This window comes from Notamacropus eugenii, chromosome 1 (genome assembly GCF_028372415.1).
Source record: "Notamacropus eugenii isolate mMacEug1 chromosome 1, mMacEug1.pri_v2, whole genome shotgun sequence".
Taxonomy (NCBI): domain Eukaryota; kingdom Metazoa; phylum Chordata; class Mammalia; order Diprotodontia; family Macropodidae; genus Notamacropus; species Notamacropus eugenii.
Window position 1 is genome coordinate 366,758,154 of NC_092872.1, and position 136,809 is coordinate 366,894,962.

Genomic DNA, 136,809 nt, shown 5'->3' on the forward strand with positions numbered 1-136,809 from the left:
TGAGAGCCTTGGGGAACCAAGGTTCTGCTCTGGCTATAGTGCTGCTAAAAATTGTCTTCACCCTTTACCAGAAAATTCAACCTGTGCTTGGAGAACCTATCTCAATATTAACTGCAGCACTGATAACTCATGAAACAGATAATGAAAGACTGATGTCACTGTTATTGTCTCTCTGGGGTTTTTTCTCACTTAACTTCTCTTAGCTTCGGTGTCCTCATCTATAAAATGGGGATAAGCCACCTTAAAGGACTGTGGTAAGTATCAAATGAGAATTGTACGTAAAGTGCTTTGTAAATCTCCGAGTTCTATCCAAATTATTATTATTATAAGCTTCAAAGATCTCTTATTTCATCAATTTGGGTACTTCCCTAACCTCTATAGATCAAAACCTCTTAGTAGATGAATGTCAGAGTAGCTTTGGCTGAAAGACCAATGGCCCTGTGATCAGCCTGGCTGCCACCCTTGCTGAATTTCGCTGGGGGAGTGAGGCAATTGTCATCTAAATGATGATCAAATGAAACAATACTTGTAAAGTACTTGGCACATAGTAAGTACTTTCAGCCTCCTTTTGCATGTTATTGTCCCCTATTAGATTGTGAGTTCCTTGAGGATAAGGACTGTCTTTTTTCCATATTTTTATCCCCAGCACTTAACATAGTGCTTGGCACCTGATGTTTAAAAAATGCTTATTTATTACTAAACCATTTATTCTGTGAAGTTTGGATTCAGTCAAAGAGCCACACTTGAGGGTCTAGAGGGCCACATGTGGCCTCTATATCAAAGGTTCCCCACCCCTGCTTTGGTGCCATCCTAAACCAGCTTGGATTGGCCAAGTGTGGAAAACACCCTGAGTTAAGCTTAGTCTTTTTCGCTGCCCCTTCAGAACTTCTGCAGTCTGCGCACAACACCTCTAACCCTGGGGACCCTGTAATAATTCATATGAGCTCCCTATCAGTACGCCAGTCCCCTGAGTGTTTTCACCTTACCCTGCTGAAATCCAGGGCTCTGGACTTGTGGGCTTTGGGAGGAGCCACCTATGAGAGTAAGAAAAGAATGATAAACTGGTACAACCTGCGGTGTCAGTTGGATCCTGCCACAGGGAACTTAACCCATTTGGCTTCCTAAGCACCCCGAATAGTAGGTAAAAAAAAAAGTAGACAAAACCCCTCGTATAGAGTTGGAAGATGTGAATTTGAATCCTGACTGAAAAACTAATTCATTATGGAATCATAGTTAACTCATTCACCCTTTCTCTGGGCCTCAACGTCCCTATATGTAGTATGGAGATAATCACCCTTGCTCAGCCCCACAGAAAAGTGACACAAGGATCAGTGACATGTCTAGAAAGAAATGGGTCTAAGGTGCTTGGCACCTTCTTAGTCCAGTCACTTAAGAGCCTATTGTTTCCCAGTTGGGAGAAACAGCCTACATGGTCAATAGAAACCAGCTTGGCATAAGTGCTTCTATTTTGAAAACTGTTCTTGAAACCAGGGAATACATACTCCCTCTTCTCTCCTGTGGCTTTCTAACTGTAGCTTTGGTTTACTTTCCATTAGTAACTACAAGACATTTCACTTTTTTTGCACTCAGGAAAGTGTTACTCAGCTGTAGGAGCTAATTTAATCTAAGTGACCCTTAGGTGACTCTTAAGTGTCCGACCACAAGACATCCCACTTTTGATGCTAAGGAAGGTCTGGACTCCAACAAATATCCTGATCTCTCACTCCCTTTCTCTCTTTTCCTCCCTCCCTCTCCCAATGTGGCATCCCTACTCCACTCCATTCCTCCCATGGATTATAAGTTCCCATTTTGACTTATGTATAAAAATATATACAGAACACAGAAGTATTGGGACAATTTTGCAAGCCATCTTTCAATTGGTTAGTTGAAATACTTTGAGCAATCTGACCTACCAAATTATTATCAAACATTACGAAATGAGATAATATTTGTAAAGCACTTAGTACAGTGGCTGGCATATAACAGATAATTAAGAATTGTTTATTTCCTCCCTCCCTAACCAGACAGTGATCTTTACTCCTCAACTGGAAGGACTCTCTCTTTTTCTACAGGGAAGAGAATCACCAGGATGGGGAAAGAATGTGGAAATGACTGATGCCAGCTCAACCTGGAGAGGGTGCTGATCACCCAGATCCCTTGAGAAACAGAATTTCTTGAATATATCTCTGTGTGTGTGTGCACATGTGTGTGTATATGTGTACACAGGCAGACATACAGGGTTGTGTTTGCCTTTACACAAAGAGAACGTTTCCTCATTTCATACAATGAAATCATCCTCGAAACATGAGAATGAGCTGAAAGGAAAACAACCTGGGGAAGTGGAACCACCCAGCTGGGGTTCCCTTCCTATAGCCCACACTGGGGCTAATGTCTGCTTTCTGGCCTAAGACTCCTATTCCTTGGGCTTCTCAGAGTTAAAGGAACTTCCTGAGGGGCCCACATTTGGGGAGCAGCTGCCCAGCCCTGAGTGGGTGAGATCAGGGAGCAGGATCTGGGACTGAGTGCCAGCATGCAGCCTGCCGGGTGCGTTTATTTTCTTTAAACTGCTGCCATCTGCCACTGGGCTTCCACTGGGCTTGCTCCATTGTTCCCAGCCTAGACTCATCCGAACAATGAAGCTGGGTTTCCTAGGTCACCATCCTTCTTTGCCATAACTGTAGCCCCTTCTCTGGAAGGGAGCTGTTCAAAGACAAGAGAGGGGCCTTCCTCTCAGGACACAGAGGCATAAATGAGATAACCTTAGAAGGACCCTGACAGCGTAAGGAGTTTCTTGATTCTAAGATTCCATAATCGATCACTCAAACATAAATCAAACACATAATTGCTGAGAGCCATACCACATATAAAGCACATGCTGTCTCCCACCTACTTTTCCAATCCTGTTGCTACTTTCACAAACTCTACAATTAAACTGAAATATCTATCATTTCCCTGTCTTATCTTGTTCTATTCCTTTATTCATGCTATCTTCTATGTCTGGAACTGACTTCCCCCATCACCTTCTCTACCTATTGAAATCCCTTCTTTCCTCCAAAGCCCAGCTCAGGTATCACCTCCTCTATGGTCTTCCCTGATGCCTTCAGCAGAAAGTAAGCTTACCCATCCAATTTCTCACAGCACTTTTTCTGAATCTCTCCTTTGTACTTAACAAATTTGGCCTTACAGTTATTTGTGCACATATCTTATCATTCTCTTTACTGAACTATAAACTCCTTGAGGTCAGGTTATACTTGCATTGCTGTATTCCCAGTAACTACAATATGTATCTTTTAAAGTAGGGTTTCTTAAATGGGGGTTTCTGGATAAGTTTTAATGGATTTCTGAACTGGAAGGGGAAAAATATATTTTTATGTTCACTAACAAATTTGTCATTTCTTTACATTATGAATTTTAAAAAATTATTCTAAGAAGGCGTCAATATGTACTGCACGAAGTCCATGACATAAAAAAGTGAAGATCCTTTGCTTTCAAAAATCACAATAAATTCAAAGCTGGAGAAGACTTTAGAATTCATCTAATCCATATTCCCCTTTTACTGACTGATCATTTAACAAGCATTGATTAAGTTCCTACCATGTACCAGGACCTACAGATAAAAATACAGAGTAAAACAATCTCTACTCTCAAAGACCCTACATTCTAACATGGGAGATAAGATATACCTATGTAAGCTAATACACCCTAAGCAAAGAGAATCAATACAAACACAAGGTAGTTAAATATGAGATAATTAGGGAAGGAAGGTACCAGCAGTAGAGGGTGTAAAACTTCATGTAGAAGATGATGTCTGACTGGGTCTTGAAGAAAAGAAGGATTTTATGAGACTGGTGAGGAAGAAGGGCATTCTAGGAATGGAGGACAGTCAGTGAATGGCCATTGGAAGTGGGGAATAGAAGCCAGATCACAGAGGGCAAGAGGGGAATGGTTTTCAATGAAGCTGGAAAGATAAATGGAGACCAAGTTGTGAAGGGGTTCTTAATAGAAATTTTTTTTTTTCTAGAGGTAAGAGGGAGCCACTGGAGTTCATTAAATAGGAAGGTGACATAATCAGATCCACCTTAAGGAAGATGTGTGCATAGATTGGAGTGGAAGACATTTGAGGAAGAGAAACCAATGAAGAGACTGCTGCAATAATCTAGGCAAGCAGTGATGTGATGTGCACATGGGGAGAGGGGTCAAATGTGACTTACATTGCAGAAGTCGAACCAACAAGATCTGGCAACTGATTGGATCTGTGGGGCAAGGTGAGGAGTCAAGGATCATGAAATTATGAACCTGAAAGATTAGAGCAATGTTGGTGACTTGGAAAGAAACAGGGAATTCTGGGAGAGGAGTATGTTTATGGGGAAAGATAATGAATTATTTTGGATATGTTGAGTTTAGATATCTCTGGAATATTCAGTTTGAAATATCTATATGTGATTTGTGATCTGGGCCTGAAGGTCAGAGGGCAGACTGGGGCTAGATATATAAATCTGGGAGTTGTCTGCATACAGATGATAACTAAACTCATGGGAGCTGATGAGGTGACTGAGAGAGACAGTGAAGAGAGAGAAGAGAACGTCCCAGGACAGAGTTTTGGGACAGATGAAAAAACTGAGATCATTTAAGTTATCTGCCCAAGCTCATAAAGGTAGTAAATAATAGAGAGCCCAAAGACAATACTCTTTCTACTTGTACCACAATCGTCAACGTGCTGCACAGAGTTGGAGTTTAATCTGTTGAATTTTTTGAAGGCAACATGTTATTTCCTGTAAGATTAAAAGAACAAAGTATGCTTTCGCCAACATTGTTCTTAAGGGTAGTTAGCATCTTGGGAAGATCAGTTCCAGAGCCATGATGTATTTAGCCCAAGTGACCCTTCTTATCACTTCTTTCCTGTGGCTGTCAATGGGCTCTGTCTATGATGGATGTAAGAGAATGGAGGCCCACTCTGAAGATTAGGGTACCTCTGGATAAATAAACTCACTAATCACTCTGCTTTTCTCCCCTGGTAATGGTAGTGTTAGACTGGAAGATTTCTAAGATTTCTTTGAATCCCGCTTACACTCTAGCAGAAGTCTGATGGTACCCCCTTAGCATCTTAGCATGCTCACCTCTTAATATTATTGTACAGATCAATAAATATTATATACCAGTCATATATATGTCTATATGTGTATATATATACATGTGTATATATATACACACACACACATATATACATATATATACATATATATATATATGTATACCTGTTTGGATAGAGAAACAAGAGCTAACCAATGTAGCAGACTACCTACCCTCTTCTGTCATTTCCAGCTTCCTCCCTTTAGCTGCTCTCTGTACAATGAAATTAAAAGGTGAACATGCTAAGATGCTAAGGGGGCATCATCAGACTTCTGCTAGAGAGTTATTGGGATTCAAAGAAATCTTGAACTGAGCCACTAAATATAGTATTTAGTAGTGGGGAGAGCAAACAGGGTAGATTCTCCCAGAATATAGGGCCCATTGCCCTGAAGAGGGGTTCTCCAGTATGACTTCCCTTTCTTGACTGCTTCCCAAAGCTCTGGCTGCCCAGCCCCCATACCTAATGTGGGAGTGGGGTGGGGGTGGGGGGACTAAAGGGAAGTTCCTGGATTTGTGAGTCACAGTCTCCAGGACCTTTCTCGGTTCCCAGCAATGGCTCCTTAATTAGGAAACCATTAATGTGCTACCTAGCTGTTCACAAGAAGCATGGAAAACTGAATGGTTTTATTTTTGTCTCTGTGACATTGACTCTTCTTTATCATAAAACAGGGGCTCTCTAGAGGTCATCAAATTCATCCTCCTGCCTCCACAAAGATATCAGTTCTTCTGGCCCAAGATAAGAAAAATGAATTCACTTCTTGAAGAACTCCCTAACCCTGTGGCTTTGTTTTATGGTCTCCTTTAGTGACTGATTCAAAGGGCTGGTCACCTTCCCCAGAGAAAAGTTCTTCCTTCTAACCCTAGTCCACACTACTATGATTCAGGATCAATGCCTCCCTGGAAGTATGACACCAAAAATCAATATTGATTAGTTCTGAGATTTAAGAAAAACACAGTACCTTGAACTTTTGGAGGCAAAGAGGATTTGGTGACAAAGAGATTAACAATAGGTTCTTCATCTAGGACCAAGGAAGAGGTAGCCTCCCCTATGGACCAAGTATCCTAGGTCCTTTCCAGTCACGAGGTGCTGGGATGTCGAGATATTAAACACCAGGGTCCTTATTCCCCAGGACCACTATTACCAAGGTTATAAATATCACCTCAGCTTCCTATGGTCCCTTAGTAATCAATTTAGAGTAATGATTTGTGGGAGAGGGGTAGGGCAAGGAAAACATCCCTCTCCCTTCCCTCACTCTCATCCCAGGAATAGAGTTATTTGGCTTTGGAGCAAACTCTAAAAAGTGTTGTACATTGCTGACTTCATGCCGCTGGGCAGAAAAAAACAACCCTCCCCATTTGAAAATCCAAACATGGGACTTAATGACCAGGATCACTCTCTTAGGGTTCTTGGACTGTCAGTGCTGAGAGGGAAAAAAAAGCATCCCTTACCTTGAAACAGAACATAGCTTATGATCCCCAAACATAGCCGCACTCTGATTGTGCTCATATCCACTGGTCCTGCCACTGTTCAGCTCTGTCCATAATGAGGAGGAGAGAGGGAGTGCTGGGGTGGGGCTGGGATTGGGGGTAGCTGGCTCTCTGGAAGTTTCCTGTCAAAGAATAGAAGGAAACAGATTGGATCCAAGGGGGGTGGGGGTGTGGAATGGAAGGGGCTGGGTTCCATTAGGCTATGCTAGTACAGTCTGGAGCTAGAAGGATGCAAGGCATTATGGACCCAAAACTGAGCCCCAACGGATGGTGGGGGGAGGAAGAGACATTTTCATAAAGAGAGATGACCCAGTTGCCCACTTTATTCTCTCTTGTGCTCCAAATTCTCTACCATTTTGCCTTAGTCATCTAATTCAGCTGGGAAATTCTTCTTTGTACCTACCCCCAAATCCTCCCATGGCTTTTTTCAACCTAGATCTTCTTATTCTGTGGCTCTGTTCTCTCACAAATTCACCATTTCCACACCAAAGTCCCACCTTTCTGCAGGGGTAAAAGTATTCCAACCCCCTTCCCCTTCTCTTAGAAATTGTAATACAGATATGAACAATTATTGAAAAAATACCATATCAAGGTTCTGTTATCCAAGATATATAGGAAATTGAATCAAATATATAAGAATAAGAACTATTCCCCAGTAGATAAGTGATCAAAGGATATGAACAAGCAGTTGTCAAAGGATAAAGTCCAACTTATCAATAGTCATATGAAAAAATGCTTCAAATCACTAATAACAAAGAAAATGTAAGTTAAAACAGTTCTGAGATTCTGTCTCAAACCTATCAAACTGGTAAAGATGAAAAACAAACAAAAAACCCCCCAGAAAATGACAACAATTGGAGGAGATGCAGAAAAACAGATACACTAATACACTTGGTGGAGCTGTGAATTGGTCCAGCCATTCTAGAAAGCAATGTGATCATGGCTGGCATAGGGAGATATGATCTGAGACCTGGCTTACCCTGTAAAGAAGAGGAGAGCCAAGGACTATGCCCCAGCAGAGGGAGAGGGGCAGTTAGGCCCCAGAAGCAGTATTAAGGATGGGCACTCTTCCCTCCAGTCTCTGAGAGGGGTACTAGACTAGAATCATTTCCTCTAAATATCTATGATCTAGGGTTACAATTCTAGGTTCAGAAGGAAAGGTGCTTCCCTGGCCCCACTTGAGAGGGAAGATATACCTTAGTTTATACTTGAAAGCTTGGTTCCTTTCCATATTATACTAGTTACACAACAGTAAGCCTATTTATTCAAGCAAACATCAAACAGAGATAGGAGAGGAAACACAAATTAGGATGTACCAAAAAATATACAAGAGTGAATGAGTTTTCTAGCTGAGAGTGGAATAAGATTTTAACTCAAATGAGGAGAAAAAAAGAGTACTTACTTGGAAATAGTACATTCTGGCATTCTAATTCAAATAAATCTAGAGACATGATGGGACTAGCTTCCATACTTGTCACCTCTATAAAGTATCCTCAGTCTATCTATCCTGAAGAATTTTGGACATTCATTATATGTGTCTTAACACTGGTTTTCAGTGCCCTGTTGTGCTAAGCATTCTATTTGCCAGTCTAGAATCATGTCTTCTGCCTATATAGCAATTAAATGCCCCAGGTTTTTTGGAAGATAGATTCCACAAAGAATCTGAAAAGACTTATATGAACTGAAGAAATGTGAATAAGAAGAACTAGGAGAGCAGTTATATGATAACAACAACTTTGGATGACTTTGGAACACCAAGACATTCAGTGACCACCTATGACAGAGAGGTTAGGGATTCACACTACAGAATAGGACCTCATTTTTGGGTATGGCCAGTGTGTGGATTTCTTTTGCTTATGTTTGTTACAAGGCTGTTTTATTTTTTCCCTTTTCATCAAGAATGGAGGGATTTGGGGAGGGAGAGGGAGAATAGTTATAATGATATTTTAAAAAAGAGATTAAAATGGCTATTGAAGAATTTTTAAAATTCACAATAAAGGAGAGAGAATAAGCATTTATATAGCTAGGTGGTGCAGTGGATAGAGCACCAGTACAGGAGTCAGGAGGACCTAAGTTCAAATCTCACTTCAGACACTTGACACTCACTAGCTGTTTGATCTTGGTCAAGTCACTTGACCCCAATTGCCTCATTCTGGGTCATCTCCAGTCATCCTGATGAATATCTGGTCACTGGATTCAGATGGCTCTGGAGGAGAAGTGAGGCTGGTGACCTGCACAGCCCTCCCTCACTCAAAACAAAGTCAAATGCAAGTCATGTCATTATTTCTCTGATGGCATGTTCTTCTTTGGAAATGAAGGATGAACACATATGCACTATGTGCCAGACACTGTGCTAAGTGCATTCTACAAATGTTATGTCATTTGACACAACAATCCTACAAAGTAGATTCTATTATCACCCTCATTTTATAGTTGAAGAAACTGAGGTAAATGGAGGTTGTGACCCTACTTAAAGATGTATTTACTGGTTGGGAGGGCCAGAATTTCTTAATCCTTATTTTCCAAGGTCCATCTCATCTATGGAGGATTAGGAAAGGAGAGAAGAGTTATTCCTTCTTCTGTACAGCCTAGAGACCTATCTGAAACAGAATCATTGGGATATTCTCCTTCCTTGTCCTGGGGCTTCTGAAAGTAGAAGAGACCTCTTTCTGTTTGGGCTAAGGAAGATGCCATTCAACCCAGAACGAGGGGTTGTGAGATGTTCTTGCACCCAACCAGGGGAAAATAGCAGAAAGAGACAGTGGCTCGCTATGGCAAAATTTTCTTCAGACAAGAAAGATTAATCTTCAGATTTTGCTTGTTTTGCTTCTTTCTAAAATAAGAGGTGATTCCCAGTCATGAAATATATGAGAATCATCAAGAAACATAGAAACAAAAATGTGGGCACAGAGTTAGAGAAAGAGAAGTAGCATCTAGTCCCTGTTTCCTGTAAGAACTTATTTTTTCCTGAAAGAGTATATTCCTCAAGTACAAGAAGTTTTTTTTTCAAACCCTCAGTGGTTAGATTGGGATTTTATCCTTTTCTCAAGCTCTATGACCTTTAAGGTGTCTCACAATATTGATTAGTAGCCATTTGATACTGTTCTGATACAATGTAAGTTCCTTAAAGGCAGGGACTACCTAATTATTGTATTTGTGATCCCAATGCCTGGTACAGTTCCTGGAATATTTTTTTTTTCATTTGGACCAGACCTGTGATTTCACTGTAATAAGGAAAGTCAGATGGAGAAATTCCCTCTACAAATGTACCTGATCTGAAAATTAAGAGTCTTAGAGCTTCCTGGGGCAATTAGAAGTTGAATGACTTGCTTAAGGTCACAAAACTAATGTATCAAAGGCAGAATAGGTCTGACTCTTGGGCTAGCTGTCAATTAATCCTTGTTCAGCCTCTCAAACAGCAGTGCACAGCATACAGTTAATACATTTTGGAAGTTGTGGGATACTCTTGACAAATTGTGGCTAGGGAGAATCTGCCTCTTGGCTCTTTCCTAGTGGGGAGCAGTAATAGTCAGAGATCCTGGACCCTACTCAGTGGCAGGATGAAGATTTCCTATAGAATGGCTGTTAAGTGGAGATGGGAAAAGAAGCTGGGCCTGTTCCTGTTAACACTTTCTAATTGGTTCTTGGAAAAGGAGGTAGCACTGTGATTTCAGAGCTGGCTCAGCCAATCACCTCCCAGATTTCTGAGAACCTTTCAGATAGCTTAGCCTGACCCTTGTGGGTACTGTGGAACTGGCCTGTATGTCACTAGAAAGATGTCACAGAGTTTTCCAGGTGTCAGAGTGAGGGACAGTTTGGCTGGGCTCCGTTTCCTGAGAGCAAAGTTCTTTAGAGAGACAAACAGTCTTCATCTCAGAGCTGGGCTTTCCCACGGTGTTTTCCAGCTCTCCAGGCCTAGTTTTGTGATGTGAAGGTGGAAAGGGAAATGGGGGATGGGGAGAGGGGGGGTCCCTTTGGAGTCAAAGCTTTTCCTGAAAAATAACCATCCCCAGAGACAAGAGAAATTTTTATGGGCATTTTGTGACTTGAACAAATTGACATACACAGAAGTCCCTCTGTAAAGAAGCACAGACATATAAAGGCATACGTGTTCATTATTTTATTCAAAATAAAAGGAATTTTTTTTCTCCCTAGGAAAGTGAGAAGCATCAGAAATACACAAGTCTCCTTCCTTTGGTATAAAGAGTCAGTATCTGTTGGGGATGTTGACTGGAAGGGCTGCCCTGGTATCTAGGATTAGAGTACTATAGGGAGAACAGCGAGTCCTACAGAGAAAGATCAAGAGAGAAAAATAGAAATACAGAAATCAAGACAGGCAGAGAGCAAAAAGGAAGACATTTGGAATAATAATAGCTAACATTTATATAGCACTTACTATGTGCCAAGCACTTTACAAATATCTCACCTGACCCTCAAGACAACCCTAGGAAGTTATCCCCACTTTACAGATCTGAGGCAAACAGGTTAAATTACAAGTTCACATAGCTAGTAAGTGTCTGAGGCTATATTTGAATTCTGATCTTTCTGACTCCAGGCCCCAGGCTCTAACCACTGGGCCAACCTAGCTGCCACTTGGCCAGAGGGAGAGATAGAAACAAAGATGGAGACTGAAATGAGAGACAAATACAGGGACATAGAGAAACAGAGCCATAAAGGGTGAGTGACCAAGACAGGAAGAAAAAGAGAGAAAAGTGTCCTGGAAAGGATAGAGAAGGAAACAGAGAGACAAGAAGGGAGGGACAGAGAAAAAGGCATTTTTTTAGTCTTGCATATGAACTTCAGATTGAAGAGGGAGAAAGAGACCAATACAGGAAGAGTGAGAAGTAGGGGCAAACAGGCACGTCTCAGGGTGTCACAGTTCTGTGACAAAGAACCTGACGGAAGTGAAAGCGCGGGAGAATGAGGGTGTGTTTTATTGAAGAGGGTGTGTGTGTGTGCGTGTGTTTATCAGACGTGGCAGCTTTAGGGTTAGGGGAGCCAGCCTTTTGGGAGACCAATTCACTTCTAACACACGTTTGGTCTCACAAGAGCCTCCCAACCTTGAAATTTCTCATGTTCCCACTTCCAGACCAGGATAATCAGGTACCCTCCTACTCTTCCTCCTCCCCCAGTTTCTCTTTGGGGACTGTCATTTCATCATCCTGCCCCCTCTCTGGCAGAGAAAGCCTCTTCCTTTTCTCTCATTCTGAATTCTATGGCAAGAGACCAGAAGAAACTTCAGACTCTGGGGGTGGGGAGAGGGAGATCTCAGGCTGCTCCCTGGTCTTTCCACATCATCCCTGAGCACTGAGAGTCAGGGGTTCCTGGGAACTGTTCCTTTCCTTTCCTTTCCTTTCTTTTCCTTTCCAGAACAAGGATAGTTTTCTTCTGTCTCTTCCCCACCTCCCCTGTTGATAGTTAGCATAGCAGTAGTGGGAAGAAAATAGCTTGATGGACAAAAATGAGTTCCCCTTTTCCTCAGGTTTTAGGAAATAGATGCCCACTGTACAGGGTGAGGAAAAAGTTAATACTCATGGAGGATCTAGAAGTACTTATCATTTTATGACTCCCAAGTTCTTCCAAGTGAAGTGTACAGGGTTGTATAGTAAAAAGATCCTAGGACTTGGAGACAGGAAACTTGGGTTGGAATCCCAGCTCTTACACATGTGGATGTAAGGAGGACAGTGGGCAGGCAGGAAAGCAGGGAGCAGATTTTAGAGAGCTGATACTCATTTGCAAGGCTATAACAAAGTTTTTTCTCTCTGTCCCTCTCTGCCTGTCTCTGTTTTCCTCTTTGTGTGATTTTTACTCTCTCTGGTATCTTCACCTTGCTCTCTTCCTCTCTGTTCTTGCCAAGGTCTTGACTTTGATTGGAGTCTTTGCCCTTTCTTCTCCTTCTTGCATCTTCTCCTTTTTCTGCCTCTTCCTCTCCATTTTTGACTTCTCCATTCCCAGGTTGCCCTCATGCCTGCGTCTTCACCAGTGATGAACAGCTCTATTGTGCAATATCCCTCAAGTTGTTTGGGCACTCTGGGAGGACATCAGAATGGGCCAAAGGGGGATGGGCTGCCTCTGCTTGCTGTCATCGTAGCCCTTTTTGTCTTATTGGCTATCGGCATCATCATGGTTGTCCACTTTGGTCCTGAGCTACGAAAAGTCCAGGTTACTCTCCCTCAGGAGCCCCCACCCCTGAAGCAAGAAGATGGCATCCATCTCATCCATTGGCAGGCACTGGACTCCCAACTTGGAAATGAGCCCCAAGAGAGCTACAAGGAAGCCCAGCCTTGGTCTTCTGCTACCAGCTTCTGCACCCATTCCAGCATCATGGAGCTTACATATCTATGAAAAGCAAATCTGGAGATTTCCCTTTACCACCAAAGAAAGTGAGGATAGTTGGGAAAAAATTTAATAGGAAAGGGAATAGAGGGTCTGCACTTTGAGGCCAAGAGAATGGACAGGATGGATTTCTTGCCTGAACTGATGATTTTCAGGGGTCTTCTTCCTGGGACTAGAAAAATAAATGTCAAGTTGGGGCTCCCTCCTGGAAACATGGTGCAGTTTGTATACTTCTAATACTTCCATCCCTATCCCACCTCCCACTAGTCCATAGACCTAGAATCCCATTCCTCTTCCCATCCAGGGATCTCCAGGCCTCTGAACCTTCTTCCTCAGTTTATTTTTTTCTAATATCTCTTCCTCAAGTTCCCCTTCTCTTCTAGCCTCCTTTGCCCCTACATTTTGGTAGAATGAGATCTGACTAGAAAAATTACCCCCTCCAGGGCCCTTTTTCATTTTCCAGGGTCCACTTAAGTCCTACCCTTTCCAGACCCTATGGAAGGAAGTGATTCTGCTGGGATCACCAGCTAGCAAGATTGGACATGAGGTGGGGAACCCAGGAATGCTGGCTCCTCACTTCCCCTCACTCAGACTTACCCCCAACCTCTATTAGAGCTCACATTGGCAATTGGCTTTAACCTTGAACCATGAATGGAAGATGTCAACTGGATTAGAACCAGCCTATGGGTGACTAGAGCTAAACAAAGAGACCAGGCTAGAGACAGGAGAGTCAAGAGACAAACAGAAGTTTAATTAATTTCAGAGCGAAGAAAATGATGCATGCATATGGAAGACCCCCTCCTGAGAAGGAGGGCTTAACATGTTGGACTAAAGGCAGGCCTTGTTTTATATACATCCCAGGCTGGACCATGACATAATCATATTTAGGTCTTGATTTATTGTTCCAATGGTTCCTGTGGGAACAGCATTGTCCCAAGTCTTGGGGTCGTGCCCACCCTGTGGGGAACAGAACCAGAGTTCTGTGACCAGAACAGGGATTGTGAATATGTGATGGATGGCCCTGGGAAATAGGGGGAGCTAAATCCCTCAGTGAACATCTGGTGCTGATCCAAGCAATACATTTAACCTGAGGGTGGTATCATTCTGAGTGCAAAAGATTATTATGCCAATTTCAGGGCACAGTCTGCTTGTTAGGCCTTAGCTCTGGAAAAGAGAGTACCATATTTCACCACACAATCACTGCACCCTGTTTATTCAGTCCAAAAATTGATTTATAATCTTTCATCATGTAATCCTCGTGTGGTATAATTCTGTTTGTCAGGACGCTTAAAAGGTAAACAAAGCAGTAATGCATTCACCAGTGGTATATGGACATGGATTTATCTCTCACACATTGCAAGCCTAGAATTCTCAGTGCAAGTGCATTGTGAGTATATTTTCGAAAGCCAGCTTGCTGTGGTTTGTTTAGAGCACTGCAGTACTAATGGTATTGCTACTCAACCCAATGAAGAGCCGTAGGTACAAGGGGAGTGAACAGGCAGGGGAAGCTGTCATGAGTAAGTCACGTGATATGGTAATACCAGCACAATTTTTAAAAAAAGATTCACACCGTGGTTGTACCCTACTTCTTTGCAAAAAAAAAAAATTGGCATAAAATCTGCAACAATTATGCAGTGAAATACGGTATCTCCAAAATATTTTTACAAAGGAAAATATACATTCTCTGATCTTCTCCATCCTCTTAAGAGTCAAACAGATGTCCTAGATACCTCTAAACCAGGGGTGGGAAACCTGTGCCCTCAAAGCCACATGTGGCCCTCTAGGTCCTCAAGTGCAGCCCTTTGACTGAATCCAAACTTCACAGAAAAATCCCTTTAATAAAAGGATTTCTTCAGTAATACCTGGACTCAGACAAAAAGCTGTACCAAGGAACTAGAAGAGTCACATGCGGCCTTGAGGGTGAAAGTTCCCCACTCTCGCTAGTCTAAACTCTTAAAAATCCCCAGACATCAAGAGGCTCCAGAGGTTGCCAGGGTTGATCACTAGCCTTCCCTGCTCAGCAAAGGGGAGATTAGAGGAATTTGACTATTGTTTCTCTGTGTCCCACTGGGTATGGCTTAAGGGACAACTGCACACAAACACACAAGGCCTTCGCCAGGAGTCTAGCAGTGCCAGCCTTTGACCTTCTCCCTTAGAATATACAAACCCATTATATAAGAGCAGCCTCCCCAGAAAAGAAAAAGAAAAGCCCTGTTATAGGTGGGAATGGGGAGGAGTCCCCTGCTGGGAGTAGAGGAAGCTCTGAACTTAGGAGGGGACAGCAGGGATGAGCAGCAGGAAGTGAAGTGGATAAGACGCTGAGGGGGTAAAAGGAAAAGACAAAGAGACATTATTTTTGAAAGGCCTCTTCCTTTGGTGCCCTCCAAGTTCTCTCTCAAAGCCCATTCTGTGGAGCTGTCAATAAGCAGTGAGTGACTACTCTGTTCGAGGTGCTGTAGGAAATATACCCCTGCCTTCAAGACGGTCTGGAGCAGCTAGAGAAGACCCCCTGGAGGTCCTGAGGAATATGAACAAAGCACTTGCGCAGGACTGAGCCCAATGTTTAAAGGGGGAACAACGAGTAGTAGTGTTGTAGAGAGATTAGATCAGTGAGGTCATACAGCATGGATGGAGGGGGTGAGGAATGGGCCAATCCATTGCCATCCCTCACAGCTTTGTTAAACACTCTTCTCTGACCCCCATCTTCATCGCTCAACCTGAAGTCCATTCATTATTATGCAGGGAATCCACCACATACCAAAAAAGAGAGGAGAGCATAGATAGCTTCTTGCATTTGTCTACTGATAAAAACAAGTTTTCTGGGTTCTTCATGCACAGTCCCTCAAGGCAGGGCTTGAAGGGAGAAGACAAAATGAAGTAGGATGATTGGCAAATTGCTTCTAACGGCTATAGAATCAAGGAGGTGGTGGGATGCTTCGGGTGTTACTCCACTATAGACTAGTGGAGAGATCACTAGACTTGGAGGCAGCTGGCCTGGGTTTTGGGGTCAGATGCTTATTAGTTGTGTGACCTGGTTGAGTCAGTCCACTTTTGAGTGTCCAGCACAGGTTAAGGAGCTTGAGCTTGGTTTTCAAATATCAATTCAAGTAGAAAAATAAGACAGCAAGAGGACACTTATGCAGGCACAGTCCTTTGGAGGAATCTACTAGAAGACAGCAGCAGGATCCTTCTGAAAAGAAAAGACAGGACTGCTCTCTTGTTCATGGTCCATCATCCTGCATCTTATAAGTATGCTTGATCTCTGGGACACGTATTGTTGAGTACCAGTCCTCACATAAGACAGCAAGAGAAAAGAGAGGTGGATGTTTGCCTGACAGACTTTCCAGTACAGAGCTTCTTAACCTATGGATTTGATTTTTAAAATATTTTGAAAACCATATTTCAACCTATCAGGTTTCCTTTTTAATCTTACATGCTTCATTTTATGCATTCTGAGATGGGGCTCACTTCACCACATTGCCAAAGGGGTCCAGGACACAGAAAAGGTAAAGAAGCCCAGGTCTAGCAGTCCCAGATCCCAGAATCAGGGATGGGGAGGATGAATGATACTTCTGTCCCAAACTGTTCTCAGTATAGGATAAGATGCGTTGCCATGCATCCAACAGTTGAAGATGTCTGAACCAGAGTGATGGGCCGATCAGAGGACCAGGGCCTGGGTTTCTTGGGTTTGGGGACAGACTCCACCCCAAGTTATAAAACAGAGGGAGGTCGTTGCTTAAAAACCATCAGTACGGAGGGGAAGTGGTTGGTCCGTCCCGCTGATGAGGAGCTGTGGCTCTGAGAGCAAGGTGGAGGGCGTGGCCACACCCACGGCCCTTTCAGGCCCCATAACAAACTCTTCTTGGTGCTCCTGCCGAAGGTGACGAAGAATCTCTTTAGACAAAGAGAAGTTGCTTAGCGCTCTATCCTCAGGCTCTGGAGAATGAAATCAAACAACTGATCAATGAAACAACTTTGGTTAATCACCCACTATGTGCTTAGCACTGGGCTAAGTACACAGGAACATTTGTATCATACATGCAGCCACATGTGAATGTACAAGTAAATATGCACACACTATTGACTCTTGGGACACAAGGAGAGTGCCTCTTCTTATATCCTGGAGACTGGGGGCACTACCTACCCCTAAAAGCATCCAATAATTATGGAGCAGGGGTCCCCTAGAACAACAGAATAACAAAATCATTGAATGGTGGGGCTGAGAGGGACCTGAAAAATTAAGTCCAACTCTGTAATGTTCCAAGTGGGGACACTGAGCCCTGGATCAGTGACTCTCCCAAGGTCCCACAAGGATTCATGATAGAATCAAGACTAGAAGAATAAGGGCCTTTCAACATCCTGGGAACATTTCCTCCCCACTTCTCTAAGCCAGTGTTGCTCAGTTCCAGATTGAGATTCCTTAGAGGGCAATGTTCCAGGTTCTTGGGGAAGTCTGCCCCAAGGTAAGGCAGGATACATGGGGACCAGTGAAGTGGAGAGGAAAGATCCTGGACTTGGGGTGAGAAGACCCTGGATTAGAATCCCAATTCTGCTGCTTCTCAGTTCTGTGATCATGAGTGAGTCATTTAAATTCTCCCAGGCTCAGGAAAGAAGGAAACAAGCTTTTATTAAGCACCAACTATGGGCCAGGCACTGTGTGCTAAGTGCTTTACAAATATTATCTCATTTGATCCTCCCAATAACCCTGGGACATTGATGCCATTATTAGCCCCATTTTACAGTTCAGGAAACTGAAGCAGACAGGTTAAGTGGACTTGTACCCAGGGTAATACAGCTAATAATTGTCGGGGGCCAGATTTGAATGCAGGTCTTCCTAACTTCAGACTCAGTGCTCCTTCGCTACCACTATAAATTCATTTTTAGAGCACTTCAAAGAACTTTTTCCTCCAACAACTCTGTGACAGAAGTAGTATATGTCTTGTTATCCCTTTAATTATCCCTATTTTACAGACAAAAATGGAGGCTTAAAACTTGTCCATGATAACAAAGCTAATCTCACAGCCTCCTGCTTCTTAATTTAGGAGCTCAGCTAAGTTTCTTGTTTCTCCCTAAAAGTCCTCCCTGGCCTGGAGCCCACACTGACCCTGCCCTCTCACCCTCATACACGATGAGGCGACAGCAGTCACGGGCCTCAGGGGCATCCTCAAGGATGTCTTCCAGTGTCCGGCAGAAGAGTTTGGCTTGCTCGAGGCGATCCTCCCTGCTAAAGCCGGCCCGCCCATCCTGGGACATAGCAAACAGGGTCTGCAGTGGGGTAGCAAACTCCAGGACACAGACTTCTGCCTGGTAAGGTTAGAAAGGAAGGTACAGTGGTCTCCCTTTTTATATGGTGATGGCAGCTAGTGCTCTCTGACCTGGGGGCTGTGGTCTATAACCATCTCCACGGATCTCCCCACCTGGACTTCACTCCCTACCCCCACCTCAGCTGGCAAGCATAGGCTTCTAGGGGTATGACAATCTTTATCAGTTTATTTTTGCTCTGCCAGGAAGCCAGGCTGGGGTACTGACTATAACCTGTCTTTGCTCTTGACTCTTTGGTTGGCACTTGGCCTGCTACATATGTTGTTCTTACCCATTACCACCATGAGGGTTTTCCAGAGGGAACCCAAAGAGTTGAGATTCTTGGCTGAGCTGGGCAGAAGTTGTGGTTCAGCAGACCCCAGAGGTTCCTACAGGGTAGGGGCTCTGGATGAACTATTCTATATTCTGAAATCCACAGTGCTTCTGATGTTCATTCTTCAGGCTTTTGGAGCTGAGCCCTGGGAAAACCCTGATCAGGGTAGTGATTTGCTCAAGATTATATGATGGGTTGTGGACGGAGCCAGATCCAGGAACACAGAATCCATGACTGCCTCCATCCCTGTCCTCAACTCCTAGCATTTCCTTGCTCTATCCCTCTCTCTCCTCACCAGGCATTATTACTCACCTTCTGTCGGTCTTCCCAGATTTTATAGATGCTGTTGGTATAGATCCTGCCTTTAATGCCTGCCCGGTCAGCTCTGTACTGGGGGAGTTCTTGAAGGAAGTGAATGTTGGGGTCAGCCTGACTCAGGTCGTCAGGGACCCTGCAATCCAAAGGGATGAGGATGTGGAGCCGATGGCCCTCAGGATTCTTCAAGACATCCTTGTTGAACTGATTATAAAGTTGGATTCGGGCCTGGAGCCCTGGGTGGGGACCAACAGCAAAGTCATTTAAGGAAGGAGACAGCCACAGAGAAAGAAAGGGAAGAAAGGTGGAGGGATGGTCATCTCATTATTTGCCGGATGCCTATCACACCACCAGAAAGTTAGTGGGCCACTGTAGGATCAGGGATCAGTTCAGAGCTATGATGGATCTGAGAGGTCATTTGTTCAACTGCCTCATCTTAGAGATGAGGGGCCAAGAGGGATAAAGTGACCTGATCAGCCCCACAAAGGTAATAAACAGAAGAGCTAGGATTTGAAGCCAGATTCTCTGACTTCAAATCCAACAATCTTTCCTATGCCTCACTACCTTCCTATGTTCTTAGGGCTTAGGACAGAGATCCTTACCTTGTGTTTCTTTTCCTGGAGAGAGGCAAGAGATTTTTGACAACTGTGACCCCTAATCTGACCTCTTCAGTAGACCCACTCAGCTGCAGGCGTATAGATGTATGTGTATAAGGGGCAGGACATCATTCTTGCCCTATGGAGAGATACCATCCTGCCATGGTAGTAAGGCACTTGTGCCTCACATGATTTTTGTGTGGAGAGAGACATAACTTCACTCATTCACACATGAAACTAGTCCAAGTCTGAAAGTTCTTACTTGATCTAAGCTCAGTCTCTCCTGAGACCCCTTCCCACCAAAAAGCAGAAATAAAATTCACCCTCCTCCCAACCTTGAAGAAAAAAGAGGAAGTCAAGGAGAGAATATCAGGTCCAGGGATTATTCTCTCTTCCCATTCTTCCTTCAATCCCACCCAGACACCATATTTCTGCATCAGCAAATATTCCATAGGTCTGTAAGAAAGAGGCACAGCTCCTCAGAAGTGATGGCTGAGGCCCACGCTGCACCCTTATAATGAGTCAAGGCCTAGATTCAGGGCTGGTAATTTGACTCTGGACCTCACTCCCCTATGGTGATACTGATGGATAGATATTCAGCATCTGAAAGTGTAGGGAGACCCCCTCCAATCATCTCTAAGGTTAGTCTAGGAGGCAGCAGGAAACAATGGAACTTAGCCTAGGAATTTGGGAATGACCCTTCCCCCTATTTCCCCAGGGTTTGAATCTTGGTTCCATCACCAATTCACTTGGACCCTGGACAATTTAGCATTATGGGCCGGTTTCTTTATCTATAAATGGGGATAATACCTGCCCTATCTAGCTCTCAGGGGTTTTGTGAGTAGTAAATGAAATGACATTTGTAAAAGCATTTTAGAAACTATAAAACACTGTAGACAGGTAAAGAGTCCTAATTATTGTCTGGCAGGTCTTTGTGATGGATGGGGAAAGAATGAATTGGGGAGTGCAACTCACCAGGCAGGATCAGCTTCAAGTACCCGACATAATATGACCAGGCCAGTCCATGGGCCACATTGAGATGTCCCCTTTCACAGACTTCAGAGATCTCAGCTGGACTCAGGCTCTGGACAACAGGGTGAACACCCTCATGAGTGCTGGGAAGAGGAGTCCACCCCAGGAGTCACTCAGCCCTGACTAGAGCTCACTCATCTATAGGTACTCAGTCTACCACTCAAGAGGCATCCCCAGCTGCTTCATGTGGAGTAATTGAGGGCTCAACAAACAAATTCTCATTTGTGTTTTTTAAAATCACAGATCCCCAGTAGCCTCTCCTATGCTCCCCTGGGTAGGGGCAGACACACTCACATCCGCTCCCTCCCTCCTGATTTGGTACCTCCCCTGTCTCCAAATTCACCTGCCTGGTCTTTTGTACCTGGAGTCCTAGGATGAAGCTCAGTGCTTGAGAGAGGCCCAGCAAGGCAAAAGTCCAGATGAGTGGTGGGTTTGGCTTACTAGACAAGGTGACACAGAAATATCCTGAGAGCAGCAACAGAGAGCCCCGCTGGAGTGGGGAGCCTGTACAGGCTCGTATTGCCTGCCAGTAACTACCCTGGTACCTGGAGGGTCACATGAAGAGAAGAGAAAGTAAAGATGGTACATATCTACAGGCCTGACCATTGCTCATGGCCTAGACTAGGACTAACAGATTCTACTCAGGATTTTCTGACCATCCCTGACTCCATTACAAGGGTGTAACACAGGCTTCAGTCATCACCTCTGAGGAGCTGTGCCTCTTTCTTACAGCACTGTGAATGGGATATTTGCTGGTGCAGAAATATGGGGGTGGATGGGAGAAGAGTAAGAATAAGAAGAATAGTCCCTGGATCTACTACTCTCTCCTTGACTTCCCCCTTTTTTTTCAAGTTTGGGGGAGAATGAATTTTATTTTTCTGCTTTGTGGTGGGAAGGGGCCTGAGGAGAGACTAATATTAGATAAAGTAAGAACTTTCAGGCTTAGACTAGTTATATATGTGAATGGGTAAAATTACATCTCTCTCTACATAACAGTCATGTAAGGTACAAGTGCCTTGCTACCAGGGCAGGATGGTGTCTCCACATAGGGCAAATACTATGTCCTTCCTCATGTACAGAGGAGAGGTAAAGGGTCATGAAGGAAGGGGAGGACAAATGGAAGGAGAGTTGCTTAGGAGGCATCTGAAGGTGAAGGGTAGAGGTGGTGGATAAGAAGGAGGTAAGGAAGATTCTAATAATAATAATAGACAGCGTATAGCGTTTAATTTTCACAATGGCCCTGGTAGGTAGGTGCTATTATTATCCTCATTTTATAGATAAGGAAAGTGAGGTTGATAGTGGTTAAGTGACTAGTTCAGGGTCTCACAGCTAGTATCTAAGGGAGGATTTGAGCTTGGATCTTCCTAACTCCAAGTTGTTCAGTCATGTCCAACTCTTTGTGAACTCATTTGGGGTTTTCTTGGCAAAGATACTGGAGCGATATACCATTTCCTTCTCCAGCTCATTTTATAGATAAGGAAACTGAGGCAAACAGGGTTAATTGACTTGCTCAGGGTCACATAGCTAGTAAGTGCCTGAGGCTAGATTGGATCTCAGGAAGGCAAGTCTTCCTGATACAAGACCTGGTACTCTAGCCTCTGTGCCACCTAGCTTTCCTCCGATAACAGAACCAGTACTATTACTTCCTCCTACTACCTTACCTGGATTGGATATGACTGAGTTCCTCAGCCAGGCAGCAGGCCCCTTTCAGCAGCAGCCCCACCTGCACAGAAGTGAAGAAGAACAGCAGCCACTGGAGGGTATGGGCAGCTGGTTCCCCAAGGATACATACAATGACCAGAGAGAGGCTCAACAGGATACAGGCTGCCTTCTGAGCCCTATGGCCCCGGGGCTGGGGGATGGAGGGGTGGAGATAGGGCCTCGGCATCTGTGGGCACAAAGACACTGATACAGCTAGCTACTCCCAACTTTCTTCCCCTCTTTGAAAAATGCCCCACCTTGGGGAAAAGGAGCATACAGAAATGAGATTTCATCTCTGCTCACAACTGCCTCATCCCTTCAGAGGACTGTCCCCTGGAGGTTCCCTTCTCCATAGATTAAGGAAGAGGGAAATGCTCTTTTGGGCCTTCTCTTAAGCATGAACCCCAGCATAAGGAGAGGTGTTCTTTGGTGCCTAGTACAAAGATGGAAGTTGAGAAAAAAGGACTGAGAAAAGCCATACACACAAAACACACACACACACATATATGTACATATATGTACATATATACCTGAAGATTCATAGTAAGATATACACACTTGTGCTACTGACATTCTCCTCTCCAACCCCTTAGTAGTCAGGTAAATACCCTTCCACTAACTTTCCTGCCAAGCCTCACCCACATTCCTTCTCCTTCCAGGAAGCAGAGCCTTGAAAACTGCGTATATTGTGCTTTAGCAGAGGAATGAGTTTAGTTTCACAGAGAGCTACAGGCTGAGGATCAGGGTCTAGGGGGCACAGGATTGTGGGGAAGGGTCCATGTCCACTCACCTTCCTGTCTTGGTGGTCCTAAGGCTTGTGGAATTCCCAGACTGCGTCCTCTACCCCACAGCCTGCTCAGAAATCCAGCAAAGAAGTCTCAGAAAGTTACTCACATGGTAAGAATTCAGTCATAATTATGAATAGTCTTCCTGGAAAAAAACTGAAAATAAACTTGTTGGGACTTTCAGTGTCACGATAGCAGAGTGAGGAAGGAACCCTCTGAAGCCCTCCCAAATTCCTCTCCAAAAAATTAGAAAAACCACCTCAGAACTGCACACGAGGAAAGGTTTGTCATAGCAGCGAGCCTGCAACAAGGCTCCTGGCCTGGGGCAATCCACCAGTGAGCCCCACCCTCCTGCAAATGCAGCTCCATAGGCAAATGAGCTATCAGTGCAGTGCAACAAGACCCCATCCCAGAAGAAGCCACCAACTGAGGCCGTGACCCTATTGCTGACCAGTCATGAAGCCCCGCCCTGGGGCTGACCAGCAGGGAGACACCGCCCCCCCCACCCCCCACCCCCCCGCCCCAGCCCTGGAGTATATCAGCAGATAGGCCTTGTTTCCACAGCAACCCAGCAGCAGAGCCCCACTCCTGGGGCAGACCAGCAATAAGAGCCCTCCTACAGAGCCAACCACCAGAAAGACTCTGGTACCATAACAACTAAGCAACAAGGCCCCACCCCTGGAACAGGCCAGCAGCTAAAACCCACACCCGGGGAGACCAATGGGGAGGCCCTACTCCCCAGTACAAGCCAAAAGGCAAGCCTACCCTCCAGAGAAAGCAAGTAATTAAGTCCTGAAACCCAGTGAAAGCCAGTAGTAAGACCCAGGACCCCAGCACAAAAAGCTTGGGACAGTGCAGGACCAGAATCCAACTCTCACATAAATATGCCAAGCCACCAAAAAAGGCAGAAAAAAAAGAGCAAAAAACAAAAAAAAAAGAGCTTATCTATAGGAAATTACTATGGTGATAGGGAGGATCAAGGCATAAACTTAGAACAGGACAATGGTGTCAAAGTGGCTACATCTGAAGCCTCAAAGAAAAATGTAACTTGGTCTCAGATCCAGAAAGAGCTCCTTAAAGAGCTTTAAAATGATTTTAAAAAGCAAATTAGAGAAATAGAAGAAAAATTGGGAAAAGAAATGAAAGTGGTACAAGAGAATCATGAAAAAAGAGTCAATAGCATGGGAAAAGATATACAAAAGTTTACCAAGGAAAATAACTCCCTAAAAAATGTAACTGACCAAAAAGAAAAGGAAGTACAAAAATTCACTGAAGAAAATAATTCCTTAAAATTTAGAATTGATCAAGGGGAAACTAATGACTCTATGACACATCAAAATACAATAAAACAAAATCAAAAAAGTAAAAAAATATAAGAAAATGTGGAATTTCTCATTGGAAAAACAACTGACCTAGAAACTATAGATCCAGGAGAGAAAATATAAGAATTATTAGACTATATGAAAACCACAACTTAAAAAACCCCCAAACCTGGACAACTTCTTTCATGAAAATATCAAAATTATCATGTTATATTAGAATCAGAGAACAAAAAAGAAATTGAAAGAATCAACTGATCACTGCCTGAAAGGGATCCCAAAAGAAAACTCCCAGGAACATGATAGCTAAAATCCAGCAGACAAAAAGAAACAATTCAAATATCATGGAGCTACAGTGAGGATTATACAGGACTTGGCAGCTTCCACATTAAAGAACTGGAGGGCTCAGAATACTATATTACTGGAAGGCAAAGGAGTTAGGATTACAACCAAGAATCACCTACCCAGAAAAATTGAATACAATCTTTCAGGGAAAACAACAGACATTTAACAAAATAAAGGACTTTCAAGCATTTCTAATTAAAAGACCAGAGTTGAATAAAAAATTTGACCTCCAAATGAAAGACTTAAGGGAAACATAAAAAGATAACAAAGAAACAAGAAAGACAAAACATAAATTCAATGAGATTAAATTGTTTATATTTCTATATGGCAAGAAAATGATTGTAACTCTTTTTTCTCTTTAAAAATTTATTTATTTTAGTTAACATTCATTTACACAGGATTTTGAGTTCCAAATTTGCTCACCATCTCTCCCCTCCCCCCCATCCCAAGATAGCTTGCATTCTGATTACCCTTTCCCCCAATCCGCCTTCCCCTCTATCTCCTCCCCCTTCCTATATCTCTCCTCCCCTTCACTTTCTTGTAGAGCAAGATAGATTTTCATACCCCATTGCCTGTACATCTTATTTCCCAGTTGCATGTAAAAATAATTTTTAACATTTGTTTTTAAAACTTTGGGTTTCAAATTCTCTTCCTTCTTCCCTCCCTACCCTCCCTCATTGAGAAAGCAAGCAATTCAATATAGGTTATACATGTGTAGTTGTGAAAAACACCTCCATAATAATCATATTACGAAAGATTAATTATATTTTCCTCCATCCTGTCCCACCCTCCCATTTATTCTATTCTCTCCTTTGACCCTGTTCCTTTTCAAAAGTATTTGCTTCTGACTACCCCCTCCTCCAATCTGTCCTCCCTTCTATCATCCCCTTTCTCTTATCCCCTTCCTCTTACTTTCCTGTAGGGTAAGATACCCAACTGAGTGTCTATATTATTCCCTCCTTAAGCCATATCCAATGAGAGTGAGATTCACTCATTCCTTCTTACCTCCCCCCTCCTTCTCTCCATTGTAAAAGCTTCTTCTTGCCTCTTTTATGTGAGATAATTTACCCCATTCTATCTTTCCCTTTTTCCTCCCAATATTTTCCTCTCTCATCCCTTAATTTTATTTAGATATCATTCCTTCATATTCAACTCATCCTATATGTTCTCTCTCTCTCTCTCTCTCTCTCTATATATATATATATATATAATACATATACATATTCATATTCCCTCCTACTACCCTAATACTGAGAAAGGTCTCATGAGTTACAAATGTCATCTTTTCATATAGGAATGTAAACAGTTCAACTTTAAAAAGTCCCTCATGATTTCTCTTTCCTGTTTACCTTTTTATGCTTCTCTCAATTCTTGTATTTGAAAGTCAAATTTTCTATTCAGCTCTGGGCTTTTCATCAAGAATACATGAAAGTCCTCTATTTCACTCAAAATCCATTTTTCCCCTGAAGGATTATACTCAGTTTTGCTGGGTAGGTGATTCTTGGTTGTAATCCTAGAATATCTAGAGTATCATATTTCAAGTCCTCCAACACCTTAATATAGAAGCTGCTAGATCTTGTGTTATCCTGATGCTGTTTCCATAATACTCAAATTGCTTCTTTCTGGTTGTTTGCAATATTTTCTCCTTGACCTGGGAACTCTGGAATTTGGCTACAATATTCCTAAGAGTTTTCCTTTTGGCATCTCTTTCAAGAGGCAATTGGTGGATTCTTTCAATATCTATTTTACCCTCTGGTTCTAGAATATCAGGGCAGATTTCTTTGATAATTTCTTGAAAATGATGTCTAGGCTCTTTTTTGTGGCTTTCAGGTAGTCCAATAAGTTTTAAATGATCTCTCCTGGATCTATTTTCTAGGTGTTTCCAATGACATATTTCATATTGTCTTCTATTTTTTCATTCTTTTGGTTCTGTTTTATAATTTCTTGACTTCTCATAGCCATTAGCTTCCATTTGCTCCATTCTGATTTTGAAGGAATTATTTTCTTCAGTGAGCTTTTGGACCTCCTTTTCCATTTTTCCAGTTCTGCTTTTTAAGTCATTCTTCTCCTCACTGGCTTTCTGGGCTTCTTTTGCCACTTGGGTTAGTCTATTTTTAAAGTGTTATTTTCTTCAGTATTTTTGGGGTCTCTTTTAGCAAGTTGTTAACTCACTTTTCATGATTTTCTTGCATCACTTTCATTTTTCTTTCCATTTTTTCCTTTACTTCTCTTACTTGATTTCCCAAATCCTTTTTGAGTTCTTCCACGGCCTGCAACCAATTCAGATTTTTCTTGGATGTTTTAGATGTAGGGGCTTTGACTTTGTTGTCTTCTGTTTGTATGCTTTGATCTTCTTTGTCACCAAAGTAAGATTCTATAGTCTGAGTTTTTTACACTGTCTGCTCATTGTCCCAACCAAATACTTGACATTCTAACTTTTTGTCAAGGTGGGACTCTGCTTCTAGTGGGAGTTGAAGAGGGATGGTGTACTGTCCCAAACTTCAGGGGGTTTGTGCAGCTGTTTTCAGAGATACTTCTAAAGGCCTGTAAATTTTTAGTTCTTCCAAGGTGGTATGATCAAAGGAGAGGTGTAACTCCTTTCCTGGACTGTGCTCTTATCTGTGAGTGACCACAAGCACTCTTTTTTGCCTTAGAACGATGAGGAGGATTCCCTCTCCACTGCATCACAAGCTCCACCACACAGCACTCCTCCTTGCCCTAGGACTGTGTCCCAGATCCAAGCAGGACAAAGCTAGAGAATCCTGACTCAATGCCAGCAAAGAGATCCCTGCAATCGCCCTTTAATCAGCCACTCCATACTCCCAGGATTTGGGCTAGACCACAACCCTCTCCCACTCAGGTCTGACTTTTCCCACTGACCTTCTATGCTGTTTTTGGCGTTTCGGGGTCAAAAAGTCTGGAGACCACCACAGCTGCCAGTGATTCAGTCCCTTAGGGCCTACTCTGACCCCATTTACACAAGTATGGCCCAGGCTGAACTGTGCTCTACTCTCAGCCTGGTGTAATAAACAGACCCTTCCTGTCAACCTTCTAGGCTTTCTTGGGCTGGATATTTGTTTCTCTCTGTCATTTTGTAGGTTCTGCAACTCTAGAATTTGTTTAGAGTCATTTTTTACAGGTATTTTGTTTGGAGGAAGAGTTCAAGTAAGACCCTGCTTTTTACTCTGCCATCTTGGCTCTGCCAATAATTGTAACTCTTAACAACTTTATTACTATTAGAACAATTGGAAGGAGTACGTATGTACATATGTAGATATATGTAGACAGAATGTGTAGATATAAGGTGACTTTGATGGGATGATACCCCCAAAACAAAATAAAAGGGCAAGAAAGAAAACTGCACTGGAAGGAGGGGGGAGACTGACTGGGGTAAATTATCCCACGTAAAAGAGACATGAAAGAGCTATTATAATAGAGGGAGAAATGGAGAGGGAGCAGCAGACAAAGCTTAAACCCCACTCTCATCAAAACTGGTTCAAAGAAGGATATAAACTCAGTTGGATATAGAAATCTATCTTATTCCACAAGGAGTAAAAAAGGATGGGATAATATAAAGGGGAGAAGGGACTGATAAAAAGGAGGGTATACTGGTGAGGGCAATCATCAGAAACGAAACACTTGTGAGGAGGGAAAGGGTGGGGAATGAGAGAGAGGAGTGAACGAAAAATAGCATGGAGGGAAATATGCAGTTGGTTATCATAACTATAAATGTGAATGGGATAAAATCGCCCATAAAATACAAGCAGATAGCAAACTGGATTTAAAAAGAGAATCCTACACTATATTCTTTATAAGGAATACATCTGAAGCAGAGACATATGTGCAGGGTAAAGTAAGGGGCTGGAGCAGAGCCTATTATGCTTCAGCTGAAGCAAAGAAAGCAGAGGTAGCAATCATGATCTCAGACAAAGCAAAAGCAAAATAGATCTGATTAGAAAAGAAAAAGAAGGGAACTATATCTTGCTGAAAGGTACCATAGACAATGAAATCATATCAATACTAAACATATATGCACCAAATGGTACAGCATTTAAACTTTTGAAGGAGGAGTTGCATGAGTTATAAGAAGAAACAGAAAATAAAGCCATACTAGTGGGGAATCTCAACTTTCTCCCCTTAGAAACTAAATAAATCTAACCAAAAAATAAACAAGAAAGAAGTTAAGAAGGTGAATAAAATTCTAGAAAAGTTATGATAGATCTCTGGAGAAAACTGAATGGGAATAGAAAGGAATATGCCTTTTTTCTCAGCTGTACATGGCACCTACACAAAAATTGACCCTGTATTAAGAGATAAAAACCTCACAATCAAATGCAGAAAAGCAGGAAATAGTAAATGCATCCTTTTAAGATCATAATGCAATAAAATTACAATCAATAATGGAAAATGGAAAGAGATTAAAAATTAACTAGAAATTAAATAATCTAATCCTAAAAACCAAGTGGGTCAAAGAACAAATCATATAAACAACTGATAATTTTATTAAAGAAAATGACAACAATGAGACAACATATCAAAATTTATGGGATGCTGCCAAAGTGATACTTAGGGGGAAATTTATATCTCAATTGCTTACATTAGTAAAATGGAGTAAAAGCCAATCAATGAACTAGGCATGCAATTCAAAAAACTAGAAAAAAACCCCACCAAATTAGAAATCCTGAAAATCAAAAGTGAGATTAGTAAAACTGAAATTATGAAAACTACTGAACTAATAAAAAAAACTAGAAGCTGGTTTTATGTAAAAAACCCAATAAAATAGATAAACCACTGATTAATTTGATTAAAAAAGGAAAGAAGAAAAACAAATTACTAGTATCAAAAAGGAAAAGGGTGAATTCACACCAATGAAGAAGAAATTAAGACAATTTTTAGGAGTTATTTTGCCCAATTATATGCCAATAAATTTGACAGTCTAAATGAAAGAGATGAATATCTACAAAAATATAAATTATCCACATTAATAGAAGAAAAAAATGTTTAACCCAATATTAGAAAAACAAATTTAACAAGCCATTGATGAACTTCCTAATAAAAAATCCCCAGAATTGGATGGATTCACAAGGGAATTCTACCAAACATTTAAAGAACAAATAGGAACAATACTATTACACTATTTAGAAAAATAGACGAAGATGGAGTCCTATCAAATTTCTTTCATGACACAAATGTGGTGCTGATATCCAAACCAGGAAGAGCCAAAACAGAGAAAGAAAAATTATAGACCAACTTCCCTAATGAATATTGAATGATGCAAAATTTTTAAATAAAATACTAGCAGTAAGATCACAGCAACAAATATATCATAAGAATCATACTCTATGATCAGGTGGGATTTATACCAGGAATTCAGGGCTGGTTCAATATCAAAAAAACTATCATCAGAATTTATCATATCAATAACATAATCAACAGAAATAATATGATTATCTCAATATGTGCAGAAAAAGCCTTTGAAAAAATACAGTACCCATTCCTATTAAAAACGCTGGAGAACACAGGAATAAATGGAGTTTACCTTAAAATGATGAGTAATATTTATCTGAAACTATCAGCAAGAATTATCCATAAGGGGGATAAGCTAGATGTCTTTCCAATACAATCAGAGATGAAGTAAGGATGCTCATTATTTCTTCTATTATTTAATATCATACTAGAATGTTAGCTATAGCAATAAGAAAAAGAAATTAAAGGAATTAGAATAGGCAATGAGGAAATAAAACTATCATTCTTTGCAGATAATATGATGTTACACTTAGAAAATCCTAGAGAATCAACTGAAAAACTATTTGAAATCATTAACAACCTTAGCAAAGTTGCAGAATACAAAATAAACCCACATAAATCATCAGCATTTTTATATATTAACAATAAAATCTAGCCACAAGAAAAAGAGAATTTACATTTAAAATAATTGTAGACACTATAAAATACTTGGGAGTCTACCTGCCAAGACAAACCTAGGAACTATATGAACAAAACTATAAAACAAATCACACAAATAAAATCAGATCTAAACAACAGGAAAAATAGTACTTGTTCATGGGTAGGCCGGGCTAACATAATAAAAATGACAATTTTACCTAAATTAATCTGTTTATTCAGTGCCATACCAATCAAACTATCGGAAATTATTTTGTATAACTAGAAAAATAATAAAATACACCTGGAAGAACAAGAGCTCAAGGAAATCAAGGGAATCTATGAAAAAAAAATGTGAAAGAAGGTGGTCTAGCCATACCAGATCTTAAACTCTAAAGTGGTAATTATCAAAGCAATCGGTACTGGCTAAGAAATAGAGTGGTCGATCACTGGAATAGATTAGTACAAATTACATTATAATAAGTGACCACAGTAATCTAGTATATGATAAACCCAAAGATCTAAGCTTTTGGAACAAAAACTCATTACTTGACAAAAACTTCTAGGAAAACCATAAAACAAGTTATAAACCAACTAGGTATAGACCAACATCTCATACCAAATACCAAGATAATATCAAAATGGGTACATGATTTACACATAAAGGGTGATAACAAAATAAGCAAATTAAGAAAGCATGGAATAGCTTATCTGTCAGATTTATGGATAAGGGAAGAATTTAGGACCAAAGAAGACATAGAGAGCATTACAAAATGTAAAGGAGATAATTTTGATTATATAAAATTAAAAAGTTTTTGCACAAACAAAACCAATGCAACCAAAATTATAAGGAAAGCAAAAAAACTGGGAAAAAAATTTGCAACAACTATCTGATGGATATCTCATTTCTTAAATATATAGAGAACTGAGTTAACTTTATAAAAATACAGTCATTGTCCAACTGATAAATGGTCAAAGGATATGAACAGGTAGTTTTCAAAGAAATCAAAGCTATCTACAGTCATATGAAAAAATGCTCTAAATCACTATTGATCAGAGAAATGCAGATTACAATAATTCTGAGGTATCCTCTTACACCTATTGGATTGGCTAATATGACAAAAAAAAAGAAAATTATAAATGCTGGAGAGGATTTGGGAAACTTGGGCACTTAAGTGCTGTTGGTGGAGTTATAAACTGATCCAGCTACTCTGGAGAGCAATTTGGAACTATGCCCTAAGGGCTATAAAACTGTGGATACCTATGATCCAGCAATACCACTGCTAGGTCTGCATACCTAAGAGATTTTAAAAAATGGAAGGGAAGACTTATTTGTACAAAAATATTCATAACAGCTCTTTTGGTGATGACTAAGAATTGGAAATCAAAGCGATGCCATCAATTGTGGAATGGCTAAACAAATTGTGTTATATGACCATAATGGAATATTATTGTGCTATAATAAATGATAAGCAGGATGATTTTGGAAAGACTTACATGAGCTGATGCACAGTAAAGTGAAAACACCAGGAGAATGTTGTACAGTCACAGCAATATTATTTGATGAAGAGTTGCAAATAACTTAGCTGTTTTCAGTAATACAATGATCTAAGACAATCCCAAAAGACAAATGATGAAGGATACTGATTCCAGAGAAAGAACTCACATTTGAATGCAGACTGAGGTATGTTATTTTTCTCTTTTTTTTTTCATTTTTTCTTTAATATGGAAATGTTTTACATAATTGCACATGTATAACTTATATCTTATTGTTTACTGTCTCAGGGAGGAGGTAGGGGAAGGAAGGCCAGAATTTGCAACTCAAATCTTTAAATAAAAATGTTGAAAAAACATTTTAAATCCTAAGGAGAGGGAGAATAAGAAAATAAACTTGTTAACTGCCCCCTTCCCCATCCCACCCCAGACTGGTATAGCTAGCATTTCAAGTACTTTTTTCTAGATTTGGGGTCACTGGTATGGAGACCCAAGGCTTCTGTCTCATTTAAGAAGGAGGGAACCTTAGCAGGATTTTACCAACATTAGTCTTGATTCTCCTCCATCCCCGTCTTTGATTTTTCCTACAGATATGAGATCATCCCAGGCTAAATCTGTTGGCCTTTGCTCAGTTTTGATTCTTCTCAATTTCTTTGCAGCTCCTGATACTGCTGAGCATCCTATCCTACATACTCTTACCTCCCTTGGGAGGAAACAAACATTTATTATGTACCAAGTATTATGCCAAACACTCTACAAATATTATCTCATTTGACATTCGCAACAACATTGGGAGGTAGGGGCTATTATTAGCCCCATTTTACAGTTGAGGAAACTGAGAAAGTCTGAGGTTAAGTGACTTACCAAGGATCACTCAGCTAGAAGTGTCAGGTTAGATTTGAATTTGAATTCAGGTCTTCCTGACTTTGGGACCAATACACTATCCACTGTACCACCTAGCAGCTTCTTGGCTTCCTCACTACATTTCTTGCTTTATCTTCCTACCTTGCCCCTAAATCTGAGTTTGTCCTCCAAGGCTCTGCTGGGAACTCCCCCTTTGTTTCTCTACGTACTTTCTTGAACTTGGTGATCTCACTGGTTCCTTTGTGTTCAGTTATTACCCTGATGCAGATGACCCCCAAATCCAGATTTTCAGCTTTAATCTCTCTCCTGAATTCCCACACTTTCAACTACCTACTCCTGGTCATGTTGTGGATGTCCCATCCATAGCTTTTAGAAGGCAACATTTCCAGAATAGAACCTCTTATTCCTTCTAAATCTGCCATTTGTCTAGACTTTTGGATTTCTATGGAGAGCACCCTTATGCTTTCAGTCACCAAGTTTGTACCCTCAGGGTCATCCTTGACTCATTTCTCCTTCAATCTCCATATTGAATCAATTTCCAAGTCATACTAATTCTACTTCCATAATAATAATAATTGTTGTAACAATTGACATTTAACTATCACTTTATAGCTGACAAAAGACTTTACATATATTTTCTTATTTGATCCACAATCTCTAAGATGTCTGTTCCCTCACTCCATTCACACAACTGTCACCCTGGTTCAGGACTTCATCACCTCTAGCCCAGACTATTGAGATAGCTTCCTCATTAGTTGTTCCCCTTCCAGTCTCTCTAAGCAATTAATTCATCCTCCACACAGCAACCAAACTAACCTTCCGAAAACACAAATCTGACCATGTCATTCCCCTGCTCAAAATTCTTCAGTGACTCTGAGGATAAATATAAAATATTCGGTATAGCATCAAGGCCCTCCATAGTCTTTCTCCAACGTACCTTATCAGCATTACTCCATGTTGTTCCCCTTCACACACTACACAAACTGTCTTAAATAAGAGGCAAAAAAGGAACTGAAAATGGAAGTATTAATCCTCCACCAATGGATGGGTTAGCCTACAGCTCTAGCACAGCTCAACAGGAATCTAGCTCTAAGGTCATTAGTACTGAGATAGACAGATTTCCAAGTCAATTTACCAGAATCATTAGGCTCATCAGGGACCTTAGAGGTCATTTAGTTCAAATCATTTATATTCTATCTAAGAGAGGGTAGTCAACAGTGTCAAATGTTGCAAAGAGATCAAGAAGAATGAGGACTAAGAAAAGTCCATCAAAATGGGCAATTCAGAGATCACTGGTGCCTTAGAACAAGGAGTTTCATTTGAGTGATGAGGACAAAGATCACACTGCAAAGGGCTGAGAGTAAAGGAAGTGGAAGTACCAAGGGCAAACAGCTAGAAATTGCTCTGAATTCAGCTGAAGGAGGAAGGAGAAATACAGGATGATAGCATGAGGGAATGGTAAGATCTAGTAAAGATTTTTTTTGAGGATGGGAAATACTGAGACTTAGATTCAGGTGAGGAAATTGAGGCCTGTAAACATTAAATAATTTGCCCAAAGTCACACAGAAAAAACCCATCACTTTTTAACTATTCCCTAAACTCAATATCCTGTCTCTAGCCTCCATGCATTCCCACAATCTGCCCCCAGTATCTGGAATGCATTCTCATTAATTAATCTCATAATCTCATTAATCATTAATTAATTTCTAATTATTCTCATTAGTCAAAAATTTTATCTTTATACTTAGCTCAGCTGCCACAACTTTTGGAAAACCTTTCATATTCCTTCCAAACGTTAGTGTTGCCTCCCCCCTCAAATTATCTCAGGTTTACTTATCTGTGTCCGGGAAATATTCCCCTCCCTAATATATAAGCTCCTTGATAACAGGGACTATTGAGCAGAGCTGGAGGAAGAAAGATGGTGACCACCCATGACAAATATGTCACCATATCTCAGCTGGGCCCTCACTGCAACAAGACAAGCCCTTTGCTTCTCGATAATTGATTCTCTATCCCATCCTCACAGCTGCTATTTTAAGCCTCTTCTCTCCTCCAGCCTCTCACATCTTCCCAGGCCACATCTCCAGCCTCTCCCTCTTCCCAGGCCAAAGAATTTTATCTCATACTTTACTACAGTCTACTGAACTCTTTTCACCATCTCTGCATCACCACCCATGGACACCATCCCTCATTCCCTTTACTCCAGTCTTAGATGAAGAAGTAGCCCTTCTTTTCCATGAAGGCCAATCCCTTCTACATGTATCCTGGCCCCATTCCCTCAGTTATCTTCTAGCTCACTGCCCTTACAATCATCTCTTATCACTAATCATCAATCTCTACACGTGCTCCCGGAATCATATGAGTTCAGGGGTGACCCTGAGATCACATGTGGCCCTCTAGGTCCCCAAGTGTGGCCCTCTGACTGAATCCAAACTTCATAGAATGAATTCCTTTAAATAAAAGGATTTATTCTGTAAAACTTGGACTAGGTCAAAAGGCTGCACCCAAGGACCTAGAAGGTCCCATGTGGCCTCAAGGCCACAGGTTTTCCATTCCTGGACTAGGCTTTCCCAGGGTTGAGTTTAAGGACAACCTGCAACCAAACTTTGCCCAACTCCCAGGGTTTTCTTCTATATTAATTTTTAAACCTCCACTGATCTCTCTTATCCCTAGCTATAAGTGCCAAACCCCTCAAGGTCCCTCTGCTCCTTGAGCTCACTCGGGTCACTGAGTTCTGAGATTTGCCACACTCAAATTCAGTCCATTTAGGAGCAAGATCCAGTGCCATGGATGCTCATAAATGTTCTTATCTTACCTTCATCATCTCCACTCCACCCACTTTGAGCCAAAAAGTGAAAAATCTATGCCTCCCACTTCCCCTAGCCCATTAAAAAAACAAACAAAATTCTCTGATAGCAAATATGCAGAGTTAAGCAAAATAAAATTCCCATATCAGGCCTAAAACTTATAAAGGCAATCTGCAATCTTTTAAAAAAGGATAAAAATGTCAGTAATTATTACTATTACTCATAGGTAAAATGGTGTGCATTTGTTTGTGTGTTTCAGAGTGTTTTTGTATGCGTACCTAAGGGTGAGGGTGTTTATGAGATTCTCTCAGATCCTGTTCATAAGAGAGGCTTAATATCCAGGTTACAGTCCCATTGTTTTCTGCCCAGTTCTAAACACATTGGAGTATTGTGTTCAAGTTAGAATATAGGACATTCAGAGCAAGAGAGAAGATAGGGGAGGTTGACCAGGGTGGTCAAAGGTCTTACTTGAGGTTCAAATTAAGGAACTAGGGATGATTAGCTTGGAGAAGACGAGATAATTGTTTTCCAATATCTTAAGGGACAATCTGTGATGAGGAAATAGAATTGTTCTGCTTGGCTCCAGGAGATCAATAGGTAGTATACAGTATCAGCAATAATTTAGGACAAAATTTTTGACAATTGATGTCCTCCCAAATTGGAATCAGCTGCCTTGGGGACTGTGAGTTCTTTCTAATTGGAGGTATTCAAGTAAAAGCTAGATAACCCACTTGTCAGGTATGCTGGAGAGGAAATAGTTATTTGGTAAGTATGGATTGGACCGGATGGTTCCTGAGGTTCCCTCCAGCTCTAAGATTCTGTAATTCCTTTGGACAGGCTTCCTTAGGGAAGTTTTAAAGTAGTAGTTCCCAAAATGTGCTCTGTAGATTCCTGAAGATCCCTGAGACCCTTTCAAGGGTCCCTTGAGGTAAAAACTATTTTCACAATAATTCTAAGATATTATTTGTCTATAAAAATATTCCTTCCTTTATAAAAATATTCATTCCTTTTCTAACTACATACCTGTGTGAGGCCAGATTTTTTTTTCATGTATTCCAACAAAAACAACATAGTGCAAAAGACTAAATGAAGATATTAGAATCCAGAAATTAAAGAGATTTGCAAAAATATGTAAAATAATGTCACTCCTTTCACCAAATTTTTAATTTTGGAAAACATTGGTACGTTTTCATATGAAATGTTATTTATATAAACATCTAATGAAGCGGTTATTTTTAAAAGAAATGTTTTAAATGTTTAGAAGAAATGTATTAAATGTTTTAAAATTTAATCCATTTTCATTTCTAATACAGTAAACCTTGATAGCCATAACTCTCATAAACAATAAGTCTTTGGGGTCCTCAGTAATTTTTAAGAGTACAAAAGTGTCCTAAGACCAAATTTCGAGAACTGCTATTTAAAAGTCTAATTTGTACTGTATGGGCTTGGCAACATACTCTGTGCAAAACCAGGAAGTTAGAATGAGATTTGCATTTGGCGACATCTCGTGGCCATTGGGCTAGCTGAAGGTGGTATTCAATTTAATAACTAAGTGCTCTGCTGTGTACCAGGCCTAAAAGATACAAAATGAACAATTTCAAGAGGCTTACAATCTAATAGGGTCCTAAGACATATACATGTAAGTATAATGCAAGGTAGAATGTGATAATAGCAAATAAAGGGTCTTTGCAAAATCCAGTAAGAAATATGAAGGAATCACTTTCAACTGGGGACATCAGGGAAAGTTTGATAGAAAAGATAAAACTTGAATTTTGAGTAGAAGGAAGAGAAGAATTTCAACTAGGGGTGGTAATGCATTCAAAGCCTGAAGGTACACCAACTGAGACTGGGAAACAGCTGTTTTCAGAGTCATCATCCCCTTGTCTCTGCTCCCTGCCCCTAACACATACACACACACACACACACACACACACACATATACACATACACACATACACACATACACATATACACACACAACACCCACACCCACACCAGTATTTCTTCCAGAATGGTTAGCCTTTACAATTTTTCTTTTCCTTGGACAGCTGTGGGAACCTAGCCCAGGAAGCACTTTCCTCCCTATAATAATCCTACTCTCAAATCTCTTCCATCTATCGTGGATACTAAAGCCTGTCCCCATGGCAACAAGCATAGTTCTCTCCCAGCCCTCCCAGGGGGCCAGGCTTAAAGCAGAATGGTAAAATAACACCCCATCTTCCCTTTTGCTTTCCTCTACACAGAAAGTAGGGCAATGCAACCATGTTTATTAATAAGTGACCTATACAAAAGAACTAGTCCAGTTCCATCATTAACCAACAGTGTGACCTTGGGCAACTCATCACATTTCTGGGCCTTAGTTTCCTCATCTGTGAAATGAAGGGAGTAAAACCAGGTGATCTCTAAAGTCCTTTTTTAGATTTGAAGCTCAAGATTTATAAAATTATGCAGGATGTGGACAAGGGCAAAAACTAAGCCTTCAATTTGACAAACATTTATTTATGGGTAAGGTGAAAGATGAACTTGAAACGTGGTCCCACCCACGGTCCTAAAATTCAAAAACCTCAAACTTGAGGAGAGACAGGCTTGCACACAAACAGCTATAATATAAAGCAAAGTGAGAAAACGCTTAATGTGGCAGAAGACTGCGAAAAATCAAATTGTTTGCCTGTACCGCTGAACTTTACCCTTTACAAAGCATATTTACATATATTACCTCATTTGATGTGTAAAACAGCCTGTAAATTATGCAGGGCTAGGATTTCCCCCTTCATGATGCAGAAAATTGAAACCCAGAGAAGTGAAGGGTCTTCCCCAGGGTATCAAGGTCATGACCCCTGAAATCAGAGTGTCCTAGGATCTCTGATGCAAGCACACCTGAGAGAAAGAATAGGCAATGACTGAGAAGGAGAAATCTCAGGACCTTGGAGACATCTGAGGCTGGAAGTGGGCTTAGAGGCCTTGGGGCTCAAACTCTCTCAGCTTATGCATAATAAGCAAAGTGAGGGCCAGAAATTACTTGCCCAAGACCGTACTGATAAGTAGCAGAGCTGGAAGTGGAACCCAGGTCCTTTGATTCCAAATCCAGTACATTCCCATAAGGAATTTGCTCACTTCTATTCCATTGCACTGGTATTGTGGTGTGGTACAAAGAGAACTGTACTTCTAGTAAGGAAAGCTGGGTTTGAATCCAGGCTCTGACACTTGATATATAACTGGGTAAGTCTTTGAACCTCAGTTTCTCATCAATAAAATGGGGATAATATTTCTCTCACAGGGCTTTTGTGAAGAAAGCAAATAAAGCAGAATAAAGTAGATAAGCTCTCCCCGCAGAAGGTAAGCTCCACAAGGAAGGGGCCATTACGTTATTTCTCTTGCAGAGGGAAGGTGTTTAACAAATGCTAACTTGGAATGAAGTATTGTAAAAAATGTGAGCTATTATTATTATTAAGGATATAGTTGTTACTGATCTTATAAGGCATTTTCTCCCAGTCCTCTGGTGTATTCTGTGCCCAAGAGCTCAGATTTACAGCCCCAACCCAGCACATAAAACTTTCCCAGAGACAGAGAAATCATCCAAGACAAGCCATCCAATTAACCACATTCCCTAGACTTGTGCTACTATGCCACAAAGAAGTTACATGCATCATTCTTGTTCTCCCTCCTCTTGACCCAATCAACCCTCCAGCTACGGTATGCAGGACAGTTTAAGAATATCAATCCAGAGGCCTTGGCTTTTTCCTTTTATGTGCTCTCTGGGGGTTGGGAATAGAAACTGATGCCCTTGCAGGGGTTGTTGGTGGCATTTTCAGTTTTCCTATTACCACATCCTGTCTCCCAAACTGGTAACACAAACTAATAACACAAGTGTCAGACTCAGGAACCAAATCTAGATCTGTCTTAAAGTCAGGCCCTGTTTGCACTCCCACCTTGAACAAAGAAACTACTTGACAAATATTGATTGAATGATAGGTGATTTTAGGGGGTCATCTGCTAAACTCCTCAAAAAAGAAACTTGGCCCAGAAACTTTCCGGGAGGGGCAGGGTATTGGGCTGCCTCTGACATCTGGGATAAACGTCAAGCCTTCTGTTCCTTTTGGAAGATTTCGGTCCTGGAGTCTGGAATGAGTCATTTGTCTGGATCTAGATTTCTCTATGGTGCCCAAAAAACTTGGGATGCTCCTTCTGTGCCCTTCTCAGGGCAGTTGAAACACAATGCCTAAGGCTGTGGCAGGAGTGCCACATCACTATGCCCCATCAGCACAAGAAAACAAAGTAGGGACCATGGGACCCCTGTGCTGAATGGGAGAAGTTATGGCATAGAGACTGCCTGGGGTACTTTCTGGGAATTCATTCTGATATTTAAATAAAATGACACGCCTAGATGGAAATCCTCCCAGTCCAAGCAGCACTAAGGCTGCACCTCGGTTTCTGCTGCTGTTGTAGTGGGTGGGGAACCGGGTCAAGGAAGGAAAGGGAGAATTTTCCTACCTTCTAATATGGTCATTCTCTTCCCCTCCCCCTAGGGAAAGGTGCAAGTTTTTAAAGCCTATAAGGGATATCTGAGGGGGAAAGCCCACCTTGCTTCCAAGCCTTTTGGCCCATGCCTTGTGGCAACTGGACTCAGACATAACCAGCCAGCCTGGCTTCTAAGCTCCCTCCTCTACCGCTCCACCATCCCTAACCCTCCCTGTGACCATTCCCAGCATACTCTTTGCCAGTGACCTCATCCCAGCTCAGCATGCCTACTGCAGGTACCTGCACTAGATGGAGCCACACAAAGCTCTGCCGCTCTGAAAACCTGAGCCCAGGCAGAGTGCGCAGGCGCAGGGGCAGGTTGGGGAATGAACATCCTTTGGGTAGCTGGGTCTGCCTGACTGGTCCATCCCCCCATTTCCTTCAATGGGCCAGTTCTGCACGAGACTGCACAATAAGTTCATTTCTTATCCTGGGGCTAGCTGTGCCAAGGACATCTCTTTAGCCTTAAACATAATGCTGACAGTTGTATCAGGCATTTGTATCTGTTTGACTTTTTTCCCCTAAGTACTAGGTGGCACAGGGGATAGAGTGAGAGGCCTGGAGTCAGGAACATTATCTTCCTGAGTTCAAATCTGGCCTCAGACACTTACTAGCCGTGTGATCCTGGGCAAGTCACTTAACCCTGTTTGCCTCAGTTTCCTCATCAGTAAAATGAGCTGTAGAAGGAAATGGCAAAGCACCTCAGTATCTTTGCCAAGAAAACCCCAGATGGGGTCACAGAGAGTGGGATACAACTGAAAACGACTGAACAACAACAACCTTTCAGAATCCATTCCTTCTTTTTACTCACACGCCAGCTCTGAGAAGAGGAAGGGCTACTTTTCCCAAATGATGAGGGAGGAAATTGAAGCTCAAGAGGGGAAGCCTTTTGAGGTCATCTCCAACTTCATAATGGCTAGTTGGTCCAGTTAAGAATGTCAGGAAGGTGACTAAAGTCCTGACTTCAGAGTTGTTGAGTATAGGATAACCCAAGTTATTGAACCAGTATGGAAAAACAAAGGATAGCATTTACCCAGTCATGATAAACATGCAAAAGTTACAGATCTCCGAGTGCTGAATTTTTAAATGTCAAAAGGAAAGGAATATACTTCTTCCTATCCGGAGACTTCCAAGATAGTGCCAATTAAAAAATGAATACTATGTTATTATGATGGTCAAATTTATCCTTAAGAGGAGATCCTTAGAAAACGCACACCCCCTCTCATCTTTGCAGAGTTGGGGAACTCTGGACATAAACTATTGCATTTGCTGTCAAGCCTGGTTATATGTTGATTTTGCTGAGTTGTTTTTTCTTCTCTTTTTAATCTTTGTTACAAGAAATTGGGTGGAGGGGAGGGATATATTTGGAAACAAAGGTGATATAAAAAATAAGACAAAGGAAAGAAGAGAAAAAAAATGAGAAGATGACAGGGAAAATAAAAAACAGATGAGATGTGAATGAGTGAGGAGATAATTAGTAGAGTTCCCCTAGGTATCATCACATGGACTCATGCTGTTAGGCAGCAACCCTGTTGAGTTATTCCTCTATGAAGAAGTCACTGCTGACCCATCACCTAGAGGGAATTCCTGATGAGGTGACTTTCTAGGAGTACAGAGGAGTTGCACTGAGTTTTCTGGTTTCCCAGTAACCAGTGGCAGACTTAGGAGACACTGGGTGAGGCTAAAGATGCTGGTCTCTAGCTATTATGTATTTTGTGAGAAGCTCAGTGACTTGTACAAGAATTTAACCATGATTTTCCTTGTGTCATGCTCTAAACATTTAGGCTAACTAGCTCAGACCTAGAAAGAATTCTTTGCATCCTATTATAGAGAGCAGAATGTCTGTTTATGCCTAAACTCTCATACTATGAGGTGTTTCCCAGGTTAATACTCGAGAGACTAAAAGCCCAAACTTGCTAGGAAGGCAGAAGTAAACAGCTCCTATCCTCAAATATCTTAATCAGCCAACAAACGCTATAAGGTACAAGACCCCTTCAGCCAGTGGAGAGTGGTGGGCAGCCATGGTTGGGGTGAGGTGGAAAATGTTTCTTGGCATTTACCCCCATTCAATTCCACAAACATTTGTTTATGGAGCACTTACTATGCGCAAGGTCCTGTACTAGGTGCTGTGGGGGACACAAAGAAGTACATACTATCCAACACATGGTCCCTGCCTTTGACAATGTCACAGTCTAGAAAGAAAGATAGCTATGTAACCAAAGAACTGTAATAAAAAGTGTGAAAATGCCTTTAAAGTTCAGAGCACTGCGAAAAGTCCTGGAAGGAAAGGTATAAATCCCTTACTTGTGTTGTTCCTTATCACTTGCAAAGCATATTAGCTCATGTGATCCTCACAACACATGATTTCTGCATTGTGGGAATACAAAGATGAACAAGGTCCCTGGAGAGTGATGGGACATAGACATATACTATCTAAAGACAACAAGAGAAATTCCAACTTTGCCTTTCTGAGGAACACATTAACTTTTGATAGTGCTATTTTATGACAGTAACAGCAGTGATAATAATGTGCTAGTACATATGCCAGATTGTTTAGGTGGTTCAGTGGCTGGGTTGAAACTAGCTACCTTTTCTTATCTTTCTGACCCAAGTGATGTTTAGTCCATCCCTCTTCTCCTTAGCCTATGTCTTAGTCAGCCCTCTGGGAACCTACAAATAGATTAACTGGACATAAAATTCCCTTATAAGTCTCTAACCATCCTGCACAACCACTTATAAGAGGTAGGTGCTCTTGGGGATGGGATGGGCAAACCACCAGCAAAAGATAGACTCTCAGGCACTTGGGCACTGGAACTTAAAGAAACCACAAAAAGAACCATTCCCTAGTGGACAAAATGATCAAAGCACATGAATACAAGATTTTCCAAAGAAGAAATGCAAATTATTATATGAAGGAATTCTCCAACTCATAAAATAAATAAAAATTAAAGGAATGTTGAAGTTTTGCTCATACCCACTAGACTGGCAAAGATAACAAAAAATGGTAAATGCTGAGAGGATGACGAAGGCAGAAACAGTGATGTAGTGTGTTGGCGAAGATGTCAGTTAGTCCAACTGTTCTGGAAAACAATTTGGAATTATATTAGAAAAGTCACTTAAATATACATACCCTCTGATCCAGGGATACAACTATTAAGACATATATTCTAAGGAGGTCAAAGACATACAAATATTTGCAGTAGTACTTTTTGCAAAGAACTGGAAGGAAACCAGTACTCATCAACTGGGTAATGGCTGAGCAAAATGTGGTAAATGATGTAATAAAATATTATTGTGCCATAAGAAATGGTGAAGAATTCAGAGAAACTTGGAAAGATTAGTATGAGCAAAGTAAGTAGAGCGAAGAGAACATTTTAGATGATGAACACAATAATATAAAAGAAACGGTGAAAGATTTCAGAACAATGTAGGTGGTTTCAGAAGACGGATACTGAAATAAACCTCCCACCTGAAACCAGAGAAGTAGTAAACTAACTAAAAGTGAAGAATGATATATTCATTTTCAGACACAACCAATGTACTGGTTGTTTGGTCACTCCTGTCATGTCCTAGTCTTCATGACCCCATTTGGGGTTTTCTTAGAAAAGATACCAAAGTGGTTTGTCATTTCCATCTCCAGTTCATTTTACAGATGAGGAAATTGAGGCAAACAGGGTTAAGTGACTTTCCCAGGGTCACATGGCTAGTTAAGTGTCTGAGATCAGATTTGAACTCAGGCGGATGAGTTTTCTTGACTCCAAGTCCAGCACTCCATTAGCTATGCCACTTAACTGCCCCTACTTTCTTTAATTTTACCTCTTTGTTATTACCAAGATGGATATAAAAGAGGAATTATTGGAAAGTGCCAGAAATGTAAGATATAAATAAGTGAAAGAATTTTGGAAATGTAGATTTAAAAAAAAGAATTAAACAACCTCTTGCTGAGGATGGATGGAAGATGAGAGAAGAAAACCAGGGCTGGCTTCTTGGGCTAGTGTTTCATCTCTTCGTCCTAGCTACTATAGGTGAAATAACAAAAGTACTTAGAAAATCACAGAATTATAAATAGCCTGTTGGTAACTAAAATGAATGTGAATATGAAATGGTCACCAGATTTGAGTTTGGAGAGAAGAGAGAGACAGTTTTCAACCCTGCTACTTCAGGGTAGGGTGGAATTGTGTGTAAACATTAGGGTTCAAAGCTGTTCATAGTAGAACCACTATACTGTGAAAAACAGGAGTTGGTAAGGAGATACAGGCAACCCAATCTTTGTGCATCATGGGGAAACCATAAGCTAAAATAGGCTACAAGGTAAGTGGCCAAAAGAGATGATTAAAGATTTTTCCAAAGAAGAAATACAAATTATCAGCAACCATTTAAAAATGTTCAAAATCACTAAGCATAACACCTGTTGTTATTGTTCAGCTGTTTCTGTCTTGTCTGATTCTTTGTGACCCCATTTAGGATTTTCTTGGCAAAAATACTAAAGTGGTTTTCATTTCCATCTCTAGCTTATTTTACAGATGAGGAGACTGAGGCAAACAGGTTAAGTGACTTGCCCAGGGTCACAAAGCTAATTAGTGTTAGAAGTTAGATTTGAACTCAGAAAGATGAATGTTCCTGACTCCAGGTTTGGCATTCTATCCACTGTGCAATACAGCTGACTAGCATAAAATTGATTAGACATCAAATTGAGAAAGATGGAAAAAAGTCAAATTTGGAAGGGCTGTGGGCAGAAAGTTATACTAATTCACTATCATCTGGAAAACATTTTGAAATTCCTTGAGAAAAGTTACCAAGCTACTCATTGCCAATCAATCCAGTGATTTTATTCCTGGATTTATATATCCCAAGGAGGTCAATGGCAGAAAGAAAACCTCAAAAAATACCAACATATTCATAACAACACAATTTTGTAATATGGAAAGCTGCAAACAAATTAGGCTCCTAAGTCTGGGAGATAGCTAAAAAAAATCGTGGTACTAGACTATAATGGAAAATTATTGTTCCATGAAGAATGAAGGTGAATAAAAAAATGGGAACATTTGTATAAAGTGATGCAAACTGAAGAAAGCAGAATCAAAAAAGCAATATAAAAAATTATTAAAACAATATGAATGAAGGAAACAGGAAAAGGCAACAAAACTTCAGTCAAATACAATGGACAATGATGGTTCCAAATAAGATAAAACACATTTTTTCTGTTAACAAACAGTAAAACTATCTAAAGGGTGGGGGAGTTGAGAAGGAAAGTTGCACATAATATCATCGACACTTAATATGTCAGGTACTTTTGCTTAACTTTTTTCTGGAAACATACTATTGGAGGTGTGTGTGTGTGTGTGTGTGTGTGTGTGTGTGTGTGTGTGTGTGTGTGTGTGTGTGTGTGTGTTTGTGACTGTTTATTGGTAAATGATTAATAAACAAGAAAACTATTAAAAATGGTCAATAAAGAACTAATTGAGTTTAGGCCCTAATATCTCACATTTACGTAATACTTTAAGGTTTGTGAATCAATTTACATCCATTATTTTACATAATGATCACAACACTGAAGTAGGCATTATTATCTTCCCCATTATACAGATGAGGAAACTGATTTTCAGAGAAACTGACTTTCCAGGATCACAGTAAGTATCTGAGGCAGGAGCTTCCTCGATTCAAGTTCAATGCCCTATCTATCTACTATGTCACACTGGAATAGAAAGAAATATCTTTCTGCTTTTTGCTAAATGACAAACAAGGAAAGGAAAATATTTATTAAGTATCTACGGTGTCAAGCATTTTGCTAAGCACAGTATATAAACTAAGCACTTTATAACCATTACCTCATTTAATCCTTAAACAATCCTGTGAGGCAGGTGCTATTATTATCTCCTTAACAGATGAGGAAACTGAGGCCAAAAAATGTTAAAAACCTTCAATGCAACCAAGATTAAAAGGGAAGCAGAAAACTGGGGAACAATTTTATAGCCAGTGTCTCTGATAAAAGTCTCATTTCTAAAATACATAGAAAACGGAGTCAAATTTATAATACTTTTTTTATGACTATAGACAGATTTAATTTCTTGAGATGACTAACTTTGATAGACTTATCTCTTCTTAGCAATGCAAGAATCTAAGACAACTCCAAAAGACTCCTGATGGAAAGTGCTATCCACACCCATTGAAAGAACTATGGAATCTGAATGCAGATTGAAACATATTATTTGCTCTTTTTTTGTTTGTTTCTTCTTTCTTGTGGTTTCTCCCATTGGTTCTAATTCTTTTTTACAATATGACTAATGTGAAGACAGATTTAATATGAATGTAGAGCCTATATCAAATTACAGGCTATTTTGGGGTGGGGGGAGAAGAAAGATGGGGAGAAAATTGTAAGATCACCAGTTAAAAAGTGTTTTCTCCCTGCAGACCCACCATAATCATTCTCCTAGAGTCATTAGGTTATATATCGTAAACAACACATTGGGTTGTAACAGTAGCCCAATTTGTATAGCACTTGAAAGTTTACAGAGTGCTTTACCTATACTTGGGCCTCACAACACTGTAAGGCAGATGCTGTTATTATGTGTGTTTGTCCTTTGCCAAAGAAGACCATGCCATCAGAGAAATGATATGACTTGCTTTTGACCTTGTTTTGAGTGAGGGAGGGCTGTACAGGTCACCAGCCTCACTTCTCCTCCAGAGTCAGTTGAATCCAGGGACCAGATATTCATTAGGATAACTGGAGATGACCCAGGGTGAGGCAACTGGAGTTAAGTGACTTGCCCAACGTCACACAGCTAGTGAGTGTCAAGTGTCTGAGGTGAGATTTGAACTCAGGTCCTCCTGACTCCTGTACTGGTGCTCTATCCACTGCACCACCTAGCTGCCCCAGATGTTATTATTATAATCCCTAATTCATAGATGACAAACCTGAGACTCAGGGAGGTCAGGAGACTTGCCCAAGGCCACACAGATACTAAGTCATGTGAGGGAGGATTTCAGTTTAGGTCTTCCTGACCTCAGAGTAGGCCCTCTCTGCCTCTGCGAAATGTTCAGAGAAGAAATGAAAAACCTAAGGGTCTGTCGCTTGAGTTAAAGGAATCTTTAGGGCCAATCCTTGCACATTCTCCTACCTTCTCACCTTCTGACTGAGTTCAGGCACCTTGAGGTGACTTATAGAGTGGTTTCATCCATATTAAATTATCTGGCAGCCATCCTCATGATCCTTCACCCCTGGAGAGAAGAATTCAACTGTGGAGGTTATGTAAAAATCTGAAGGTCTATTTCACTTATTAGGCCAGATTCCCAAACTTTACTTGGTCAACTCAATTTTCCTGAGAAGTCTGGAAGAGGGCACTGATAGCTGAGTCATGAAAGGGAGGGAAAAGGAGGTCTAGGGCCTCTGAGGGCAGAAGGAACAGAAAAAGAAACCTGGAACTCCCTTTAGATTACTTTCCTCAGGATTTATCTCATAAACTGAAGCTTCCAAGGAATTGGTGATGGTTTTGACTTTGGTCCTCTCTCTGGTGGAGAACAGTCTTTCCTGGGACTGTGACTTTTGCTATTTAAATAGTGTTCCTAGCTGTGGCATACAAAGGGATAACTGGCATCTGATTAGGAGAGGGAGTGGTGGTGCTATTGACAGTGTTCCCATGTCATGGAAGGTGGGAATAGTAGGGATTCCACCAAATGAGAAAGAGGGAAGGAGGTAAATGGCAGGGAGGGGAGGGGAGAGGAGGGCTGTGAGACCAGAGGGGAAGTAAAAAGGGGGAAGGAAAGCAAGAAGAGATTGGAGTGACTTTGGACAGGATGACTAGGGTTATGAGGAAAGGATGTGGTCACAAGGACGAGGTCAATGGAGAAGTAGCATATAGGGCAGGACAGACAGAATGTTAGCTGTCCTAGCCCAGGGAGGTCAGCCTGGTTCTGAAAGGAATCCTAAAGGGATTAATACCTGATGATCTCCCCCTTCCCTGCCTCTCCAAGCTCCAAACCAAACACACAAATCTTATTCCCTAGGTAGTTTGGAATATAATAAAAATCTGTGATAGCTGCAGCTAGGAGTTACAGTAGATAGAGCTCTGGGCATGGAGTCAGGAAGATCTCAGTTCAAATATAACTTCAGACACTTACTTGGCTGTGTGATCCTGGAGCAAGTCACTTAACCTCTGTTTGCCTCAGTTTTCTCAACTGTAAAATTGGAATAATGACATCTACCTTAGAGGACTGTTGTGAGGATCAAATGAAATATTTGTAAAGTGTTCAGCACAGTGCCTGACACACAGTAGGTACTACATAAAGGTTTATTTCTTTCTCCCTTCCTTTTCTTCCGTTAGATTTGTTCTAGAAGGAGAGGAAGTAGAGGACCTTTTGTGCAATATCTGCCAAGAACAGGATTATTTAATGCTTTTAATAGTATTTTAAGTTACTACGACTTAAGGCAAGTTCAGTTAACCTCTTTGGCCCTACTTTTCTCATTCTGCTTCAAAAAACATTTTAACTTGCTGTGTGATCCTGGCAAGTCATTTAACTAATGTTTCTTCATCTGTTCTGTAAAATGGGTATAACAGTACTTACCTCACAGGGTTGTTGTGAAGATAAAATTACTTCACCCATGTAAAGTGCTTTGCAAACCGTAAAGTGATATATAAACGCTAGATATTTTTATTATTATTTGTAAAATGAGGAGTTTGATCTCTAAGGTATCTTCTACCTTTAAAATTCAAAGATGATTAAGACTACAAAATCATCAAAGATGATGATAAATAATCCTTTGCTACATTTAAACCTATTAAATTAACTTAAAGATTAGGGAGAAGAGAAGCTCTAAGGATTAAATGAGGCAATGAATGTGAAAGCAAAGTATATTTTAAACTCTACCCATAATCAGGGAATCATTACTAAGTAAAAAAGGAAGAACTATGCAGCTTTTAGGAGCCAGGAGTCTCTAGTTTTGAGGCAGAACAGGTGAGTGACTGTCCCTTGGCTAAATTGTTTCTTTTCTGTGCCTCTCAGGAAGCCTCTCCACCAGCTATAGATGAGAGAACAAAGTTTGGAAATGGATGAAGATGAGATAAAACCCACTTAGTCATTTCTCTGGAGAACAGATACCACTCTAGTTCTGGAACAGAGGGAAGGGACAGGGAAAGAGCACACAGGTCAAGGAGACTACAACAGTAGTCAGACCAACTAGTGTGAGTACCCTTCCCCAACCCCATCCCAATTTTTCAGTTCTTTCCCTTTTCTGCCCTGCCCCATTAGATGGCAAGTCATGTGTTGAACATCGCATGAAGATCTAAAGGAGAAAACTCAAGGTGAACCTTCCATTTTCACTGAAGACAGAAGAAATAGCAATAGGAGGGATTGAGATTTGACTAAGCTCTGCATTGACTATCAGCCTTGTTAAATGGCCTATGGAAACCAATTATGAAACCCTTCCTGGGGAAGGGGGATATCAGCTAGCTTTTCTTCCTGGGGAGACTGGGTGAAGGCTGATTTGCAGGCACCAGGAATGAATTAGAGGACTTCTGGAAGTCCCTTGTTGGCTTTTATTTCTTTCCATTTTATGTGTCTTTCTGTCTCCATGAGGCTATTATCATAATAACAACACATTTATATGTCATTTTAAGGTTTATAAAGGGCTTTTAATGAACTCCTTGAGGTAGGTAGGTCTAGAGGTCTCCTTATTTTACAGAAAAGACAACTAAGGCACAGAGAGGCTTGGTCTATTGTAAATGGCTCCCAGCTAAGATCTGAATGATGGTTCTTGACTCTAAGTCTTCCCACAAGACTATATTGTCTCTAAAATAATAAAAACCTCACATTTTATGTTAACTGTGGTACTTACAGATCACACTTATTCTGAGTCAGTCTAGTGTAACTTGATCCTTAATCCATTTAATTAAGGTTTGCCATTCCCCTTAAATAAAATTGATTCCAACCCAAAATACCATTTTCTTAATGGAAATTAGAGGCAAATCACAATTAGAATGATCTGAAGGTTATTTGTTCGAAATCTATGACTGGCTTTAAGTTTATCTTCTTTCTCCAACAATAGTGAAAGGAACAGAGGTATTCTTTATGGTATATTAATGAATCTCAAGATTATTGTGGGAACCCAAGTTCTCTGTTCCAAACCTCCCCCCCAGAAAAAAAAAGATATCTCCCTAAAAGTGTAGTCATTGAAGGTTAAAGCCACATCACTCACTGGTGATGGTGGTGATGGGAACAGCTGAAACTATAGGTCAATCAGTTTACTGGTTATTTGCAGGGTACCACTGCCCTTCCATGGCTGAGGATTGGATCTGCCTGTATACTCTATCACAACCTCTCAGAGATCTCCAATTAAATCCAACAAGTATTATGAATATAATACCAGCTGTGTTCTAAACACTGTGCTAGACATTGAGAATACCAAAAAACAACTAACCCCTGCCCTCAATAAACATATGTTCTATTGGGGAAAACATACGAATAAATACAAAATATATGCAAAGTAAATATAAAATAGTATAGGCGGTAGAGCAGAAACAAGTGTGGCGATCAGTAAAGGCCTTACAAAAGTGGTGTATGTTAACATTGAAGGGAGATAGAAATTCTAAGAGGCAGAGGGAAAAAAAAAAGCAGAGTCTTCCAGGCATGGGGGAGGACAGTTTGAGAATAGTATGGAGATAGGAGATGGAATGTCCTGCACAGGGAGTACCAAGTAAACTGGTTTGGCTGGAACCTGGTGAGGCAGGGGGAAAGATATGCATCAAGCCTGGAAAGGTAAACTGGCACCAGATTGTAAAGGTCCTTAAATGAACAACTGTTCCCTAGCTTTTTTACAGTCACCTATAGGCTCCCAGTTTCCTTAACAGTGGTAGAATCTTGTCTCCTTTAAGAATCCTTTCCAATCTTATAAGTGGCTTAAAATTCTTAAATAACATGCTGACCAGACTTGAGGGACTGGGTTCATCAAAGCGAGGAATATCAGATTCACTAGTGAAGATCCATTCAAGAAATTATAAAATTATATAACTATAAATTATAATTATCAGTAGCTTCCATAATAGAAACCTTTAAAGTCATCTAAATTATAATGATCAAAACCCAGGGATTTGGTGGGCAACTTTTTACATGCAACTTTTTTCTTTGAGATATTTCTTAAGCAAGTACTTCCTCCTAGGGTTAGGTCCCACATGGGAGCTTTGTACCACTGTTGAAATTGGTTTTCCAAATCTGAAACTCTAATTGTTGTCATATTTTTCACATGGAGCCTGAGAGTATCATTGTTATAAATCTATCCCAAAGTTGTAGAGATTTACCATGCTGTCATATCATATTTTGGAGACAGCTAGGTTAGAGCACCAGGCCTGGAGACAGGAACACTCCCTCATCTTCCTGAGTTCAAATCTGGCCTCAGATACTTACTAGCTGTGTGACCATGGGTAAGTCAATTAATCCTGTTTGCCTCAGTTTCCTTGTGTCAGATGAACTGGACAAGGAAATGGTAAACCATTCTAGTATCTTTGCTAAGAAAACCCCAAATGGACTCATGAAGAGTTGGACACAACTGAAAAATGACTCAACAACTACAGCATGTTTCCCATAAAATCTTACTGCAGCAGCACTGTATTAAAAAAAAAAATTATATTTATTATTTAACTTTTCCCCAGTGACATGTAAACAACTTTTAACATTTATTTTTAAAACTCTGAGTTCCAAATTTTTTCCCTTTATTCCTGCCCCCCGCCATTGAGAAGTTATATACGTGTAGTCCTGCAAAACATATCCATAAACAGTCATGTTGTAAAAGAAAACATAGATTAAAAAAAAACCTCAAGAAAAATAAAGTGAAAAAGACCAAACAAACAAAAGTTGCTTCAATCTGTATTCAGACACCATCAGTTCTTTCTCTGGAGATAGATAGCATTTTTTATCCTAAGTCCTTCAGAGTTGTCATGTATTGCTGAGAATAGCTAAGCCATTCACAGCTGATCATCCTACAATAATTGCTGTGACTTTGTACCCAGTACATTTCACTTTGCATCAGCCCATGTAAGTCTTCCCAGGTTTTTCTGAGAGCATTCTGTTCGTAATTTCTTATGGCACAATAGTATTCTATCAAAATTACATACTACAACTTATTCAACCATCCCCCAATTGACGTGCATCCCCTCAATTTCTAATTCTTTGCCCCTAGAAAAGAGGTGCTACAAATATTTTTGTACAAACAGGTCCTTTTCCTTTTCGTTAATTATCTCTTTTGGGATACAAACCTAGTAGTGGTATTAGCAGCAATGCATTTTAAAGAAAAGAGGGGTAGATTATTTAGGAATATTGCAACAGGATGCCAAGCCTGACTAACAATGACTAAAACTTGTTGCCACCTTTAATGAGAAACAGGTGGTTTAGACTAGTATAGTTCCTAATGCCAAATCCTCTGAATCAGTATTAACAAGCATTCTTGAGGTGTGGATACAAAAGAAAAATCCTCAAATTCAATATAAATAGCAAAGAACTGTGTCCTCCTTTTTGGAGAGAAGTACTCAAAGCCTAGTAATGATGGCAACTTAGCTCTTGAACTGAGGGAACCTTTTCTGGGCATGAGTAAGGACTTACAGTCTTGTGCAGATTACTTGGGACAAGCAAGAATTTTGATATGGTTTCATTTTGTGGCAGCAATGGTCATGCTCTCATGCATTTGAACTAAGCTGATTCAGAATGCCTGACCTTAGACCAGATGAGTTGGTTTCCCCACCTTCGGTTAGTTTTCTGTTTGTTGAATGCTGGATTTTGTGCCATACATATGTTTCATCACTCTGATTTGTTGTGTTTTTAATTCTGTGGTTTCTAAGAAGGGATGTTACTCAAAGGTCACTTACAGAACTTACAGTTCTTAAAGAGCACATTGCAATACAGGGGCTCATGGATGAATGTCAAGGATTGCACGGATTATTCCTGCTCACAAATGAAATAGAATCAAGTTGAACTCAAGAAAAAAAGGAACGTGTTTAAAAACAAAAAGGAATGCCTAAGACTGACAAAATTTTGCTGCAAAATAGCTTTAACTGATCCTTGGAGAATAAGCAAAGATTTTCACAGGCACCTGGTAGGTGGAGGGGTTGTTACTGATTCCTGGACAGTGCAGCACAGGTTTCTTTAAAAGTTGTTAGAGAAAAGAGAAGACTAATAAGAAACAGCAGTTAACACTTGTGCAGTGAAGAAGGAATGCTTGCCATGGGCAAGACAATACAAAGAGTGAGTAATGAAGATTAGGAAAAGGTAATTCTTACAAATGAAATTCACTTTTTCATTAAAGGTTATATCAAAATTGTTGTCTGAAGAAGTCTAGGTGAACCTATAAGCATCTTCACCAGAATCTAAAATATTCACCTCTAAAAATGTTTTTCTTAAACTTGCAGTGGGCCCAGAAGTTCTGTCCTCCCCTGAGAAAATGATAAACTCTGATAAATTGATATACTGAGAGGTGAAATTCTTCTGAAATTACAGAAATTCCAAAACAGAGATGCAATACAGCAATATGTCACGAAAGACTAAGAAATGTATCCAAAAGATGGAAATAACATGTGTCAGTGACCTAAGAATTTACCTAATTGAAACCCCTTGAAAACCTATGGGTTATAATGATGTCTAGGTTTAGAAAAAAATCAACTGTCAAGAGTATGCATATTTTCTAATGTGATTTCATAATGAATGAATGTGTCTAAATCTTATGAGCTCAATGTGTAATCATGTAAAACAAGTAACTGCTATAAATGCATGACACTGAATATTAAAAAAGTTTTTTTAAACAATGCAAAAAGTTGTAAGGTTTATTGTATACATCAAAAAATTTAATTATTTTAATTTGTGCCAGTTACTTTGTACACCAGTGTATCCAAAGCTGAGCTCCAAGTCATTTATACTGAGCCATAATTCTCTCCACAAAGGAATTTTTGAACTGAAAGTTGTTTCATAAGGTGGCTACTTGAAATACTATTTGATTCAAGTCAGTTCAATTCAACTAGCATTTATTAAGGATATTCTATGTGTATAAGATACTGGGAATACAAATGGAACAGTCCCTGACCTCAACCAACTTATGTTCTAGGGAGGCAGAATATATACATAGACAAATAACATATGTACACATATTGTATGAGTGTGTTCGTCCTTCTTTGCCAAAGAAGACCATGCCATCAGAGAAATAATGACATGACTTGCACTTGACTTTGTTTTGAGTGAGGGAGGGCTGTGCAGGTCACCAGCCTCACTTCTCCTCCAGAGCCATCTGAATCCAGTGACCAGATATTCATCAGGATGACTGGAGATGACCCAGGATGAGGCAACTGAGGTTAAGTGACTTGCCCAAGGTCACACAGCTAGTGAGTCAAGTGTCTGAGGTGAGATTTGAACTCAGGTTCTCCTGACTCCTGCCCTGGTGCTCTATCCACTGCACCACCTAGCTGTCCTATGTACACATATATGTACAATGTGTATATATAATGTATATAGGTATGTGTATATATAAATGTAGACATATATACACACATAAACACACACAAAGTAATTTCTGAGGCATGGGGAAATCACTAACTAGGAATAATCAGAAAAAGATAGGAGTGAGAATCTAAGTTGAGCCTCAAAATGAATTTTTAATTATGAATCACGTAGATTCACAGTAAGAGAGTAGTACATAGTAGAATAACCATAGGCCTAGATTCGAGTCTCAGTTTCACCATTTACTAGTTATATGACCTCAACTCATTTAACTTCTAAGCCTTCAGTTTATTTAACTGGGGGATGATTTACCTTAAAGAGTGAATGATATTGTCAGCCTTACCTTCAGGGGTGTTATAAAAGTCAAAAAGAGCTGTGAAAATACTTCTGAAACTGTAAAGCACTATTAAATGTTATAGATTAATAATTTTTCAAAAAAGAGTTTGTTAAAGAATAATGCCTTTTTTCAACCATTCTTGAAGCTCCCAGGCTTCTAAGAATTTTCAAAGGAATTATCAACTATTGGGGTTTAAAATTTTCCCCCTATGAAATGTTGCTGTTCAGTCACGTCTGACTCTTCATGACCTCATTTTGGTGGGGTTTTTTTGGCAAAGATATTGGAGTAGTTTGCTGGCAAACAGGGTTAAGTGAGTTGCTCAGTCACACTGCTAGTTAAATGCCTAAGGTCTGATTTGAACTCATGAAAATGAGTCTTCCTGACTCTAAGCCCAGCTCTCTATCCACTGCACCACCTAGCTGCTCTCCTACAAAATGTAGTGATGATAAATGTTGGACATTCATTTCCGTTATTCAGAGCAAGCTCCAAATCTGACTGTTAAAAATAGACAGGAAGTATTAGAAAAAACTTAAAAACTACGGAGATTCCTTTGTTTTAGTGGAGTTTTTAAGCTGACAAAGTTCAACATTATTTATTTTGCAATTAGTTCATTTGTTTTAAGTTTTTAACATTCACTTCCATAAGATTTTGAGTTTTAAATTTTCTTCCCCTCCTTCTGTTCCCTCCTTCTCAAGATGTTGTGCAGTCTGATATAGGCTCTACTTATACATTCCTATTAAACATATTTTTACGTTAGTCATGACGTAAAGAAGAATCAGAACTAATGGGAGGAATCACAAAAAAGAAGAAACAAAACAACCAAAGAAAAAGAGGGCAAATAGTATGCATTCATTTTGCATTCAGATTCAAGTTCTTTCTCTGTACATGGATACCATTTTCCATTCAGAGTCTTTGGGGGTTGTCTTAGATCCTTGCACTGCCGAGAAGGATGTAGGGAGATTTCTTTGTTAAACCATCATTTTCATCATTTTCTATGGGAAAAGTTGTTGCCAGAATTTGAGCTTCTGTAAGCTAAGTAAATATGTAAACAAAAGACTGACAGTGGCATTGACACAAGTACGGCTGAAAAGTGTTTATCATTCTTATGTTCTGAGACTATAAAAAAAAAAATAGTAGTGAAGATTGTGTCTCCAACTCGGTTTATGAGCTTGGGCAAATCGCTTCTCCTTGCTAGAACTGTTTTTTCATCTGTAAAATGAGTGAGCTAAAGTAAATGACCTTTAAGGTCCTTTCTAGTTTTATAATTTTGTTATGAATGATAATAGTTTGAAAACTAACTCCAATCCACTTTATTTTTATAGTTATCAGTACTATATTATGACAGGGCCTGGATGTTAAGTTACTATATATTATTGTTTGCCTGATCCCCTCTTTCTGTACCTTTTGTGATTTGTACTTTTCACAACAGGAATTATCCATGTACTTACAAAGATTTCCCTAGTCTCGGGTTGGTTTTCAGTTGCCAGTGATGGTGAAAGTATCTTTGTCAAGGGAATGTCTTTTCTGAAGACAAAAGCATGGGTGTTCACCCAGCTGGGCTCTAGAAGGACCTTAAACTATAAATGTCCAATATAATTATAGGGGAAGTCATAACATAATAGATAGTCCTGTAAAATTTTTTAAGCCAGGCAGACACTGGAACAATCTGATTCATTGGAACTCAGAAATGATTGAGATTCACATATAATCATTACGAGAAAAAAATTTTCAGCAGTAATAACAGCTCACATTTATATGCTCAAAGATTTGCAAAGTGCTTTATAAATCTTTTTTCATTTTATCCCATCAAAACTGCGATGTGGGTGATATTTTCATTTTACAGATGAGGAAATAGGTTCAGAGAAATAAGACCTTTCCACATTAAGTATCCAGAGACTACCAACCTCACAGGATTGTTTTGAGGAAAATTCTTTGCCTTATCCTTAGAATGGAAACCTCTGTTCCCTAAACACTCACATAAAGAGTCCCCTGAACAAGTGTTTTCTTCTGTCAGGCTAAAATCAATCTATACACTCCAATCTAGATGATTTCCTCAGTAACCCCCCACAGATCCTGTACCTTTGGCTTTTTGTCACGCTCTTTTCCCAATACTCCCCACCTGAACAATTCCTACTCAAACTTTTTCAAAGTGCAGTTTAAGTCCCTTTGCCTCCATGAAGCCCTATTCCAAAACACCAACCTCTAACGAATTCATTCCAATTCCTCTCATACTTATATTCTGTGCCAAACCACTCATACACTGTCATTTATTGTCCTTTAATTGTATCCCCAATGAACTGTAAATTTATATTGGCAGAAGGTGGGTGCCAGCTCCAACCGGCTGGGTTAGGAATTTGGGGGAGAGGGGAGGGAGGAATGACCAATTGTTAAAGTTTCAGTATGAACAAATACTACAAAACAAGACTTGACTTACTGCTTTGTTGACTGCCCAGACTTAAGAAAGTGATGGAGAAAATGTTACTAATGAAGACTAAACTTAGAAGTAGTCTGGGGTACCTTCAGCACCTTCTCCCCCACCAGGCTGGTTCTTAAACATTTACTACTGCCTCCAAGTCTTATACTTTGGTTCTTTCCATCATCTGCCAGTGCAGGGAACCCGTAGGTGCTACACACTGTTTCTTGATGACTGACTTAACTATTATTAAAGATTTAGCATCATTACCTTTTCTCAAAATACACACATCCACCTAATTTTTCTGGCCTTATCTCTAAAGGGAAAGAGATGATGGGAACGTGAGCCCCGAAGTTGGCCCATTATTGGAGACAACGTGGTGCACCTTTGTGCTAAGATACCCAGGGATCTCGGTAAGGAGGGTTTGCTTCTATTGGGCATGCCATAAAACAAGCCTTGGCAGCCAGTCTCCCCCTAACAATTTACTGGTGGCTGCCGGCCTTCACGGTGCCCACAGGAGAAGGGCAAAGACAAGCCGACACCTCTCCGGGCTCCTCTGCAGGTTCCGAAAGCCCAGCCTGGGGGTCTTCCAGGGTGTGTCCTAACAGTTCCAGGGTTTTCCGGCGGGTCAGCACCAGCCTCTGGAGAGCCGGGAAACAAGGCCTAGTTGTCAAATAAAACTTCCACGTGGCATATTATACCTGCGCACCCCCAGTCCGGTTCCTCCAAGGGAGCAGGGTCCCCAGGGCTCTTCCCAGGGCGATTAACCTCTTGTCGGAGAGGACGGGAAGACCAGAGCCCTAGGCCCGGCTTTGCTCCGGGGAGAGGCCCGCAGCATTCCGCTGTTCTGGGGGTCAACTCCGCATCGGTAAAGCCGGCATGACGACAGCCCAGAGCCGACCCCGGAGGCTCGCCAGAGTCCAAGTCAAGTGTATCTGAAAGTTATCTGAAAAGTAGGGGGAGAAAGTCAAAGTCAAGGAAGAAGTCATTACAGCTCCCGGCGCCTGCCCGGCCAGGACGAAGAGTGCGCGGCGAAACCCCCACATGGCCTCCGCGCAGACAGCGGCGACCCCAGGTTCCCGAGGCCGACCCCTTCCAACTCTCGCAGCTCTCCCCCAGGCATCGCGAGATTCCACTCCTAGGCCCCCCCCCCCCCACCAGCGTCATCTTCTCCGGCGGCCGCGGTGGCGGCGTCGGCGGCAGCATCAGCGGCATCACACCCTCCGACGGTATCCATCCGCCACCCCTTCCAACTCCACTTCCTCCTCAGCCTTCTCTCCGTCCGTTTCCTCTGGTGCAGCACCGTTGGTACCATTCCGTCGGCTCTGACGGGCTTCCTGTCGAGGAAAGGACCCCACCGCTGAGAAGGGCCCCAGGCCCGGAGGGAGCGGCGCGGACTACTCTCTTCCTCCTTGGCGGAGGGATCTGCGGAGGCGGCGTCGGCGCAGCAGCGGCGGCGGAGGCGGCGGTGGTGGCGGCGGCGGCGGCGGTGGCGGCGCCGGTGGTGGAGGAGGAGGTAGCAGCAGCGCATAAAGGGGCCGCCGCCGGGTGATGCGGTCCTTGCTGCGGTAGCGCCCAAGAGCCGAGTCCGGGGATCCACCGGAGGGGTCTACCCCGCCCCCTCCCCTCCCCCTACCCCTCGTTCCTCCCCCTCCCTGCCGCTGCGGCCTCCCAGCCCGGGCACCGCACTTCCCTCCATCCCTCCATCCCTCCTCCTCCCCAATCCCCTTCCCTGGTCCCCCCGCCCCGTCGCCGCTGCCTGCTGCCGCCGGCCCCTCTCCTCCAGGCCGGTGCCGCTCCCCGCCTTCCCTAACACCCCCAATCCCTTCCTTCCTCTCCCCCCCACGGCAAGAAATCGCCGCGGCCTAGCTCCCTCCACCTTCCCCTCTTCCCCTCCCCGTCCCTCTCCCCCATCCCCGTCCTCGCCCCGGGGTCCGCCGCCACCCGTCTCACACAATGGCTCTGAAGAGAATCCACAAGGTAAGGGCCGGGCCCCGAGTCAGGAGGGGCCTAGTCGGGCCCAGCAGGCCTGGGCCCGCGGGTGCTGCTGCTCCCCTTGGCTTCCTCACTGTGATCCCCCGCCGCCCACCCACCCTGGACCACACACCCCGACCTCTTCCCGGGCTTGTCTGGTTGGCAGGGCGGGGGCTGGGGGGAGGAGGAGGAGGAGGAGGGCCCTGCCAAAGGTTTCTTTTTTCCTCCCCCACTCCCAGTGATGGCGCCCGGAGAGGCCCGGGGTTCCTTGCCTGCTGCTAGGCCTGAGTTTGGCTCCTCTCAGCAAGCATTTCGGGGAAGCCCACCTTCCCGTCGCCACTTCCCGGCTCTGTCTCTGAATCTCCAGGGTCTCACTCTCTTGGGTCATCCGACCCCACCCCACCCCCACCCCCACAACTCCCACAGCTGCGCCTCGGGGCTATTGTCCCGTAGGAGGTGGAGAGGAAGTGTGGGGTCGGAAAGTGGCCTCTTCATTTCCCCTCTCCCGCCTCCTCTAGCCCCCTCTTAGGTGGGCCAGACTTTCCCGTCTGGAGCCAGATCTAGACCTCGTAGTGAGTGAGAAACGAAAGAAAAGGCTTCCCCACCCAGAGGGGAGAACTAAAAACCGGGTGGAAGGTCGGGACACATCCGCATACTCAGATTGTCGAGAAACTGTTATTGCAGGAAGTTAAGGAGGAAATAATATGCTTAATCCGAGAGAGGGGGAGTAGAGGGAGCGCTGTTTTATTCCCTTTAGGTCGCCATGTGTACAGTCAGCAGCTACCATTTCACTTTGAAGTAGAACTCCTGCACGTACAAGATCTTTAATTTTGAAAAAGAGGATGAAACCTTCCAACATCCAAAGTCAGTAAAGGAATTTTGCAAAATAACTTCAAAAGTGATTATACATTCCATGGAACGTGGGCATTTTTGTTCAGTTTCTGTCATTGCTTTTCCACTTTCCTTTTTATGGTTGGGTTGAGTTTTGATGGGTCAGCTTTCCATTAGGTACTTCATGATAAATTCTGTAGTTTAGAAGATGAACTTTGACAGTTTGAAGGTAAGAAGTTTTTCCCGCTGACTTTGTGAAACATCAATCTGTACTGTTTGTTGCCGCTACTTTATTATGACTTCTGTACCATTTGGCATGGATTATTTTCTTGGAAATAAGGCATCTATAGTAGCTTTGATTTTGTGCATCAGTTAAATACTTAGTATTTTGGCAGTACAAGGTCTGGTGAAATGTACATGGTGTTTAAGATGTAAACTACTTTGAGGTGTGTATGTTTAAACCCAACTTCATACAGCAGCGGGCACCAACCTGATTCTTGATAAAAGAACTTGAGTAATTTGAGATTGCATCTAGTTTTTCTTAAGTAGATTGTCTTCTGGTCTTCCTGGTTCCTAACGTGCTAAAATCAATCTCTGGCCAAAAGAAGAAACAAACTAATTTTGGATAAGTAAAGATCCCTTAAGTAACTTCAGCTCCAACTTCATTCTTTTTTATTTCTGCTGCAGTATGGTTTTTAACTCTTAAAAAAATAAAGACTTCATAGAATCTGAATTGAAGGAAATTTTGCTTACCTAACCCAGAACAGGAATCCTTTCATTAACAGTAGCCAGCCAGTAGCATTCTTGGATTTAAAGTTTTTTAAACAGTTTTCGAACTGGAAAGAACCTCAGATCATCTGGTCAACTCTTTAATTTTCCGCATAAAGAAACTGAGACCATAGAGGTTAAGCAGTTTGCCTAAAGTCACATGAGCAAATAAATGGCTTGAACCCAGGTCCTTTACCTTCATACTTGGTATATTAAACTTTTATGTGGCTTTTTTAGTCCTCCCCCCAATAATTAGTCTTGAGTTTCTTCAGCTTTAATATACCTGAAAGCTGACATTATGTAGGCATCTGATTATACCTGAGAGCATGACATAGACATTCTAATATGCAGTGCCTCAGCATTCATTAATAAAATTGTGTGTTCCTTGGTTCAGTAATGTTATCAGTTATCTGACACTGTCAAAGGAACTTTTTTCATGAAATATACACATGAATGGCAACATTTCATTTGAATCATTTTGATGAAATTCATCTAAAAACACCCTTCTTTGTCATAACAGCAGTCTTGATGATTCAGGGGCATTGTTATTGCACCATGTTTTATGTATATATTATGGTGCCCTTAGGAGTTATTGAGAAACCCTTTAAAAAGTTCCAGATTATTATATTTGTAGTGTTTTTAAGTCTCTTTAGTTTATATGCTTGGTGCCTACTATGTGCAAGGTACTCTTACCCTTTTTAATCCTTCTGTCACTTCCTGTTGCTTGCTGTCATTGTTCCTTCCTCTAGCATTACCACTTTTGGCTTTCTCATTTGATGTTTCAAAGCTTCAGAGCCCTGAGAAACCAGATCACACTTCTTAGAATTGTATCAGTGAATAGGCTCAGAGTGAAGCGCATGAACCTTGTTGGTACCTGAACTTTATGAATTCTTTCTTGGCTGCCTATAGACCATTTGAAGGTATGCTGAATAATTGGAAGTCAGATAATCAACAGACATGTATTAAGCACCTACAGTGGGCCAGATACTGTGTACAGGATAGCAATACAAAGAATGAAACAATTTCCTACTCTCAAAGTGTGGTGAGTGAACTCTTATTAAAAATATAGTTGTTAAAAGTTACCTTTTTGAAAATTCAGTGGTATTAACTGTATTTTTTACCTTGTCTTGTGAAGAGTAGAAAATTGACCCCACCAAACTGGGAAGGACTGCTTTACTGAGGTCCAAGAAAACCTAAAGTAAATCACCAAACTAGATTTTAAAAATATATTTGTACCTACTGCAGTTACAGCTATACTAATTAGTATAGAGTATAATGCTTTTTAAAAAAATTAGTTTAATAAACTAAGGTGATTACTGAGAACCATTTCTACTTCTATAACAAATACTTTTTCTTAATTAGAAACTAAGTAGTACGATGAAAAAAACACTGACTTTAGACACAGAAAGTTTGGAATCAAATCCTACTACTTTCACTATCTATACCTTCAGTGAGTGAGTCTCTGAGCTTCCATTTCTCCATCTGTAAAATGGGAGGAGGGGGGAACAAGGAGAATGGAGTTGAACCAGACAAGTTTATAAGGCTCCTTTCAGCCCTTAAGCCATCTGTGAATGGCATTATACTGTTAAAACAGTAGGTGATTTTTAAGAGATAGTGCCTCGGAAAACACAGTATAGTAACAAGAATAGATATAGGATTTGAGCTTCAGATTTAGTGGCATTTTATGGATAATCTGTTCTTTTTTGAATTGGGGATGAAAATATGACCAGTGGGTTCGGGATGTCTTAAACATTTGAACCATAATATTTAACCTTTTAAAACCTGATGTGAGAATGGTTTGGCCATTAGGCAAGATTAAAATTGTTTAATTGGCATAGGCTATAGCTTTAATGCCCTTGTTATGGTTTGTTAAAGTTGAGCTAGAAACACTAATCTGATATAATGTAAAAGTTTACTTGTCGTTCTTGCCATTATCTCCTTTTCACATTATAAGTGTATATTATAACAGAAAGATTCACAAAGTTTTTATGAGTTGGAGCCTACAATGACTTGATCTGGTTCTTGCAAAGGATGTGGAAAAGTTGTGACTTAGATACATCAATGGACTCATATCTTTATCACTTTGGGTAATCTGAATCTTTGCCTATATGCTTTATAGTCCATACACTGAAGTCTTCTGTGACTGTTAATATTTTGTAGATAAAATTGCATTGCTTGGAGCAAACCATTTGCCCTTGGCCTTCGTAGATCTGTACATACTTGATATATACAAGTCATTGTTGGTAATATACTTTAGTCTCCTTAGGCAACTAAGTGGCAAAGTGTATAGAAATGGGCTTGGAGTCAGGAAGACGTGAGTTCAAATTTAGCCTCAAACACTAACTAGCTGTGTGACATTGAGCAAGGGGATAATAATAGGGTTGTCGTGAGGGTCAAATGAGATAATGTTTGTAAAAAAAAGTGCTTAGCTCAGTGCCTGGCACATAGTAGGCACTTCAAAGATGCTTATTCCCTTTCACCTGCTGTCTTGTCCTGCAGTTTTTGATTCTTGGGAGATCCTGGTGCTCCAGGTGTGTTTTGTAGTTGTAACATCACCAAGAGAATATTGGTGTTAAAGATTACTTTTTTTAAAGATATGTGTAAGAAATATAATGTATAAAAATTAGCTAATGGTGCTATGCAGAGCTGTTAGTGATTAATAAATAAATGCTCGGTGGAAGAATATTGTTCTCTCCTGAAAGTCCTGTCATAATTTTTCACATTACAAAAGAACAGATAGACTCTTTATATAATGCTTCAGTGAATAACTTTTTTTAAATAGCAGTTTCCTAATACATTTCCTCCCCATCCCCCCAAATCTGCTATTATTTAAATCCACATCCACCTGATATTTTATTTGGAGTGCCTCATTCTCTGTAAGTGCTGTTGACTGGAAGTGAGGGGTGGGAATTATTTGAAAACTAAAAGCAAATCAGCTTATATTGGTAATGGACAGTTCCAAAGAAGAAATGCTTCCAATATTTTTGATCAGGTGTTCCATTTATATTTTCAATGTAGTGTTTGGCAAGTTTCCAAGATAGTGTGCCCCAATGAACTCAGTTGTTGTCAAGGAGCCACTGTCTCTGCATTAGGGCAGTAGGAAGGAATCTTCTGACTTTGTAGTAGGAGAGATGTGGTCCTAGTTAAACAAGTTGAGTTTAGGACAGATTTTTCTTTATAAAAAATAGGTCATTAGGTTCCCAGACCAACTTATAAGGGTCCATTTAACAAATAATATATCTTAATAATACTTTTTGTACATCAGCCTTTTAGTTTGTGACTGGCCCAGAAAAGTCAGTTCTTATAGTTTTTTAATAGATATGGTGATTGTAGAAAAAATGGCAGTCAGTTTGTTCCTACATAACTGGTTATCACTGACAACAACTTTAGTTGATCCATGAAGTTGGGAGAATCTTAAAAATTTGAGATCTCATCATTCGTGTACTTTTCCCCAGAGCTACTGAATTGAAATAAGTATTGAACTCTAATTGGATTAAAAAAAAAAAAATTAATGCAGAAGGGAACTGTGTCCCTTTTTACTGTAAATGTAAAGACCCTACTTTACAAATACTCTCTCTCTCTTCTTAACATGTTTCTAATACTTAGTTACAGTGATAGTATATTGTTTCTTGGGGTGGAAATATATTCTCCTAGTGACAAGTAACAGTATATATGTAGCAAAAAGTTTATCCTGTGAACACAACTCCTCCCTCCTTTTCCCCCAATATGTGGAACACTGTTAAGAAGCATGAGCTTCTCTTTAACCTTCGTGAGCCTTTTCAGGGCTACAGGTTCCATATAGGTTATGGTGTGATTGAATGTTACATTTAACTGTAATGGAAAGTGCAAGTTAGAGCTACAGAAGATTTCAGTGATATTTTTAGGTTATGAATAGCCTCCTAAAAAGACTGCTTGATAGATGTGGGACAGGAAGATGTTCTGTTGAGGATGATTACCCTCCCAAGACTCCATCTTCAAGGTTGTTAAGTTAGAGTCATCATAGCATCTTAGAACCAGGAATAACTTGAGACATTATATAATTCATTCCTTTATTATACAGGTGAAGTGATTTGATTCACATTAGATTAGCTGTTATTTAGTGGCAGAAGAAGGATTAGAATAACCCAGGACTCTTGACTCTTGGTTCTTTGTCTTCCTTCCACATTGGCCTATTACTGTTCAGAGCTGTGACTTCTGTCAGAAAATTGATTTATATTCTTTGTACCTTAATTGTTTTCATCTTGAGCAAAATTTCTTCTATCTTGACATAAGATTCAGCTAAGCTTTATTATGCTATTGCTGACATAGTAGAGTAGGCCTCTTCATGAAATGGATATATTTTTAAGCATACTTGTTTCATTTTCTGTGTTAAGTAGAAAGTATGTTAAATTCCAACGGAAAGAATTTTCTGTTTCAAGGCAGTACTCACGAACAATCTTTAAAATTTTGGATTAGTAGGATGGACATAGCCTAACAATTTCCCATTCAGCAAGAATTTTATTAATAAGGTGCCTATTTATATGCACAGTATGAAGATATTAGCAATACAAAGTCCCTGTTGAAGAAGGTACACGACTTATGAACAAATAAATATATACAGGATAACACAACATACAAAATAAAGTAATGGGGATCAGGAAAAGCCTTTTTTAGGAGGTGGCAAGTGACCTATGTCTTGAAAAATGAAAGAAATGAAAGCACTGAATAGGTTGAAAAAATAATGCAACAGTAGAGTTCTTTGGGGTACACTATCTTGGAAACTAGCCAAACACTACACTGAAAGTATAAATGAAACACCTGATCAAAAAATAGTACAGTGAAGGACTGAATTATATAATGTCTCAAGTTATTCCTGATTCTAAGATGCTATGATGACTCTAACCTTGAAGATGGAGTCTTGGGAAGGTAATCGTCCTCAACAGAACATCTTTCTGTCCCATATCTATTATAAGTAAGTAGTAACTATTCAGAAGGGAAAGATTTCTTTAAACTCTTAATGTTTTTGTCATTACAAGATGATAACTTGCTTTAAGTGAAATTCGCTTAAAAATTTCACAGCAGAAATCTTTGGAAAGGTTTGTGTAATCACTTTAGATTCTCCTGTAATGCCTGTTTAGTCCTTTCTTTAGAAACAATAAAAAGTAAGAGGTTCCATTTTATTTAGCATTAGTAATTAACTTCAGTGTAGGATCAAAAAGCTAAGTAACAACAGCTTGTTAGTAACAGCAGCATAGGTTATGATGCAGAAATAAACACTGGTAAGCCATGATGGATATGTAACTTGAATGTTTAAAAAAAAAAATACAGGCAAAATAGACTTGTTTGAGGGCACTATTGTAAGTTTGCTGCAAACTGTCTTTAAGGAGCCACCGAATCCCAAATAAGTTTCTTGCTAGTTTTAGTACTTATTTGGAAAGAAGACTTCTCTTAAGGCAAATTGTCTTTAATTCCTAAGGAATCTATACATGTGAAAAGACTCACTTCAGGGAACAGTATCCTCCTTCAAGCATTTGGGTCCACTTCTGGTTGCTGGCATGACTAGAATTTGCCCTTAGGAATAAAAGGGGAGAACTGTAGTTTTAATTTTCACATTCTAGGATAGAAAGAAGGCCAGGTTTAGGTTAATCTAGAGATTGAAGACTCTTCCTCTGGATCATTGTAGACTAATAAACCTGTGGATGCACAGGTGCTAAATTTTATTAACGCTCACTTGAGACTAATTGGGGATGGAGTGAGAGAGGAGTAGACCTCAGATATCACCATATTATAAAGAATGTTTTTGCCCTGTCATCCTAGCATGAATTTAATTGGTACCTTGGTATTGGATTAGTTTCTTGATTTTTAAAAACAGAACTTGCTGCCTTTCCTCACATCTTCCTTGTGGTCAGAAAAGGCTTAGTTTTCAAGGTTTTAAAGAGAACATGATATTTAAGTTAAGTGTTGCTGTTAGAAGTTGTATAATTTTCTGCCAAAGATCGAATATTTAATGGGCTATAAGTTAAATCTGCAAGGTGATAGATTTGTCTTGGGACATAGAAATTTTTTTGTCCCTTGTCAATAAGAGAGTGTTGGTTGCTAGGATCTATCTAGTTGATATCAAAGGCATTTATATATTCACTTTCTTTAGTGTTCCACAGTAATAATACCAGAAGCAGATAAGATTTCATGTTCAAGTAAACTACCTTGTACCATTTAAGTGCCTAATATATATGCCCAGGCGGTGTGCTTAGGGCTGAGAATACAAATATGAAAAAGATTGTTCCTGCCCTCACAGAGTTTACAATCCTAGAGGAGGAAGATAGTATACAAAGGGAAGTTGAAACATACAGGGGGAGGTACCAGATGTGGGGGCATGACAGAGAAGTCTAAAGAGTATCATCTAGTTTTTAGGCTTTTTGTGATAAAGTTTAGAAAAATCAATCACTATTCATAATACAGCACATCATTGTGAACTAATGTTTTTTATTTGTGAATTTGGGGTTTTTGTGTGTGATTCCATTTTCTTTTTTTTAATGATCTCAGATTTCCTTAGTTAAAAGTGTTTCCAGAGAAACCATTTTAGTTGGATCAGATAGACTAAATAAAGAGTTTATATAGACCCAGAACATAAACATTTGATATTTTCCCTAAAATATAACTTAGGATGTTTCCTTTTGGTATTTTGTTTTTTCGTCCTTGTGATGTCCACTTTGGTTCTCAATCTAGGGATGAAAAGAAGCAGTATTAAGATATTGAAGTATAAGTATATTAAGATGTTAAAGTCTTTTTAAAGTTTTGTCAGAATACACTTCTTTTGTTATAAAATTAGAATGTTAGATTTGGATTTCCCTACCTAGAAAACCTTTAAAGCTGTAATAGTTGTATCAAAATGAGGTGGAAGCCTACCAGCTGTCTTCCGTGGTAAAGGTCTGATATTCTTAGTCAACCCAGTGCCCAGCAACTTGAAGGAGGAGAGAAAAGGTATTAATCTTATCCTGACCTCTAATACTGATCATAATTCTGCATAACCTCAACAGTAAACCTGTGTAAGAAACTCTCCTGAAACAAAGTGCTACTTTTTATAGTAGCAAAGAAATGGAAGCCACGTAAAGTGCCTATTGATTTGGGGCAGGATGGAATAACCAGATAAATTATGCTACTTGAATATGATAGAATATTACTGCAGCACAGTCCAAGAAAGGATGAATATGAGTAATTCAGAGAATCTTAAGAAGACTTACATGAACTGTTGAAGGATGATGTAAGCAAGAAACAACATAGACAATATACAGTAATGGAAATGAAAAAATGGGAGGGCGGGAGATTGAACTCTCTAATTATAATCTTCAAACTTAGTTCCATAGAAGAGGTAAAAAATATACCTTCCTTCCTTCATTACAGAGTTGGGAAATGTGGAAAGTTTGCATATATTGTAGTGAGTGTGCTGGGTTTATTGAACTACTTTTTCCCTCCTCCTTCTAAACTTTTGTTAAAAAGGGAGGCTGGGGGAACAGTTTTATAAAAGGTATCAATAAAAAGTACTTATATTTCTTAAAAGGAAGTACTAGCTGGACTGTAATATACTTGCATAATTAATTCACAGTATCTTTATTCCCTATGTAACAGATTTGAGAATTTACTGGCATACTAGCTCCACTGTGCAAATCTCAGAAGTGCTTTCTGGAAATATTCCAGTGGTTACTCCCACTTTGGTGGTTAGTAGGATTATATATGATATCTGTTAGCTGATGAAGAAAATACTTCAACTTTGAAAGTGAATGGCCACTGTAGAAGAGATAAGAAAATGTATTTCTCTTCTTTCCTTGGATAGGGTGTGGTAGACTTTGGGTGGAGAACATTGCATCTGTAGTAGTTATGTCTTGGTTTTAACTGGTTGGTTTTTTTTTTTTTGTTACAAAGGAAGACTCACTAGGTTGGGACAGAGGGAGTGATATCCAGAAATGATTGATCTGAAGAAAAACAGGATCATAGATTTTGAGCTGGAAGGGACCTCATAGGTCATCTAGTCAGCTCCCTTCTCCCCTTCCTCTTTCTTTCCCATCTTTTCCTGCTGTTTTGCAGATGAGGAAATATAGAGTATAAACGAGGGGGAGGGGCTGGAGGGGGTAGATGTTGGAAAATGATGGAGAAAATATACTTATTAAATTTATACATTTTGTTCTATAATACTCATTACTTAAACGTTTAAGCAGTTGCTAAAGCATGCCAACACACGTGCAAGAATGCCCAAGCTTAATTGCATATTGGGTCTTCTTATATGGTACTTTATCTCACAATCCATATATTACTTGGTACAGGTGAAATAGAAATCCGTGACAGAGAGAAGTTTTTGTTCATGATTTAAATTCTTCGTTTCCCCTGTTGTCATTGTACTGTAATGTATCTTTCACAAGACTGTACTAAATTTAGTGGTTCAAACTATGGAAGTGTTTCCCAAGAAGAAGATGAAGAGGAAAGAGACGAGGGCCAAATAGAGAGTTTTGAGGGAGAGCTTTCTGCTTGGGTGGATATGAAGGAGATGAAGAACTGATAAAAGGGACAATAAAGGAGAGGCATGAGGAGAAAATTAGAGTTTCTTTGAGACTAAGAAAGGGAAAAACCTTCAGCATTAGAAGATTCAGCAGTATAATAATGCTATAGAGATATTAAGAATGATGAGGACTAAGGGGAAAAGCCATTGGTAATTGAGCCTCTTTAAATAGTTTTTCCCAAAGCATCTATTCATTCATCTCTGTTAACATAAGCCTAATGCTCTATGATGGTTTTTGTTTGTTTTTTAAAAATGGACTAGTCTGTAACTGGGAGACTTTAATAAATCACATGCTGGGGTTGCATTATTTGGGGGGGATCAGAAGTGTTCTAATTGTTAATTATATTTTAAAATAATTTACATGATATAATTTGAATCTTAGTTGCAGATTCTTCTTTCCTTCCTCTAAACTATTTGTAAGTAAGTACACAGTTTCCTAGCCCACCAAAATTATAATGGCATGATTTTCAGCCAGTTGGTAGTCTATTCTATATGAAGAAAATAATTAGTACAAAAGTTGACTCAAACAGTGATCATATTGATTGGAGTGTATTTTTTCTTTAACCCCAGCAAAATGTCTGCATTCTTTTGACACTGCAAGGGAAATACAAAGTTCTAAAATTTGCAGACATTGATATATATTTAGAGATAAAATCAATCAAAAATAGTGCATTAGGTTTCGAAGATTTCATCTCTAGGTTAACAAATTCAAGTGCTTAGCCTCTAATTGAAAATAACTCAGAAAGCAATGCTTGACTGTTGATTTGGTGGGATGTGTTAGAGAGGAACAAATAATGGGATGTTCCCACATTTTCCTCTTGATGGCCTATGCCCAGCACTTTTTAGCATCCTCAAAGCATCCTAGGATGGAACTTTTACTCTTTGCTCTCTTTTCCCTCTTTTCTCCAGGTTGGGGCCATGGTGGTGATCAATGTTGGTGGTATGTGTTGGAGGCATTTCTTGCCAAAATAACCAAAGTTCCTTTTTGGTGTCTATGGATCACAGATGTACCTCCTAACAGCATCTTTCCCAGACTCTTGCAGACATCTTGAGGAATGACATACTTACTAAACAGATGTTATCAACACCAGGGGTCAGCTGGAGACCCTGGCCACCCAAGTGCCAGAGAGCAGCCTCTGGTATTATGATGTTTTTCTTCACTGCTAATTTCCAGGGTCCTCCCAGAATAGTGGCATCAGCTGGCCTAACTTAACTGTCCACCTTCTGGAAACCTTGCTATATCTCCTTCCCCATGTCAAATCTTGAAATGAGCATTAGAGATATCTAAAGGCTTGTGCTTTTGTGGCTGAGAACTCTAAGTTGAGTATACTGAAGTAGAGGAATACCCATATTATATTTCTCTGGTAACCTGTTCTATCTCTCCTGTGCCATACATAAATGGGACAGGGCTGTTAATTTACTTTGGAGTAAAAATTGAGCAAAACAACACTAATAAAAAGGAGACTATTCAAATTTGAGAGTTTTTGTTAAATACTGTAGATATTTGGAATTAAATTTATTCAAGTTAGGCAAACAAAAGACTTTTTTCCTTTTAACTTTAAAAAAACTTTTAAGAGAGATTGAATTAATGGGTGTTTTCCAAGGTACTTGAAAGTCAGTATGATATAACTGATAGAGAGCTGACCTTAAAAATTAAAAGTGCTAACTCTGCTACATTGACTTTGTGACCTTGAGCAAGTCACTTAATCTCTCAGTGCTCTGAGGAAGTAACTGACCTGTATTAGTATAGAGAGTTTTCCTCACCTTGGAGTTCCCTATAACAATAAAATCAGAAGTCCAGTCTCCATTTCTTTTCTAAGGTGCTTAAATTCAAGTATTTTTGATAGCTTTTATTTTGTGATTCACTTGACAGTTAACACAGCATTAACGAAGAGTCTCTCATGTTTAGAGGCTCTGTTTTGTTAAATTCCTAATAATTCCTTCCTGTTTACTATCTTAGAGTGAACGTTGTTAATATCAATTCACGTTTCATAGAAGGTGAGGAAGAATGCAATGAAATAGATATTTCTGAAAGGTTTTTTGCTCTGTGTCATGAACTTGTTCATGTAAATTTGTGTGGGGGGGGTAATGTTCAACTCTAGGCTAGATGCAGTGGTGTGTATGGAATAAAATCAAGTATCACTATACTCCCTCCTTTGGGTGGAAAGGAGATTCTAACACAAAACATTGAAAAATGAAAGAACATAATTAAATGGTATTATGTATAGTGTGCACTCTAGGTGCAAAAGGAAAACAAGAGAATGAGGGAAGGCAATCATAACTGATGAAAATTTATTCAAAATATATGAAGAACTTGATACACAAGGTCTATACTCCTAGATAAGTGGTCCTGGGAGTTAAATGCACTTTATATGTGAGGAAATGGACCTTAAATTTCATGGGGGGGAAATGCAAATTGGAAAGAGCTTTTAAGGTATTGTTAAATAACATACTTATTAAAATCAACTAGAAAGCCCTCCATTGGGGATGTAAGAACTAGATAGTCAACAAGTATTAGGTGTTTACTCTGTCTTAGATACTGTGCAAAGTCCTGGGGATACAAAGAAAGGGAAGAACAGTCATCACCTCCTCCCCTAGAAGCTCACATTCTAGTGGTGTGATAAATAAGAATAAATCTCTAAGTGAAGAGCACTGAAGAAAGTGGAGGAAGACAAGTGGGGAAAGGCCTCTTGCAAAAGGGAAAGCCAGGGGTTAATGTTGAAGAAAAATATTCCAGACTTAGGGGAAAGCCAGTGAAGTAGCACAAAATTAGGAGATGGAATGTCATGTGAGGAATAGCAAGTAGGCTAGTTTACCTGGTTTGTAGAGGTTTTGGAAGAGACTAAAGTATAAAATAACTGGAAAAGACCAGATTGAGAAGGGATTTAAAAACCAAATAAAAAGCAAATAATTTTATTTTATTCCAGAGTGCTCAAATAGGGAACCCCTGGAATTTGAATGGAGGTAGAGTGGGTAACTGAGTCAGACATGAGCCTTATTTTAGCGACTTACTGGAGGCTAGACTGAAGTAGGGAAAGACTTGAGACAGACCAGTCAAGACACAATTGAAATGGTCCAGGTGTGAGGTAATGAAAACCTGCTGTCTGTTTGAGTGGAGGGGAAAAAAAAGGATATATGGAAGAAATGTGAAAATTAGAGTTTTCAAAACTTGCCAACAGGTGAGAAATAAAACAAACTTGAGTCAAGAATCAGGGATAACTTAACTAAGGTTGAGAACCCTGGGCATTACTAGAATAATGGTGCCTTTACAGTAATAGGGAAGTTCAGGAGAGATGGGGGTTGGGGGGAAAGATAATGAGTTTTGTTTTGATTGTTTTGAGTTCAGGATATCTACAGGACATCTAATTTGAGATATCTAAGAGGCAATCAGTGATTTTTAAACTGGATGATGATCAGGAGACTGATCAGGGATGGATAAATAGTTGTAAGAATCCTCTGCATAGAGATAATTGAACCCAGGAGAGCAGAGGATAAGTGAGAGTGTATAGAGGGAGAAGATGGTTCAGGAAAATATCTTGACAGATACCCACATTTAGTGAGCCTAAACTGGAGGAAGATCTAGCAAAGGAGACTTCAGAAGGATCAGAAAGGTAGGAGAAAAACTGGAGCAGTGTCACAGAAACCCAGACAGGTGAAAGTATCCAAGGTAAAAAGTGAATGTTGTTAGGGGCTGCAGAGAAATCAGGAAGGATAAGGATTAAGAAAAGGTCATTAGGTTTGATAATTGAAGGTTCTTTATAATAGTTGAATAAGGTTGAAAGCCAGACTACAGAGGTTTTAGAATCCAATGAGAGGAGTAGAGACATACTTTTGGCTAAGTGACTTCCCCTGGTTCACACATGTAGTAAGTTTTTGAGGCTACATTTGAACTCAGGTCCTCCTGACTCCAGAGCCAGTACTCTCTTCACTGACCCACCTAGCTGCCCTGAGGCACTTCTTAAAATACTTTGCTAGTGACTCCATAAATTGGTCCAATCTTCCTAGAGAAGAATGAAACGTGATTAGCTTCAAAATGGTTTCTCCTTGGTAATTCATCTTTTGGAAGTAAAAACCCTAAGAAAATGCTCCAAAAGAGCCTAACTTGTTCAAGTAGGTTAAAATTACTCTTTGTAATATCAAAATATTAGAAACAACCTACATGCCTCCTAATAGCTAAGAGAACTGTGGTATATTAATACTGGAGCACCTGCATCTAAAAGAAATAACCATTATCTAGATTATCAATAAAGACAAGTTGCATATGAAAAAGTGGAAGAAACGCAATAACTAATATGTATATAGTGTTTTTAAGTTTGCAAAGTGCTATACGTATATTAACTCGTTTGATCCTCAGATGAACTTTGTGGTGTAGGTTCTGTTAGCCCCATTTTACACATGAAGAAACTGAGACCGAGAGAGAGAAAGTGACTTGCCCAGGGTCACAGCTAAATAAGTATGAGGCCATATTTGAACTGGGGTCTTACTGATGCCAGATCCAGAATTCTATCTATCACTGCTACGTGGATACAGAATTAAAAACAAAACAAAACAAAAAAACAACCTGGTAAAATCACATTGGCTACAACTATGTCAGTATTTGAGAAAATATATCACAAATCCTCTTTTTGCTCTTTATAATGGTTTCAGAAGAGAGCCACATACTCTAATTGCAAGGTCAGAACTTTAAACGCTAACCCTCCAAAAATGACAGAAATATCCTGTGGAGATAAAGTGAGGGCTGAAATAGTAATGGAAGGATCTTTTTTTTCCTCATCCTAAAGTAGGGAGATTCCATTTTGAAAGTTAATTGAGTTCTGGTTAGAGCAAGGCTTTTTACTGTATTTGTACCATCTTTGAAGAAAGTTTTATCAAACAAAGGTCCTAACAGCTTTATTTTATATTACTCTTCTTTACATATTCTACATTCCAGTGAAATTCCCTAAACATTCTGTCTCCATCCTTTATTGGTTTATGCAGTTTTCTGTGTCTGGAATAATTTCCTTTCTCATCTCTGCCTTTTGAAATCCTTTTCTTTTGACACTCAGCCTAGGTGAACTTCCTCCATGAAGTCTTCTGTGAAGTATTCCCTCTATTATTTACTTTTATTTTACTTTTCTGTGTACCGGTCTTATCTTACCCTTCCCAGGTAGAATGTAAGCCCTTTAAAGGCAGAGACTTTTTGTGTGTGTGTCCCTGGTGCCTTGTGTTTATCTAGGTGCTCAGTAAGCATGAGTTTTTTTTATAGTGATGGAACATTAATAATATAAGTTTGTTGACTTATATTCTGTTCACTAATATTTCTAAAAGGCTTTTCTCAGATTTTTTTTCTCCCCTGCCTTACAAAAGAGACCTCACTATTTTGAGACTTCTTGACTTAAAGCTTTTTTGGTTTAGGTTTTCAAGACTTTGTGTGTGTGATTTATTATAAAATAAAGAGAAATCTCAGTTTCTATAGTGTATCTTGTATTTGTGGCTATTTTGAAACTAAGAATGATCAAGATAGGCTTGCCTAGTTTATTGTAAGTATATACCTATTTTTAGAATTTAGAAGTGTTAGTTGAATTCCTGAAACTATTATGGGGCACCGTAAGTGTTAAAAGCATTCCCCCAGGATATTTGTAGTACAAAACACTTTGATTAGTGGGATTTAATATACTGGTTTGTAATGACTTGCTATTGTTTTTGAACAAGATTTCTTAACCTGGGGCCAATTTTATGTATTTAAAAACATTTTGGAAAGGGTGCAGAGTGCACATGGGCTTCCATACTCCCAAAGAAGTATGGACTTCTCCATAGAGAGAAAAGATTCATGACACAAAAAGTTAAGAATCCCTTCTCTAAAGAGTGTTTGGTTCTTGTCAGTCTCTTCAAATAGTATTATAGTATATAGAAAAAACATTTCTCAATTGCTTAGAAAACCATTTAACTTTTTTTCCTTTTAAAGCTGGATGTAACAATCATGTCTTAAAACAGTAGTCTTTTACCATGCTATTGAATAAACAGTACCAATATTCTTTCCTCTAACTTAAAAGCAAGAATTTTTTTCATTTTATCATTTATCCAGAGTTCCATTTGTCTAATAGCATATAATACATACTGTTAAAAAGTTTCTGAAACTTTTCTGAACCAGTTCTGAACATCTGACAGCTATTTCAGTATGAGCACAGTCTTAGTTAGGATGTATCAGATAATTTATTGAGCCTAATGTGTGTCAGGCCTTGAGGATACGAATACAAAAATGAGAACAGTATCTGCCCTCAAGGAGCTTACATTCTACTTAGGTAGGTGGGTGAGAATACATGTTTTAGGTAGGTGGGTGAGAATACATGTTCATGGGTAAATATACAGGATACATATGAAGTATGGACTAAGAATCAAGAAAGGTCTTTTGAAGGAAGTGCCATCTGTAGCTGAGCTTTAAAGGGAGCTGGAATTCAAAGAGCAGGGGCTGAGGACATGGAAACATAGAGGACTGCCTATACAGAGAGGGCAGGGATGAAACCTAGGGATAGAATATCCTTTACAAAGAATAGCAAGGAGGCCAGTTGGAATACCAGCTATGGTTTCTTCTCATTCAGACTAATAATACAAACTTTTTATCCATTCATTAAGTTTTATGATTTGCCTACTTTGCTGGAACAAAGAATAACAGGTACTAGAGTTAATGCCCTGATTTCTTTACTCTTTCCTCCCCTTCCCCTAAAGCTGTTTTTCTCTTCAGATTACCTGGATTTATATTTGTCTGAGGTCATACATACATTTTGATAGACTATAAGGTACTTGAAGGCATGAATTGGTTCTCATTTGTCTTAGTATTTAATATTGCAGGCCTTAATACAGTGTTTTCTTTGCACATGGTGAAAACTGAGACTACTGTAATATGGTAATACTAAATCCAGTTTGGTATAAAGCATCTATTCAACACAGCTGTCAACCTTCCCTTCCCATCTCCCACCCTATCACCAGTACTACAGCCCCCTTCAGGGGCTTTTGCCATTAGAAATTGAAAGTAAAATTTGAAACTGAGATGTGACTGCATGGTATGTGGATTTAGAGCTGGCAGTGGAGAGGTATCTCAAAGGATATCTAGTCCTAATTTTACAATAAGCAAATTAGGGCCCTGAAAAGTGTGAAGTATTTGCTGAGGATCATAATGGAGTAGATAGAAGATTGAGAATTATTAACTCAGATCCTCCAACTTTTGCTGTACCATCATGCTACTGACATTATGGCCTAAAATTTTCTGACTGCTTCCTGTAACAAATTCAAACCAAAAATTGGTAGAATCTGTTAGTATTAAAATGAGGACTTTACCATTTCTGGGTGAAATAGGGATGGATAAGCAGTTTGAAAAACAGAATGAGATTAATCTCAAAAGATCCAAGATAATAAGGTCATAGGTATTTAGAGTTGGAGAGGGACCTTAGAAATTATTTAGGCCAACATGTTTTTATGTTTTACAGATATGGAAAGCATAGAAGATAAATGACCTGCCCAAAGTAGCACAGGTAGAAAGTTGCAAAGTTGGAGATTCTAACATAAGGTTCATTCCACCATACAATCTCACTTCAGAGTAAAAAAGCAATGAGATTAATATAAGTATGATCCTGTCTCCACTTGCATATGGCTAAACATAGTGTAAGGAAAAACTGGCTCCGGGAGACTACGCCTAGGTCTCATGACTGGTGTATGAAAGGAAGCAATGATTCCAAAAGAACCTGAGGACGTAGAAGTACCACATAATGCCCTTAAGAAAAGTAAAGGAAATTGTTAGAATCTATTGTAGGAGATATTTTTCCCCTTAAATCTTATTCACACAGCCCTGGAATTAAGAATGATAGATATTGGCCTGAGGTTTGGTGTGGGTGGACCTTTCAGAGCAGGAAGCCATGTTTGCAGCCTCTTGTCTTCCCTCCTTCCTCTCTTGCTTGCCTTCGAAAAGTAGGATGCTGCTTGGTGGTGTTTTGTTTTTTTTTTAAATACATCTATTGTCTTAGTTTCCTTTACTTTTTTGTGTGTGTTCAAAGGTGATTGTCCAAGATTTGGCTGGACCCTGAGAGACAATCCTGGTTTCGTTTTCAGTTTGTTTGAATTTTATTCATTCTAGGGAAGGAAGCCAAAAGTAATTTTTAGATAGTGTAGTCTATGTTACCAGGCATAATGCTGGACTAAAACCAGTGACATTTTTGGTGGAGAAAGCTGGATAGTAACTTAGTGCACTTGAAGAAATTAGTTTTTTCTAGAGAAATTTATTTTTATAAGGACCTCTTAACTTTAAAGTAAAATGTATTCTGAATTGTGGATTTTTTTTTAGTATGTGCATGTGCAGATACTCAGGAGGAGTTCTTTTTTTCTTGTTGTAAATTTCCCTAACATTTATTACTCTGGTAATTCAGTGTTCTGTATTTGTTATATGTTGCATTCTGCTCACAACTCTTCAAAGACTAATGTTCTAATATCAAAAGAGCCATAGAACATCATTTGGTAAAACGTTGGCATTTAAAAGATAGTCTTTCATTTACAGGTGGTTTTGGGTTAATTAAAATAATCTTGCAGTTTCCTGAAGGTGGGAGACAGCAGTGAACAGCTTGTGTGTGCCATTAGTATCCTTGAGTTGTCAGAGAAGTAAGTGGAATGTATATAAACTTATTGGAGGACAGGAACAAGATTCTCACAGGATGAATACTTAGGGTTTTGATCTGCAACATTAGAAGAAACGTTAATAGCAGTGATGTCAAAGATCCATATTGAGTATGCAGGTACTGAAATATTAACTCACTATCCCTGTTACTATGCTTAGGAGTCTGATGAGTGTGCTAGGGTTATGCTGACCTTTCATATCCTTTAACCTGTTTGTTGGAAGTTCTTATTTCAATGTTTTTTAGGCCAAATCATTAACATCTGCCTTATTTTTCCGCAGTCTTGATGTTGACTTTAGTGTTGCCTCAGATATTGAGGTTAATATTTGCCTTAGGAGTGGTAATGTATTTCCCTTCTACAGAAAGGATTAAGTGGAGGCTGAAAGACCACTTATTGCGGATGTTGGAGACAATATTTTGCTTTTATTACAGATTAAATTTAGTGACCCGTTGTCTCTTCAAATTCTACCTATATTTTTGTGTTACTAACCTGTTTCTTAATGTTATAGAAGTATAACTTCTAACATCTTCATATCCTTTTCTTCTGTCGTATTCAGGTTAACAAAGTATTGTATTTCCAACAGTACAGTGTAGTGGAGAAAGCATTGGATTTAGAGGGAAGCTTCTGGGTTCAAGTGCTGATTTACCTAGTGATAATTTGAATTCCTTGACAATTCATTTTCCTTCTCTGGGTCTGTTTAGAATGGTTTGCCTGTCTCACAGGGTTGCTATGAAGATCAAAATGAATCATGTTTATAAACTACTTTATAAATGACTTGTTGTTCAGCATCTCTAAGGTTTTTATCTCTGTAGTACAGCTTTTAAAAATATATAAAAAGAGGTGAGAAGGACAAGGATGCTACATGTCCCTAAATTTTTTCTGAAATTTATACCAAAAGTTTCAGTGGTTTTAGTAAGGCCATTTTAAGGAGTCAAATGAGAGCCTATTATCCTTAAGTTGCTAGACAAAGGGTTCTTAATCGGGTGTCTGTAAACTTTTTTAGCATTTTGATAGCTACAGTTCACTATGATTTGTTTCCTTTGTTGAGCCTATGTATTTTATTTTATGCAGCTAAAGATACCATTCTGAAAAGGGATCCATAGGTTTCACTGGACTGACAAAAGGGACCATGACACACAAAAAAAGGTTTAAAAACTCTTGCCTGAGACCAAAAGCAGTGTCTCTCAAGTGAACGTATGTATTACTTTCATAAAGATCAGTGTGGAAATTTTTTTTCATATGTAAAAGGGAAACTACATTGTTGTCAGTTTAGGTACCAATAAACTATGTAGAAGTAAGTATATGAAAGTTAGAAATTATGATGAGTGTTTATAGCCCTTAAAATCCAAAGAAGTTATATCTTTGCTACTCTGCTTTATCTTCTGGAAGTATGCCATACCTCCAAATAGAAATATCTTATAGAGAAAGCTGGATAGTAACTTAGTGCACATGAAGAGGTTGCAGTTTTTTCCAGAGGAATTTATCTTTAGGACCTCTTAGCTTTAAAATAAAATGTACTGTGGATATGAATTTTCTTTTTTTAGAATTTTGTGGATTTTCAATCATACTAAACGACTTTTTCTTTTAACCTATTTTAAATAGTAACTTTCTTAATTTAGCAATGGAAAGACAAAATTAAATGTATCCTTAGACACAGCCATTGTGTTGAGTTGTTCTTCTTGACTGCATGTCTTTTATGAGGAAAGGCAGCTATTGGGATGCAATGGGGGAGAATGGAATAGTAGATAACGATGGGCATTTAAAAAGCATCAATGAAGGGGCAGCTAGGTGGCACAATGAATAGAGTATGCGCCCTGGTGTCAGGAGAACTTGAGTTCACATCTGGCCTCAGACTCTTGACACTAACTACGTGTGGGCAAGTCACTTAATCCCGTTTGCCTCGCCTTCATCCTTCCAAAAAAAATCATCAATAAAACATTTTTTGACTTTTTAAAATTTGCTAATTTGGGTATTGTTCATTTTACTAGATATTTATGTTTTTCAGTGGGAAACAATTGTTTATGGGAAGGAACAAATTAGTACCTCAATTTTGGATATGGCCTTACCCATATCTATAATACAAATTTTAACTGGAGTAGAAAAGAAGAAATTACTTTGTGAATGTGAATTTACTTAAAACCACAAACTTTTAAAAGAATGTAATATACATCTGTTTTAGTGTTCTGTTTAGGTCATTACTGTGGTATTAGGTTTTATTAGCTTTAAGAATAATTTTATTCTGATTATTTTTTCTCCCTTTTCCTATTACTATATTGGCCTCAGTTTTTGGGTTTGTTTTTATTTTTTAACTCCCAAGACCTCTCTTTTGCAAAATTTGAATCAGTGTATAATTGCACTCTTGGTAAAAGAACAAATGTAAATGACAAATTGAAGAAAGCAGTGATCATAAAAATGTCTAAGACTTCTTTATTAAGCACATCTGCTGTAAAATTTTTATACAGTGATCTTTTGCATAATTTTTGTGTACCTGTTTATCTTTTCCCCCTCCCTCATCTCATTTTAGTGCTGTAATCTATATTAAACCAAGACTACTTTTTCATCTGGATATAGCTGACATTTTTTTAGAATGTATAAAAGTTAGCTTACCTGCTAGGCTTTACTATCTACTGCAGTTATCATAGAGGATAATTTTTGGCCCTTTGAATCTCTCTCCAAACAGAAAATTCTTCTACTCTCACTCTTTCAACTACCACTACAAAGTGAATAACCCCTAAATTCTCTTGAGTCCTAACTCAAGGATTAAGTCCATAATCCTTAGCCCAGTATTCCTATTGCAAATTACCTTTCCAACTGTGGTACTACTCTTTACCTTTAGAAATTTTCTTCTATGAACATCTTGCTTCCTCTTGGGTTTACAGTACATTCTCTCCTATGGCTTTATTCTCTGCATTTCTGCTTACCTAATGAACCTCAGAGAACTTCAGAAAACCTTTTCATTTTGCTGATAAGAAAATTGGGGTCCAGGGATGTTAAGTGACTTGCCCCAATGTCACTCCAGAGAAAGCATCAAAGGAAAGGTTTGAAGCCTCATCTTCTGATTGCAGAGGAAGTGTTTTTTCTGCTGTACCATGAAAATTTCCTAACTATTCCTAACCCACAGTGATCAGACCCTTACCTCTAGAAACATTTTGTGTTTGTACCTGGACATGGCTCTTGTAATTCCTCGTGGCGATATATATTTTGTCTTATCTTTTACTGCTATATAACTTGGATTTTTTTAACTTTGTGTACATACATTCAACATATATACACACACACACACACACACATATATTTAGACTCTACTGTGTTAAGCTCTGGGGGAGGTACAGTGTTCAGATGAGACTAGTTACAATTTTAATGTATCTTATAGTCCAGTAGTGTGCATATTCCCCTCCTGGATCACTGCCTTGTCGTGGCGGAGGGGCTTGTGTAGCTCAATGAAACTATGAGCTATGCCGTGCAGGGTTACCTGAGACAGACAGGTCATAGTGGAGAGTTCTGACAAAAGGTGATCCACTGGAGAAGGAAATGGCAAACCACTCCAGTATCTTTGCTAAGAAAACTCCAAGGACAGTATTAAAATTTCCCTGGTGTGCTATGGTCCATGGGAGAGTTAGACACGACTGAACAACGAAGTGTGCATATTGTCTCATCTAAATGATTGATCTCCTTGAGAGTAAGAATAGCCTTCCATCTTTAAAAAAATAATATTAGTCTATGATACTCAGCACAGTGCTGAATATACATATATATATATATATATATCAGGTCTTGAATACATGTTTGTTAAATTGAGGCTTCTGTATTAGATTGTTGTAAGTATTCTCAACTTTTTTAGTATACTTAGCTTTTCTGTGCCCTGTTACTTCTTTTCTTCCATGCCTTCTCCCCACCCCCCACCTTTTTCTCTTTTCTATCATTAGGTCTGAGATCTAAGAGAAGCAGTATTGAAGGAAAGACAGAAATTGGTAACAAATATATTAGTACTGCTTGTAGGAGGATTTATCTGTAGCTGTCCTTTACCATCCTAATCTCTGCCCAAACTTCAGTTATTTGTAATCCTGTAAGGAGACTGCTGTTTCACAGCCACTGTTGATAAGGCACAAATAACTGGGGAGCTGTGCAGACAAGCTGGATGGGGATGGATATTTAAAGATTCTTTACTTATTGCATATGTATTCTTAGCGACTTCTTGAGATTGTTGATTTAAGCTAGTCAGTGGCTGGCTGTAAGAGGGGGTTGTATCCTAAAACCTTCTTGGGAAAATGGAAGACTGTACAGGAGTAAGCACAAATAAGAGACCTTTGTGCCTTTGCCAGGAAAGTTCTCCTTTTCTTCCACATTGAAGAAGCTGTTCATCTTCCCAAGCTCAGTTTAAATAAGTCTCTCTCCAGCTCCTCCTTTGGATCTTTCTAGCACTTTGTAAAATGCCTCTTGTAGAAGTTACCATGTTATGCTTTATAATATATTGGTTGCTTATATGCTTGCCTTTTCTCCCTTCTGAATTGTAAGCTGAGGGGTGGGACTTTGTTTTCTGTTGTATTCAATACACATTTTTTGAAGGGTCATAGATTTAAAGCCCTAAGATAGATGTGTCAAACATATGGCATGGTCACTACTCTCCCAGGTGCAACCTGAACCAGATTAAAATATAATTGGGAAATATTTAATAAAATAAATATAATAAACATGTAATTTTTACATTTTAAAACTTGTCAGTATTTGGCTTAAAGGGATCCTTAATGTATGGGTTAGTGGCCCCCATTTTTATTTAACTTTTGACACCATTGCTCTGAGGGACCTTACCACCCCTCACATTTTACATTTGAAGTTCTTTGACTTATCCAGGGTTTTGCAGTTAACCTGGCCCAAACGTAAACACAGATCTTTTGACTCCCCAGAACTAGCATTCTTTCCTTTGTACCTTACTGCCTTTGGTTATTGTGAATAACGTTCATTTTCAATCATTTGGGCACTCAGTTTGTATTAATGGAGCATACATCTGGCATAGCATTTTTTTCCTTTAAAGCAGACCCATTTTATAGTTGACTTTTATTAAATGGACACATCTGTCTTACAAATAAAAATAATGATGCTTCTAGATTTTATTCCTTGATGTCACTTTAATGTAAAAATGATTTGAATAGAATAAAAGTTAAAAGAATTGCAGCATGAATCCATATACTTGATAGGTTTGCAAAAAAAAAAGCTTGCTAAATGTCTATTATAGCTCATTTTACTTGCTATTTTAGTTAAGAATTTTAAAAATAAAGGATTTCTAAAAATGCTATATTTAGTTATAAACATTGCTATAATATATAAAGGAAATGCATACTTCAGCTCAAATAAAGCAGTGCTTTGGTAATAGTGTAAAGTTAAGGAGTTAATAAAACTTCCTTCTTCCACACCCCTCTGTTCTTCCCATTTGATTCCTTGGAGTGGAAAGACGAACACTTAAAACTAGAGGTGTCTGAGGGTTGAGGCATAATACATGCTACTACACCTGGATTTATAAATACCTTACATTTTAGAACTACTTGAGACCCAAGTTCCTGGGCTAACCTATTCTCCTTATTATACATTCTTCTTTCACACTGATGACACCAACATAGATAGAAAACATAAATAACTAAGCAAAACGCTTATGTTTTAGTTACTAGAAGCAAAACATTTCAGACCTTAAAAAGAAACAGAAGTTCTGATTACAATTTGGAAACTGTTTGCCTTTGCTGTATAATAAAAGAACATTATTACTGGGGAGCTCTAAACAACAGTTTCACTGTTGACCAGAAAAGTAGTTGAAGGGGGGAAAGGGGAGAGTAGGGGAGATATTTGTAGCTCCTGGACAAGAATACCAACTTTAGTATGGTGTAATTCTGAATTCTCATCTGAAATTAATATTACATTATCATCAGGATTTTTAGATTGGTCTGGGAAGAGGGAGACCAGTGGAGAAATAGGTCAAAGATACTGTGTAAACCTGTAAAAGTGTAACTCTTAAAATTGTAAGATTTCAGTATTCTCTCATCGTTTAAACCTCTCTTCCCTCTTTTAAGGAGTTGAATGACCTGGCACGTGACCCCCCAGCTCAGTGTTCAGCAGGTCCTGTTGGAGATGACAGTAAGTACTTAATGTGAAATCATTCAGAATTTGTGTAGTTCAAAGTGCAATATAGAATCCAGGTTAGGAGTCTTCTTTATGCGAGCCTAGGCTGTTAGGTAATAGGGCAGATAATATGCACTTTTCTTGAGTTCGCTTTCTTTTTTTTAAGTAGTTGCATTGTGTATAACTAACTTAGCTTAAGAAGCTTACTTTTACTAGCAAGTACAGTCAGAAGCTGGCTGAAACTCTAATATGTTTATCCATAACTACTATGAACTCCTTCCATTAGTCATTTGTCCACTTAGTATAAATAGCCTGTTTTCTACCCTATTTTTTTTTTTTTTTGGCAAGATCTTGACTTCAGCTCTAAACAGCAAATTTGTCTTCCTTAAAAAACACAAGAATGGACTTGAAAGTGTTTTGTGTGTTTTTATATTGAGATGTGCTTAAGAATATTTAGTATTTAGTCAGTGTCATTAATTTTGAGAGTTCAAGATGCTCTTAAGTTACTACCACCTAAAAGAGCTCTTTGCATGGACTGTTGGTAGCTAACTACAAATTGTATTGTCTCTATTTTGGTATATTTTGCCATCCAGTTGCCTAGTCAGCTTTTCCAGAAGAATGTTTCAGATAGTACTTTTCAATCCAGAATCCTTGAGAATATGTTCATGCTTGAGCTTTTAAAGTAGAATTAACTCTTTAAAGTATTTATACAAGATAACCTTTTTCCATCTGGATTATGATGATATTAAGTGTGGGATTGGAGTATCTTACTAAGATTTTGTTATTTTTATTTTTTTTTTCTAAGGCTGGGTATATGTGTGAACTCAAGTTTTCATAGTATAACCAAGGGTTAAACATTAAGAACCAAAGGGAAAGTCTTTAAAAGGATTCCTTTATGGTTGAAGGGAGTAAAAGTGGGTCTATTAATTGTGTGCATATGATAAATGATAACTTAAAACTAAACGATAAAAAAGTGTTTTTCCCCCATTTTTGACCTATTCCATTAAGTATTTAGGATTTTTTTAAAAGATAGTGATATGCTTCTTAGAGACAAATTACCTCCTTCAGATTGTCCGTGTAAATGTAATTTTTCCTTTCAGAGGGATTTTCAGCCTAAATTCTCAAAACTGAGAAAGTGATTGAAAACTTCCACCATAGCAAAGTCTTTGGGGGCCACAGACTTTGCTCTTTTGAGTTATCAAACAAGTGTTCTTCCATATCTGAAGAAATTTGCCTTCGCTTTTGCAGTTATTGGCACAATCACATTCCTGTACCTAAGTAGGAAAAAAACCATTATTGCCTAGAAAACTAAGTTAAATAAAATACCTTCTGCTTTATCATATTTGACAGCATAGGTGCTACACAAATATAAAGTATTTAGATTCCCAAAGAGAAGAATGAAGTCTCATTACTTAGGATATCCTAAGTTCATTTGTTCAACTAGATGTCTTGTAAGCTTTATTAGTTTTAGGATTTTTACTTTGAAGAAGGTCCATTGTGAAGAACAGAGAGAGAACTAGAGAGTTATATCAAAAGGTTTCTATCAGGCCCTGAGATTCTAGAAAAGAACCAGAGTGAGGAAAAAAGTGTGTTATGATTAGGTAGAAGGGTCTAAAATGACTAAAAACTCAGATTTATTGTTCTTAATTTAGTTAGAACCGGAGGAAATCTGTTAGCACTAAAATGACCCTATTAAGAATTGTCTTAGCTCTAATGCACATGCTACACAGAGTAGAGCCCTAGGAGATGGAGTGTAAGTATTAGTTAACCCATTTTACAGAGGAAGAAATGGAGGCTCAGAGTGATTTGTCCAAGTGACTTATGTAAGCTCACCCAACTAAGTGGCAAAATCTGGACTTAAATTCAGCACTTCTGACTCTAAATCCTACGTTCTCATCCACTGAACTAAACTGCTTCCCTTAGCCCCTGTATCTCACGAGTAGAAGATGTTAGCTCTGTGTTTGTGACTCCATATTGATTTTTAAAAATTGTTGTAGATAATGCATCTTTATTTATTTATTTATTTATTTACTATTCTGTGAAGAGAAGCAGGCGGAAACTTACTTTTTGGAAGAAAAAAAGCTGAAGACTTATTGATCACTTTTAACTACTTGATTTTCTTTTTCTTTTTTTCACTCTTGTTTGAGTTAAAAGTCTCTAGAGATGTCTGCATTCAAATGAACATCTCCTAAGATTGACTCTCAGACATTAACAAATATAGTTCTTAAGTTCAGAACCTCATCCATATTAATCATCAAACTTACTTTCTTAGTTGACTTTTAATTTATGAACCAAACTACTTTGATCAGTTTTGGGTATGTGATTAGATTTGAGGATAAGTAAAAGTGGTAGTTTTTTCTTAGCACGTTAGCCACCTGACATACATTCTTTTTTTTTTTTTTTTTAACACTGTCTTAGACTAGATTTTAGTGAAGTTGGAATTTTTATCAACTAATAACACTGGCCTGCGCTTTATAGCTACCAGCTTTGATGGTAGATATTTTAATAGAACTTTCTGAGCTGCTTATAGATCTGTATGATGTGAGAGGAGGCTTCTTAGTTTGAGGTGCAGCTCATTCCTTACCATTGATAAGCTGTCAGTAGTCAAAGAAATTGCTTCAAGAAACTTAAGGACATTGACTCAAATGTGTCTTGTTTCTTTAAGTTCTGGTGTTGTACTAACATGACAAAATATCACTATAGAAGATTGAATGACTATTGACAACTGAAAAAAACTGTATTTTTAGCACCTGACTCTCAACCACGTTATTTTTGTTTTTGTTTTGCTTTTTTTGTTTTTTAAAATTAAATTGATGTTTTGGTTAAACCAGGGAACCAATACTATCTTTGGAGGAGTATCTTTCTGGTATAAGAAAAAGGTTTTTTAACTTCATTGTGCAGAATATTCTGACTTTTAAATTATTTAATCCTTTTTCTTTTTTACGTTTGATGAGGTGGTTTTTGTTTTTGATGCTTAAATAATCATGTAGGGTTCTAGAATTTTTAATCACTTAACTTAAAGTGATCTCTCTTTCTCCTGACCACCAGTAATATTTGGTATTTGGTTCTATTCATGGTACTTAACCACCTTGTGACTTAAGGTTGTAATTAGATGAATGTTGGGCTAAGGCAGGAGGGCTGTGCTGCTTACTGTTAAGTTGTTATCTTGGATGAATCATTTACTCTGTGTAGAGTCCTCTGCCCTTCCTAGCTGTATCAGCTAAAATGTTGGCTATGAAGGCACTTAGAAAAATAAAACGTTGTATAGATATTAAGATCATTAGAAGCAAGAAGTTGGGGTTTTTTCCCTCACTTTTGCTTTTAGGTGCTACTAGTTCTGAATTATCTATGCATCCTTGCTAGATAACCAACAGTAGCTTTAAATTGTTCCATATCCATTTCCTTGCACCGAGTTCTAGATTGGTATTAATCTTTCATTTAGTTCTTAGGCATTTGCCATTATCCTTTGAGCAAGTTATGTTATTTTAAGTGCAATATTTGGTCCATTATGAACTCAGCACATATTTTTTTTTTAAAGCTTGCTGTGTGCAAAGCAAAAATTTAAAAAAGAAATCCGTCAGGAGTTGGTGGTTTGATATAGTTAATTGACTCTTAATGAATTTATTTGAAACATTTTAAAATACCTACCCTGTATGCAAAGGATCATGTTAGATACTCATTGAAGATATGTGACAAATTAGCACTTGGCTTTTATCTTTAAGAAACTTAGAGTTCTCTAGTTAATCTCTAAATAAGCAAAAAGTAATTTATTATGCACCTTACAGCTGTTGTTAATAATATAAACTAATGGGAGATGTCAGTCCCATTATAGTTTAATTGTTTACATTGTAAAAAAAAAATACATCTCCTAATTCCTAGTCCTACTCTTTTGTCTAATGAGCCTTATTATTAAGACATTTGATTCATATTATTAACAGTTTTGTGACAAAAAGCAAAACAAAGTAGAAACAAATTCTGATTTCTGCAGGCCAAAAGATTTCTGGTGGAGTTTAGAAAAAGATGACGTAATCTATTCACCAAAAATGTTTGAAATTACTCATTCTGAATTATCCTGTGACTTGTGATTCCATAGGAGTGTTAACCCCATTCTTGTGGACTGCTGAGGAAAATATCAACAATTCCTACCCACTATCTTTGTAGGTTCATTCTCCATTGAGATAGTTAAAATTTGTTAGGGAGATAAGTCAGACTTCTTTTGATTTCTTGGGCTGATGTTCATCATTCATGTCTGTCTTATTACAGAAGACAGTGTGTTCGGATTGTTATTTTTGCATAGTCTGCAGACTGTAGGCTGAATTTGAAATGGCTTGTAGGTAGAGCTTTGTAATTTATATTTCAATACTGTTTACTTGCTAACACTGATACACACACTCTCTCTCTGTCTCTTTCTCTGTCTCTTTCTCTCTTTCTCTTTCTTTCCCTGTCTCTCCCTCTTGGTCACTTCCCTGCCATTATGAAGCATCAGAATGGGACCTTGTCAAGGACTGTATTGTTTTTGGAAAATATTTTGTCTTACATTTACTTTGGGGGGAAAATATTTGTAATTTAAAAATACCTTCTAATCTCTGTGGCCCATCAAAACTTAATTTTCAGCAGAGCTTTACAGTTCATCTTTTTTGAAGTGCAGATAACTCTTAAGATCAAGGGTTCTTTACCTATTTCATCTCATGGACTTCTTTGATAGTTTTGAAACCTATGGGCCATAAACTAACATACATGGGATTACAAAAGAAATCAGTTATAATGAAATAATTCTATAAAAATATTGAGTACAATTGTTCACAGATACTAGGGTTAAGAAACCTTGCTTTAGACACTAAGACTAAGGTTCTTGTGAATCTTCTTGTTCAGTCATGTGTTATACTTTGTGATCTTGTGGGCCTTATTGTGCATGGGCTTTTCTGAGCAAAGACACTGGAGTGGTTTTTCATTTCTCTAGTGTATTTAAGGCAAAGAGAGGTGAAGTAACTTGCCCAGCGTCACACAGCTAGTAAGTGAATGAAGTTGGATTTGAACTCAGGTTTTCCTTATTCCAGGCCCAATACTCTAGCCACCGATCTACCCTACCAGCCTCTTACCTCATTATAATTGCTGTATTGAAATTTTCACTTATCCGTATTGGCCAACAGGCCTATTCTTATCATGAGGTTTCACTGTATTACTAAGACCCCTATTTTAGGATAATGGCATTATTTTAGGGTTTTATTATAACTATGTAATTTTACTTTTGTCACCTTTCAAAGTATTTCAATCCTAATTATTTTTAATTAGTAGTCTTAATGACAACATTTTAGAATGACAGACTAGGTTTCTTTCTAGGCTGTCACTTGATTCATGCTTCCAATTCCTGTTCATAAAGTAAATTCACTTTGTCCTGGTTTCAATATCAGATACTTATAATGTACATTGAGGTTCTAGGTGATGAGTAATAACTAAACATGAACTAAGTTTAGAGAAGAAGTTACAGTAGTTGGTATTTGGGGTAATAACTAATGATTTCTTGTTCTTTTTTAGTGTTCCATTGGCAAGCTACAATAATGGGGCCAGTAAGTATTCAGATTAATTTCAATATAGAATAGCCTCTGTAAGTCACTCATCATAACCACTTTTTTCTCTTTGTCAACAGAATGATAGTCCCTATCAGGGTGGAGTATTTTTCTTGACAATTCATTTCCCAACAGATTATCCCTTCAAACCACCTAAGGTAGGTATGAATTACTTTTGTATAAATATGCATTCTTTAAAAATTTTTATTTAGCATTTTATTTTTCCTCAGTTACATATATATGCATTTTTTAAAAAATAACTTCAGTAAACCAAGTTATGTGAAACTTTTTTTTAGGTTGCATTTACAACAAGAATTTACCATCCAAATATTAACAGTAATGGCAGCATTTGTCTTGATATTCTACGGTCACAGTGGTCACCAGCACTAACTATTTCAAAAGGTAATTATATGGATATTACAAATGAATTTGTTAGTTAACAGCGAAATGTGTCTCTAGAAAATTGGTGATTTTTCTGTTCATATACTATATTGGAAAGTAAGTAGTGGTCACACCTGAGATACCAATTATCCCTCTAAAGAAGCAGTTCTTAACTTTTTTGTGTGTTATATAGACTCCTTTGGCAACTGGTGAAGCAAAATACATATGATTACAAAGGAAGCAAATTACATTTGAGATACCATCTGCAGAAAAGAAGATTTAATTGTGTGTGTTCTAGCATCATATCCTAGAACTATAGTAATTTTGAAGTGTAGTGATTTTTACAAATTGTTTTAAGATCCACAACAGTTGTAATATAATATGAAAATATAATACTGCTGTGGTTTATAGAAGGAAATGCTAAATTTCAGTTAGAGGCTAGTGAAAATATTTAATTTTTTTTCCCCATCCAAGTTCATAAACCCCAGGTTAAAAGCCTCTGCTTTTAAAGTATTCATTATTATAAAGACCAAAGAACATCTGATAGGCAGGGATAGTTGAAGATATTTTTTGACTTGAGCACATAACTCTTTTTTTTGTTTTGTTTTGTTTTGTTTTCAGCATTCACTTCCATAAGATTTTGAGTTCTAAATCTTCTCCCCAAGACAATATGCAATCTGATATAGGCTATACATATACATTTATATTAAATACACGTTAGTCATATTAAATTATTAAATTCACATTAGTCATATTGTAAGGAACAATTGGAACCAAAGGGGAAAAGTGCAAGAAAGAAAAGGGAAGAGAGAGCAGATAGTTTGCTTCAATCTGCATTCAGACTCCATAGTTCTGTTTCTGGATGTGAATAGCATTTTCCATCTTGAGTCTTTTAGAGTTGTCTTAGATCTTTCTTGCATTGCTGAGAAGAGCTAAGTCTATCAAAGTTAGTCTTCATACAATGTTGCTGTTACTGTGTACAAGAGCATATAACTCTTGGTGTCTAAGTTTAGTAATAGGAGATATCATTCAAGAATGGAGGGATAGCTGGATATGATGGTATTCAGGTATAATTCCTACTACTGAGGCTGGTAGTCCGCTCGATCTTGAGGGTTATGAGCCAGAGTAGAGTTAAAGTCAGTTGGGTGTCTGTACTAAGTAATTTACCAGTGGGGTGATGAGGGGGGCCACCAGACCACACTGAAGAACAGATGATTAACCTAGGTCAGAAAATGAAAGGGGCAGAACTTGCATGCTGATCAGTAAGATTGGACTGTGAATGGCCATTGCAGTTCTAGCCTCCTCCCTTTCCTCCCAAAAAGGATAAATCCATTGTAAAGTATATGCAACTGCTCATTTAGATAAGTCCTCATAGAAGAATGTAATAAACATTAATACAGTAAGTTCTTAAATGGTAAACATACGTACTCTGAAGGACTACCAACGATTACATTGTTTGAGTTTTTGTTAAGTGTTAATTTTACCAGAAATTTTCTGCAAGCACATTAACAAAACTGAGCTTTCCACTTGTGACATAGACTTGAATTTTTAGAAATGTGTTTGAGAAATGTAAAAAGGTATTAGAAAAATAAAAGCAGTTGAGAATAAAAGGGTCCTCTTTGAGGGTCATCTCTTTTCTATTGTATTTAATGATGAAACTAGGGGAGGAAAGGAAAAAGATGAATTATGGCATTCCTTGCCACATGTGATATTGTTATACACACTGTGCCTATATTGGGAGGATAGGGGTGCAACTAGGTGGTACAGTGAATAGAGTGCCAGGCCTGGCCTCATGTACTTGTCAGCTGTGTGACCCTGGACACTTAAGCCTGTTTGCTTCTGCTTCCTCATCTGTAAAATGAACTGGAGAAAGAAATGGCACTACAGTATTTTTTTTGTCAAGAAAACCCCAAATTAGGTCATGAAGAATCGGAATCAAGTGAATAACAACATATACCAGGGGGTTGGCAAACTATAGCCTGTGGGCCAATTCCAGCCCACTTGTTTTTGTATGATCCACAAGCTTCTTAGCTTAGATTAAAACCATTTGTCCTACAGGCCATAGTTGGCTAGCTCATGCTGTATGCCATTATAATACAGTCTAATGAAAACAGGTTTTAAATCTTTAGGCCTGTCTAATCAATATTGTAAATTAGGCTTGTACAAGTCTATCATTAGCAATTACCTCTCCTCCCTCCCGCCCAAAAAAGACAACTTAAAAAGTCTTTTGTTCTTTAATAATTACAAATTGAACTTATATCTTCAAAAAAGGACTCTCTGCTTTATGGGCCTTCTTATGATGCAATCATTCTTTGGATAGTATTTATGACTGTGCTTTTGAATGTACTTTGACTAAGGTTAGAACTCTGACTACCCTGATCTGGTTGGGTACAAAGAGAGGAGGTATTTTTATAAACCCATAAATTATTCATAACTTGATTTTTACCTTTTCTCTTACATCTAAGTGTTAGCTTGTGTTCTGGTTTCTATCTTTCTCTAGTAATCTGTTTTTCAAAGTAGCTAGAATGTGAAAAGATATTAAACTATTTTGAATCAGTGGTATGTGTAACTTCATTTGGAATATTGTATCAGTTTTCTTGAAATTTCATTTTCTTAGCATGCCTTACTTGGCTAAATAGAATGTACAAACACCTTTGTAAAGTCATTCTTTACTTAGTAAACTGGTACAGTTTTCAAGACATGTATATTGAAAAATACTTTGAAAAGCCATTTGTTAGAATTGAGAAAAGCTACGTTTCTAGATGCTAATAATGAAAAGGATGAGTATTTCTTCCTGATGAAGTATGTAGCCTGGTGAATAACCAAGTACTTAAATGAGGAGTTGAAGAAATAGTAATTACTTTGATGGAGAGTGGGGAGTGGAGTGTAGAGAAGACAGGTAAAAAAGATCAGTACTGAAAATCAAGAAGGAAAGCAACAAAAATGAAAAAAAAATTTTCCAAGTGGTTGAAAAACAATTGGAAACTTTAATAGATACTGAGTTTTTAATGATAGATTTATAAAAAGAAAAATGAGTTACCATCATGATAGTTCATAGCAGGTATCTGAAATTAATTCACATAGTATACATCGAGCTTATGAGAATGACTGGCTGTATCTTAGCTAACATTTTACATAGATTATATAGTTCATTGTTGCTTTCTAGTGTACTTTTTCTCACTCTTTGAATTAACTATTTGAAAACCAGAAATTTTGTTTTTGTAGTTACTAAAATGTATTAGACACTAATGTGTCATAATGACTCATGGAATATGAATACCATTTAGAGGGAGTCAGATGTTGGACCTGGAACCAGAAAGATCTGAGTTCACATCTGTTCTCAGACACTTATTAGCTGTGTAAGCCTAGGCAGGTTACCTCTACCTGCCCCAGTCTCCTCTTCTATAAAATTGAAGTAATGATACCACTTACGTCTCAAGGTTGCTGTGAGGATCAAAAGAGGTATTTTGTAAAGCACTTTGCAAAAAGTGCTATATAAATGCTGGCTATTATTATTATAACAGGATTACTGTTAGAGTACACTAGAGATATAAAGGCTAAAGGAGTTTGAAGAAAAAAATGAACAGATTAAGAACATTTTCCTCTATAGTTTTCTGTTTTTCTGAGTCTCTTATTTTTATGAACTGACAGTTTAACTTTAGATATGTAAAAGATGCTAAAGTTGTATGGACTTCCAATAATTCCAGTCCCCCTACCCAAAAAACCCATTTTCTACACCCAGTGGATGATGTTCCATGACTTCCAAATTTCTAGAAATGTACCCATCTTAACAGATGGAAAGTTTAAAAAATAATCCTAAAAGCAGTAATTTGAGTTTGTGGAAAGTAAATTGTACACTCAGATTGGAGTACATTGAAAGTGTTTAAATTGAGGTGACTAGGGATAATATCTCTATAGGGATAATTATATAATATCTATATAGGGATAATATCTAATAATATCCTAATAATTATCTTTAAATCCCAGGCTGAGCAAGGGTTTATTGTCATTGCTCAGTACACAGAAGCAATGGAGAAAAATCAGACAAGTATGCTAACATCAAAAATTTGATTTTGATTTTGATTAATCATTTGAACAGAAAAAATTACAGCTGAAGGTTGCTTTCTAGTAAATATGGTTTTCTCTCCATTTGTGTCATAGGAAAATTCTCACTGAAAATATCATCACTAAAGTTGTTCATATCTTTCGTAAAGAAATGTTTTAAGTGCACTTTAGTTAATGGAAAATTCTGTACTTTTCATATATTTGACATATTAGCTTGTTTAAAATTATTCATCAAATTTCTGAGCATAGTCTCCTTAAGCTGGTGAGCAATCATTATTTTACCACTGACTGCCATATGACTAAAAGCATTTTAGAACAAAGTTTTAAAGGCAACATCTTAGCCGTACATGTTAATGTCTAACATATTATGGCGTCTTAAAACATCTCTGTATTCCCTACCAGTGCCTTTTGTGTACTACATAGCAGGTGCTCAGTGCTCAATAGGTGTTTTTGTAATGAATGGGCAGCATAGACTTGACAGTTGTCAGGCTGAAAGGATTTGATCAAATTCACAGAAGTAGCCTGTTGTTCAAAAAATACAGTAGGTCATCTGCTTCCAAAAATATTAGTGATATAGTTTAGATTTCTAGATATATAGAATAAGAACTGAGCTGAATAAAACCTAAATTTATTTAAAGACTGTGCTAACACTATTAATGTTGGGATAGAAAAGCTAAGAATTGAAATTTTCAGCTTAAGAAAAAGAGAGCATCACGGTTTGGTACATGATGACTCCACTTGTTGTGGGTTTTGTCCTTCTTGCCTTTTCAATGGTGGGGGACGGAGAAGAAAGCAGGAGAAAATTTGATTGAGAACTGAAAGTAAAATAAAATTGAATTTTAAAAAGTTTGCTGCATGAGAAATAACAGGAATTAGTAGTGGCATGAGATGAAGTAAGAACAGTAAGTACCATGTAAAACTACTTTAAAACATCTTGCATTACATCACATTAACAATACATAAATTATATTTTAATATTGAGCTGACTGGAGTTCAGTTGTCTCCATAGAGATGCAAGTAGGAAGATTCTGTCTTTAGAGTTGGGAAAGAGAATTGGGGTTATCTGCTGTATGTCATCAGTATAGGTATTTTTTCATTTGTGTTACTCAAGGAAAACCTATGATGTAAGGGAAGTTGAAGCCAGGATTAGGTTTGAAGTTAAAGGACCTACTAGGTTCCTTGTGGCTCTGTGATCGTGAGCAAGTTATTTCATCTCTCTATGCCTCAATTTCCTTATCTGTAAAATGACTATTGGATTAGATGTTTCCAAACGTCCCTCCTGGCTCTAAAATGTGCAAACCTAGAACATGGTTAAAGGACATTGTTTCCTGATATTTTTTTGGTCGTTTTTCTTTAGGAAAAAATGTAAAATATCCATAACAAAATAGAAAAATATCTTTAAAAGATAGCTAAGTTAAGAGTTTATTGCATTATTTGTACACTAATTCTGTGCTTTAAAGCAGTATAATTTATATAAATTATAAATTTCTCCGTGTGTGTGTGTGTGTGTGTGTGTGTGTGTGTGTGTGTGTGTGTATCCCGAATACAGTCTTGAGCCTAAAGTTTCAAATATGGGCAGAGTTTTCTAGCTAAAAGTCATATCTTTCCTGGTTTTCTTCTTTGAAAGTAAGGATTTTACCCTCACCAATTTACCTCCTTAAATCTCTCTAAGAATAAGACTAGCCCTTGTTCTGTTACTAAGCCAAGGGCTCTACCTTCTGAAAGTATTTATTGGTTCTTTCTGTCCAGTTAGCTAATGTAGTTATTAATGGTCATGTCTGAATGATGCCTGAACTTTGTTCATATTATCATTTCTTTGCTCATTCCCCCAGATTTTCTCAGTAAACTATCATGTCATCAGCAAAGAGGGATCATTTTCTCTCCCCTTTGCCTGTCATCATACCTTTAATTTCTCAGATAAAGATTATAGATATCCAATATATATGCTAACCAATGTATGTTAGGATACTAACACATATACATATGGGTAAATAATACCCACAATTATGTAATAATGTAAAAAATACATAAACACTAACACATATACATATGGGTAAGACCAACCAACAGCCATTCCCCACTAACTGTGAACAGTCATTTCTCAAAGAATTGCAAACTATTAACAGCTATGTGAAAGAATACTTCAAATCACTAGTAAAAGAAATTCAAATCAAAACATCGTTGAGTTTTTACTTCACACCCATTAACTTGGCAAAGATGACAAGAAATGAAAATAGTCAATGTTAAAGGATTGTGGAAAGATAGATAACGCTACTGAATTGCTAGTAAAGCTATGAATTAGTATACAACTGTTTTGGAAATCATTTAGAATCATAGATAAGAAGTAACTAAAATGTCCATATTCCTTTTCCCCAGAGATTTCCACTAACTGGGCATATACCTTGATGAATTCACTGATGAAAACAATAGACTATGCCACATACACCAAACTACTTATAGCAGCACTTTCTGTATTAGCAAAGAACTGGAAAAAAAAAAGTAGATGTCCATCAGTTAGGAAATGGCTAAACAAGTTGTGGTACATGAGTGTAATGGAATACTACTGTGGTATAAGAAATAACTAATAGGATATATACAAAGAATCATGGAAAGAATTACATGAATTGATAAAAGAGTAAAATATGCAGAGTTATGGAAACAACATATGGAAATGAGGGCGGTTGAGGTGGACCATCAGCACAGGACAATTAGAAGTGGCTGTTTAAAAAAATAATGAAGAAGCATAGCTTCAAAGAAGAGATAAGGAGACCTTTACAGAGGTGAGAAAAGTCAGTGGGTATGGAATAGTGCATATATTTTCAGATTTTTTTTAATGTGTTAGTTTACTGATGGTTTTTCTCAGATTCCTCCTTTTCTTTGTATAATAATATCCTATTACATTCATATAATTTCTTCATTCATCATATGATATACACCCACTTTGTTTCCAGTTCTTTGCTGCAGCACAAAGTGCTGGTACAATATTTTTGTACATTGTAAGACCTTTCCCTCACAGTATTTGCCAAGTCATGGTATTAATGGGTCAACTTGCGTGTTTGTCTTAGTGACCTTTTAGCTGCAGTTTTAAATTCTTTTCAAGAAAATGCTTTATTTTACTATAACGTGTCTTCTTTGTCCACACTTGCTTCAGTTGCTTAATGCTAACTGCTTTTTAAATTAGAACTCTGCAAACTTTGCAATCTTTGGCAGCTCGTAAGAATAACTGCTAAGAAGCACTGGCCTGCCTGGGTCTGAGACGTGCTGAAGTGCTGTTTGTTTTCTCCCTAGTACTCTTGTCCATCTGTTCTCTGTTGTGTGATCCCAATCCAGATGATCCTTTAGTGCCTGAGATTGCACGGATCTACAAAACAGATAGAGAAAAGTAAGTATGGAAGTCAGGTAAAGGTATTCATTATTTGATTATATTCTTATAAAAGCCTCCATATTTACTTGAAACTTCATACCTAAGTTGTGATTTCATATATAATTTTTCATCAAGAACTCATACATTGTGAATGGAGACTGATTTAAGTTCTAAAAGCAAAGAGGAAAAAAAAACCATTGACACCATTGGCATCATCTAGTGGGGGAAGTCTATAAGTGCAACACAAAGACAGAATTTTTTTTCCTTTTAAAACGTTCGTTCTGGGAATCAAAGACGTTTTAGAAATCTCTTAACAAGATTCCCAGAAGATTCAAGATCTGTTAGCATCAAAATGCGAAGTACATTTTGACATCTCTCCTGTAGATGTTCTCTGAGAAAAATAGGAAGAACTCACTAATGGACAAAAACTTGGTGATGTTTTAAACAGATGAAGATCTCCTTTAAGGATTTAGAATTTGAGAGTAATAAATTTGGCCTTTTTTTTTTTTATTTATTAAAGGTCTGATGGTGGTCATCCTTATACCTCATAGTAAAATTGCTAAGTCTTAGTGGGTAAGCCTGAAATAGTTTGATATGGATCATTCAGCTTTTTTGCCTGTGTTTGGAATAAAATGGACCAAATTTTGCCTCTTTTCTTTTCTATGTGATTGTGGGTCAACTAGCAGACCTTTTAACTCCACCCCTTTCTAATGGAAGACTTACAGAATATTCTCTTTAAATGTTTTGATACTGGACAATTTTAATTAAATGTAACTTTTTCTAAAACAGTAAGACATATATATCATCCAGGTTGATTAAATTCTGCCAAAAGCAGCTATTGCAGTAGTTAAGTGCCTTTATGTACAGGGCTCCTGTGAAAATTGTACATTCTCAAGTATGCTCTGTAAGGAATTTAAGATCTTTCTTGGCATAGAAGGCCAACTAAATATAGAATTAACTTAGTACTTGCTTAGAGACTGGTCTTTCCATATAGTACCTAAAGTCAGTAGACTGAAGTCTGACATGTATTATTAAGCCAATTTTTTCTTTGTATATACAGGTACAACAGAATAGCTCGGGAATGGACTCAGAAGTATGCGATGTAATTAAAGAAATTATTGGATAACCTCTACAAATAAAGATAGGGGAACTCTGAAAGAGAAAGTCCTTTTGATTTCCATTTGACTGCTTTCTATGAGCCCACGCCTCATCTTCCCCTGTGCACATGTTTACCTGATACAGCAGTGCTGCGTGTTGTACATACTTGGAACAACAAAATAGAAATACTGTATTTCCCGTACCAACATTGACTCCTAGCAAAGAAGTGTGTGTGTGAAAGCCAGTTCTTCAGTCATAACCTAGTTGTGAGACTAAAAGCTTTCCTTATTGACTTAATTGGATAAACAATGCAAGGGCAGGGGTGGGTATTGTATGGTTTGGGGTGGGGGAGGACAGTTACACTGACCTGTGGGAGAATTTTTTAAAAATCGGAATCCTTTTAAACTCATAACAGTTATGAAAAGCAAGGTGAAGAACGTCAAGCTGTTTCTGTATTCATTTTATTCTGAAGGACCTACATCTTAGGTAAATGTTTCGACCAACAAGATTAAACTGTACCCACATCCTGTATTTTAAGGTCTAAGTTTAACTGGTCAACATTTAAATGGATTGGAGCTATTAGTACATAAAGTGATGGGTGGTTTTTTTTTTTTCCAGCTCTTCTCCATCACCCCCTTTCCCCCAATACTTTTTTGGTTTGTATGTGGTTTCTCAGTTAATACATAGCTAATAGCTCTTAATTTTTCTTATGTTTTTTAACTGCTTAGGTCTATCTGGATGTAAGGGTAAAAATTCATTTGACAGAAATACTTGTGTATATTTAAAGACCCAATTGCTCCTCTGGAGCTTGTACGTTCAAGAATGATTAATCTGTGTAATAAACTGATTACTACAGTCATTACATATAATTTTGTGTGAACAGGCTTTTTTAATTTCAAGAACAGTTTGTCTAGCTGAGATTAGTGGTGGATTCCATACTCTCCCTCCTTCCCTGCCCCTACCCCCACCCCAACTTCTGCATTCAGACCACTTACATTTCAAAATCATGAAACAATCACAGTTGACATTGTAAAAAGCTGTGTGTAAAATTTGACCAAACAAGATATGAACATAAGCTTAAAAACACCTCGATAAAATTTAAATGTTTAGTGTGCAAGGAACATGACTGTTAAACCAAATAAGTTTACTTTATTAATGAAAATCTAAGCAACACATCATGAAAACTTAAGACATTCCCATGTGTGGAATATAAGACACAAATGCATTTATATTGTTAGTAAGTTAACCTCTGTAAGTGAATATCAAATGTTAGGAGTAAAATTTAACAAAACTGAAAAACATCAGCACAATTTCATAATGAAGAAAACTACATTATTCTTTGCACTAACAAATTGCAAGCTGTTCATCCAGTTTAAAATTGTACTTGTATATGGCTTCTTTTGAAGTCTTAACTTGACTCTAGTAAAAGATCGTAGTTGGAAACTTTACTTGTAAATCATGTCTTTGCCAGAAACATTCCATGAACCAGATGAGTTAACAAGTTTTTCTTGTTGTAAACCAGGCTACTACAAAGCAACCCCTTGGGATCTGACGTTCTGTCCCATCCATTTTCCAAATGCATCTCTACACTTAACTTGCACAAAAAACTGAGGAATAAATGTCCACTGCTTTTGGTTTAAATTTGTTCAACTTGTCTTATCTCTTAGTGTCTCGCTGGGTCATGCAACTTTGAACCTAGATGTGATATTTAACTCCAATGCTTGTTTTTCTTGCATTCTTTCTGATATTTTTGTCATGTAGTATTTTCCACATCTTGCTTTGTCTAAGAGGAGCTTTTTTTTTTCTTCATAACTACTCTCCATGAAAGGAGAACAAAAGGTTTTGTTTTTTGTTTTTTAATTTTTAAATGATGCTGAGCTTCAAACTAGTTAGGCTCGAGCCCTATTTCTAACTTGAATTACTCTAACTATAGTATTATGGGCAAATAAAGATAAGGCCTTCCATTACATATCATAGATGTGTATAGTTGCCACTTTTCCCTGAAATTCAGCTTATTTAAGCAGACTTTTATCCCTATTGTTGAATGTCTTCTTGTCTACCAAAAAAAAAAAGGTAGTTTCATGTAGTTTTTGGATCCCCTCACTAGTCAATTTTTAAGCACTAGGTAAAGTCTGATACTAGCATCTCTTATAAACCCTTAATGAAAAGGATAATCTCAAACACTTGTTTGAGGTAGAATGCATTTTTACCCTATTTTTTCTATTTGAGGAATGCATGTGATTGATCACTGAAGAGCTGAAAGATGGCTCTGTCATCTTTACAAAGCAATTAAGCAAAAGAGGTGATGTCACAGAACTCAAAAGCAAAAATTGTCTATAGATGATTGAGCTATTTCCATGCAAACAATACCAGGAATATCCTGCAGAAAAGCCTAAATGTGATTATATACCCTTTTAACAATTTCCATGTACAAAATTACTCCTTTTTATTTGCTAATGTGATTTTATAAGATTATACTTTCTTTGGGACTACAACAAAGTAACATTAACTTGTTAGCTTCTACACTTTGGGTTGTTTCCCAGCGACAAAAGGAAGTACCTTAAGAACAGATTTAATTTAAAAAAAGGAAGTATAGGATGAATTAGAATTCCTGACAGGGCCACATGAAGAAAGCTGATCTAGTTTTTTTAGTCACCCCACCCTCGCTCCATTTACTCTGACATTTGACTTGATTTTAAAGGAAAGTGTATTTCCTGAATCAAAGAGCATACAAATGAATATACTTTTGCTGTCCAGAGTTGTAAAAATAACTTTTTTCCCCTTTAGCATTTTAATAGCAGTGGGGAATTGAAGACTATTTTAACTTCTGCTTATTAGAAGATATGAGTACCTTAAGTATTACTTAATTGCCATGTAGATTATTCACCTATAACTATATTTAGTGTGTTGAAAACTTTGTCTTGAATTAAGATAATGATACCCTTGGTAAATGCTAACCTGCTGCATCTTCCATATAAAAGAAGTACTTGAAATTTGGGAAATTTACCCCATTGCTTTCTTCCCATTCAGATAAACTATAAGCATCTTTCAAATTCTAGACATGTGTTTTATCCCATTTTTATCTGTGAGTTGCCCTTTTGACTTAAAAAATGCTTTCTGACGTTAAGGTAAAGATGGCCATTAGATACGATAATGCCTGCAAGATAGAAGGAAGATCTAAAAAATTCTATAATTGAATGGTTAGAGTTTGTACTACTGACTTGACAGGTCATTTGGGCTGATTTCCAAGAGGGGAAACTGGCTTCTTTCAGCAAATGTAGGTGGCTTATTCTGGGGTAGTAAACTCCCTTGTAATGGACACCAACATAAATGGGTATGATCTGTGATACGAATGAGGTTTGTCTGGTTGCAGAGTTAGGTCTCCCTTTATTTAAAGGTTTAAATATTATAATGGTCGTTGAATGTAATATAACCTGATGCATATTTCTACTGGAATATGGTGAGATTCATGAAAGCTAGGGCCAAGATCATTCAAGGAAGCAGTGCTCCATCATGGATCTGCCCTTCACTAAATTTAGTCTTCACTTTTACCGTATTGCTATATCTTCATCACTTTGGTAGTTTAGGCAATGATCTGAGCCTAGTTTATGGGGTTACGTAAACTCTCTTTACTTGGTGAAATGTTTGTTACTGGAACTAAAACTGATTGTTTTATCTGGAATTAGGTGGCTAAATGTGCAATAAGATTTTCACAGTACCCTTGGACTGGTAGAGGCCAACAAAAACATTGTTATAGCAATATTTTTTCATCTTAATACGCCTATGTATTTTTTCATCTTAAAACAACTTCCATATACAAAGTTACAATATCTACAGAGTGCTTACTGTAGATACCTAGTCTCATTCTAACAACCCCCCAGGTGTTAAGGCCAAATTAGAGCATTTTAGTTACTCCTGTCTTAAAGATGAGTTTAAAAACTTGCATTTTGGAACCAAGGTTCTGACTCATTACACTGCTTGGTGTTGTCATTTCTCATATCTGGATGATTTTTATCGAGATCTTTATTAGTTTGAACACAGGCTAAAACCTAAACGACTCAACTCCTCTTCACTGCCCTCCAGATAGGATCTTAACAGGCCTAGCATGGGTTTTGGATGTCTGTGAAATGGAAGGACTTGGTTTAACTTCTGAAGGAAGGCTACAGTGGGTCCTTTCTAAGGCTGACCCATCATCTACATGTCCTTTTATGCAGCAATTTAGGTAGTACTTCAGCCTTCTTGAAAAAGGAGCTTAAAAGAACTGTTTGTCTTTGAAAGAGGAACCCAGCGTCAAAGTTGCTCTTAAAAGTAGCAAGGAATAGGTTGCTGACTAATAGCCTTTGCCCAGTAATCTCTAGATACAGAGGTTAAACGGAACTGTTGTTGGTTAATGTATTTTTAGCACCTTTTCAGACTTATTCATGATGACATACTCAGACTACCTTTAACAAAAAGGTGAGCTATTCATTTGGCTCCAGGCTGCAGAGACTTTAATCCACGGAGCAGTCCAGAGGCTGTTTTCAATAAAACCGTTCCGAAGATCTTAAAACTTTAAAGCTTTGAACTTTTCCCTCTAAAAAGTGCCAATTTTAAAACTCCAAGTAGAATTTGTAGAATACTTTGCAAAAAGTATTATTTCAGGGCCTGGGCTTCTGGACAAAGCGATTGGAAAAACGTCATATGACCTTCAGGCACTTGCATGCCTGCCAAGAGAGACTTATGCAGAGTTAGATTTGAAGCACACTACTTTGGCTCACCTGAATTAAATTAGGTCTAATTCTTCTTGCTTGCTGTGGGATGATAGACAAGAACATGAATTTGTAATCTAAAAGGGGAGATAAGGCAAGTTCATATTCTATATTCTACTTGTATGTAGGTAAGTATAGGCATTTTTGAAGTTTACCTCCTGGTAACTTAAGAAAACAGATTTCTTTGATTTATAGTGTTGCTTCTCAGCATAGCTAACAGTGTGCAGGATTGATGTTACTGCGGAAGAGAAGAAAAACTGGGTTTTTTGTTTTTGTAAGGGCAGTGTCCCAGGTTTGAACTGTGGCCATAGGAAATAAAGGTGGTTAAGGGTGGTCCTTGATTGGGTAAGGTTATCTGGGAGTGTTCTGTATTGGTGGGGAGTGATCATTCAGTCTTGACAAAGAAACTATAGGTTCTAGGCTTTCTTCAAATTCTGGCTATATAACCCTTTATTCAAAGATGACAAGTCAAATTGTTGGTAGGAGGGACCTCCATACAAGAGTCAGTGGGAGGATGTATGCTGCCCTCAGGTGACTGCTCTAGAAGTAAAAAAATCACCTCCATGAATAGATGGTCAGACCAAAGTGGAGAGGCCCCATAAATAGTGGTCTCCTGCAGTACTGTCATTAGAAGAAGCAGTATCTCTGCTTGCTTCTATGATGTGAGACTCTCTGGACAGGGCAGGCTAGGCAGAATGATGAGTGAGAAGAAAAGGATGTTTATCCCAATGGTAATTTTGTCCCTATGTGTGTCTCCTTTTAGAGATCAGAAAAGTGGTTTATGCCAAAAGACCTCCATAGTAAGTTCAAGGTTTGTTTTTGTTTTTTAATTTTCCTGATGTGTAAGAAAGAGTATTATCATAACTGGGCTCCCAGAGAGAGTGGCTCTGTTGAGATGGATTGGGCCATAAATACCCCTTTCCCAGCTTTTGCACCCATCTTTCCCTGAATCTTTGACATGGCATTACAGAAGAGAAGCAGCTCAAGGCCTCCCAGCTTGGGCTGACATGCAGTGTATAGATACAGAAACCCCATTTAGATTGAAGGTCAGTGGACTTCCCCACTACTGATAACCAAACAAAAGTAAACCCTCAGAATGAGGAATCAATGTGTCTCAGTCTGTTGTGCTATACTTTGAAGGCCTTCTTGCAAGTGAAAAAAGAACAGCTCTGGAATCAAGATACCGAAGTTATCAGCCTTACTATCTAGTCTCCTCCTGGGACCTGTCTCCCTTATTCTTTTCATAAGGGACAAGGCTCTGGACTGGCTTCCTAGAGGCCTTCCCTCCTATAGTGTAGTCACTACTTACTTTTCCAGATTTGCCCCAGCAGACAGTTATTCTACACTGTCCGATTCTCCATAAAAATCTTTCTCTGCTTAACTTACATACAAAAGGCCTAAAGACCAGATATTTCAGAGTTAGGAGTGCGGGGGGCTGGAAACAGACTCTTTGGACCATATTGATACTTGAGACAGTGCCGTCTCCCAAGGTATGAAATCTTAAGCACAAATTTACTGCTGAGGCTGAATTGAAACGAGTGGAAAAAATGGTGGCAGTTGCCCTTCGGTCTGAGTGAGTGCCAGTGCTTGTCTAGCCAGCAGAGGGCAGTGGTTACCCACAGCATTGGCCAGATCAGGCCTGGTGGTCAGAAAGGAGAGGGGCAAACGATGGGGATTTTAACACTGCTGTACTTCCTTAGCACTACAGTCCTGGGGTTAGGGGATTGAGGTGCTAAATTGGAGCTGATTACCTCAGTCCGTGTTTGGAGGTCCCAGGAAGGATGGCATACAGTAGTGACCACCTAACTGAAAGAGTCCAGGGCCCCTACACTGAATGGTATCTGCCAGCAGTCATCAAGAAATAAGGCTGAGCCATAATAAATGGATTATAAGGACAGTTTTGATAAAGGGGAAGTTTCTCATAATCCTGAGACACCGCATAAATCAATCTGAGGGGAGAAGTACAGGAAGGGTTTGTGGATAAGGGAGATGGTAACAGGCCTGGTCCCAAAGGGAGCCAAGGTCAGTCAACGCTATGTACTAGCCCCAACCCCAAATACAAGTCTTTTAGGTGTTCCCAATTCCCATGGGGTAATTTGGGAGAGAATATATATATATATATATATATATATATATATATATATTTCAGTTATACAGCCCTATTCAGCATTAGAAAAAGAAAACCTCCCCCCCCCAAATTTTTCTGCCTATCACCATCGCTTTCTGTTTTCTTTCCTGATATTCCCCCCCCCCCCCCCCACCTCCCATTATCTCAAGAGGCTCTCCCTTCTTGGGTTGCTTGAACTCCTACTTGTTTTCCTTTCCTGGTCTAAGGTGGGATGGCAGGGACCATTGAGTTTTCTTACCCTCCCTTGTGTCCCCTACCCACTATGTAGCTAGGCATCATAGCCAGAATGCTTTGGGCTTCAGGAATAATATATTTCTCTAACAAAAAAGGAACTTGGGAGCTATTGACTTCCTCTGGAGTGGGAGTGGGGAAGAAGCTGACCCCTCAGGTTCTCAAGATCCTTAAGATCTAGTTGTTTCATTCTAACACCTTAGTAGAAGGACCCTCCTCACCCTGCTTCATACCTGCTGACTTGAACCCACTGACAGGGATCCCTGTGGGTAACCAGAATCCAATCTCCAGCATCCTGGATACACAGTTCAGTGGTTCTTCCTCTCACTCTTCTAGATGAATGAGTACCTCCTTTTGGTTGACATAAAATCACTCCTACCTAGACACTGGGCTCCTTGATTCCAGATGGTAATGAACTTTCTTCCTACCCCCACTGAAATTCCTGGGGAATGGATAAGATTCATCTCTAATAAGATAGTTTAGAGAGAAGGAAGTATGTGGTCTAAATAGCCATACAGGACCTCTAGGAGCTCCTATCTGAGTTCATTGAGGGGGAGGATGCTCCTGGGCCACCCCCACTTCAGATAGTTCTCAGGCTCAGCAGCTGTAGGCCAGCAGGGCTAGAAAGACAGCTGCCTCCTCCCAGAGGGAATTCTTTGAAATTCCAGGGCTCACCATCTGGGTTATGCAAATGTCTCCAGATTTGAGGAGCCTGCCATCCTCTGCCTTTACTTCCATAGTACCCCACCCCCAGGTCCCTGGGAACACTGATTAAACACCAAATCACCCCCTCCCCAGTATTTCCTATTCCCTTCAATCCTATGGGGGAGGAGGGGGTAGAAAATAATATAGCTCAAACCACAGCCACCAAAGACCCAGTCTGAAATTACCCAGATCAGCCAGAGCATTTTCTGATCTAACCAGCTGCTGGTGCCTTCTTCTGAAAATCATTTAGCATCTAATGTGTGTGTGTATGTATGTATATGTATATCTATGCATACATATATGTAAATATTGACTTCCTGGCTAGACTATAAACTTCTTGGGATTATTTCATTTTTGGTTTTGTATGCCAATATCTAGCACAGTGCCTGCCATATAACATAGCATATAGTATGTTGATTAGTTGACCCTTGCTGTTATATCTCAGTAGGGGTAAGGAATCCAGGGTGCCCAGTCTAGATTTGATTCTACCTTAGATCTCAGGGAGCCCTAGGGTGAAGAGAAGGACAGACAGGGTCTAGGTGATGGTATTGGTATATGACTGAGAAAGGAGAGGGGGTGGACTGGGCAGAAATAGCACTAGACTGAATGAGGACCTTTTAATGTGTGGAGGTTGAACTGTGAGAGCAGGAGCAGGAAGAGCTGGTTCTGATCCTGGAGAACTAGGGAGGAAAAGACCTCAGCCTTTGGTTGAAGCCAGAAAGATTGTTGCTAGAACACTTCTGGTGAAGGGGAATCGAGTAGGAACTCCTGTCGAGAAGACAGACATTCCATGCTATCTCTTGCATCTATCCCTTCCTCGCCATCCACATAGTCATTCAGGGGCCTTATCCTATCTCACCTGGATTACTTTTAAAGCCTTCTATTTTGTCTCACTACCTCCAGTATCTCCTTGTCCAATTCATTCTCCAAGGCCCCTTCAATATCTAAATCTTTTTAACGCTGATTTTCCACATAGTTATCAAAATAAGCTTCCTAAAACATAGACCTTACTCGCTCACCCCTTTGCTCAAAAACCTTCAGAGGCTCCCTATTACCTTGAAAAAATACAAACTTCTCAACCTTTCACTTAAAACCCTCCACAATCTAGCTTAAAACACACACAAAAATCCTACCTTGCTTCCCTTCACACACTGCCAGACAACTGGCTAGCTACCTGCTGAACTAAATTTTACATCTTTCACCTCCGTGGATTTGCCTGAAGTATGCCACTGCCTATCACAACCTTTGTTTCTCAGCTCATAAGCCCTCTCCCTTAGATCTTCACAGACTGTTAGTGCTTTCTCCTTTCTCAAATTACTTTGTATTTACTTAAGTGTATACATGTTCTATCACCTCAATAAAATGAAAGCATCTTGAGGGTTGGGACCATTTCGTTTTTGTGCCTCTCTATCCCCAAGGTCTAGCACAATGATTTATGTATAGTAGATAATACTTCAAAATTGATTTCAGAATCACCGAAATCTCAGAGATCCTCTCATTAATTTTACAGATGAGGAGACAGGCCAGAAATGATTTTCCAGAGATTACAGAGGCAAATCAGTGGAAAAACTCTTAGGACACTCTTAGAATCCCTAACTCGGACATTCCCTACCCCATTTAGAGTCAGTGGGGGAGAGAGATGAATGATGGTGTAGTGAGACAGCCCATTCAGAGGCATTCCCAACTATTTCTCCTCTTTATGAGGGTACAGCCTCCATTCATCCCCATGATAGCTTTCCCCCTTCTCCAGTCTTTTCCCTCTGGCATGTTGGGTACTTAAATACAGCGAAGAGTCAGAGAACATAGCAGCACAGCTCATGGTGGGGGGGAGTTCTTGGATATCCCTAAAATGGAATTTAATATTATAGTCCCCTGACTTCACCTCTCATAAACAGACCCAAAGGTTGGTCTCAGTCAGGGAGAGAATCCAGGATCTCAGAACCTCAGCACTCACCCTGTAGTAGCCTACGGATCCCAAGGGCCTTGTTGGGGTGGAGGTCTGGAGCCAGCAGAAAAGAGGATAGTGAGGAATTGGAGGCAGGAACAGCAGAGTGGCATGGAGGCTTCTGAGCCTATAGAGATGTGAGCAGAACTCCATGCAAATGAGATGGAAAATAACATGCAAAAATACATCCTTTCAGGTCATTTCTAGTCCTCAGCTCTGGCACTTATGGTCTCCATTTGGAGCAGCAGGAGGTGATGGAGAAGAGGTCTTGCTGATGTCTGCCAAAGCTCATGCCCTGGGTCTCTCTCCCAAGCTCCTGCTCCTATTAGATGGCTCTAGGAAGGGACATTCTATCCCTTTTCTCCAAGCCAAAGAAAGGGCTGTGGGAGTTTTGGTCCCTCTCAGAGCCCAGAAGGAAGGGGACAGGGGGGAAGTGGAGGTTCTCCCCCAGTCTTCTAGCAGCAAAGGTCACCCACTCTCCTTTCCAAGTAGCATCCTCCTTCCCCCACCATGATTATCAGATAGAGGCTAGCCTGGAATGTGTGTGCAAGAGGGTGGGAGGGAAGAGGAGGAGGCCTTCTCTCCAAGGGGGTCAGGGTCAGGGCTGAGGGAAACTTGGAAATGCCAGCAGGATGTTGGGACAGAGCCACCAGGAGTGCAGGAAGAGCGTGTGATGGTGGGAGTGTGTAAGAGAATGTTAGTAACCCAGAATATGTGAGGCTGTATGAGTTTAGGTTCTCATCACCTTTTGCCTGGACTACTGCAACAACCTCCTAACTAGTCTCCATGCTTCTAGTCTCTTCCCCACTTGAGTACATTCTCCATACAGCTTCCAAAATGACCTAGCTAAGGCATATATCTGATCATATCACTCCCCTGCCCAAAAGCCTTTCGTGGCTCCATATTACCTCTAGGATAAAATCCCCTCATCATCACATTTAAAGTCCTCCACAATCTTACTGACCAACCTTTCTCACTTTATTTCCCATTGTTCCTCTTCACATACTCTTATGTTTTTCAGCCAAAATTAAACTGCTAGTCTAAAGCATGAGACTTAGCATCTGAGAGCCTGGGTTTGAATGTCGGGTCTAATTCTTACTACCTGTGTGACCTTAGGCAAGTCATTACCTCTCTGGTCCTCAGTTTCCTCATCTGTAAAATGAGAGGGTTAGATTACCTAACCTTTAGAGTCCCCTTGAACTCTTAAGTCTATGCTCTTAAATATATTTTCTATGATTCCCTAGGATCCTAGCTAGTCCTTGAACTCATCTGCCTACTTTGGATATTCTTTCCTCGGTTCTCTTCAAAATTCTTTGTCTCTAAGGCTTACTCAAGTGTCACTTTCTAGGGGAGGCCTCTTTCTCTACCCTCACCTCAGACTGTGAGTGTTCTCTCCCTACTCAAATTACTTATCTGTGGACCCACTGACCCTCCCCCCCCCCACACACACACACAGTCATAAAAACAAGATTGAGTAGTGAAATGACTCAGGGCAAACCCATGCCCACAGCTAACTGGAGCTCTATGAATTTGAAGCACCATCTTGTAACATGGCATATACTTGGTATATATTTGTGTCCCTCAGTAAAATGAAAACTTCTTGAAGGCAGATGTTATTTCATGTTTGTCTTAGCATCTCCATTGCCCAGGAGCGTATCTGGTACATAGCGGGCAGTTAGGGAATTCACTTGTCGAATTGAATATTTGAGAGGACAAAAATAGGTGAAGCTACCAATAAAAACTTTGTCTTTCCTCACAACAATCTTGTATTAGGTAGTACAAATGTCATTCTCCCCATTTGGAAGATAAAGGAGTAACTTGCTCACTGTCACACAGTAAATGTCAGAGGTGGAACTCAAAGTCAGGCCTTTTGACTCAGCTGTGTACTACTGCAATTGGGATCCCATAAATAAGAATGTCTCCCTTTCAGACCAGTACTGCTGAATCTCTGGCAGAGAGATCTCTGGCCAGCTGGTGAACCAGGTAGCAGAGCCCTTATAGTCAATCCTTCCCCTCCCCCTCCTTATCCTAGGCTTTGGTTGGGAGATGGAGGGTGGGAGGGAGTGACCTGGAAACTAGACTCTCTCCAACACATCCCCAGCTCCTCATTAGAGACTATAGCAGTTTTTCTGGGATTGGCTCAAGCAAGGCATCTTCAGGGCCACTAGTGGGAACCAGGCCTGCATACTGCTTATATCATGTCACACTTTTGCTGTCTGTTACTCATCTCTCAATTTCTCCCAGCCAAAGGAGAGTCCAATTCAGGGCTAGTGTTTGCGGGGGGTTGGGGGGAAAGTGAGAAGAGAAAAAAAGTCTTTATTGAATAAATCAATTAATTCAGTCAGTGCGTCCCTCACTGTGAATGTTTGTTTCTGTGTGTCTGTCTCTGCTCTGGTGTCCCCTGGTGGGTTTCTCTGCCCCTCTGCAGTGGCTGTGTGTCAATCCTCCCGGCAGAGGGTCTGGGCCTGGCCAGATAACAGGGGAGAGTGGGCCAGGCCCTGCAGAGCTATAAATTGTAAGAAGGGATCTACTAAGCTGCTCCAGGTCCAGCTTTTGCCTCAACCCCCCACCCCCACCCAGTCACTGGAGGAGGAGGAGGGGAGAGGGCAGCGGAAAGAGCCCAGACCTCTCTTTCGACAACCCCCCCCCCACCCCCACCCCAACACACAGCTGTTTCCCAGCCTATGCGGGAGGGAAGGGAAGTGAAGGGGCGGCTGTTGGCTCTCCAAGCCCCACTCAGTCTCTGTTTCCTCCGGGGCATTTCCGGAGGCTTGAGCTGAGGCATACTGGGAGGAATCTCTGCCTAGGTTTTCTCTCTACACCGCCCCCCCCCCAATCTCCTATCCCTCCTCCCCCTCAGGTAGCACTGGCTGGGAAAGAATTTTAGAGAATGTGTAATCCAACTCCCTCATTTTACAGAGAAAACAACTAAGGACCCTCGAGGATGGATGACTTGCCCAAGGTCACACAACAGCTTGGGGGCCAAGCTCAGTCTAGAATGCAGGTCTCCTGATATTCAGTACAAGAACTATACAACTCTTTATTAATAGTAATAATTATTAAAAATAGTAATCTGTCCCATGTGTCTATATACTTATGCACTTACATAATTATTATCTTATTCAACCCTCATGACAAATACAACTCAAACTGGCAAAGTGGTCAGAGCAGGAATGTATATCTGTTAGGACCATTTTACAAATGAAAATAAGGCACAGAGAAGATATTGATTTGATCATGACCTTGGGCAATTAGGGCCATAGATGTGAAGTTGGAAGGGACTTTAGAAGTCACTCATTTTAAAGTTAAATAAACTGAGACACGGACAGGTTAAGAATCAAAGGACATGTCCCTTCCACCCCCCACCCCCCCATACACGTATGCACACAGTCTGTGAGCTGCTGGATGAGGTAAGAGGTCAAGGTAGGGGAACCACTGTCCTCATCGTACCTTCAAATCCTCTCCCTCCCGGGAGTAGGGGTAGGGAGTGTGTGTGTGTGGGGGGGGGGGGGGTTGTCGAAAATAGGGATGGGGGTGGGCAGACAGGGTCAGACCTTGAAGAAAGAAGGAAGTTGGTTTATAATCACATCCACGGGGGTCATCTGTGTGGCTTGGCGTGTCCCAGCAAGATGATGTACGTGGCCGACTTTAGGTCAGTTTGGTGGGACCTGTGTATCTGGACTTGTTTGGGACCCTGTCTATTCCTGGGTCTGTGGTCAGCGCCGTATGTACGCAGGTCAGCGGGAACCAGCAGGACATCATAAGGCACACTGCTGACTGGAGGGAGCACTGGAGCCGGGCATGCCTCCCGGGCTGGCCAGCCCCGGTTAATGATTCAGCGCCGTCTGAGGCCCCTGTCCCCGCCGGTCCCAGGCGCTGGCGCGGCAGCTGGAGCCTCCCTCGCCGGGTCCCAGCTTTTGTGCTGCGTGGCTAACGCACGGCTGGCTCCTGTGGGGCGGCCAAGGAGTGCGTGGCGTGCTTCTGGTGCACGACGGCCCGGTGCGGCTGTTGTGGTCTTGAACAAAGTGTGTTCTTTCTTTACTGCGGGTGTTTGCTGGGAGCGTGGGAAAAACTGTTGTGTTGCTAGTGTAGTGCGGTGCGTTGTGTCGCCAGGGTGCGGGGCACGGCGTGCGTGGGGGTGCTGTGAGTGCGGTGCGTTGTGTCGCCAGGGTGCGGGACACGGCGTGCGTGGGGGTGCTGTGAGTGCGGTGCGTTGTGTCGCCAGGGTGCGGGGCACGGCGTGCGTGGGGGTGCTGTGAGTGCGGTGCGTTGTGTCTCCAGGGTGCGGGACACACCGCACTTTGTGGTTGGGGGGTGAGTCTCCGGGTCCTGCGGGTGGCGGGGACCGTAAAGATGGGTTCAGAGGGTGGACTGGAGCGTGGCAGGAGGTGTGTGTCCGTGTCCGGGCGTCACTAAGTTGTGCAGTTGTCAGGGTGTGTGTCGTTGCGTTGGCGCGGCTGGGGTGGGTTGTTGTGCAGTTGTGTGATGGGCTTTTTCCCCGCCCCCGGACCCCTCCTCCTCCGCCCCCCCGTCTGTCTGAGCCGCCGCGGCCGCGATCGATCGCCATTGATTGTCCCTGACGAGCTGCTCCACTTTCCAGCCAATGTCAGGCTGGGGGAGGTGGGGGGGGAATCTCCGCCGCCCTGGCGGTGTCATTTCCACACACTCCCTGGGCCGCCGCCAGCCCATCCGGCAGTCGCCAAGAGGCGGCCTGGATTCCGGCTCTGCCCGGACCGGATCCCACAGAGGACCTGGGGTTGGAGAGGCGGCTGGCCCTGGGGCTCGTCCAGAAGGGAGCAGGCACGGCTTTCTCCCCGCCCCGCCCCGCCGGGCCCTCCGCTCCCTACCCCTTCCGGCCTTGCTCTTTCCAGGCCCCCCAGTTTCCATGCACACCCACGGGCTTGGGGGACTGGGGAATGGACTGCGTGACTTCTGGTGGGCGCCTGCCTCCCTGCCCCCGGGGGTTGGGCCAATATTGCATCGCACACTCCTTGGGACCCCGTGGAGCCTGGGCAGATATAGCCCTCCCCCCACCCCCATCCTCATCACCTTCCCAGCCCCACACCCCCATAGTGACATCCTGTGGCCTCAACCCAACTGCTCCCCACCCCACCCCTCCACCCTTCAAACCCCCACCCTACCCCCACCCCTTTATCCCTCTAGCCCCCACATTACCTCCCCCTTTACACCTCTACCCCCCCACCTCCACCCCTTTACCCTGCTGTCCCCCAGCCTCACCCCTACCAGACCTTTTAAGCTACTCCTGAAGGAAAGGGAAAAGTCAAGTGAATTGAAGAAACACGCCCACCCTGCTTATTTCTATGGTTGTGGGATGTGTGTACTTTACTATGTGTACAAATATACACGTGTATGTATGTGGGGGGGGGACATTCGCTGTGTATATGAGTTGTAGCTGGATGGGGCAGGAATTCTTCAAATCCCCAGAGAAAGCTTCCCAGCCAAGAGAGAAAACCTTACCTTCTCTCCAGGGGAGCGAAGCCGCCAAATAGATGCTAATAGTTAGCCTCCACCCCCACCCAAGACATTCCCGGAGACGCTGGGATCCCAAGTCTCAGCCTCTGGGAACAAAGGTGCAGCTTCTCCCCACTTTCACACAGACCCTATACTTAAGGCTTACCCACTGATTCATTCAGTAGTGGACAATTTGGGGTCTGGTAAATTAGGTTCTAAGGGCTCTGTTGTCCAGCAGTGCATCTGTCCGTCTCTGGTTTCCCTATCCTTTCACAAGAAATCTTTCATGGTGGGGGTGGGAGGTAGGGGTATTTCTTGTACTCAATAAGGCCAAGCTGATAGCTTAGGCTAAATTAACTATCCCCAGCCAGAATGATTGGCTGGGCAATGGGTGAACATTTTATAAATGTGTAGTTTTTAAGAGAAAAAAATTTGAAATGAGAAACCTGGGCTTGAGTAGTAGGATCATAGATTTAGGGGAAGCAAGGCACTTCAGAGGTTATGGAGTTCAATCCCTCATTTTATAAATGAGGAAAACTGAAGCACCTAGGTGAAAACCACATGGAAGTAGGCATTTGAACCAGCAAGCACACTTTCCACTAGATCAGCTTCCTCTGACCTTAACTGTATGACCTTGGCCAAGTCATTTGCCTTTTCTAAGCTTCTAGGCCTATAAAATGAAGAGGTTTACTTAGATGATCTCTAAGAAGCCTTCCAGCCCTTAAATCAATGAAAAGTGTTTGTTTTTATTTGAATTGCTAGGGGATCTGGTTCTTTGTCTAATCACTCATCTCCCACCCCCACAGGAATGTGGGAACTGGAAGGGCAGTGGTAGCCGATGGATGCCAGTTCTGTAGACCTGAAAATTTTTCCTTTTCCCAAATCTTGTACCTTCTACTAGAAGTCTTGAATTTTCCCCTACTACTGAAGAACAAAACAAACTCCAGGAAGTTGGTGATGAGTTAAAAAATGATAGGAGGTTGTGGGTTTGAGAAAAGAAACCAAATTCTGAGGCTAAGATTAGTTTCCCCTGGAGGTCATTCCATTCTGGCCTTTACCTCCTGTCAGAACAGAAGATGACCAGGCCTAGGCTGATAACCATCTACAACCTTGTAGTGAACTCAGTCCAACATAGAGAAATCTTTACCTTTGTGGGTATGTTATCCCAAAGCCCCAACATGTTTTTTCCTTGCAGGATAGCCTGAAACTCTCCTGTTTCAACATCACTCTTTTCTGTCTGCTCTATCTTTAGCATTTTCTTCTCCAGGTTGAACATCCTAGCTACTCATTTCCCTCTCACTAGATCGTTCTCCACAGCCCTTCTCTCTCTCTCTCTCTCTCCCTCTCTCTCCTCTCTCTCTCTCTCTCTGTGTCTCTCTCTCATCTCCCTCTCTCTCTTCTCTCTCCTTCTCTCTCAGTGTCCCTCTCTCTCCTCTCTCTCTCCCTCTCTCTCCTCTCTCTCCTCTCTCTCTTTCTCTGTTTCTCCCTCCCTCTCTCCCTCCTTCCCTCTCTCTCCCTCTCCCTCCCCTCCCTCCTAGCTGGCTGTGATTTCACACAGATGATGAAGCCTTTCATCCCCAGGGCCCTGTCATACCCACTGCATGAGCCCCAAAGTGCTGCCCGTCATTTCCCGATTCCCTCCCCTGCCTTGGCTAGTGCTAGGGGCTCTGAACCTCGGTCCCTCAGGGCTTGTGGATCCACAAGGGATAGGAATCGATGGGGCGGAACAGTCTCCCTGACAGATGGACAGATGAGGACTCTGGCTCCACCATCCCTGTCTCCCTAGGAAACCGGAGACAAGGGAGGCCACAGAAATAGAAGCTGGGGGGAGAGAGACAGAGACAGAGACAGAGGGAGAGACAGAGAAGAATACAGAGCAGGAATGAAGACAGAGACAAGGAAAAGGAGGAAGAGAAAGAGAGAGGGATGCAGAGAAAGAATTAACATAGACGGAAGGACCCCTAGGACTCTTCTTCAGTGGGTAGAGGTAGCATGAGAGATGCCCAGTTGAATGAGCCTTACCTAGAGGCAGAAGTTTGGACTGAATAACTTCAAGGCAAGAGCCCCAGAGATTAACTTTTGGAAACTCTCTGGAGGATTTGGGAAAGGCTTTTCTTGTTCCAAAGTGCTTAGAGGGCAGAGAAGGTGGGAGGGGGTTATTTCTAGTAAGGAAGGCTGGCATAGCATCATCCATACTCTCTGTTCATAGGTACTGCCCTTCCCTGGAACTGGCCCGGAGGAGGGGAAGGAGGGAGCGGGGCGGGGGAGGGGGGGCAGGAGTGGGGGGGGCTCAAGGGTATATAACAAGCGAGGCCCAGGGCCAGGGCCATTGGGAAGCTTGGCTAGTTCTAGAAGTGTTTGTGATGCTGTAGCTGCTCTGGTGGGAGGAAGGGAGGGGAACTGGAGGGGATTGGGGGTGGAGACTATGGTTCCAGCTCAGAGAAAGTAACCCTGGTGGGAACAGGCTTGTGTAGTGGCGAATACCCCCAGGCAGGGTCCCCTTTATCCACCCTTCTTTGAGTTGGGGCCAGCTTCCAATGGAGCTGTGTTTCCCTGGAGGCTGTGGGAAAGGAACCAGAGAGAGGGGAAGGTTCATTCCCCTCCATCTCTCCCTGGCCCCCCTCCCAGCCCAGTGCCTGTCCTGCTAGGCTGGGCCTAGCAGAGAAGGGCTGTGGAAGAAACATTGTCGTCACTGCTCAGATGTGCCAGGCCTCCTGCCAACCCTGGCCCTTCCCAACCTTGAGATGGCTGAAGGCTCTGTAGGGGAGAGCGAGTGAGAAGGGGGCTGGGTCACCACTGCAGAGGGAGGAGGTCCAGGAGGTCTCACTGGGGTGAGAGCAGCCTCTGACAAAGGAGAATTCTGCCAGCCTGAGGCAATCAGGAGTGAGCAGGTTGGTGTTTGAGGAAGCAGGTTGTTCCTTCTCCTCATGGCTTCTTGGGTTTTCCAAAAGCTAGAGTCTGTTTCCTCTCTACCTCTGGTTTCCTGATGTTCTGCCCACCGCCTGGGCACAGAGTCCTGGCTATAGCCTCTGGGATCCATGGCTCCTGATGCCTGAGGCTGCAGCTGCTTCTGAATGGGGGAGAGGTAGGGGGGAGCGGGGGAGAGGAGATAAGTACTGGGGGTGGACTGGAGTAGGAAAGGGCCTGATTTCTTCAATGTAAATGATTCCCCTCTCTCCCCTCCACCACTTTAGTTTCCTTCATGCCAAGAGGATAATCTGGAAGTTTCCCATCTGCCTCCTGATCCCAGCATCTCTTTACTCCTTTTCTGGCCCACACCTCTCACCCCCACCCCTTCTTCCTGAGGAGCTGAGGACCCCTGATATCCAGATTCTTATGGGGGTGGGGGGGTGGAGTGGTGGTCCTGAGAGGTGGTCAGGATTGGGAGAGGTCTTTGGTCTCATGCAAGTCTTTTCTGCCCTACTTGATCTTCTCCAAGTAGTTTTAGCCATTGCTGTGGCCCTCCTTGGAGAGTGGGCTGGCAGAGGCTGAGCCCGGACAGCAGACAGCTGGATCACCTGATCAAGAAGTGATCTGAGAGTGAGCTCAGCCCAGCTGGCACCGGGAATGGCACCAAGAGGGGGGAGGGGAAGAAGTAACCGCCTCTGATCCTGCAGCCCTCCAACTCCGGTTCCCTCTTTTCTGAAAAGCTGCACAATGTAGAAGAAAGAGAACTGGCTTTGGAGTGAGAGGAACTGGTGAGACACTCCCCACCCCCAGCTCCCACCTCTGAGTCCCTGCTGTTCCTGAGTCGCTTGTCCATGGCACTAAGTCCAGGCTGATCCTCTGGGATTGTCTGTCTCTTGTGACCTGCAACTAAGCTTCAACGGGGAGGAGGAAAGGATGGTGAGCTTTCAAATCAAACTCTGTTTGCTACCTGTTCTTGGGCAAATCATTTAACTTTTCTGAGCCTCAGTTTCCTCATGGGTATATTGAGAGGTCAGACTAGATGATCATGATGTACCCTCCTAGCTCTCTGGAAATCCAAAATTCCCTGTCCCACTCCAGGATGTAGCTGGATTGGTCAAGTACTTCCTCTAGATTCTCTCATTCGTTCCCCAGCCCAGGCAAGAAAAATTAGTGAGATCCTCAGCTGTCCTGTCTTGCCCTGTTCCTCGCTCTCTCTCTCATTTCTCACAGTTCTCTCTGTGGGGTGGTCCCTCTCAATATCTAGCCTCACCTCCACCTTCCTTAGCATTGCCCTTGGTCTGTTTGTCACTGACCTACCCCTCCAAGAGGAAAGCACTTTAGAAAATAAAATCAAATAGGAGCTCATGGGTCACATTAATGCACTGTTGGTGGAGCTGGAAATTGGTCCAGCTATTCTAGAAAGCAATTTGGAACAATGCCCAAAAAGTTACTACATTGTGTATGCCCTTCGTGATACCACAACTAGACCTATATCCCTGAAAAGATTAAAGGAAAAGGACCCATATGGGCAAAAATATTTTTAGCAGCTCTTTCTGGGGTGGCAAAGAACAATTGGGGAGTGGCTAAACAAATGATCAAATATGAAAATAGAAAGCTATTGTGCCTTAAAAAAATGACCAAAGGGATAGTTTCAGAGAAACCTAGGAAGATCGTATGAAATGATGCAGAATAAAGAAGGAAGAATCTGAAGAACAATTTATACAATAATATCATCGTTGTAGACAAACAACTTTGAAAGACTTCAGCACTCTGTTCAGAATAATGAGGCAGCTAGGTGGCACAATGGGCCTGGAGCTAGGAACACTTGAGTTCAGATTCAGCCTCAGACACTTACCAACTATGTGACCCTGGGCAAGTCAGTTCACTTCTGTCTGCCTCAGTTTTCTCATCTGTAAAATGGGGGTGATAATAGCATATCTATCTCCCAGAGCTATTGTGAGAATAAAATGAAGATAAAATAAATTTACAAATGTTTGTAAAGTGCTTTACAAACCTTAAGCACTATATCAATTCTGGCTATTATTATCAATAGTCATTGACCATGATTCCAGAGACCTATGATGAAGTATACTACCCACCTCTTGACAGAGAGGTGATTGACTCAGGGTACAGAACTTTTTTGGACATGGTTAGTGTAGGAATTTGTTTACAATGCATATTTGTTTTGTTTTCCTCTTTCCAGGGTTGGGAGAAGATGGGAGGGAAAGAAAATAAAATTCTTGTAAACTGAAAAAAACCTTTTTTTTAAAGAAGTCTAAGGTTCTGAGTTCTGAATACATATGGAAGAAAGAGAGGAAGTAAGTAGAAGATTAGGGACTTTGGGGAAGGGTCATGGATAGCGAACCTTTTTTAGTCACAGCTTCTTCATTCACCAGGATAGAGGAAATTCTGGATGGGGAGACATAGAGAGACCTGGAAGAACTTTGGGTCAGTAAGCTCAGACAGGCTGAGTGGGGGTGGGATGGGTTATATTAAATAATTTCCTTCCACATTGGGCCAAGGAGCAGGGATTGAGTTCCAGTCATTTAAAAGGCAATATTCCTTCCTAAGAAACAGGGTCCCTGAATGGGGGGGATACAGGGAGAGAGGGGTGGGGCTCCCTGAGCCAGGGCAGAGAGGTTCCCATGTCTGAAGTAGTTGGGAATGAAGGAGGAGGGAGATGAGGGTGGGGAGTGGAAAGTTGGTAGATAGAGGGAAGTGTCTTCCCTGTTTGAAATGAGAAGAAGAATGTTCTCTGGAGCTGCTCCATTCTGAGACCTGAAGAAATCGCCCAAATCAGTGTTGAAGAGATGTTGGGCACTGAATCTCAATGGTCATCACATGAGCCTATCTCCTCTCCTGAGTTCCCCCTAGCCCTCTCCTCCTTTTATAAACCACTTGGGTGACTGGACATTCTTTTCCCTACCCCTTTCTAGGTTTCAGCAGGAGAGAGTTGGGTGTGATCAAGAGTTATAAGTGGGGTCTCCCTGTGCAAGGATCTCCAGGATATTTCCCAGCTGCCATTCAATAGAAAACATTCCCATGATCTTGCCTCCCATGTTTTCTTCTTGCTGTTTTTTTCCCCTGAATTTATTTTTTTTAAAGGAAATTCAGACCCTTATTACTGATTATATATATGTATGCATATATATATATATGCACACACATATACATATATACACACACACACATACACTATCTTGTATATCTTAATGATTTCTCAACAGTCCCTGATTGAAGCATGCCCAATTTAGCTCTTGCCATAAGTAACTTTTTATATATCCTTGGGGAATAATTTCACTTATGAATCTTCTAAATCTGCAATCTCAATTAAAAGTTGATGTTGTTTTTCTGTTCTCCTCTCCTTTTGAGATCCTTCCCCAACGAAATGGTGCTGTCAGACCCCATCAATCCCAGATTGTTAGTCTGTCTGCCAAAGGAGGAATAAGTCATTCTGGGGGACTCCCTGGAGAATAAGGGTAGGGGTGGGGGATCAGGCAAGCTCTCTGCAGTAGAGGGTCAATATCTTGGTGAGGGGGTTGGTCGCTGCTAAGTGGGGTTTTCCACAGTCAGATGAGAAGATTTCTAGAGGGATGTGCTAGTTTTAGAATGAAGGGGGAGTCACCCATTTCTCTGGACTGATTTCTATCCAGGTTTCTTCCCACAAGAGGTCTCCATCTGGGGAGGAATGCTAAGAACTGAGGTCACTTCCCTCCACCCCATTCCTTTATCTCCGAATTAACCTCTTCATTTCTGGAAGGGCGAATTCAGGGGAGGGGGGGAGTATAGATAGAGGTCTTTTGGAGTTCAACCTGCCCATTTCTCTGTTTCTTCAAGTAAAATGAGAGAGCTGGAGGAATCTCTAAGTTCCCTTTTGTCTCTGACATGCTCGAATTCTCTCTCTTCATCCCGGAATTTTGTTGATGCCTAGACTTGAGTTAAACAGGGAAGAAGGCAGTGCCTTCTCAGAAGTAAAACCCAATCATTCCTTCCACAATCACTTGTTTGTTAAGTGCCTGTGACGTGCCAGCCAACATTCGAGGTATTGGGAGTACAACAACAGAAAGTGCGACGTTGCCTGTCCTCAAAAAGCTTGAATTCTCCATGGGGAAACGGCATTTATATACACACACCTTTGCCCTCAAGGACTTTACATTTTATTAAAGGAAACAACTGGTACATATATATAAATAAATGCAAAATACATACAAACTAAATGTCAGATTTTTTTGCGTGTAGGGGTGGAGGAGGGTCGCTAGGTGGCGCAATGGATAGGGCACTGGGCCTGGAGTCAGGAAGATGAGTTCAAATCCAGCCTCAGACACCTACTAGCTGTGTGACCCTAGGCAAGTCACCTAACCCTGTTGGCCTCAGTTTCCTCATCTGTCAAATGAACTGGAAAAGAAAATGGCAAACCACTCCAGCATCTTTGCCAAGAAAACCCTAGATGGGGTCATGATGAATTGGACAGGACTGAAATAACCAAACAAAAACAGGGGTGGAAGAAGCTGGACTGGGGAGTCAGGAAAAGTTTCCTGTAGCATTTGGGACTCAATCTGAGTTTTGAAGGGAAGTAAGAGGAGGGGTGAGGACGGAGTTCATTCCACACATGCGAAACAGACTGTGCACAAGATTGGAGAGGTGGAATATCATGTGTCTGGGACAGCAAGAAGGCCAGGTTTGACTGAACAGCAAGAGGCAGTGAGGGGGAATCATGTGTAACAAGTCTGGAAAGAGATGTTCAAGATCAATAAAGCTATTGCCATTATTATAGGTCACCTGGGGTGTGGACTGCCTAAGGATGACATAGTTACCTCCTTTGCCCCTTGAGACATCAAAGGAATCCAAAGGACCACCTTCACCTCATTGGCTGGATTCTTAGTGTAGGATTTAGAGAAAGATGTGAAGGAGGATCCAACGGGGAGAAGACTTGGAAGGAGGATTCGTGCAGTTGGAGGAAGGAACCCTTCTTGGGTGAGATCAGTCCAAAGTAAAGTACCTGGTATCTCTAGTCTCAGAAGAACCTCTTGGGACATTGTGCATTTTGATCCTGACAACACCCCCTGAGAGAAGGCAGGATTTATTATCCCTATTTTATAGATGAGGCAATTGAGCCCTAGAGTGGGGAAAGAATTTACTTAAGCTAGTTAGGTATCAGAGGAACTACTAGAACCCAAGTCTCCTGACTGCTGGTTCAATGTTCTTGCTTCTGAGTACATCTGAGATTCCACACCCCAACTCAGGACCAAAAACCATCTCTCTAAGGGTATGTCTACGTATGGGTTAACAGGAGGCCCTCCAACCAAAGAGCAGGCTGGATTTGCGGCCCCATGATTCCTGGGATAACTGTTTAACCTTCACCCTGCTGTGTGTGTGAATTGGGGGGGTGTCTGATAATAGTGGGGAGTTAGTTATGTGTCAAGTTACCAGCTGAGGGAGAAAGAAATGTGGACAGAGGGAGGCAGGGGATTCCTGCCTGGCTGGAGTTAACGATTAACCCTGGGCCCCTCCACTTCCTGCTTCCTTTCCTCCCTCTTGGTTTTCCGGGCCCCTGGCCCCAGGGACCGACAACCCGTGACCAGCCTGCTGGTTGTGGCTTCCAGACTCAGAAACCAGTCTCTCCAGTTCAAAGAGCAGCTCATCCTGTCCCTTCCCCCTCCTCCCCCAGGCCAGAAACCCTGGCCCTTCTCTCCCAAACTAAACTCTCTTCTCAATTCAGTTCATTTGTGGGATTCACTGGACATTACCATATCCCAGGTTCCAGGCTCTGGAGGACGAAAACAAAATTGAAAGCAGTCTTTGCCTTCAAAGAGCTTATATTCTACTGCGGGGTGGTAGTGGGGAACCAACACACACATTGGAGTAAATAGTAAAGGTAAGGTGGGGGAGGCGTTTCAGAATATGAGATGGTACTTGAGCACAGAGAGCCTCCAAGGGAGCTGAGGTGAGGGAAGTAAGCATTTTAGGCAGAGGGCCCAGCCTATGCAAAAGTAAGGAGGTGGGGGATGGCAAGTCATGTATGGCTTGATAAGGTCAATTTGTGTAGAATGCAGAATTTATGCCCTGGATGAATGTGGAGTCAGTCTAGAAAGACAGAGTGTGAAGGGCTTTGCATGCTCTTCCTGAAAAGGACTTTTTATTTTACCTTTGAAACAACAGAAGCATCTTGAGGGGTGGAGTGACATGATCAGATCTGTGCTTTCTCCCCTCAAATCACTCGATTATTCAAAGTGATGATTTGACTGTATACTATGATATGACTAAATGACCCTTTGTCCTTCCCTTCCCTCCAACTCCTCCTATACCGTGAAGTTCCTGTTTCACTCTTTCATTCTTCCAAGAGTTCCCAGTTATAAGGAGCATAGACTAGACTTGGGTCTAGGAACTGATCTAGAAATTTTAGCATACCTGAGATCATTAAGTATGTATTCAAGAAGTCGGAGCCCGGTGGGGAAGCCTCCTTGGCTGGCCTACATCACATTTATGTTATCTTTAGTTCACAAAGTAAACTTATTATTCCATTTGATTCCTTCAACGATCCTGGACTCAGAGGCATCTAGGTGGTACAATGGATAGAGCACCAGACCTGTAGTCAGGAGGACCTGAGTTCAAATTTAGCTCAGGACACTTAGTAACTGTGTGACCCTGGGGAAGTCACCAATTGCCTCCCCCTCCAAAAAAATCCTGGGCTCCTAGAGATACGGGAATTATATTTATAGATTTTTATAGATTATTTTTTATAGATTAAAAAAAAAACAGCCTCAGAGAGGTTTCAATAATCCATGGTCACAGAGCAGAATAGTATTTAAGAATCTATTATGTGCAAGGTACCATCCTTGAGGGTTCAAAAGCAAAAACCAAGCAGTCCCTAATCTTAAGAAATTTGCATTTCTACTAGGTGCATTCAATTTATTTGAAAGTTAAGTCAATAAAAATGACTGTTTATACAAAATAAGGAAAAGCAGTGTGGGATAGTGAATAGAGGTAAATATGAGCTGTATGGCCCGGGGCAAGTCTTTAACCTCTCTTTGCTCCAGTCAATACACCAAGACCATAAATTGCAGCTAGAAGGCAGCTAGGTGGCTTGGTGAATAGAGCCGTGGGCTTGGAGTCAGGAAGTTGTGGTTTTTTCATTTCATTTTTGTCTGACTCCTCTTAACTTCATTTCAAATTTTCTTGGCAGAGATGCTGGAGTTGTTCACTAGTTCCTTCTCCAGCTCATTTTACAAATATGGAAACTGAGGCAAATAGGGTTAAGTGACTTGCCCAGAGTCACACAGCTGGTGAATGTTTGAGGCCAGATTTGGACTCAGGAAAATGAGTCTTTCTGAATTTTTGCCTAGTATTCTATCCACTTTGCCACCTAGCATGCCAGGAAGATCTGAGTTAAAATCCAGCCTCAGACACTTACTACCTGTGTGACCCTGTGCAAGTCATTTAACCTCTGTTTGGAAAAGGAAATGGCAAACCACTCCAGTATCTTTGCCAAGAAAACCCTATGGACACTATGGTCTACTGGGTCATAAAGAGTCAGGTAGTACTAAACAAGTGAACAACAACCTAAATTGCAGAGTAGTTGCCGGGCCTTCACTGATTTCCTTACTGGGAGTTCTCTATACCATTGAAATCACAGGTTTAGACCCCCCCCCCCAAAAAAAATACTGAAGGGTGGGCAGTCAAAGAAAGTGTCCTGTGTAACAGTTGACCTTTGAAGGAAACTAGGGATTCTATAAGGTGGGAGGTGAGTAGGCCATAGTGCATAGTGCTTGGCATTTAGAAGGTGCTTAATTAATGCATGTTGATGGTAGACTGCTTATGAAAAGTCAAAGGTAGGAGATAGAACATCACATATTAGCTAGGGTCAGCTAGCAGATCAATTTGACTAGAGGGGACTGTATGTGAAGATGAGACTCTGGGGTCTTCATTTCCAAGTGCAAGGACCTTTCCAAGTTGGTACTCAGGAAGAAAAACCAATTCTTTTACTCCCAAAGCTCCAGCCAGCCCTCAGAGAATGATTAACACTAACCTTGGTCCTCTCTGGGCTGGAAAGTGTAAGGTAATTCTGGGTAATTCACGTCTTCTATCATGGGCCTCTTTCAGTGTCTACCAGGGCAAAGTCTGGGGAATGCCCTCAATGCATGTCTCAAAGACTTTCCCACTCTGAGACCCTGGAAATCTTCCCCAGGGGCCAGTTCTAGTCATTCTCTTTAATATGGTTGTTCAGTTGTGTCCCACACTTCATGACTCCATCTGGAGTTTTCTTGGCAAAGATACTAGAGTGGTTTACCATTCCTTCTCCAGCTCCTTTGACAGATGAGGAAACTGAGATAATCAGGGATAAGTGAGTTGGCCAGGGTCACGCAGCTAGTAAGTGTCTGTGGCCAGATTTGAACTCAGATCTTCTTGACTCCAGGCCAGGCATTCTATCCACTGTGCCACCTAGCTGCTCCAATTTTCCTTGTATATGTGCACTTGTATAGTGTTTTCTGTCTGGAAGATACTTGCACAGCAGAGTATACTGAGGTATATTGGAAAGCGCACTGGATTGGGTGATAGATGGAGTGGGTTAGAGTCCTAATGGGGCTACTTATTATCACTGTGACTTTTGGCTAGTCATTTAGTTTTTCTAGGTTAGATTCCCAAATCTGTACAACAAAGATTTTGGACTCTGTGAAATGTAAGGTCTCTTCCAGTTCTAAGACCCCAGGATCTCCTTATGTTCTGTCACACATTGCACAATACGGGGGAACAAGTAATACAATCCCAAATCCCTTCTTCAGCACACAGAACAAGTGGGCTCATAGGCTTTGCTGGAGGACCTCTGGGGAGGGGTTATCACTGTCTGGGCCAGTGCCCCCGAATGGCACCTTCACCTTAGAACCTGTGAGTACTCCTAGCATCTGTACCCAATGTGTCTGGGTTTGTGTGTTCCTGCAAGCCTTGTGGTAGCTAGATGGTACCATGGGTACATATTGCACCTGAGGCTAAGACCTGAGTTCAAATTTCACTTTAGACACTTACTAGCTCTATGACCTTTGGCAGGTCACTTAATCTCTGTCTGTCTCAGTTTTTTCATGTGTAAAAGAGGGAGAATAATACCTCTTAATAACATGGCCCTTATATAGCGCTTTGCAAACTTCAAAGCGGTATATAAATATTAGTAGTATTATTAGGTCCTGGCTCGGCCCAGGGGACTGGGTGTCCTTTTTGTCATGTGTATATGTGTGTGTGTGTGTGTGAGTGTGTGTGTGTCTGGGGTGGAGGTGGAGCTGTGAGCTTTCTTCCTCTGGTCTGCAGTCTCAAGCCTGGAGGGGCTTTCCCTCCCACACTCCCTCCCCCCTGTTTACACAACTCCTAGGCCACTTCCTTGGCCAAACAAACAGGCCAACCCCAGGGGTGGGTGGGGGTGGAAAAGAAGGCTGGGAGGTGGGGAGCCTTCCCTTCTGGGGGGAATAGAACACACAATAACAACAAAACTTTTTCCATTTCTTCTAGGGTTTTGCAAAGCATCCCCTTTCTACCTCTAAGATCTTAGAAGTCTTTGGCCCCTCTCCCCCACACACATACTTTAAAAAATGTTCAGATTAATTAATTCACTTTATGAGTTTAGGAACTGAAGCCCAGAGAATGTGGGAGATTTGCTTTAAGTCACAGAGCTAGAAAGAAGAGGTAGGACTTTAACCAGGAGTAGCCACTATTTGGATACACCCTCAAACCTTCAACTACTCCCTCCCTCCCTCTCCTTTTTCACTGACTAAGAAGCGTCCTCAAATGTCCTGAGCCCTCAAACTGAGCCTTTCCCGACTCCTATCCAGCTCTTTCCTATCTTTTTACTTTCTCTTCTTCCTACTCAACTTGGGCAATCAGGGTTAAGTGACTTGTCCAGGGTCACGAAGTATCTGAGTCTATATTTGAACTCAAGAACTCTTGACTCCAGGGCCTGTGCTCCATCTGGGCCACCTAGTTGCCCTCTAAGTCAAACTTCTTGAAAAAGCTGTCTACACCTAGTACCTCCACTTCCTCACTACCCAATCTCCCCAACTAAGTCCTAATGACCAGAAAATCAAGCTCATTTTCTTCCTCAAACCCAAGCCTCTTCTGTCTTCACTATTTCTGTCCATGGAACCACCATTCATCATCCTTCCATTCATCCATCCATTTGCCAGATCTCCCAAGTCTGTAACTTGAAAAAAACTAGAATAAAGGGGAGGACTGTATTAATAATGTCAGTGCAAGAATTTAGGAGTCAGATGGGGTTCTTGCTTACTTTGAAACCTCGTGTTATTATTGTCAATCATTCTTCCTCTTTACAGTCTAGCTAAATTGTCCTTCTCACTGTTCCTCACACACAGAGCACCCCAACTTCCTTCTCTCTGCTTGCCCTCACACCTAGAATACTAGAGCCCCTTCATCTCTACCTTTTAGAAATCCTAATTTCCTCTGAGATTCTGCTCAAGGTCCACTTTCTATATGAGGCCTACCCGATTTCCCATCTGCTAGCTCTTCAAAAATTTTTCTTGGCTTTATGTCCTATATACTTTTTTTTTTTTGAGATAATTGGGGCAAGTGACTTGTCCAGGGTCACACAACTGGTAATAGGCTGAGGTCAAATTTGAACTCGGGTTCTCCTGACTCCAGGGTCAGTGCTCTATCTACCATGCCACTTAACTGCCCCTCTGTATACTCTGCATGTACATATTACATCCTCCATAGGAGGGCAGGAACTATGTCACTTTTGACTTTGTATCCCAAGAACCTAGCATAGTGTCAAGGACACAGCCATTAATAAAGGTTTGTTGATGGATTGAAGCCAGAGAGTTACCTCTCAAGTCAATTTCATAACCCAGAGGCATCTTTCTCCTTTGGAAACAAAGTAGAAATCCTTTACCTGGAGGCACAGTTACCAGTCTAAGGTCACACAACAAAAGTGCTAGCCCAGCTAGCATCTGGTGTCACAAAGCTTACTCTTCTCCCCTCCCCTTCCCAGGAGGATGCGTATAATTGAAGGCAGCCTCAGAATTACACTTACTGAGAGGGTGAATTACCTGGAGCACGTTGCAACTCTTAGGACCCCTCCTCCCTTGCTCTGCATCTCCCTACCCCCATAACAACAACAAACCCCGCCCCAGCTGCCTAGAGAGCACACAATAGGTGTTTTTAAAACCACCTCACAGCCTTCCTTCGCCCGCACCCCATCTCCCTGGTGGCAGAACTGAATACTTGTGTCAAGGGTGTCTCATCATTAGGGGTGCAGGTGGCCTTGGGCCCTCTTGCTGTTCTGAATGAGCAGAGGACCAACTCAGCTAAGACCAATTAGCCATTTTATCTTCAGGGCCATGAATTTTTCAGCCAGAACAATTCTCAAAGACCTAAGACACCTTCCCATGTTTTTCAAGGAGGAGTGTCAGTCTGTGCAGTCAAGTCACCAAGTATTTATTGTGTTGACTATGTGGCAAGTCATTATGGAAATAATGGAGGATACCAAGGGGAGCAAAAAAATGGTCCCTGCCCTCAAGGAACTTATAATCTAATGTCAGTGGAGGAAGTAGACTCTCTAAAGAAGCCACACTAGGTCCTGGAGATAGTAAAATAAGTCAGCTCTGTTCAGCTTGGAAGCTGAGCCATCCAATCTAACAAGTATTTATTAGGGTGTCACTGGGTTCAATGCACTGTCCTTAGACCTGGGGAAACCAGTCAGCAGGAAATCATTCCTGATATCAAACACATCCCCTGACCCATCTCTTGACAAGATCTCTGGTTTGCAACAGGCTAGGTAGTGAGTGGTCCAGGGAGGCTGATATGGGGAGGGGAGGGCTCTAATGGCCAAAACTAAAAGATAACTTGAGGTTCTCATATGTACAATAAGCGCATATATTCACTAAGCATGTCCACCTGGCCTTCCCTCACTCTTCCTTTAGAATTTTCTCAGCTTGCTCTTTCCCCTCCTTCTCCTGTTTTTAATTCAGAGTAGCATCCTCGGATCAAAGACCCAGAATAAATTCATTTTACCTTTACATCTAGACTACATGTTCTCAAAGGGCCCTTCTAATTCTAGATCCTATGATCTTAGGAACCCACTCTGACTTCACAACTGTTCAAGACTGCCTTAGAGTTCTTCCTATTTTTGATTCAGTTCCAGCTTTTAGAACTAGCATTGACCTTAGAGTCAGGAAATTTAGGTTCTAGTCTGGATTCTGCCTTTAGTTAGCTGTGTGCTCTTGGGCAAGTAATTTTCCCAGGGCCTCAGTTCCTCTTTGCTTAGATGAAGGGGCTAGTCTATCAGGGGATCTCCAAGTTCTGCTCAGTCCTTAACTTCGATGGCTCTATGTGTATAATACCTCAGAGGACAGGGTATAGGAATCCTGCAAGGGCTAGCCCAGGGCACCTTGACCATCCTGCCCCCCTGACCTAGCGGGACTCTTTTGCAATCCAATCTCTGTTACAAACAGCTTCTAAGGTTCTGTTGACTTTAACCTCACGACCTTCAGCCACATTGCCCTCATTTAACTGCTTCCATTGCACACTAGAGGCCCCCAATCCCCAGTCATTGAAGGGTACCTTCCATCAATTTCCTCCAAAGGGAAGACTCAGCCTCCGGGGAGCAAAGATAGTCAGGGAGACACACATGTCACAAATAAGCTTTTGTGTCTTTGTATAACCAATTCCCCATGCAGGAGCAAAAGTCCAGACACTTGCTTCCCCTCTGAATGCCCCCTCCCTTTTCTAGGAACACCTATTACCACCACCCTAGTTCTGAAGGTAAATTAGCTTGGCTTGGCCCCACCCTCTGGGCAGACTCCAACTTCAACTGCTATCTCCCCCCCCAAACAAAAAATCTGGTTGTAGTTTGAGTGTACAACCCAGGGTTTGTTTACATTTATAACACATACACACCCCCATCACCCTGGTGGGAGAATAGAATCCCTGTGTCAAGGATACCTCATTACAGAGTGAAGGTAACCACCCACCCCCAACTGATTGAAAAGCTGGCATTTAAGCTGGGCCTTGAAGCATGGCTAGAATTTTAACAGGCAGAAATTGGGAATGGGGGTGGGAAGGGGAAGGTAGACTAGGTGGAGGAACAGCACAGCTGGGATGCTTATGGTATGTTTGGGAAAACAGGGAAGACCCTAGGGAGGACCATACCATACTCATAAAAACCATAGAATGGAGGAGCTAGAAGAAAACAGAGACCATCTAGGCAGGGTCTCTCTTCCCCCTTTTTGCATTGTGGATTCTTTTAACAGTCTAAGCCTAAGAGTCCCTTCTCAGAATAAAGTAAAATGCATCAAATTACAAAGAAATATAAATTATATTGAAATATAATTATTAAAGTATTTTTTAAAGTCACAGATTCCATGTTGATCTAATTCAATCTCTTTTGTTTTACAAATGGGGAAACGGGACAAAGATATTGAGAGAGGAAGTAATTTGTGGGTGACCCAGAGGAAACCTAGTGATAGAGTTTGGACTCGAACCCAGCTAAGAAAATTTTATGAGAGAAGACTGAAAAGGTGGATAGGGGTCAAAATTTAGGCAGTCAACAATCTTAAATGTCTAACTAAGTAGTATAGACTTCATAAGCTAGAGATGACAGGGCGAGACTAAAGGGTTTTGAGCAAGGCTGTATAATGCTTTTAGATTTTTGATTCAGTGGAAAGAGCTAACCAGATCTGAAGTCAGAAGACCAGTCTCTGTTACTCCCTGTGCTGTGTGACCTTGGACAAGTGGTTTTACCTCTCTCTGACTCAGTTTCCTCATGTATAAAATGAGGAGATTGGATTCAGGAATCCTTTACCTGGGGTACATAAACTTGGGATAGGAGAAAACAGATTACATCTTTATTTCAATATAACTGGTTTCCTTTGTGAATTAATCATATTTCATTTTATACGTTTAAAAACATGATTCTGAGAAGGGGTCCATAGACTTGACCAGACTGCCAAAGGTTTAAGATTGCGTTTTTTTTCCCATCTAGATGTTCTATGCAAAGAAAGCATTTGGGGCCTCAGATACTTACTAGCTGTCTGACCCTGGGCAACTCACGTAATCCCAATTGCCTCCAAAAAGGAAAAATATTAACTCAACAAACCTCAGTTATGTCTACAGATAACTGATTCCCCAGACAGGGAAATTAAGTGCCTACTATGTGTCAGGCTTAAACTAAATGCTTCTGGGGTGCTGAGAATGCCGACGCACAGTTTTCTGTGTAATCTCCTATGGAAATCAACCTGAGAGCAAGTATCACTGGAAAGCAGAGAAGGGAAACTAGGGGAAGATCAGCTTCTGGGTACAAAGCTGCCCCTTAGAGCCTCAATAGGACTGGGAGTTAGCTCTCCAGGTCCGAGGCGCCATCGCCTTCCTCGGCAGTGGTTATGCGGACTTTGTATCTTTGCTTTCTTTGTATTTACCTGTCTTCCAGGGAGATCTCTGAGACTCAGGGGATCCCTGAAGGGAGATTTTGTGCTTTCCTTAGCGTCTCTTGGACACTGAGGATTCAGCCTTGGATGCCAGTTTAGTCTCCATTGAAAGCAGGCTCCCTCGGGCTGGTTTCTGTGGGCCCCAAACCACACTTCCACACCATGACTTGTCTCATTTGCCCTCTCATCTCGTTTCTCCTCTTGTTCTCAGAGTTGTGAGGTAAGGTCCAGGCACGGCCACTCGAAACTAGGTAGTATGTTTTAGGAGGTAACTGAATTACCCCAACTAAAAGTCTTTTGTTTAAGAATGTACGAATTTAGGGGGTGGGAAGTTTGGGGCTTTCTTGTGCTTTACAAAAGCTTAAGACTCTGGGGAGGCTGGGCTGGGAAGGGGTCCATTGAGGTGTTGATGAATCCATTTTCCCCCTAGAGCTGAGCTCAGACTTTCGATTCCAAACCTGCTGAGCCACCCCACCCCAGGCTGAAATTCTCCCGGTCCTTCAAACCAAATTAAATCAAATCAACACACATATTCATGGAACTCCAACAGTGCCCAGCAAAGAGCTGGGTCTCAGGAACTAGAAGTGGGGGAGGAAGATGCGAACTTGACAAAAACATTTTCCCAGGCCTCTAGCCTCCGATTACCTGTTTGAACAGAGAGGTTCCCTAGCAATCATTAGCTAACCCTCACAATTTACTGATGGGGAAACTGAGGCTTGGAGAGGTGAAAGGACATGCCAAGGACACAAATTATCGGCAGCACCTGTGGCATTTTGTTCACGTCCATCCAGTGGCCCCTCAGCCTGGGGCTTCTAGAGCCTGTGCACAGATCTGATCCCTCCAGCTCCACAGTTCCTCGGAACCTAGGATTGCATTTGCTTCCTCCTCCCCCTCCTCTTTCTCCCCCACCGGCTTTAGCAGAGGTCTGGGCTCAAGGTAACAGGTCAGCACATACTTGTGGAATGACTGACTTCGGGGAACCGGCAAAGAGTTAAATTGCAACTTCAGACAACAATAAAAGATTTCCCTCCTAGTAGTCCCTCTGGAGGTGGGGGTGGGTGAAGGAGACTAGGTGAGTGGGGAGTGTTCCTCCCCCTAACATGGAGGCTGAACCTCAAAATTTGCGAACTGGCTGAAGAAACTCAGTATCTCCTCCTTTTATGCTACAGTATCTTTCTGCAACATCCACGTTTGCTAACACTGTTCATTGGTCTTTGTTAACATCTTCTCTGGATCTGGGTTTGAATCTTATTTTCATGATTTTGCTTCTGTTCCAAATGCATAGAACTCTTTCTGGTCCATTTCCTTGATCCAAATCCGACCAGCCTCTTAGCTTTGGCTCTTTTTGGGTCTCTCAGATTGAGAGAGCTCAAGCCAGGAAAAGAGCTCCTGGGCCTGGACCAGTTACCTAGTACTTCATAGCATTCAGTCAGAAAAGGTTCAGTGTAGGGATTGGGGTGACAACCCTTTCTGTTCTGGATCTCTCGGGAAAGAGACGTCACCTTAATCTCCCCTCCCCACTCTCTAAACCTAGTCCCCCATCTAACAATGCTCAGTGGGGAAGTATGCCTCTATTATGTCTAACCTAAATCCCTCCTGCTTCAATTTAAGCCAACAGTGGAGGTCTCCAGTGTACCCAGACCAGAGATCCTTAGAAAGGTTTTTGCTCATTAGCCTTAAACAGGGACTGGCACTACAGAAAGATGTGGGTAATTAGAAGCCTCTAGTTTCACTGAGGTCCGCCAATTCCACTTCCCCTTCTCCTCCCCTTTCCCCTGTAGGAAAAAAGAGACACAGCTCAGGGCGGTGATAGACAAGGATCTTTCTGCCCCTCCACAATGAAAGGATATGGGATTCTAGGATGCCTGGGTCCTTGTTACCTAGGTGACAGGTGCCACTGCTTTTGTGATCATCATGGATGTTCAATCTGTTGGAATTTGGGAATTCAGACTCCTAGGCTTTCCATTCAGACCTATGGAATTGCATTTCTCTGGACTTCAATTTATCCATCACTGAACATGTTATTTGCTTGGAGATGTTCAACTGCAAGGCCAGAGGAACATCTGCTTAGTCTGGCTGAAGAGAAGGGTCCAAACCAAACCTTTTGTGAATAGTCATAGTGCCCCCAGCCCAGCATTCCTGAAGACTTATGCCCTTTGGCCTGTCCCCCCAGGCTGGGACAAGACGCAGAGAGCAAGAGTGCATATCTGTTGGGAACCTAGGGAGGGAGTGGAAAGGAGATGGGAAGGGCCAAGAATTTCTCTGAGTTGGCTCAGCTCTTTAGCCCTTGGCACCCCAGAGACTGGGTCACAGAGACAGACAAGGAGAATAGGGACAGAGCCTAAGAGACAGAGTGGACAAATACAGGGACAAAGAGAGGCAGATAGAAAGACTGAAGCTGAAGCAGAGATAAGACCCACTTTAATCTCCCCTCTGCTTGGTTCATGCACCTGGAGATGGGCCACATAAATATATAAACTATTATCTGTGCCTGGATTATCTTCTGAAAATATTCACTTTGGGGCAGAAATCACCATATCCCTTTTCTTCTCTTGGAAGGGAATTTTTTTAAAATTATTATTACTACCCTTTAGGTGTTACTAAATAGGTAAATAAGTCTACAGGCGGTTAGCAGAAATTTACTGGGAACTTTCCATAACCCCACAGAGGCCATTTTTGGATTATCTGGTTTTTTGGATTTCTGTGCCCCATACCCCCAGCGGCATGGAAAATGAAAACTTGAATGTTTTCTCCTACAAATGCCCTCTGAATTATCATGCAAGTTTGAGTTTAGTAATAAGAGGGGTTATTGAAGGAGGGGGAGGATACCTACAGAAGAGCATTTGGCCTTCAATACCGGAGGATAAGATTAGATAGATGAATAGCCAGCTAAACAATCCGGGACCTGTGTTTTGGAAGTTTGTGAGCAAGAAGTGACTATTACTGCACCAGGACTGAGTTCCAGGTCTGGCCAAGAGCCCCCTCACTTTCCCTCTCTAAGCTTTCCTTAAAACCTGGGTGTTGATTTTGAAGGTTCTCCCCAGCTCAGACATTCAGTGTGGGTTGAAAGAACACAAGGTCCTTGGGAACAGGTTGGGGACTGTTTCATTTTTTGCCTTTGTATATACCCGGTGGATAGCACACAGTAGGCCCTTTATAAATGCTTGCTTGATTTGTTATGGATATGTCTAATATGAAACCACCCTCAATATTATTATACACATGCATTTAGTTGCCTTTAGGTTCTGAAGACTCTGCAACTCACAAAGACCACAGAGGTATTGTAACTGCTTATATTTGTGAAACACTATTATATTCCGCCAAATCTTAGTTCTGTTATGCAGTGTTATCTTCTATGGACTTTATTCTTTTCCATAAGTGTAGCCCAGAGTCCTTTCGAAAACTCTCCGTTCTTTCTGCATTACGGGTAGATGGGGGGGGGGGGTAGGGCTGGGGGAGGGAAATCTTTATGAAACACACGACTTCTTCAAGCTCCGAGGAAGAAAGCAGCATTATTTATGTGTGCATATATATACATTTACATATATACACACATATATACATATACATTTCTCAAAAGTTGTAGGAAAGAAACATTAGCTGAAGTAGTGAGAAACCCAGACCCAAAAAGGGGGAGGGAAGAGGGGAAAGAGAGAGAGAGTGAAAGAGAGAGAAAGAGAGAGAGAGGGAGAGAGAGAGAGAGAGAGAGAGAGGGAGAGGGGGAGAGAGAGATGGAGAGAGAGAGAGAGAGAGAGTGAGAGAAAGAGAGAGAGGGAGAGAGAGAGAGGGTGAAAGAGAAAGAGAGGGAGGGGGGAGAGAGAGAGGGAGGGAGAGTGAGAGAGAGGGAGAGAGAGAGGGTGAAAGAGAAAGAGAGGGAGAGGGGGAAAGAGAGAGAGAAAGAGGGAGAGAGGGAGAGGGGGAGAGGGGGAAAGAGAGATGGGAGAGAGGGAGAGGGGGAAAGAGAGACGGAGAGAGAGAGAGAGAGAAAGAGAGAGTGAGAGAGAGAAAGAGAGAGAGAGAGAGGGAGAGAGAAAGAGGGGGAGAGAGAGACGGGGAGAGAGAGAGAGAAAGAGAGAGTGAGAGAGAGAAAGAGAGAGAGGGAGAGAGAGAGAGGGTGAAAGAGAGAGAGAGAGAGGGAGAGGGGGAGAGAGAGAGGGAGAGAGAGAGAGAGAGAGGGAGAGGGGGAGAGAGAGACGAGAGAGAGAGAGTGAGAGAGAGAAAGAGAGAGAGGGAGAGAGAGAGAGGGTGAAAGAGAAAGAGAGGGAGGGGGGAGAGAGAGAGGGAGAGAGAGTGAGAGAGAGGGAGAGAGAGAGAGGGTGAAGAGAAAGAGAGGGAGAGGGGAGAGAGAGAGAAAGAGGGAGAGAGGGAGAGGGGAGAGGGGGAAAGAGAGACGGGAGAGAGAGAGAGAGAAAGAGAGAGTGAGAGAGAGAAGAGAGAGAGAGAGAGGGAGAGAGAAGAGGGGAGAGAGAGACGGGAGAGAGAGAGAGAGAGAGAGTGAGAGAGAGAAAGAGAGAGAGGGAGAGAGAGAGAGAGGGTGAAAGAGAGAGAGAGAGAGAGAGAGGGGAGAGAGAGACGGAGAGAGAGAAGAGAGAGTGAGAGAAAGAGAGAGAGAGGAGAGAGAAAGAGGGAGAGGGAGAGGGGGAGAGAGAGAGAGAAAGAGAGAGTGAGAGAGAGAAAGAGAGAGAGAGAGAGAGGGAGAGGGGAGAGGGAGAGGGGGGAGAGAGAAGAGAGCGAGAGAGAGTCGAGAGCTGAGAGAGAGAGAGAGGTGAAAGAGAAAGAGAGAGATGAGAGAGAGAGGGAGAGAGAGTGTGAAAGAGAAAGAGAGAGAGAGGGAGAGAGAGAGGGAAAGGTGAGAGAAGAGGGAGAGGAAAGAGGTGAGAGAGAGAGAGAGAGAGAGAGAGAGAGAGGAGAGAGAGAGAGAGAGAGATGACTGCTGCCTCGGCTGTCGGCGGCAGTGGCGGAGCGGCGACGGGCCCGGCGTCCAAGTGGCCAGAGTGTTGGAGGGGAGGGGAGGGAAGGGGAGGGGAAGGGAAGGGAAGAGAGGAGGGAGGGGGAGGAAGGGAGTGGAAGAGTCCGGTCCGGGTTTTGCCTGCAGCCCCCGGGCAGCGTTCAGTGCTCGGAGCTCCAGCCCGGGCGAGCAAGCTAGCGAGCGCGCGGCGGCGGAGCTGGGATGTAGAGGCGGAGGCGGCGGCGGCGGGCGGCGGCAGCGGCAGCAGCGGCACGGGGAGGGAGCTCCCCTCAGCGCCCCGGCGGAGCCCCGGGACCAGCACAGAGTCTGCATCGCCCCCTCCGGGGCCATGCGCCCTGCTTCCTAAGCCCCCACCCGGCGGCGGGCGCCGCGCGCACCCCTCTTCTCTTTTTTTCGCAGTATTTGAGCATTAGTTGGGTTTTTTGTGGTGGTTGTTCTTAATTTTGGAGAGGGAAGGCTGGGAGGAAGGGGCAGGGGGGCAGGTGCTT

At 40.8% G+C, this 136,809-nt stretch overlaps 4 protein-coding genes and 1 long non-coding RNA gene across 23 annotated transcripts in view; 3 read left to right on the forward strand and 2 right to left on the reverse strand.

Annotated features, from left to right (window-relative positions):
- Nucleotides 1–6,732, reverse strand: part of ECSCR (endothelial cell surface expressed chemotaxis and apoptosis regulator) — a 14,990-nt gene extending 8,258 nt beyond the window's left edge. For 5 of the 10 annotated variants that reach the window (XM_072630466.1, XM_072630465.1, XM_072630464.1 and 2 more), the window contains exons 1-2: nt 6,580–6,732; nt 987–1,034 (exon numbers count right to left, since the gene is read on the reverse strand). In XM_072630466.1, the coding sequence (XP_072486567.1) occupies nt 987–1,034; nt 6,580–6,637 (106 nt within the window). In that variant the 5' untranslated portion in view covers nt 6,638–6,732. Of the gene's footprint in view, nt 1–986; nt 1,035–4,211; nt 4,297–6,579 lie in introns of those variants that run through there. The other 5 variants (XM_072630462.1, XM_072630459.1, XM_072630458.1 and 2 more) reach the window with 4 other exon arrangements.
- Nucleotides 6,733–12,582: 5,850 nt separating this feature from the next.
- SMIM33 (small integral membrane protein 33) lies at nt 12,583–12,963 on the forward strand. Its single transcript, XM_072629113.1, has one exon. The coding sequence runs from the start codon at nt 12,583–12,585 to the stop codon at nt 12,961–12,963; it is 381 nt and encodes a 126-aa protein (XP_072485214.1).
- Nucleotides 12,964–13,684: 721 nt separating this feature from the next.
- STING1 (stimulator of interferon response cGAMP interactor 1) lies at nt 13,685–59,860 on the reverse strand. Of its 6 annotated transcripts, none has more exons than XM_072630477.1 (9): nt 59,714–59,860; nt 58,169–58,413; nt 23,024–23,174; nt 22,194–22,420; nt 20,894–21,077; nt 20,476–20,584; nt 18,902–19,140; nt 18,072–18,258; nt 13,685–16,890 (listed from the first exon to the last, which is right to left on the reverse strand). In XM_072630477.1, exons 4-9 carry the CDS (start codon nt 22,418–22,420, stop codon nt 16,691–16,693), a joined length of 1,146 nt encoding a protein of 381 aa, XP_072486578.1. In that variant the 5' UTR covers nt 23,024–23,174; nt 58,169–58,413; nt 59,714–59,860; the 3' UTR covers nt 13,685–16,690. The 6 variants fall into 6 exon arrangements, with proteins under 6 accessions (XP_072486578.1, XP_072486582.1, XP_072486579.1 ...); XM_072630481.1 differs by lacking the exons at nt 58,169–58,413; nt 59,714–59,860 and adding an exon at nt 33,861–35,367 and having other exon boundaries at nt 13,685–16,144; nt 16,708–16,890; XM_072630478.1 differs by lacking the exon at nt 59,714–59,860 and having other exon boundaries at nt 23,024–23,163; nt 58,169–58,255.
- On the forward strand, nt 58,890–99,662 carry UBE2D2 (ubiquitin conjugating enzyme E2 D2). 4 transcript variants are annotated; one of them, XM_072630482.1, is made up of 8 exons: nt 58,965–59,447; nt 70,480–70,709; nt 84,270–84,333; nt 89,854–89,885; nt 89,966–90,043; nt 90,182–90,287; nt 97,620–97,713; nt 98,756–99,662. In XM_072630482.1, the coding sequence occupies exons 2-8, from the start codon at nt 70,626–70,628 to the stop codon at nt 98,799–98,801; spliced, it is 504 nt and encodes a 167-aa protein (XP_072486583.1). In that variant the 5' UTR covers nt 58,965–59,447; nt 70,480–70,625; the 3' UTR covers nt 98,802–99,662. The 4 variants fall into 4 exon arrangements, with proteins under 4 accessions (XP_072486585.1, XP_072486583.1, XP_072486584.1 ...); XM_072630483.1 differs by lacking the exon at nt 58,965–59,447 and adding an exon at nt 60,166–60,305; XM_072630484.1 differs by lacking the exon at nt 70,480–70,709 and having other exon boundaries at nt 58,890–59,447.
- A 16,707-nt stretch (nt 99,663–116,369) lies between these two features.
- On the forward strand, nt 116,370–121,124 carry LOC140518365 (uncharacterized). Of its 2 annotated transcripts, none has more exons than XR_011971909.1 (3): nt 116,370–116,913; nt 117,673–119,380; nt 119,869–121,124. It is a non-coding gene; the product is annotated as an uncharacterized lncRNA (long non-coding RNA). The 2 variants fall into 2 exon arrangements; XR_011971908.1 differs by lacking the exon at nt 116,370–116,913 and having other exon boundaries at nt 117,156–119,250; nt 119,329–119,380.
- The last annotated feature ends 15,685 nt before the right edge of the window (nt 121,125–136,809 follow it).

Coding starts and splice junctions, on each gene's coding strand:
- UBE2D2 (XM_072630482.1), top strand. CDS start 70,626: ATGACATACTTACTAAACAGATGTTATCAACACCAGGGGTCAGCTGGA. Junction 70,710..84,269: donor GTGCCAGAGAGCAGCCTCTG/GTATTATGATGT, acceptor CCCTCTTTTAAG/GAGTTGAATGACCTGGCACG. Junction 97,714..98,755: donor TACAAAACAGATAGAGAAAA/GTAAGTATGGAA, acceptor TTGTATATACAG/GTACAACAGAATAGCTCGGG.
- STING1 (XM_072630481.1), bottom strand. CDS start 22,420: ATGCCGAGGCCCTATCTCCACCCCTCCATCCCCCAGCCCCGGGGCCAT. Junction 20,585..20,893: donor GCTTCATCCTAGGACTCCAG/GTACAAAAGACC, acceptor CCTGTTGTCCAG/AGCCTGAGTCCAGCTGAGAT. Junction 18,259..18,901: donor TCTGGGAAGACCGACAGAAG/GTGAGTAATAAT, acceptor TAACCTTACCAG/GCAGAAGTCTGTGTCCTGGA.
- SMIM33 (XM_072629113.1), top strand. CDS start 12,583: ATGCCTGCGTCTTCACCAGTGATGAACAGCTCTATTGTGCAATATCCC.